The 144,179-nt window shown below is 38.7% G+C and overlaps 2 protein-coding genes across 2 annotated transcripts; both read right to left on the bottom strand.

Moving 5' to 3' along the window:
- Window positions 1-39,773: 39,773 nt before the first annotated feature.
- LOC126474376 (uncharacterized) lies at window positions 39,774-41,647 on the bottom strand. The gene is made up of 4 exons (XM_050101843.1): window positions 41,541-41,647; window positions 40,707-41,233; window positions 40,047-40,461; window positions 39,774-39,888 (listed from the first exon to the last, which is right to left on the bottom strand). The coding sequence occupies exons 1-4, from the start codon at window positions 41,645-41,647 to the stop codon at window positions 39,774-39,776; spliced, it is 1,164 nt and encodes a 387-aa protein (XP_049957800.1).
- Window positions 41,648-63,564: 21,917 nt separating this feature from the next.
- Window positions 63,565-123,848, bottom strand: LOC126474375 (uncharacterized). The gene is made up of 5 exons (XM_050101842.1): window positions 123,844-123,848; window positions 123,544-123,642; window positions 95,240-95,384; window positions 63,879-63,965; window positions 63,565-63,594 (listed from the first exon to the last, which is right to left on the bottom strand). The coding sequence occupies exons 1-5, from the start codon at window positions 123,846-123,848 to the stop codon at window positions 63,565-63,567; spliced, it is 366 nt and encodes a 121-aa protein (XP_049957799.1).
- Window positions 123,849-144,179: the final 20,331 nt, after the last annotated feature.

The following is a 144,179-nucleotide window of genomic DNA, read 5'->3' as shown; positions in this document are numbered from 1 at the left end:
ATTGTTTTTAATGCTTATAATGTTCTTCTTTTAGCAGTTTATTATTTCTGAACTAGTTATCTAGTCTAGGTAAAACTCTTCAATACTTCTTACATGTGCAGCAGCACTTTGACATATGCATCTGTCAGATATAATCCAAACTGAAGCCCTGCTGACAATTTTTACTGTTGTTCAATTTTCTTGCAGTAGTTTAATTTCTGTTGACTGGTTAATGTACATATTAATGTTTGGCCGATTACAGCTTCCAGACCCCTCTTGCATTGAAACACACACTTAATATTTTACAGTGTGGATGCATGTTTTTTTGTGACAGCTATATGAACATAACAGATGAGAGTATATACAAATCCTTGATCCTGGCACTCTCCTGCACTTACCCTCCATTAACACATTTCCACCTCACTTTTTTCATTAACATCATATTTTCATTATAATTTATACCCAATTTATTTATTATGTCCCACTATTCCTTTTTGTGTTTGTTATACCCATCCCCCCCCCCCCCCCCCCCCGCACCTCCCACCCCCAACCCCACCCTCTGGCTTGAGTCCTAATGTTGTGTTTCATTCTTATTTAATGTTTCAGAAATTAAATTATATCAAATTATTGGATACTAGTAGTTCAATAAATATTCATATTTCAGAAGTTAATTTATTACAGATATATGATCAACATTGGTGATAATGATTTCAAGCCATATGTCAGTGAAGATACAGCTTTAAAATTAGAAGAACTGAAACAGGTAAAATTCTTTCTGCAGAGATTGTTAAGCTTTCTTAATAATGTCATTTTGTAATTTTCTTCTGAGGTTTTTTAGCATAGAAAATGTTATTACTGCCAAAACACACACACTTAATATTTTACAGTGTGGATGCATATGTTTTTTTGTGACAGCTATATGAACATAACAGATGAGAGTATATACAAATCCTTGATCCTGGCACTCTCCTGCACTTACCCTCCATTAAAACACACACACACACACACACACACACACACACACACACACACACACACTAAAAGGATCTTTATTGTGGCGTTGACTGCTGTTCATGCAAACTCCTATGGATGTTCTACATATACTGTGAGCAGATTTACTGCATTTACAACAGTCTTTTTCAGATGAGCTATAACCATATATCTGGACATAAACTATTATATGTGTGTCTTCATGTAACTTCAAAGCTGTGCCACACCACATACATACAGGGTGTCCATAATAAAAGTTCCAGTTTAAAAATGCTGTATAAAGAGAACCACTACTCAGGATGAGGTCAAACTTGAACAGCATACTATTGACACAGGGGGAAATGTTAATGAAAATGTTACCAATAGATGGTGCTGTAAGAATCTTAACATAAATGGGGTTGGTTACAAATGACAGATGAATCGCAATACAATGGCTATGGTTTCAGTTGCACAAAACTCCGCCTATGCTGTTCAATGTGCAGGACTGCACAAGTTTGGCAGTCAATAGTTGTTATGCTGCTAGGCAAGCCCATCCACCAGGAGGTCATACCATAATGGATGGGAAAAAAGTGGTTTTAAATTGTCCTGAGTACAAAAATCACAAAAAGCAAAATGACATCAGTTTTAATTGTCATGGGGCTAAAAACTGCATAAAAAGCAAAATGACACTATTTTCTAATTATAGTGGGATCAGCACAACACATGTTCAGTGTGCTGTCCACTGTTCTCTACCTCAAGTTAAAATCGAGAAACTGCATGTTCCACAACAGATCAAGCATCTCAGGGGTCATGTCCAGAATACATTGCATAATGTTTGCCTTCAGTTCATCTACATTCACAACTGGAACACTGAATGTGACATCTTTCAGATAACCCCACAACCAGAAGACACATGGATTAAGCCAGATGAACTCTACAACCAGATTGTAGTGGAATGAAAGCTGATCATTAGCAGCATTTCCAAAGTGCCTCTGCTGCGTAATGTGTGGAGGAACGCCATCCTGCATAAAATTTATCCTACTCATACATCCACACTGTTTAAGGGTTGGAATGACATTTGTGCACAAAAGACTCTCTTCACATTTACCAGTGACGATACAGGTAACAGCACCCATAGGACTCATCTCCTCAGCCCTACGATGCTATTAACCAGCAAGATAAATGTAACTAGGTTGTATCTAGTAGCAGAATAAGTAAAATAATAAGCTGCAACACAATATTTAAATTTTCACCAAATAAAGTTTATTGTCTTCAAAACATTCTTTAGTTCAAAGACTGTTGAAACTAGCTACACTGTTTAGTGGTTTAGGAAGTGTCTTGAGCATCCAATATTGTGGTTAGTTAATTTACTACTTAAAAATTAAATAAATTAAAACAGCTCAAAAAAACACAGACAAAAATTGAGAGTCCAGACTGGTGCTGAATTATTCTAAGTCCCACAACTGACCCTACAAACTTCCACCTTCCAAACAAACATGGCTGGTACATTGTCCAGACTTGAACCAACTCCTTTCAAACATTCTCCCTATCAGCACAAGTTCTGCCTCAACCAGGCTGTCACATTGTGATTCTTAATGTGTCATTATTTGTGCACTAAAAATCTAGTCCAAATCAATATACTACATTCTAAGTACAATAGTTTGCCCAATATTTAAATTTCAACAATTCCAAAACTTCATTGCAGTTCTCGAAAACAGTTCATACTCTTCATGTTGTTCAACATTATAACAATTATAGATGTGGAACCACTTTATGATCAGATTTTTACTCCTCTTTCTGATATGCTTTTCATAACTAAAATATCTGTGATAGTTCATGGGTTATGGGCCAAACTATGCAAATTTATAAACAAATAGTAAAAAAATTTAAACAATAAGAGCTAAATGTTGAATATTGTGTGTAATTACCTCTGCTAATTCATACTGTTTTGGTGGATGTGTTCTGCTAATTCATACTGTCTTCGTGGGTGTGTCATAATTGTGTCATAATTTATATTAATTTTCAATTTAAATCCAGTAACATTGTGTCTCGTGCCTCAGTGAATCATGCTAAAAATCATTTTCATACATCAAAATGCCTTGCTGAGAGATACAGTTTGAGTGCCCAATCTCCATTGCTCATCAAATAATAAGGAAGTTATGAAACTTTGACAGTTACAAATACCTTCTATGTGCTGCTTCTTTTTATGTATTCTTATTCCAGTTAGTGTCTACACATACACAGAATCATGGTGCTCCCCTCTTGAATATAATGTATTCTCCTTCATTGTACCAATTATGATTTGCTCTGTATGAGCACAAACATGAACAATATGTGAGAAGCCATCATGTGCATCAGCACCAGATCTGACATCGCATCCACCCGATTCAAATTTTGTCAGTTCCACATGTCCTTTGCAGCCAGCGGGCATCTGTCAGCCATGCTGGACAACCAAGCAGCAGCAGGGCTGCCATCTCTCAGTGCATGGAGCTGTCAACATCCAGAAGGAGACTCACCCCCTGCACCTGAGGCCTCCCTGTTGCATATCATGTACATCTCGAATGCTGCTCCTGACTGAACCCAAATACATCTGCATCTACATGATTACTCTGCAATTCACATTTAAGTGCATGGCAGAGGGTTCATTGAACCATAATCATACTGTCTCTACCATTCCACTCCGAACAGCGCGCGGGAAAAATGAACACCTAAACCTTTCTGTTTGAGCTCTGATATCTCTTATTTTATTTTGATGATCATTCCTACCTATGTAGGTTGGGCTCAACAAAATATTTTCGCATTCGGAAGAGAAATTTGGTGACTGAAATTTCGTAAATAGATCTCACCGCGACGAAAAAGTATTTGCTTTAATGACTTCCATCCCAACTCGTGTATCATATCTGCACCCTTTCGATGTCCTCCGTCAATCCCACCTGGTAAGGATCCCACACCACGCAGCAATATTCTAACAGAGGACAAATGAGTGTAGTGTAAGCTGTCTCTTTAGTGGACTTGTTGCATCTTCTAAGTGTCCTGTCAATGAAACGCAACCTTTGGCTCCCCTTCCCTACAATATTATCTATGTGGTCTTTCCAACTGAAGTTGTTCGTAATTTTAACACCCAGGTACTTAGTTGAATTGACAACCTTGAGAATTGTACTATTTATCAAGTAATCGAATTCCGACAGATTTCTTTTGGAACTCATGTGGATCACCTCATACTTTTTGTTATTTAGCGTCAACTGCCACCTGCCACACCATACAGCAATCTTTTCTAAATCACTTTGCAACTGATACTGGTCTTCGGATGGCCTTATTAGACGGTAAATTACAGCATCATCTGTGAACAACCTAAGAGAACTGCTCAGATTGTCACCCAGGTCATTTATATAGATCAGGAACAGCAGAGGTCCCAGGACGCTTCCCTGGGGACCACCCGATATCACTTCAGTTTTACCCGATGATTTGCCGTCTATTACTAGGAACTGCGACCTTCCTTACAGGAAATCACGAATCCAGTCGCACAACTGAGGCGAGACCCCATAGGCCCGTAGCTTGATTAGAAGTTGCTTGTGAGGAACGGTGTCAAAAGCTTCCGGAAATCTAGAAATATGGAATCAACTTGAGATCCCCTGTCGATAGCGGCCATTACTTCGTGCGAATAAAGAGCTAGCTGCGTCACACAAGAACGATGTTTTCTGAAACCATCCTGATTATGTATCAATAGATTGTTCCCTTTGAGGTGATTCATAATGTTTGAATACAGTATATGCTCCAAAACCCTACTGCAAACCGACGTCAATGATATAGGTCTGTAGTTCGATGGATTACTCCTACTACCCTTCTTAAATAGTCTGTCATGTCACAAACCACATAAAATTCAAGCCAACATGCCTCATCTATGTGCCAAACCTTGTCCCTGAGAGACTTTAAAATAACTGGTTCATTAAGGAAACTTGCTCTTTATATCTCTTAGTTACACATTATCAATTCAGTTGGGTTACATGCATGTCATGAACAGCAGAAGCCAACATGCACCATTTTCTCTAGTGAAAATTTGGACCCACTACATACCACTGCCAGAGTTAAGTGGGAAAGAGGGTAAGGTAGGACTATGACCAGGAAAAGTACAGCATGCTTCAACCAGGATTGGGAATCTTGGGGACATGCAAAATGTTAGGAAGAAGAAAATGCCATTGCTAATTAGGTAGTTATGGGTGAGGTGTGGACCCTACATTACAAGAACTTTTAGAGGCAGCCTACCAGATCACCAGCATTTTCAAACCAAATGCAGGGTTAAGTCAGATGACAGAGGACTTAGAGCCTTTATGTAAAGATTTGTGAAAACGGGTGGGATCGGAAACAGTTTGGATGGGAATGGGGCATATGACACTGGTGCTTACCTGGACAAGATAGCTTCTCTGACTTAATGCACCATGTACACTTTGATAAGCTGCCCAAAATTGACTGCTCATGCCTTACTAGAGCTGTGAGGTGGATTAATGTGAGGTTAGAAATGGCACTGAAAGAGGCCAACTTTGTGCATGTTCTTCTCTTATCATTTGGGACTATCACTAGATGGTGTTTCCTTAGGCATGGCCTACACCTAAACAAGCCTGGGAAGAAAAGATTGCTACAGCTGATTCATGAAACTTAGGGAGTGGATCTTGCAGCTTGCATGGTCAAATTCTTGTCATGGATAGAAGAAATAGGTTTTTTAGGATAAATCAAGAGGGCAGATTCGCTTGACTAAAGAGTATCTCTATCAGTTTAAAAAATTCTGCAGTAAGAACTCACAAGACATGTTGTAACACACCACATGGCATACTTACTATAAGTCATAAAGAAAAAGTAACATGAGACATTTCAGATGCTTAATTATCATTCATCAAAGTATGCAATCAATAAAAAATACAGTACAGTAATTTGAAGTTGAGCTCCAATCTCTGAACTGCACCATAGTCTGTGTCTACTGAATTAATCATTCTGACCAGTTAATCATTCAACCATCCAGTGGTAGTAGAGATACTTTTTTTTCAATAAAGTAACAGGAGTACTATATAAAGTCTGAACTACAAAAATCAACATAACTGTGTGTGGAGACACATAAACACAAATGTCATAAATGAAACTAATAGCACCTTCATAAGTATCCAAACAGGGACAGGGAAAAGTGTGGTGTAGCCATAAAAAATCTTGGACACTCAGACCATCTCTACCAAACAAAAATGGTAAAATGAGATATGGAGGAAAAACCTTCAACTGCACTCCTGTAAAAGACATTTATCAGAAATCAATGTACAAAATTTTTCAAGAAAACGCAAACCAGTGTTGGGATGATATGTTGAGAAACTAATGTAACTGCAAAATTCTCTGAGTTCTCAACATTATTTAAACTGAAATTAGGAAATACATTTCCAAAAGTACACATTTAGTAGCAATGTCTCACAAAAAACTGAATGGATAACAGCAGATATTACAATATTTGCTCAAACTCTGAAGTACATCAGTTTCAGGAGAGGGTTATAATGAGACAGAGTTCTTAAATTTTTATTGTTGGTACAAAAATATCTACTGGAAGGTGCAGATGGCTGCAAAAAAGTCATTTAATGACAAAATAATATACAATGTAGTGAATAAAAGCAAACCAATCTAGGATTTCATTAAACTGGAAACTGAGAGATGCAAATAAAAACATAACATGCTGGTTAAAGGGGCAGAGGGCAGAGGAGATAAGTCATAAGGTCAGTATTGCCTCACGTGTTCCAATATTTCTATGGAATCCAAACTGATCTTCCCTGAGGTTGGCTTCTACTAATTTTTCCATTCGTCTGTGAAGAATTCACGTTAGTATTTTGCAGCCGTGACTTATTAAACTGATAGTTCGGTAATTTTCACACACGTCAACACCTGCTTTCTTTGGGATTGGAATTATTATTTTCTTCTTGAAGTCTGAGGGTATTTTGCCTGTCTCATACATCTTGCTCACCAGATGGTAGAGTTTTGTCAGGACTGGCTCTCCCAAGGCCATCAGTAGTTCTACTGGAATGTTGTCTACTCCAAAGGTCTTGTTTCGACTTAGGTCTTTCAGTGCTCTGTCAAACTCTTCACACAGTATTGTATCTCCCATTTCATCTTCATCTACATCCTCTTCCATTTCCATAATATTGTGCTCAAGTACATCGCCCTTGTATAGACCCTCTATATACTCCTTCCACCTTTCTGCTTTCCCTTCTTTGCTTAGAACTGGGTGATATGACACACATCACCTAGCAAAATATGTGATAGAAAATTTTTTGGGTTCTGCAGAGAAATTACAGCAAAACTTCCCAAAAAGAAATACAGCATCTGTAAATAATTATGCACTAAGTAGAGTGATATTACTACCAACCATAGAGCATGATGTCAGTAAATCTGTTGTTGTTGTTGTGGTCTTCAGTCCTGACACCGGTTTGATGCAGCTCTCCATGCTACGCTATCCTGTGCAAGCTTCTTCATCTCCCAGTACTTACTGCAACCCACATCCTTCTGAATCTGCTTAGTGTATTCATCTCTTGGTCTCCCTCTACGATTTTTACTCTCCATGCTACTCTCCAATGCTAAATTTGTGATCCCTTGATGACTCAGAACATGTCCTACTAACAGGTCCCTTCTTTTTGTCAAGTTGTGCCACATACTCCTCTTCTCCCCAATTCTATTCAATACTTCATCATTAGTTATGTGGTCTACCCATCTAATCTTCAGCATTCTTCTATAGCACCACATTTCGAAAGCTTCTATTCTCTTCTTGTCCAAACCATTTATCGTGCATGTTTCACTTCCATACATGGATACACACCATACAAATACTTAAATACTTAAATACTTAAATCTATACTCGATGTTAAAAAATTTCTCTTCTTCAGAAACACTTTCCTTGCCATTGCTAGTCTACGTTTTATATCCTCTCTACTTCGACCATCATCAGTTACTTTGCTCCCCAAATAGCAAAACTCCTTTACTACTTTAAGTGTCTCATTTCCTAATCTAATTCTCTCAGCATCACCCGACTTAATTCGACTACATTCCATTATCCTCGTTTTGCTTTTGTTGATGTTCATCTTATATCCTCCATTCAAGACACTGACCATTCCGTTCAACTGCTCTTCCAAGTCCTTTGCTGTCTCTGATAGAATTACAATATCATCGGTGAACCTCAAAGATTTTATTTCTTCTCCATGGATTTTAATACCTACCCTGAATTTTTCTTTTGTTTCCTTTACTGCCTGCTCAATATACAGATTGAATAACATCGGGGAGAGGCTACAACCCTGTCTCACACCCTTCCCAATCACTGCTTCCCTTTCATGCCCCTCGACTCTTATAACTGACATCTGGTTTCTGTACAAATTGTAAATAGCCTTTCGCTCCCTGTATTTTACCCCTGCCGCCTTCAGAATTTGAAAGAGAGTACGCCAGTCAACATTGTCAAAAGCTTTCTCGAAGTCTACAAATGCTAGGTATGTAGGTTTGCCTTTCCTTAATCTTTATTTTAAGATAAGTCATAAGGTCAGTATTGCCTCACGTGTTCCAATATTTCTATGGAATCCAAACTGATCTTCCCTGAGGTTGGCTTCTACTAATTTTTCCATTCGTCTGTGAAGAATTCACATTAGTATTTTGCAGCCGTGACTTATTAAACTGATAGTTCGGTAATTTTCACACACGTCAACACCTGCTTTCTTTGGGATTGGAATTATTATTTTCTTCTTGAAGTCTGAGGGTATTTTGCCTGTCTCATACATCTTGCTCACCAGATGGTAGAGTTTTGTCAGGACTGGCTCTCCCAAGGCCATCAGTAGTTCTACTGGAATGTTGTCTACTCCAGGGGTCTTATTTCGACTTAGGTCTTTCAGTGCTCTGTCAAACTCTTCACACAGTATTGTATCTCCCATTTCATCTTCATCTACATCCTCTTCCATTTCCATAATATTGTCCTCAAGTACATCACCCTTGTATAGACCCTCTATATACTCCTTCCACCTTTCTGCTTTCCCTTCTTTGCTTAGAACTGGGTTTCCATATGAGCTCTTGATATTCATACAAGTGGTTCTCTTTTTTCCAAAGGTCTCTTTAATTTTCCTGTAGGCAGTATCTATCTTACCCCTAGTGAGATAAACCTCTACATCCTTACATTTGTCCTCTAGCCATCCCTGTTTAGCCATTTTGCACGTCCTGTCGATCTCATTTTTGAGATGTCTGTATTTCTTTTTGCCTGCTTATTTTACTGCATTTTTATATTTTCTCCTTTCGTCAATTAAGTTCAATATTTCTTCTGTTACCCAAGGATTTCTACTAGCCCTCGTCTTTTTACCTACTTGATCCTCTGCTGCCATCACTACTTCATCCCTCAGAGCTACCCATTCTTCTTCTACTGTATTTCTTTCCCCCATTGCTGTCAATTGTTCCCTTATGCTCTCCTGAAACTCTGTACAACCTCTGGTTCTTTCAGTTTATCCAGGTCCCATCTCCTTAAATTCCCACCTTTTTGCAGTTTCTTCAGTTTTAATCTACAGTTCATAACCAACAGATTGTGGTCAGAGTCCACATCTGCCCCTGGAAATGTCTTACAATTTAAAACCTGGTTGCTAAATCTCTGTCTTACCATTATATAATCTATCTGATACCTTCTAGTATCTCCTGGGTTCTTCCATGTATACAAACTTCTTTCATGATTCTTGAACAAAGTGTTAGCTATGATTAAGTTATGCTCTGTGCAAAACTCTACCAGGCAGCTGCCTCTTTCATTTCTTAGCCCCAATCCATATTCACCTACTATGTTTCCTTCTCTCCCTTTTCCTACTCTCGAATTCCAGTCACCCATGACTATTAAATTTTCGTCTCTCTTCACTATCTGAATAATTTCTTTTATCTCATCATACATTTCTTCAATTTCTTTATCATCTGCAGAGCTAGTCGGCATATAAACTTGTACTACTGTAGTAGGCGTGGGCTTCATGTCTATCTTGGCCACAATAATGCGTTCACTATGCTGTTTGTAGTAGCTTACCCGCACTCCTATTTTTTTATTCATTATTAAACCTACTCCTGCATTACCCCTATTTGATTTTGTGTTTATAACCCTGTAGTCACCTGACCAGAAGTCTTGTTCCTCCTGCCACCGAACTTCACTAATTCCCACTATATCTAACTTTAACCCATCCATTTCCCTTTTTAAATTTTCTAATCTACCTGCCCGGTTAAGGGATCTGACATTCCACGCTCCGATCCGTAGAAAGCCAGTTTTCATTTTCCTGATAACGACGTCCTCTTGAGTAGTCCCCACCCAGAAATCCGAATGGGGGACTATTTTACCTCCGGAATATTTTACCCAAGAGGACGCCATCATCATTTAATCATACAGTAAAGCTGCATGCTCTCGGGAAAAATTATGACCGCAGTTTCCCCTTGCTTTCAGCCGTTCGCAGTACCAGCTCAGCAAGGCCGTTTTGGTTAATGTTGCAAGGCCACGTCAGTCAATCATCCAGAATGTTGCCCCTGCAACTACTGAAAAGGCTGCTGCCCCTCTTCAGGAACCACCCGTTTGTCTGGCCTCTCAACAGATACCCCTCCGTTGTGGTTGCATCTGTATCGCTGAGGCACGCAAGCCTCCCCACCAACGGCAAGGTCCATCGTTCATGGGGAAATCTGTACAATAACTAAAAAATAAACATTTAATAGGTTTAGATGAAGTGCCAAATATGTGCTGAAACAATGCATACCAGGTATGCAGACTCCCTTAATAAACATAAATGAGTCATTTTCATTATGGAAATTTCTATGAGTATTTGAAACAGGTAGTAGTTAAAGAAAGATTATGCACAGGACATGGAAAACTACTGGCCCATTTTCCTGTTGTCATCACTCTCAAATACAATAAGATCAGATATTTTTAATTTGAAATCAATAATCTGACACAGAATGCTGAATGGCAAAAATATAGTGGTTTCTTTCATTGACCTCAAAAAAGCATTTGATTTGGTGGGTAGAGAGAACCTAGATAGAATCATCAGAGAATTTGTGGTCAAAAACAAGTTGGCAAACATTATCAGTGAAATTTAAATGGGCACAACTTCCAAAGTGAAATTTATGGGAGAATTGTTCCAACCATGTGAAACCAAGACAGATGTGCAACAGGATGATGGATTATCACCAACACTATTGAACTGTGTCCTGGAGAAGATTGTGAGAATTTGGAATTCTGAACTTGAAAATCAAGGGATTAGCCCAATCTGTCTAGAAAGAAAATTGGGAGGAACCAAAGTCAACTGCTTGGCTCTCAGTGATGATTTTACAATACTTTCAGAGAACTTAAAAGAAGTGGCCATACAGATCAACCTACTAGAAAGGATCACTGACAAGACAGGGCTTAGGATCTTGAAAGAGAAGACCAAATTCATGATAAGTGACAAACATGGACCACAGTTCCTTAAAACAGAGACTGGATGGATAGAGAGGGTAAAAAATTTCAAATACCTTGATAAATGGAAATGTCGTGTGAGAAGCCATATAAGAGAACGGACTAGAGAAAGCTGCTGTGGGGGACCAGATCTCAAAAATGGAGAGAGCTTTTGAATTAACTAAAAATATTTATAACAAAAAGTCCATATCTTGGAATTCCAAAATAAGGTGCTACAATGCTGTGGTTAAATCAGAGTGCCTATATGCCAGCGAATGCCTCTCAATGAATTACAAATTCGAAAATCTGGAGATACTAGAAAGAAGAATATTAAGGAAAATCATGGGTCCAACCCAGGTTGAAACTGGCTGGAAACTTTGGAGCAACAATGAAATCTACAAAACATTGGAGAAAATCTGGGAAGAGAAAGAAGAGGTTATCATTTCTAGGACACGTGAACAGAATGGACAAACCAGACTAACCAAAAGGGTATTCAACTACCTGTGAAAAAGAAGACGACAATGACATGGATTAAGGAAGTTCATAAAGATATGGAAAGGTTCAAAATTCAGAAAGTTCCAATGTTAAATAGGGATACATTTCAGACCATGATTCAAAATTTGGAACAAGCCTGGACAGATGAGCAGCACAGCCCACGTGAAGGAGTACTAGAAAAAGAGGAAACTTCAGACAAAGAAGAAATGAAATTGTAGCATGATCCTAAGTGGGCAATTAATGGATTACATGAATAAATACTATCTTACAAGTGAATCAAATTCTGAGTTCGGAAGTGGTAGAAGTACACAATCAGCCACTGCAGTATTCACAAAAGTGGTACTTGACACTCTTGATAATGATGAGTGTATCATAAATGTCATAAGCATGTTCCTAAATCTTTCTAAAGTTTTTTATACTGCTGACCACAAGTTTCTACTAAACAAGCTAGAATCGTTAGGAATAAGAGGTGTGGTTATCACTAGCTCCAGTCATACCTAGGAGATAGGCTACACTTTCAATTAAATAGGGTAGCATATCAGGACCAAGACTTTTCATGTTATTCATCAATGGCTTGCTCAACAGTAAGGGACTTGCTGATAGAATGTAAATAATTTAAAAAAAAAACTGACAACTCAACAAATAGTAGAGTCATTGAGTCATAAACAGAAATACAAAATTAATGAATGTTTCACTAGCTCTCACGTGAATCGTTTAACAAGTTAGACTAATCATACATATGTACATACATCTATGTAGCTACATTGTGCCAAATCTACATACATTGCCAGGACTACAGTTTGGCAGATAGATTAGGGTGAGGTGGGTATAAGGCAAAAAAGAGGCAGGAAGGGATAGGAATGCAAAAGGGAGAGGCAGCAGGTACATCAAATAGGAATGTGACACACAAGCACAGGATTTGATGAGTTTACATGCCACACAATGACAGTGACTTGGAGAAGTACATTAGGAGGGGGTGCTGGACAGGAAGGGGAGACTGTTGGGTATGGATTGTGGGTAGTGGGTTACCAGGGATTGAGGCCAGGAGATTACATGAACAGGGCATGTGTTGTAAATATAATTCGCATCTATGTAGTTCAAAGAAGCTAGTACTGAAAGGGAAGGATGTTGTAAGGAACCATTGAATGGAAGCATGTTGTGCTCAGCGGCATGTTCTGCTCTTAGTCACAATTTGGCAGTGGCCATTCATTATGGTGGATAGATGGTTTGTGTTCTTGCCCAAATAAAATACTGTGCAGAAATTGCATTAGAGCTCATAGACATGGCTGCTTTCACAGATGTCCCTCTGTCGGATAGAATAAGCCTGTGACAGAAGGAGAAAAGTGGGATATGCCAGGCCTGAATTGGTTACATATTGCACCTGGGGCTCCCACAGGATTGTGATCCCTGAGGCAATGTCGTGGAAGTGGAAGTTGAATGGGGTTGGATCAGGTCATTGTGTAGGTTGGGTGTGTGGTGGGATAAGAAGAATTGTGGGTATGAAATTCCTCATCTCTGTGAGTGACAGTAGATAGACAAAGCCCTGGTGAAGGACCGGAGCAACTGAACCGTGTCCTTCACTATTAAAACAGAGATATAAGCTTAAGAATCTCATTCATTAATTTTCTGTTTGAGGTATAAATGAAATTTTTGTCATTAACTTGTCACCCAAGTTAATACATAATATATGCATTGGAGAATTTTCTTTCTGTATTTATTATATAATACATTTTTTGTGTTCTATTTTATCATTCTTATTTTTATTCACCATATCAGTAAAGTAAAGATACTCTTCTGATCTAAATAATTTTTTCATTAGTATGAGCTTCTTTTACTGTCAGTCTCTTGTTTTGTCAACAACAAAACTTACATTCCTTAACCAGATCAAACATATTTGTTTCTTGCTTTTTGCTATATTGTCTGCTGACATGTGTACTTTTATACACCAATCATGCATTTCAGCTGCAAGAATCAGAAGATAGATAAATTTCTACAGTACTGGTTGTCGATAAGATGTCACCAAAAGATTTGTTTATGTGGATAGTATTGCTGTAGTGACACAAAAAGCAGCATCTTCCTTGTCCTGTCACTGAAATAAAGATTCTGGAAAAACATATTATGTGAATGTGAGTGGTTTACTTGTTTATTATTTACAGTTTTCTTAATATTTGCTTTGGTTTATTGGTGATTTGGAAAGATTTTTCCATTTCGTACTACTATATTGACTTTTAGGGCCTTCTATGCTAATTTTGTCAGTCTGCTTCTACAACAACAACACTGGTTTTATTAAGCACAAATTATTTACAAATAAATTGTGGAAAGTATAGTTCCTGACTCTTCCAAAAATAAACAAAATAAAAACTTCTGTAGGTGGATACCTCTGCTCAATACAGTTTGTTGAACAACTCACATATTAGTGCAGGAGATCACTGTTTGCAGGTTTGACTGGAGTCACTTGAATATGAACCTTCCTGTCAGTGCACCTATAGGCCATTGGTTCATTCACCAAAAATATAACTGTTGGTTAAACAGTATGAAAACAGAACTCCATTAGGCAGACAGAAAAGTCCACGTGTTAGCCAGATGTTGATAATAGGTAACAAGGAAGTCCAAATCACCATCCAGGAGAAAACCACATTTCACAAGGTTGTCAACAATAAGTACAACAAAGAGCTTGAGCTAACTTCAGCAGGTTCTGAGAAGTGAGGCCATGGCAGTGTGTGGCAGCTCTTAAATCTGCCTTGACTGTTTTGCCATGTGATCTGGAGCCAGCAGAGAAGTTCTTCATGCCATGACTAGCATCCTTGGTGGGTGTATGCATAATTCTATCAATTGATCCATCATTATCTTGAGTGGGATTATATGATCATTCCTCTCTTGAATCAGTCCATAGTGCCAGAACCAGTCTCTCCAGTTGTGAGAAAAGATGAGGTGTGCAAAGCCTGCAGCAAATGTTGGAATGAGATTTTTGATACTGCCAGTGGTAGAGGAGCCACTGGAGAGGAAAGAGGCCTTGGGGAGAGGAAGCAGGATACCCCTACCAGAGTGGCAGGTCCAGAAGTGGAGTTTGCTCCAGATGGAGTAAACAAATGTGTTCCAGTCCCAATGCAGGATGCCTCACGTTGCGGCCACAAGTAGCAGCTGCTGGCCTCACTGGGTGGTGATGGAGTCAAGTATCCAGACAACCTTATGTTAGATCTGTGCTTCCAGATGGTGCCACCCATCTTAAAAGGTGTGGCTGCTCCCTTGTTCTCTAACAAGGAAAAAAGAGGGCATCCATCCAAGATTTCTGACAGACTTCAACTATGAATCTGTGTCACCTGGTAAGAAGATAAAAAGGAAAACAGTGCAGAATTCCTAGGCAAGGAGGTCAATACATTTTCAATCTGTCAAATATTTCTACTTTCAGTCATGCCAATAGAGGTAGGGTGAAACAAGCATGCTTGATTCCATTTCAGGTGCAAAACTGTTGAATACCACTAGCCAAAACTGTGGTCCATTGTCAGTGACGAGAGCTTGGGGGCTTTTTCTGTAGAAAAAAAAAGTGGCCATAGCCTTAATGATTTTCTCTATCATGGCCTGTTTCACTTTGATGATGTATGGGAACTTAGAAAATTTGTCTATTAAAATCAACCACATGGACCTGCAAAAGATGCATGGACAAAATTCCATGGCTGGATAGGTGTAACCATGGCTGGGAGGCTTGGAGATGTGCTAATTGCTGTGCCTGACACACTTTATGGTGCTGAGTCACATGCACAACATCCTCATTGACCCATGACTAATAAACACTTCGCTGAGCCACAGTCTTCATTCCTCTGGGAATAATTCAGGAATTATAATATATGTGGATACAGAGCAACGAAACATTGACAGTCATCTTGATTCAGTAGTAGGACACCTGTGAAAAGATGAAGGGCATGGTGTCATTAAAAGAAACAACAAAGTACCATGGAGGTTGCCAAAAGGAAAGGTTAGCAACCAACCAGTTTATAGAAACTGACAAAACTGTCTCAAGCATGGGTCTACATGTGGCTGCTGTGATTTCTCTGGAAGTGATGGGAAACTTTTCCAGTTACTGCTCCAATTGTGAATCAGTATGAAAGCAAACAGTCTTCCTAACTGTGGCCCATAACCTATTGTGATAGCACATCTGCTGGGCCATTGTGTGATAATGAAAGAATAGCGGTAATTTGTTAAGAAAAGAGCCCAGCAAATTTGATTTTGGGCCAAATATGGCCATCAATGACTTACAGACTGTGACTAATGAAATTGTTTGCCACACAGGACAATGTGGAACTTCTGGATACCAAAGTAATTGCCAGTGCCTCCTTCTCCATCTAAGAATAATTTTCTTGCATCAATGCGAGTGATGAACAGGATAGGCCATTTTGGACCATTGGGGTACTCATAAAACACTGTGTGGTGATGCATCTGTGACCCATAAGAAGTAAACAAGATTAATATAAGGTAAGGCAAGAAGTAATTTGGAACCATTCCTTCAGCTTAAGAAATGCTTGGTGACAGTCTGCAGACCACTTTCTCCACAGTCAATCCAACGGATGAGCTATCATTCTGGTACGCTGCATATGTCTGGCATATTTATTTATTTATTTATTTGTCCATATAAATCTCTTTTTCAGCACATATATTGTACACAGGATATTAGACAGAAAATCTTTTTATCTATTGGTTTTTCAAACATCAAAAATACATTATTTAAATGTTTGAGAAAAAAATGGATCTATACAGTTAATAATTACAATTTTTTAAATAATGTGTATTTATAACTTATTTCTACAATTAAAGATACAAATTAATTTTTTTTTGTATAAGATATTGTGAGGTTGAACAGTAGCAGTTTTTCAGAAGGTATGCTGTCGCAGAATTTTAAAAGCTCTGTAGTTCAGGAAGGGATTTTGTATGTCTTGGTAATCTGTTGTCTAATTTTGTCATTGCATTATATACACCCTTTGGCATAATGTGGTGTTACAATGATTAACATGTATGTGACTGTCTGACCTGGTACTGTACTAATGGACACTTTTGTTTTGCGGAAAAAGGTTTTCTTTTCTCAGTGTACTTTTCTGACATGCATGACTACTTCCAGTATATAAATGTAGTGAAAGAGTAGGATCTTGAGATCTTTAAGGAAAAGTTTGCATGGTTTTCTGCTGCTCATTTGTTTCATTATTCTTTTGTTTCCTGAAAACTGTTATGGGCTGGTGTACATTTCCCCAGAAAATGATACCATACTTCAGTATTGAATGTACACGAGCAAAGCTTTGTTTCCTGAAAACTGTTATGGGCTGGTGTACATTTCCCCAGAAAATGATACCGTACTTCAGTATTGAATGTACACGAGCAAAGTATACATCCCTAACTGTTTCTGCACTAGTATTGTTGCAAAGAATTCTTACTACATAGCTCAGTTTCGCTAGTTTTGAACTTAGGGGTGTGATATGAGTGCTCCATTTAAGGTGTTCCTGGATATGAATCCCAAGAAATTTAGTTTCATTGACAGCACTAATGTTTTGGTTATCTATACATATTACGAGTTGTGCCACATTTTTGTTTTGATCAGTGTGGAAATTCATGAGTACCGTTTTTTTGGGGGATTTACTATTAGCCTGTTTCTGGTAAACCATTCAGACACTCATTTTGTAATATCTTTTGCAGATACCATAAGATTTTCTTCTTTATTCCCTTCAATCAATAGACTGGTGTCATCTGCAAACAGTACTGGATCAGAATCGCTAATGTGTGATGAGAAAACATTAATGTATACAAAAAAAAAAAGAAAAAAGAAAGGGACCTAAAATAGAGCCCTGTGAAACACCATGACTTAGTCCACATGGTTCTGAAATGTATGCATGGAGTTCGTTTCCTTCCATGTACTTAATTTCAGTTACCTCAGAGTGATATTCCAAATATGATTTAATTCATTGATTTGGCACACCTCTTACACCATATCGTTCAAGCTTCCTCAGGAGCACAGAATGATCAGTCACATCAAAAGCTTTTGTTAGGTGCAAGAATAAACCTGAGATATTTCTGTGGTTGTCCACTGCATTTAATAAATGAAAGTTGCTTCCATGTTGTATTAGATGGATTTCCAAATTTTTCCTTCACTAACTTTCCGGAAACAGTTGCGTAATAAGAATTGAAACTGTTTGCAACTGCCCTAGGGTCAGTGACATTCTTGCCATTGTGCAATATCACAATATTTTTGTGGGTTGTCTTCTTCACCTTAAGATCCTGCATAACATTCCACATGAACTTAGTTTTATTGAATGACTTCATAATATATTTGTCATTTTCCTTAATTTTTGCTTCTTTTATGACACATTTCAAAACCATCTTGTATTTTTTGAAATAACTAAGAAATTCTGGACAGCTGTCAGAAAAAGTTCCCACTTCCTTTTACAAGATACTCTAATGTCTGATGTAATCCAGTTTTTTAATCTATCTGTGCTTTTGGCAATCACTTTCCTTTGTGGAAAAGCTGTGTCAAAGTTATGCTTGAAAACATTCAAAAAAATTTCCATCTTTTTGTTGGTAATAGAGGTATCATATACTTCTCTCCAAGATTGGTTACTGGTTAGATTCTGGAAGTATTCAATATTTTTCCTACTGTAAATCCTTTTATGTACAGTATAATATTTTGTGCACTGGTCGAAGTGGTTAGTAATTGCAGAAGGTGGTCACTATAGCTGGTATCAAAGTTTTCTGATGTACACTTGTCCCTGTTTAAATATAACTGATCAACGAGAATGACACTAGTTTTTGTTACATGTGTTGGTGAGCTAACAGTCAAACAAAGATTGTAGGCTTTTATAATAATTAAAAACTTTTTCCTGTGAGGGTTATGGTTCAGAAAGTCAATATTAAAATCTCCACACAGTATCACTGTTTTCCCAGTTGTCTTGAGATTGCCTAAAGCAAGGTCCAGTTTTTTGAAACCAAAACACTTACGTTGCTAACAGGAGATCTATACACACACAAAATAATAGTTTTTTCAGACATTAACTCAACAGCTGAGATTTCAAAGTCTCTTTCACAACCAAGTTTGTAAACAGAGACTTATATTCTTATAATATACATATTCTTGTACATATATACAAGTTCCCCCATGTTTTGATTCCATTCTACAAAAGCAGTTTGCAAGGTTAAAATGCAATATTTTCAAGTACGGTATTGAAAATACTCATTTTGTAACCAATGCTCACAAAAACATAAAACTAAAACATTCTTACATTCACTATAGAGGAGTATATTTATTTCATCAACTTTGTTTTTTAATGACTGTACACTCTGGTGTACAATCTCCAATGTGTATTTTCAATTTAATTCTGCATCACATTTTTTTGTGATACAGTCTACTTCCCTAAAAAAATGTCTTTCGGCCTTTTTATTAGAAATCGCATCTTTCTTTATGACCCGTTTGTCCAAATGATTTTGAACTGCTTCTATACTATGCCTGTTGTGACTCAAATTTGCTAAACGACAGATTTCTTCAACCAAAAATTGTTTCCCACTGTGATTTAAATGAAGGCCATGGCTGGTATGCATGTACCTGTCTAACATGCTTACATTTATTAAGTTCACATTCTGGTACTGGTACAGAAATTTTTTGCATACAGCATCTATCTCTTTGTTTACTCTTCCTATTAATTTATTTACACATGACAAAGGAGGTAGGTTGTATATGTGTGATTGATTTACAAGAGCTACATTTGTGTTGCCCAATTTGGGTAGCACACTTTCAAGAACAGTGATGAGTACACTACCTTTATCTCTGGCGGTATCATTTGCATCTGCACAAATTACGAAACAGTCTTTTGAGTTAAGGTTTTCATGCAATTTTACCAATGTTTTTGTCACTTCTGAAATGCCTGCTCCTGTTTTGACAAAGGCTTGGGCACTTGTGCTAGTTTGTGGTCAGTCGACTGATTTTTTTAATCACATTTCCTTGTATATGATGCAACATGCGTGAGAAATTTACAGTGCATGGCTGTTGTTGTTTGTAATTATTATCTGGACTCATATGTCTCTGAGTGACATCGTTTGTAGAATAAAATTTGTCATTGTAACTATTTGATGCATTTACTTCATAATTTCCAAGTTTTGTGCTGGTTTCCACACTCGTTCTTCCTTTGATTATATCACTGGTAGCCGATATTTCTTCCAGGTTAAGCCAATGCTCTGTCTGTTGAGTTTTACAACTAAGATGTTGCATCTGTTTCTCCAATAAGGCTAGAGTCCTTTTAAGTTCACTGATTTCACTGTTTTTTGTCGTAAAAATGAGACGAAAGTCATCACAATGTTTACATATTGACGTCACTGAACTTACATTTGCCACAGTTTTTTCACTAGATTTTGATCCTCTAATGATTTCGTTTGCATTTTTTGCTTTAACTTCGCAGCACTAACATTTTAAATAGCTGCCACATCCCCTGACTTCAATTTAAGGCTATCCTGGCTAAGGATGTATCCTATATATTTAATGGAAGTCTAAAAGAAGGAGCATTTCATCAAGTTACACTCTAACCCAGCTTCTGAAAGGACAGAAACTGCTCACCAGATATTCGACATACGCTCCTCCTGAGTCTGTCCTGTGACCATTGTATCGTCCAGATAATTAATATAAAATGAAAAATGGACAATACTGCAGTTTCTTCTGAAAATTTCTGAGAGATTGCTGGCGGACTAGGAACACTGAATGGAAGGTAACCTGTTATATTGACAGATACTGTAAGGAGTATTTAATAGCAGAATGGCTTTGGAAGCCTCATAAAAATAAATGTGAAAACAAGCTTCTGAAAGATTGATTTTTGATCTTTGATAAATACTGACTCATTGTCAATATTGAAAATAATTCATCAGGACACCCAAGGGGATACGAGTCCACAACTGAGTGAGCATTTGTCATGCACTTAAAATTCCCATCAAGGTATAATAAACCACCTGATTTGCAAATAGTGGCTAAGGGTGATTCCTATCATCTGCTCTGAGGAATCAGAGACTGAAATTTTAACACCTCTAAGTGACCTGGTTCTACTTTTACATCATCCCACAAGGCTAAATGTATTGGGCTGTGTTTTTCAAAAATTATGATATTGCCAACTCTTTTAATGTAATGTGTGCAAAATATTAGAAGCCATTTCCAGATACAGAGAAACCAAAGGAACATATCGATAGCACAAAAATCCACTTCTGCACATGAAGAAATATTCTGAATTGTGTGGACCTAGCATTGGATAGAAAACCAAAAGGCTGAATATGAATCCAGTCTAAAAATATTTTTTACTGGTAATAGAAAGTAAGGAAGGGTTCTGGGTAGCTGCTTGTACATTAATTGCGAAACTATCTCCCTAGTATCAGAATTTCATGATGAGGGTAAGTCCACAGCTTAGTTGCTACTAATTTTAGTGCTGGGCACCCCAGTATGAGGTATGTAAACTGATTTATTATTGAGACTGACACCCCTGTATCAATAAAATGAGAGTACCATGAACTGTTGCTGACAGAAAAAGACGATGTGGTACTACCCTTGACTCTGTGATGTTTATTTGCATCAGCACACTCAATTGCTGAGGTGCATTGAACATTTAATATATGTCCCTGGCAAAAACTCTGTTGACAAACATAATTATAATGTGGGTAATTATCTCTAGTATTTATATAAAAACAATCAGGATAACAGGGCAGCATGCAAAAATGTCATCAAGGCCAGATGGGTAAGCTGTTAAGGCACTGGGTTTGATTACCATCCAGTTGAGTGGGTGAGGCAATTGCCTCTAGCGTTTATATAAACACAATCACGCTAACAGGGCAACATGCACAAATGTCATCAAAGTCAAGTGGAAAAGCTGTTAAGTGGGTCTGATTACCACCCAGTTGAGCAGGTGCTGTTCAGTTGCATGCTGGATTGCATTACATCTTAGACTAGGTCATGCCACATTTGCTGATCTGACCGCTGTAATGCTGAAGCCCACACTTCACTGTCTGATGCTAAACTAATCACCTCATCACCCATTAATGATGCTGCACATGACAGTCCACAAGAACATGTAAACCTGCATTTTCCACTCAGGCTTTGGAGGTCTACAATTAGTGATGCATAACAGTCTGATGTTGCCGTACAACGTTGAAGGAATGAGTTTTTACTCTGCAGCAAATTGTGTGTTGATTTGAAACTTCCTGGCAGCTTAAAACTGTGTACCAGACTGGGATGAGAATCTGGGACCATTGCCTTTTGCAGGTAAGTGCTCTACCAATTGAGTGATCCAAGTGTGACTCAAGACCCATCCTCAGAGATTTACTTACACCAGCATTTTACCTCATACATTTCAAACATTCCAAACTTCACAAACTTGTCCTACATATCTTGCAGGACTAGCACTCCTGGAAGAAATGATATTGTAGTAACATGGCTTAGCCACAGTGGGATTTCACTCTTCAATGAAGGGTGCACTGATGTGAAACTTCCTGGCAGATTAAAATTGTGTGCTTGATGGGAACCTGAGCCTGGACCCTTTGCCTTTTGCAGGCAACTGCTCCACAAGCTGACCTATCCAAGCACCAATCATGACCTGCCCTCAAGCTATGCTTCTGCCAATATCTTATTTCCTACATTCCAATTTTCACAGAAGTTCTCCTGCGAACCTTGCAAGACTAACCCTCCTAAAGAAAGGATATTATTGAGACATGTCATAGCCACTGACTGGGGATCTTTCCTAGAATGAATTTTTGCTGTGCATTCTGATTTTAAACTCCCAAGTTGTGGCTAAGCCCCACAAAATTCAATCTTCCTGGAGTGCTAGTCCCACAAGGTATGCAGGAGAATTTCTGTGAGGTTTGGATAAAAGGAAAGGTCATTATAAATGCAACAAACACCCAAATTACAATAGGATGAGGGAAGGAAATCAGCTACACCTTTTTTCAAAGAAACCATCCTGGCATTTGCCTGGAGTGACTTAGGGAAATCATAGAAAGCCTAAATCGGATGACCAAATGGGAATTTCAACTTTCATCCTCCTGAATGCGAGTCTAGCATGCAAACCGCTGTACCATCTTGCTTGCTAGTGAAGTTTGGAGTGTAAGAGATGAGGTACTGGCCAAATTAAAAGTATAAAAAGCAGGACATGAGCCATGCTTGTATAGCTCAGTCAGTAGAGCACTTACCCACAAAAGACAAAGGTCCCAGGTCTGCGTCATGGATACAAAACGAACATACATTCACACAAACAGAACTCACAGGCACATGGCCACTGTCAATGGGCACTGCGATCCAACTGCCACTGACATGAGTAGCAATCTGCTGGGATGGGTGGTGGCTAGTGTAAAAATTCGTTGTGCATCCCCAAGAAAAAGTGTGAATTTTGCCGTGAAAAAGAAAAATTGTGACAGTTGTAAGGATGAAATTACAAAGCTCAGCAAACGGGAGTCTAGTTTACAATTTATTATCAGTTCCTTAAAGATGGATATCAAGAAACTTAAAGAAGAAAAAAGTGAACGGACATGAAAAACTCGCGCCATGAAAGTACGAATATGTTGGAGAATTGGACGGAAGTGAAATACAAAGACACAAACAGGTAATACAAGATACAGAAAACGGCGAAAGAAATATAAATGTAGTGAACGAAAATTACTTTCAAGCTCTTTCGACTACGGATTGTGACAGTGAAGTTAACAGTGCAAGTGTACCATGTAGAAAACCAAACGACTTTGTGAATAAGGTAAAACATGGAATATTTCAGCAGCAGTTAAGTAAAACATCATATGTGAAAGTGCTCACGAAAAATCTTCCACCGCTAAGCTGCTCTACTGAGACAATATCGACATGTGTTAGCAAAAAAGACATATTAAATAGTGCCAAACAAGACTTCGCTTACTGCAATGGTAGGCAGAAAACAGGTAATCTCGGAACAGCAAGTACCGGTAAAATTGAACTGTATGCCGACAGCCAAGGACGAAATATAGCCACTGAATTTTGGTGTACAAGTAGTCAGAATTTTAATTTTAACTGTACAATAAAACCAGGAGCAAAATTCAGTGCTGCTACGTCAATGAGTCAAGAAAAAATTTCCTCATTGACCAAAAAGGACTTTTCCAACTTCCTGGCAGGATCAAATGATATAGCTAGGAACGAAAAAAACGATCTCTTAATCTCACTAAAAAGAAAACTGTATGAGCTGAGAGGAACAAATGTTATTGTTTTTTCAGTGCCACACCATTATGAATTGATAGAATGGTCCTGTGTAAATCAAGAAATCGAAACTGCAAATAAAGAGATGCAAAATATTTGCAAGCGGTTTGAAAATGTAACATTTATGAACATCAGCAATTTAGGGAAAAGATTTCACACAACACATGGTTCTCATCTAAATGTTCTTGGAAAAAACGTAATAGTAACAAAAATTTTAGAACTTGTAAATAAAATCTCAAATGTGCAGTGTGATGATAGAAAAGTCACACCTCTTATGGACAGGAAGTGTGTGTTACCTGTAGACTCCAATGTGAAATCTGCTGTCAGTGAAGTTACACCTCTCCAAGACAAATGTGAAATTTTATTAATGCAAGTGAACACTCCAAATGTTAATAATTCACAGAAAGGCACAGCAGTTGTGGAACAACAAACACCAGAAATAAGTGAAACAGCAGCAGCACCATCATTATCAGCAGAAGCAGCAACAGCAGCAGCAGTAGCAGAACCAACAACGACTGGAGCAGCCACACAGCAATGCTTAAGGAGGAGCCAAAGGAAAAATACATCTGTGTCATTCAGTGATAATTTTGTATGGTTTCAAGCCAAGAAGAAAATAAAAATGTGAAAAACCAGCCTGCTATCTCACAGATAAGTCACAACAACATCCTATTTTTAAACATTCAGGGTCTTGAAAATAAATTTGAAATTCTGGAGGAGTCATTGCCACAGAATAAGTATTCTTTCTTATGTCTATCAGAACATTGGCTTAAACCAGAACAAATACAATACTATGTACCAGAAGGTTATAAACATTGAAACAGTTTTTGCAGATCTCAGTACTGTAATGATGGTACTGTTATCTATGTTTCAAATGAAATAGAGTGTAGAGAACTAGATCTTAGTTGGGCATGTGTAGAGAAACACTTTGAAATTACCGGCATCATATGTGATATAATGAAACTTATCATAGTATGTATCTACCATTCCCCTGACTCAAATGATAAAACTTTTTTAGATAATTTAGACAGTGTACTCTGATACATGACGAAATGGAAACAGTATGTAACTGTAATTGGGGGAGACTTTAATTCAAGCTTTGATGTAACATGTAACAAACCCAGTGTAAATAAGTTACTGAATATGCTAAAGCAGCACAACTTCCATCATGTAAATTCAGAACGTACAAGACTACAAGCGTGTTTGGATAATGCTTTTGTCAACTGTGCTCGTGATGTGTACTCCACCAAGGTAAAGGAATTTGTTTTCTCAGATCACTCCATGTTAACAGTAGAGTTAAGACATTTTATAAAAGGGGATGAGAGCAAGGCTGCACAAAAGTTAACAAAATCTAATACCTTAATATTAACAAAACACAATCTCATAAAACTAACACACCAACTGAGCATAACAAACTGGGACAAATTATTTCAAAACTGTGATTCCAGTGCCCAAACAGTTTATGAAACATTCCACAATTACTTAACAGGTATTTTAAAAGCCCATCTTGTTCAAAAGAAATACCATAAAACAAGAAAGGGTAAATTTTGGTATACCAAAGAACTGGAGAATCTAAAAAATAAGCTACTACTGTTGAAGCACCTTGCCAAAGTAAACAATTCTAATGAAATTAAGGATCTCGAAAAAATCACTAAGAAACTGTATAAGAAAGAGTTGCAATTGGCGAAACAAAGATACAACACAAATTTCATAAAAAAAAGTAAAAACCAATGCAAAACAGCCTGGTCGGTAATTAATACTTCGACAAGACAGTCCCAATACCAGCAGATACATGATATCAAAAAGCTGATCAGCAAACCCAATATAACATGTATAGATTATCTTAAGAGAGCAAACTTAAATCATAATAGGGCCAGATCATCATTGAAACACTTCAAAGAGGTACGCCAACATGAAGTTCTTAAAATAGTCACAGAAATGAAAAATTCATACAGTAGAGATATTTTTAATATGTCAAACAATCTATTGAAAGAAATCATACGTTACATTGCAGCACCATTAACATATTCTATAAACCTGTGTCTCATAGAAGGGTTTTTTCCTGATCCTCTCAAACTATCCAAGGTAACTCCAGTCTTTAAGAAGGGTGTTAAATCAGATCCTGCAAACTACAGACCAATTTCACTAATTCCAGTACTAGGAAAAGTCTTTGAAGGCATAATATATAAGCAGATGTATGAGTACCTAGAACTAAATGGTATGTTAAGTGCATCACAGTTTGGTTACAGAAAAGGAAGTTCAGCTATACATGCCATAGAGCTCTTAGTCAGAGACATTCTAGCAGCATTTGAGGAGCATGCACACACAGGTAACCTTATGTGATCTGAGCAAAGCTTTGGACTGTGTTGGCCACTCACTTCTGCTCTCTAAACTTGAGTACTATGGAATATGTGATAAAAGTTTAAAACTCATCAAATCATACCTCAATAAAAGGAAACAGGTGGTGAGTTCAGGAAGTCATCTGTCAAACATACTCGAGGTTCAACACGGAGTGCCACAGGGATCTAAATTGGGACCATAAATGACTTACAAGGAAATATAGATGTAAAGACATATATGTATGCAGATGACACAACTTTTCTATCTGTAAACCATGTACTTGATAACCTTGTAAGTGATATGAAATTGGCAAAAGAAAATGCAACATCATGGTTTAATGTCAATGGTCTGCTATTAAATGAGGAAAAGACCCAGAATATGTGGTTCAGTCTATCAAAGACTACAAAAATAGAAAAACAAAAGGCAAAGTTTTTAGGTATTGTACTTGACAACAGTCTAACATGGAACTCTCATGTTGATCACATACTTTGCCTTTTTTCAATCTGTTTTAAGGTATGGGTTAATACTCTGTGGAAACAGCAGAAAAATAAATGAAATTATGGTGATCCAGAAGAAAGCAATCAGAGTAATGGCTAAGGTAGATAATAGAACACATTGTAAACCATTGTTCATTAAATATAGAATTTTAACAGTTATTAATTTATATATTCTTGCAGTGTTAACTACATACTTGCTGAACTACCTAATTTAAGTGTAACAAATGAAAGGCATGACTACTATACAAGAACGTGTACTTCTCTGCTATTTGAATTTCCCTCTCTGTTTATTGATTGAATAGCCACTGAATTGCTATTTATTTATTTAATGGGATAATAATAATTATTAAAAGGTGGCAATTTTATTTAAGCACTGTTTTTACTCTTTCGATTGTTGCGAGTCAGCGATAGTGCAATGCTGCTCGCTTTGGAGAATACATATTTTATAAGAATTATTTGGTCCAGGAAACACTTTTTCGATCATGGTTGCGATTTAGACGGTATTCGCATAATTGTACTGATCAAAAGTTATCTTTTCCGAAAGATGCAGGTTCGATTAAAGCTGTGTGCACGTTTGCACGTATAATGAAAATATTCATAACACATCGTGTAACAAAAAGAAACATGCGAATCACAACCATGATCAAACGAAGAAAATATATGATAACATAAATGTTCTTCGCTGTTATTCAGGACAGGCTTAGATTAGACCTTGCAATTTTTAGCTATAGGAAATCACAAGACGTTACACTTTAGAGATATTTGTTTTGAATAACTTGTATTTACCTTCTCTCTCTCTCCTTTTTACAGCCTTTATACCTTCACATCAATTAAGGAACTTTTCCTTCTCTACTGACCAGTGTGACAACAAAATTGAGACTCAACAAAAGTCGTACATCGAATTATTACATGCTTGACCCTTAACAATCATATATAGTTTCGTAGTACAAACAATGCTAATTTATTCCGTGCACTAGAAAGTCTTTGATACACTGAGCACAAAAATGAAAATAATAAAATTATAATTACATTTTTAATATCATGAATACTTCTTTAAATCATGAAAATAAGCTTTGACATCATCATAATATTAATTTTCATCGTTGTAGCACTACATTGCCCCCTTTGGATGTACAGTAACACTTGTTTGACTGGACATCCAAGAAGGTTTATTTTCCTTGTCTGTTCTGTTTAAAGTTCACTGTGTTCTTTCACTTGGAAGCATGTGCTTTGTTTACTTTTAAGTCTCAGGGATGTTGAGTTACGCTCCCCCATTTGGGCAAAGGCCAATGGGAAAAGCCCCAGAAAAAAACAACGGCAGAGCGAGCACATCTTCCATACCCTCTTTTTTAATTTTCAACATTTGAATATTCACTTCGTATGACATTTAATAATGGTACAATTTCGTGATAGTGCTACTGGTGACGACTGCTGGTGACTTGGTGTACTGCAACACCGATGTCTCACCCCACCAGGTAAGTCTGCGATGGACTGCGATGACGTGGCAGGGTGCGGCAAGGGATGACAGATGGTGTCGCTGCATTATGCTGCCCTCACCGACACATGTGCTCAGCATCCCAGCATACAGTCACATGAAATTCAAACAGTAGTATCAGTTCCTTAAATTAACATCTAAATTACATCATATTTCACGCACTGTTTCACTTAACAAGAAGAATGTGTTTTTTTTTGTGAGGTGTTCGACTGTTTGTGAGTTTCTTTATCATGATGCAAGTCCGTTCGTCCTTCCGACATAACTGACTATCTGCAATTAAAGGTTCATGTAATTATGTTCCAACATTGATACAGTTCTGCAACAGGTTTAATGATATAATCAGTAGCAGTTCCCAACACTGTTACGACTCACCACTGTTGCTGACTGATTGATAAAAACACTTGCTCTTGAGTTTTAGTCTACTTGGAATGTTACGTCTACGCATGTGGTCCCAATAACACTCTGAATACTTGGCATTACTAAACACTCATAGCACAAAATTTGAAAACAAAATCATGGTAACACAATGCACTCATTGAGCGTCCACTTTTGTGTTAAATTCCACTCTTTCGCCAGTGAAATAAAGTTCGTATGTGCAGAGGATAATGTTCACAGGAAGTCTTTGTTCATAGGTCATCTCTGACATGTTCACTCCACCACGTAGTCACTTGATCACAGTTATCAAGTCTGACAAGGTAAAGTCCTTGTGCTACCCATAAGAATGTCTTTACACAGTCTAGTTACATAATGATAAATAACTGAATGATTGTACACATCAAATGAAGTACATAATTGTAGTCATTTACAATATAAAAGCAAATCCTAAGTCATGTATTTTCTCGAAAAGGTGCTCCTGGACTTACAAAGAATTGTGCAGTGATAAACACAAGTCTGTATATGTTTGTCTGTGTAATGATCTGTTCATTCAGTCATGGACAACATCTTGTTTGACCTGGTTTATAGCTCATGCAAGTCCGAGCACTAACTTACGGTGGAAAATTTGTTAAACCTATACATAACTCGCGTAAACTTTACATGTTGTAAGTGTATCCTGTACACAGTCTGAAAGAAAAAAAAAGAACATAACCTGCTCACCCTAGTGAGTTCAAAATAGTTAACAATCAACAAAATGAAACGTTTATTTTCTAAAGTCACCATATCCTACTGTTGTGTGAAATATCCAGTTCTGTTCACTGTTCATAGTTTCACACGCATAAGTTCCTGAAAGTTTACTAAATCTCAACAAGTTTGTATTATGTTTGATTAAGTGTCTTAGGGTGGAATCATCATTCTTGCTGCAGCTCGGCGTCCTTTTCTCCGTCGAACTGGAGCTGAAATTTTCTTACAACTAATTGGTATTCTGAGAGTCTCTTCCTCCAAGCAGTACTGATGCTTCCAATGTTGTATGTTCCTATTCTCCCACATGCCACATCGCAGTGTATCCATGAAATACTTATACACTAGTCCATTAATTAATAATTGTCACTTAGCCTACTCGCACAGTACTTGAGTCTTTGATGTTTGACTTCACCTCATTACGACACATGTAAAAGGTCATCTACTGTACTTAAGATACATATCTTTTCAAGTCTTTGTGATTGTATAGTCCTTTCTGTCTATTTGAGTTGGGATAGACCAAGAAATAACTATTTTTATGTGGTGTACCTAAGATCACAAATGGTCCTGAATATAACAGAAACCACTTCTCTATTTTTCTCTTTAATAATGACGACTTCGGATAATTCCTTACTAACACCATATCTCCCACGTTAAATTGTTGAGTATTCTGTAGTCTCTGGTTGTGTGATTCTTGCCATTTCTGTGCATTCTCATATAGTGTGACCAATGCTTGTCTAACTTTGTCCTCCCAGTCTTCCGGTTCGGTATTTAGTTTTGGAAGTGGGTTGACCCAACTATTGTTCTCTTTTGTTTTTAATGTGAGTTCTGCTGGAGTACAACCTGTCGATAAATGTGGTATTTAGTTTACAACACTTTCAAACAGCTCTATGTATTCTACCCACTTAGTTTGTTTAGCTGAGCAGTACATTCTCACAAAGCTATTAAACTCGCGGAACACACGTTCCGTGGGATTACCTTGGGGGTGGAACTTCGAAATGAAAATTGGTTTTATATTATGTTTCTCTAAGAATTTCTTCCAGGTAACACTCGTAAAATTTGAGGCATTGTCAGAGAGTAATGTTTCTGGCATTCCGAAATGAGGTATGTAATCATTTTCCAGTCGGTTTTATTATCATTCTCGTGGCTGTTGTTTTTGTAGCAAATAGCTTTACAAACTTAGTAAAGTTATCTAGCACTGCTATGAGGTATTTGACCCCTCCTCTGGCAGTTGGTAGAGGTCCAGCGAAGTCAATACTTAAAAGTTGGTGCGAAGCAGTTGGAACAACTGACTGCATTAATGTCTGCGATGATAAAGCACACGGCTTTACGCGTGTAACGTCTCTTAGTAAAAGACATATTATGTGATAAAGAGAAAGCATTATGTGTCATGTTTTGTTCTTGTATAGAATTATGTACTGGTTTTTTTTTATTTATTTAGATCATATCTGTGTCGGCGAGTACTGAAACCGCCACAGATGAAACTTATTAAATATCAAATAAAGACGAGAATATGTGACTAGTATAAATAGTACAGAATAAACATTAATTTCTCTGTCGTCTTCTTGGAGTTACGTGAGTAGGATAGCCTGTCACGTTATATTGTATGCTAGCATAGCATTCTTTTGTCAAGATTGTAAGAGGGACGCCATTAGACATAGCCTTGGAAAGGTGTGTAATTAATTGAATTGTTTAAATGTATTGAATAGAGTTACTTAGTGAAACCTTGCATTATGATTTGTAATAAGCTTGCCTGGTATTTTATCCCATCCCTTTAAGACATTTTCAGCTATTTAAATATTATTCATGGTGCAGAGATGCACTACGAACGAACGAGCCGCTACCGCGGCGCATTCAAATTGCATTAAATGAAATCTATCATACCGCAAAGAAGCAGGCAGGTCATAGTGAAGTAAAATTACTTCTTTCAGCTTTCGGAATTGCAGAGCAGAGCAGCAGATTTTATGATGTGTTTTACAGGTTGACGCGGGCTGCCAATAATATATTACTAACAGTGTAAAAAGATAATTTACCTTCATAACATAAAAGAAATCTTGCTGTGCGTAGTTCTGGTCTGGCAAACCTTATAGTAAAAACATCTTTTTTCTCCGATAATAGTCTCATGTTCTCGTGTTAGTCATGGTACTTATTGTTGTTTTACTGTTAACATAATCCACTGCAAAATTTTGATGTTGAACAATCATTGCGTACTGTAACATCAGTATTGATAACAAAGTAATTTTCATTAACCTTTTCAATAACTATAAAGTAAGGAAGATATGTTGAACTTTATAGCGAGTTACAGTAACAAAAAAATGTTCCTGTAATAGAAAGTCAAATCCAGTATAATAAGAACATAATATATTTTGTTTTGTTGAAATTTAATGATCCAAAGAAAGTCATAGCACAGCATCACTAAAAGGTATTTTGGGGCTCTTTTCGTAGCAACATATTTTATCCCATATATTAGTTGTTACGCGAGTAATAATAAAACAAAGCAAAAAATAATAATAGAAAAGAGCCAGCGAATCGTGCTGGCAAATGTCATATGCTCGCGTCATCCGTAGGATCTTTCTATACATGTTATTAAAATGACAATACATTCTTAGTTTTGCCAGGCACTTCCTTGACCCGAAATGACCCCAAACATTATGTGTATATATTATTAACTTTTGCCCACATTGCTGCGGAATACATACTAATCAGTTTCGTGAATCCTCATGTCTTCTAAAGAATAACACATCCTGATGTAACATGTAATATTTATGCAATTTCGAAGTAGGATCCGTCCTCAGTTGATCCTTGATCTCGTGCCAAATATTATCTATATCCTGTTTTTGTGCCATATTTTTACACATGTCTAGAAAATATTTACGATTAACATTGTCCGCCATTAGTAACACTTTAAATTCCGATGCTTGCTCTATGAGTCCACTAAATTGAGGTAAACCTTGGGGTAGCCTAGACAAAGCATCTGCCACAATATTATTACTTCCTTTGATGTAAATAATCTGGAAATCATACTCCTGCAACGCTAATGTCCATCTTGCCAAACGTGCATGGAGAAGTTTACAGGTCAGCAGGAAACTCAAAGCCTGATGATCACAGTATACCCGAACATGTCTACCATGAACATAATAATGAAATTTGCGAAACACCCATACCACTGCCAATCCTTCAAGCTCTGTAGTGGAATATGCGCGTTCGCATTCCGATAATACACGACTTGCGAAAGATACTATTTTTATTTGCTCGTGTCCGTCTACTGTTTCTGTTTGAAATAAACACGCACCTAACCCAGTACATGTAGCATCTGAGGTTATGCTAAAATCCTTACTGAGATCTGGATGGTGCAAGATTTCAGCATTTAACAAGCAATGCTTGAACGTGCCGAAATCATGTGCACACTGGTCAGTCCACACCCATGGAGCATTCTTTTTCAGAAGCCCCAATAGATGTTTGCTGTTAAGCCATTGATTAGGTACAAACTTTTGGAAAAAGGATACAAGACCCATATATGCCTTTAATTGTCTTTTGTTGGCCGCATATGGACAATTTCTGATAGCCTCGAGTTTCGTACTATCCGGGAAGATTCCTTCTGATGATACTATATGTCCTAGAAACTTTATCTCCGTCTTTCCAAACTTGGACTTCTTAAGGTTAACCGTAACACTTGCAAGTTCAAATTTGTGTAACACCAAGTTAATTAGTTTGATATGTTCATCCCACGTTGGTGAAGCAATCAATAAATCATCAACATAGACAATAACTTGCTCTAACAAATCCGGGCCTAGGACAGTGTCAAGCGCATTAATAAAGACTCCGGCATTGACATTCAATCCGAATGGCAATACTCTGAGTTGATAGCTTCTTCCTCTATAAATAAATGCTGTATATTTCCTGGATCTTGGCGTTACGACCACCTGCCAGTATGACTCGCGGAGGTCGAGGCTTGATAGATACTTTATCCCATGGAACTTCTGTAATAGTTCTTCTAGATTCTCAGGCCGCGTTCTGACAGGCATAATAATTTGATTAATCCGGTGAGCGTCAAGAACCAACCTTACGCTTCCATCAGATTTCATTACCGGTAAAAGTGGGTTACTATATGGTGATAACGAGGTCTCAATAATTCCCCATTCCAGCATTCGTCTAATTTCTTTTGTTACTGCTTCCCTTTTCGCGCTGGGTATTGAGTACGTTTGATGACAGTAAATTTCATGGGGAAAAACTTGCATGTCGTACACGTAACCTTTAATTAGTCCAGTTTTTTCAAAAATACTTTACGATAATTAGTAAATGTGTCTAATAATTGCTTTTGTTGCAGACTGTCAAGACCAGAGGATTGTTGTACTTTTTCTACTATTTCAGAGAGGTGGATATTCTCCTCATCCTTCGCATCTTCTATGACCGGCAATGTACTGCAATTGAAACTATCTTGAAGCCGCCATAAATGTGCGCGAATCGGTTCTATCTTTAAAATTTGACAATATTTGCCATGCAATTCTTTGGTCTTTACCAAGTCTAACCTGACTCTCGTGTCACCGAAACACATGCTGCATTCACCCTTTGCGAGATCGATTATAGTTTCCGTCTCTCGCAAAATATCTAATCCGAGGGGACAGTTCACGGCTAAATTCTTTACAATAAGGAAGGTGCACTCTTTGGCTCCCATTCCAAAATTAATACAAATCCATGTCTGTTCCCGAACTAGTTGGGCTTTCTGACTAATGGCGCTCCTGTAACTCGACAATTAGTGACGGGAAAAACCGAAATCTTTCTAATCTTCTTTAAGTGATGAAAGAACGATTCATTCAGCACAGAAACAGATGCTCCAGTATCTAAAATCACCGTAGTTTGAATACCATAAATATCACAAACTATAGCTGCTTGTACAACTTCCCGTTCAAACAAATTACACTTCTTCCGAAAATCTTGACATAATTCCTCTCGTATATCGACTCTGTCATTATATCTTAACATCTGCATAGTTGAACTACGTTGCTGAGCAACATCAACAGAATTATTCCTACACACTGCATCTTTTGCGTCGTTCGACCCAATTGCTGCTGATTCTATGCGACACACATTCTCATTGTTACTACAGCTGGTTGTCTGCACGCTTGGCTGCTCGTTATTACTAACATCATTCATGGAAGTGCCCCCTAGACACCCTGCGACTGACACATGGGAGCAGAATGTCATCGCATCTAGTTTGACTGACTGGTACTGGTTGATGGTTGCGGTTCACTTCCCTCAATATTTTGATTCGGTGGTTGCCATGGCTGTGCATTCATATGCTGCTGCATGTTATTTGGCATATTTGTATTGTATGGGGGTTGTACATGATTGTTGTGGTGATATTGTGGTGGCCTAGGCTGCTTCAAAAATGGTTCGAATGGCTCTGAGCACTAGAACTTAGAACTACTTAAACCTAACTAACCTAAGGACATCACACACATCCATGCCCGAGGCAGGATTCGAACCTGCGACCGTAGCGGTCGCGCGGTTCCAGACTGTAGCGCCTAGAACCGCTCAGCTACCACGGCCGGCTTAGGCTGCTTCCATTGCTGTTGTGCATAATACTGTGTTGACCAGTTATGTGGTGGTTGCATGTTTTGCTGATTATTTGAAAAATTACCGTTATTGTAATTGGCGTTAGCTCTAAAATCTCGTTTCCGTTTCTTTGAAAAGTTTCCGTTATTGTTTTGTCCACTATTGTTCTGTGGATGATAATTGTGATTCGGTGCATTATTGTACTGTCCATTTGTGTTCATATTGTGGTTCTGCCATCCTGAATAATTCGGACTATTCCAATGATTTTGATTCCGATAGTAGGTGTTTCTATTACTATTGTTCTTGTGGTTTTGCCCGTTGCCATTACCATTACCATTATTCGACGAATTATTCCCTTAATGGTGTCTGTCCTCTTTGATAACCAAATCTAAAGAGTCCAGTACAGATAGAAAATGTTCCACGTTGTCTTCAGGAACGTGAAACAATTTCTCCTTTAGATCACGCGGTAACTTCTCCTTTAATATCTTTAAAACATCACACTCAGGAATTGGTGTGGATAAATATTTCACTTTGTACAGATACTTTTCGAAATATTTCCGCAAAGTACCGCCTTTTCTATTAAATGGCTCAGGACTATAAACTTCTTTTCTTAATCGTTCTTGTACCCCACGTGACCAATACTTGTTTAGAAAAGCTTGTTCAAATTTATCGAAGGAGCTGCATTGTTCAGCTTTCTGTGTCACGTACAACGCTGGCTCACCTTGAATATGGGTAATGGTAAAGACAATTTTCTCCCTTTCGTTCCAACTTTTTGGCATTATTCTGCGGATCCCTTTGATAAACACAATTGGATGGGGTCCATTCTTATCATTGGTAAACTTCTGAAACGTGAATTCTTCACTAAAGCATCCTGAGTCACCAATGATTGTGTATGGTCTTGATAAATGGATGTTACTCCACGTGTTGGATTGAAATTATTGCCTGTCTGCCCCCTACTTTAAGTTAAAGGCGTTTCATAATGATCAGGGTGTGTTTCTGTGATACTAACACACTCTAGTGAACTGTTATGAGATGTTTGCATACGTGTTTCATTAAGCACTTTCTGCACGTTTTGTAATTCGGTCTGGAGTTCATGAATCTTTGTGTTGTTTTCATGTATCAGTTGTGTTCCTGCTCATTGTAACATCACAGGTAGTTCCTTCTGTATAACAGTACTAATTTGTTTGTCTTTGTCATTTAGCCATGTGTTGAATGTGGTCACAATGCGTTCTTCTTGTTCTTTGCATTTTTGTTCTATTACATTTTGATTATCAACCGTAAGGTTTTCTATACGTGTACTTATGTTGCGTATTTCTGCTTCCAAAGAAGTGTGTGTTTGTTGTAATTTGTCCACATCCTGGGTTACTTGCTTTACATTCTGTGGTAAGTCATGGTATGTTTGTTGCATACTTGAAATGTTGTTCTGTATAGCAGACAACTGGGCATCTATTTGCTGTCGCAGCTGGCGATCGTGTTCTTTTAACCGGTTTTTCAAGCTTTTGATCTATCTCTTTTGAGAACTGTGAAAAGCTTAACTGCGTACACTCATCTAATTGACTGATGCATTCATCTAAGGTCCTAATTCGTTCATCTCCCCAATCCACATCTCCTCCTAACCCCAGATTCAGATTCAGTATCTTTCTTGGTCATTCAGCATTACTACATGCAAATGATACAGAACTAACTCTTGACCATAGTTTGATAGTGGTAACTAATGTGAACAGATAGCTTGTTAGTTGTCATGTCCACATAGGAAGCAACACATTGGTTCCCGATTAGTTGATAGGCAACATGGTTGCTTTCACATGTGTCCCTGCCTCTGATTGGACAGGAGATGCCTGTGACAGGACTGGAGTAGGTGCAAGTGGGAGGATGCACGGGACAGGTCTTGCATCTAGGTCTGTCGCTGTGATATCAGCTATGAGGCAAGGATTTGGGAGCATGAGAGGAGTAGGGATGCACAAGGATATTGTGTAGGTTCAGTTGGCAGTGGAATATCATTGTGAGAGAGATGGGGAAGATATTCCTCATTTCATGGCATGGTAGTTGAAACCTGGAGGAGAATGTAATTCAGTTCCTCCAGTCCTGGGTGGTACTGAGTCCCAAGAGGAATGCTCCCACATATCCATTGCCTGGCCACGAAGGAGCACTCATCTCATGGCTCAGGAACCCTGCAGAACTGGAGCAACTGAATTACATTCTCCATCAGAACTTCAACTACCTCTCATTGTGCCTTGAAATGTGATATATCCTCTCTATCCCCCCCCCTCCCCCCACAGTGGTATTCTGCCACCCATTGAACCTATGCAATACCTTTGACCATTCCTACTCCATCCTTGCTCCCAATCCCCTTGCCTCATGGCTCATATCCCTGCAGTAGACCTAGATGCCAAACCTTCCCCATAAATTATCCCACTACAATCTACTCCAGTCCTGTCACAGGCATCTCCTGCCCCATCAAAAGCAGGGCCACCTGTGAAAGCAGCAATGTGATCTACCTACTAACAAGGGAACCTCCCCATCGCACGCCCCTCAGATTTAGTTATAAGTTGGCACAGTGGATAGGCCTTGAAAAACTGAACACAGATCAATTGAGAAAACAGGAAGAAGTTGTGTGGAACTGTGAAAAAATAAGCAAAATATACAAACTGAGTAGTTCATGGTAAGATAGGCAACATCAAGGGCACTGGAAGCGCAGGAGCGCCGTAGTCTCGTGGTAACGTGAGCAGCTGCGGAACGAAATGACCTTGGTTCAAATCTTCCATTGAGAGAAAAGTTTAATTTTTTATTTTCAGTTTATGTGACAAACTCTTATGTTTTCATCACTTTTTTTGGGAGTGATTATCACATTCACAAGAAAACATAAATCGGGCAAGGTAGAAGAATCTTTTTACCCATTCGCCAAGTGTACAAGTTAGGTTGGTCGACAACATATTCCTGTCATGTGACGCACATGCCGTCACCAGTGTCGTATAGAATACATCAGATGTGTTTTCCTGTGGAGGAATCGGTTGACCTATGACCTTGCGATCAAATGTTTTCGGTTCCCATTGGAGAGGCACGTCCTTTTGTCTACTAATCGCATGGTTTTGCGATGCGGTCGCAAAACACAGACACTAAACTTATTACAGTGAACAGAGACGTCAATGAACGAACGGACAGATAATAACTATGCAAAAATATTATTATTATTCTGGATTTACAATGTGAGTACATTTTTCCAGCACCTATTCTAGATTACAGTAAGTCACTAATTATTGTTCTCCACTCTTCTCTATTTGTCCATAAATCTTCAGGAATGTTGTTCTTCCTCATTGCTGACTGAACTCCCTGTATCCATGTATCAGGTGGTCGTCCCCTTTTTCTTCTTCCAATTGGTACCCAGTCGATTATGCATTTTGGTAGCCTTTACTGTTCCATTCGTCTGATGTGTCCATACCACTTAAGTTGTTTGTGCTCGATGAAATCAATAATTGAATTTTTACATTTCATCTTGTCTCTGATTACTTCATTTCTTATTCTTTCTCGTTTTGATATTCTTGCTGAACGTCTCCAGAAATCCATTTCTGTGGCTAATAATTTTGATTTCAGTTGCCATTTTGTTGTCCACACTTCTGAACCATATGTAATAATGCTCCTAACTATTGTTTTAAAAATCCTTATTTTGTTATCAGTTGTTATGTGTTTGTCCCAGAGAATTCCATTCAATAAAGAGATTGTCGTCTTTCCAGAATTTATTCTTGATCTAATTTCTTTGTCCTGTTTCCCATCATTTGTAATTTTCACACCTAAATATTTATATTCCTCAGTAGCTGTTATTGTTCCCATCCCTTCTTCTAATATTAAGTCTCCATTCACTCCACCAATTACCATGTACTTTGTTTTATTCATGTTTACATTTAGACCTGATTTTTTATATTCTTGAATCAATTTTCTGGTCATATACTCTATGTCCTCATAGTCTTGGGCTATAATCAGTTGGTCATCTGCAAATTGTAACGAGTATATTGTTCTATCATTTATTGGTATTCCCATAGCGTGACATTTTTTCTTCCAATTCTGTAAAGTTACTTCTGTATATATTTTATACAATGTAGGTGAGATGCTACATCCTTGACGTGATCCTTTTATGACTTGGAATCCATGTGATAGATATTTACCAATTTTTATTTTTGAAATAGAATTTTTATATAAATTTTGAATTGCTTTAATTATTCTTGGATTTATTCCTATTGATATTAAAGCTTTCCATAAACTGGATAAAGGCACACTATCATAGGCTTTTTCTATATCTATGAATACTAAATGTGTAGGTTGTGCCCGAACCATTTTTTTTTCAATAAGTTGTTGTAGGCAAAAGATATGATCAATTGTTGATCTTCCAGCTCTAAAACCTGCTTGTTCTTCAGCCTCCTTTTCTTTGTATTCTTGTTCTAACAAATATTTAATAATTCTTCCATATAATCTACTGAAGGTATTGGTCACTGTTATTCCCCTATAATTTTTACACTCATCTTTCGCTCCTTTTTTATGTATCACTGAAATATATCCTACTTTCAAATCATTTGGGACATCTTCCCCATTTAAACATCTTTCGAAAAGGTTTCTTAACAATTCCATTCATTTCTTTGTTCCTAATTTTAATAATTATGCAGGAATACCTCCAATGCCTGTAGCTCTTCAATTCTTTAAAGATTTTATTGCAGTTTTTACTGTCTCTATTTCCAAACGGATGTAATTCTCTGCTTGTAGATCTATCATTTCATTATATTCAGGGTTTCCCAAGTATTCTTCCCTGTTTTCTGTTAATAAACTTTTAAAATATTTTTCCCAAGAGTCACGAGTAATATATTTAATATGTGTTGTTTCTTTGGAATTCCTTCTTAAATTTTTTATAGTTTTCCATGCTTCTGTGTTTCTTTTACCATATAGGATTCAATTTTTTGACATGACTGTTCCCAAACTTTGTTTTTTGCTTCTGCAACCTTTTTCCTAATTTTCGCTTGTTGTGCATTAAGCTCTATTTTATCTTGAAGATTTCTGGTATTTAACCATTTTAAATATTTTTCTTTCTTTAATTTCACTTCCTTTTTAATTTCTTCATTCCAGTAGTATAATGGATGGTTTGTACGTGTTTCTTCTGTTTCTCCTAAAGCTTCCTTGGTGGCTTCATGTAGTTTATTTACAATATAATGATATTGATCTTCTGTATTATCAAACTCTGTTTCTACCAGTTTTTCATCTAATCTCTTTTGATATAAAAATATTGTGCTTTCATTCTCAAAACTATTCAAATTATATTTAGGAATTTTGATTTCTGTTTGAATATTTTCTATAGGACAATTTCGATTTTCTTCAGTGCTTTTTCCTCTGAAGGGGAATAAAAATTTGGAATTTACCAAATAATGATCGCTAAGAGTTACCCCCTCTATATACTCTTATGTCATGTATTTTTATCCTCGTTTGCTGTTTAATTATAATATATATAGTCTATTATTGATTTTTAATTCAATGTATCTTTATGCCATGTGTATTTATGTATTTCTTTATGTTGATAAAAGCCATTTAATATTTTCAATGAATTTTGTTCACAGATATCAATAAGTCTATTACCATTATCATTTATAACATTTTCTCCAAATGGTCCTATAATTTTATTTCCAATTTTACTTCCAGTTCTGCTGTTAAAATCCCCTGCAATAATAATCTCCCTGGTTTTCCCGATATCCTCTATGATTCCATTTAAATTATTATAGAAATCATCCTTTTTACAAATTGGTTCATCTTCGCTTATTCCATATACTCCTATAATAGTAATTTTGTATCCATGAATATCAATATTAATTTTAATCAGATTTTCATCAATAGGTTCCCAGTTTGTGACCATTCTTTTGAATTTGTTTTTCATCAATATCGATATCACCCGTTTTGCTCTTTGATTTTTTGGGACACCACTATAGAAATGTGTATAAGATCCTATTCGTTCAATACCTCGTCCTTTTTTCTTAGTTTCTGGGAGTATAATAATATCTTGATTTCTAGCCTCCATTTCTTTAATCACTTCTCCTACTTTATTTTGTAATCCTTGTATATTCCATACACCAATTAAGACAGTCCGTTTTCTTAGCCTTTTTCGGCTCCTATTATACATAAGGATGATGAAGATTAGAATAATTACTGCACACACAGAGGCATTCAAACAGTTATTCTTCCCATACTCCATACCTGAATGGAACGGGAAGAAACCTAATAACTGGTACCTTCTGCCCTGCACTTCATGGTGGTTTGCAGAGTACAGATGTAGGTGTAGAAAATAGTTTTGTTTGTTTGTGGGTCCAAAGCTGTCATGTATTTCATCATAGGAAACATAAACTACTGTAGGCTGCAAATTTACCTTTATTTATGAAGATAAATTTACACACTCTAATGGACAGTATTTTCTTTTACCATAAAGTAATGTGTGCCCTGCTCAAACATCTCAACAAGAAAAATGTGCATAAGAATGAAAACATTGTTATTAGAGCAGTTGCAAAGAAATAAAATAATCCATACATTGTTTAATAATCTAGGGGTACATTTAACATTAACATTTACAGAAACTATAAGGAAACACTTATTTACACTGAAATTGTTTACAGATTGCTCCCTTAAACATTAACACATTCAACCACTCTTCCTTCATGGCAACAGACTGGTGTAGGACTCGTCATTCCTGTGTATTCCCATGGATTTTTCACACATGGACGAGAAAATAATGATGGCTGTAACATAAATTTTTTTAATCAAATATACATGCAAGAATCAAAGCAAGCCACACTAATACAGAAAATAAAGGGAATATTACTCAAAAATTTGAAGGTATTTGTAACATCAGCATACTGTGTCGATACTTTCAGGTAATTTCCTGCAGCAGACATGACCAAGACATTTGTAGCAGTTAAGGGTCCTTGCCAGCCTAGTATATGGCATTTTAACTGTATAAACACCACTTGTGTTATGAACCTCCATACTTAGGTTTCCTCTCACAAAAGCAAGGCAGTTGTAGGTGTACAGGCTAGTTTCTGTCATTATATTACGTTTGTACACCTAGTTTCTGTCATTATATAATGTTTTGTGAAACAATCTCTACATGATTATTTCAGGTAAGTACCGCAATGAACCTGTTAGTTTTCTTTCCCCATTCACTAATTTTAAGCCTACAGAATTACCGAACAGTACTATTGCATACCCCCCATGAACCATGGACCTTGCCGTTGGTGGGGAGGCTTGCGTGCCTCAGCGATACAGACGGCCGTACCGTAGATGCAACCAGAACGGAGGGGTATCTGTTGAGAGGTCAGACAAACATGTGGTTCCTGAAGAGGGGCAGCAGCCTTTCCTGGATGATTGACTGATCTGGCCTTGTAACATTAACCAAAACGGCCTTGCTGTGCTGGTACTGCGAACGGCTGAAAGCAAGGGGAAATTACAGCCGTAATTTTTCCCGAGGACATGCAGCTTTACTGTATGATTAAATGATGATGGCGTCCTCTTGGGTAAAACATTCCGGAGGTAAAATAGTCCCCCATTCGGATCTCCGGACGGGGACTACTCAAAAGGACGTCGTTATCAGGAGAAAGAAAACTGGCGTTCTATGGATCGGAGCGTGGAATGTCAGATCCCTTAATCGGGCAGGTAGGTTAGAAAATTTAAAAAGGGAAATGGATAGGATAAAGTTAGATATAGTGGGAATTAGTGAAGTTCGGTGGCAGGAGGAACAAGACTTTTGGTCAGGTGATTACAGGGTTATAAATACAAAATCAAAGAGGGGTAATGCAGGAGTAGGTTTAATAATGAATAAAAAAATAGGAGTGCGGGTTAGCTACTACAAACAGCATAGTGAACGCATTATTGTGGCCAAGATAGACACAAAGCCCATGCCTACTACAGTAGTACAAGTTTATATGCCAACTAGCTCTGCAGATGATGAAGAAATAGATGAAATGTATGACGAGATAAAAGAAATTATTCAGGTAGTGAAGGGAGACGAAAATTTAATAGTCATGGGTGACTGGAATTCGTCAGTAGGAAAAGGGAGAGAAGGAAACATAGTAGGTGAATATGGATTGGGGGGAAGAAATGAAAGAGGAAGCCGCCTTGTAGAATTTTGCACAGAGCATAACTTAATCATAGCTAACACTTGGTTCAAGAATCATAAAAGAAGGTTGTATACCTGGAAGAATCCTGGAGATACTAAAAGGTATCAGATAGATTATATAATGCTAAGACAGAGATTTAGGAACCAGGTTTTAAATTGTAAGACATTTCCAGGGGCAGATGTGGATTCTGACCACAATCTAATGGTTATGAACTGCAGATTGAAACTGAAGAAACTGCAAAAAGGTGGGAATTTAAGGAGATGGGACCTGGATAAACTGAATGAACCAGAGGTTGTACAGAGTTTCAGGGAGAGCATAAGGCTACAATTGAAAGGAATGGGGGAAAGAAATACAGTAGGAGAAGAATGGGTAGCTCTGAGGGATGAAGTAGTGAAGGCAGCAGAAGATCAAGTAGGTAAAAAGACGAGGGCTAATAGAAATCCTTGGATAACAGAAGAAATATTGAATTTAATTGATGAAAGGAGAAAATATAAAAATGCAGTAAATGAAGCAGGCAAAAAGGAATACAAACGTCTCAAAAATGAGATCGACAGGAAAAGCAAAATGGCTAAGCAGGGATGGCTAGAGGACAAATTGTGATATTCGCTATTTTTGACTATATTAAAACAGCAAATACGAGTAGTTAAAACTTGTTTGTAAATAATGATTAATGTATAATGAGGCGTCGCATAGCGACGGTGGAATTTTCTAAATAATGTAATTCGTCGTCTTTGGGCGGCAATATAAACAGAAAAATACGGATAGATATGCGATTCTTCACTATTTTGTTCGCTGGAGAACAAATGAAGCCTTGAGCGCTAAAAAGACTTGTACTGTTTTTCTGAAGTAAGACGGACGCTGATTTGTGGCAGTCTGATCTAATTTTTACTAAATGTATAAAAACGTGTTATGTCTAAGTTTGAGTGAAGTGTAAAGAACTGTTATAACTTACCGTGACGACGCACGAGCGACTCAAAGAAGACAATGGCCATATAAAAGAGCGCTCAATGGACATGATATGGACATAAAAATCTACCGTCATTGTTGTATTAAGCTTAAGGTACGATATATGTTTTAGTTATAATAAATATTTGTTCTGGGAATACTGAATCATTTAGCAGTGCTCATTTCGATTATCTCCTCAGTATTATTTTCATTTTAATTATGCATTTTGCTAATATTACAGACTCCAAGATCAGCAGTCCAATGTGCGTGTTACATTGATAAAAAGAAAACTGTTTTATCGTCTTCTTGCATCAGCTTTAATATTGAATTTCTCTTTTGTGTGATGTTACAGTTGTTTTTGTGCCCTTAAGAACTTTCTGGTCCCTTAGGAAATTTTTTTTGTCATAACAATAACTTCACAACCGGGTATGATCGTATCTACGATCATGAAGTAATTAGAAAGACGATAACGCAACTTCTTAATCAATAGCACGCTAGTTGTGACTGCCTCAAGCCACGCGAAACCGCAAGTAAAAACTATTCACATCTCATAATGCAATATTTTATGACAATGGTCAATCCATGATTCTTACGCCAATTGTGATTGATAAAACAGTTAGTTAAATCTCAATTTCCAACTTTCCATTGAATAGCAACATCACTTCTATTTTGTAACATCACACTTGGCGCCCGAACAGGGACTTGACCAAAAATTAGTTCAAATTCTTGGAAAATTTTCTATGTGCTTGTGTTAATATATGTTCTGTCGTTTCATGTACACATCATCTCTCTGTGAGTAAGACAGAAAATACGCTGGTCGATAACGCAGTTTAATTACCGAGTGGAAGGAAAAGAAAAGAGATGCGAATTTGCTGAGACAACCTAGTGCAAACCAAGCCATCAAAAAGTAAGTCACAATTTTGCATACGCAGTGTAGTGCTTCAGTAGCAACGTTGCTTTTCCAAGTCGATCCACATCCTTTCTATCTCCTTCCTGCTATAGAAAATCTGCTTTATTTTATCTTTCAAAGTAAAATTCTTCGTAGTCTGATAACAGAAATTATTTCTCCCCATTGTTAGTATAGCTGTATTGCATTTTCAACATGGTGGATAGTGTGTGCAATTTGCAGTGAAGAGCATCTTCATTCATTTGTCTGAAACGTTTAGGTTCCATCTTGTCTTCTCGCAAGATAGAATTTCATTTGTTGCTCACGCGAGAGTGGTGCTCTTAGCGGACTCACCACGTCACTGACAAACGACGAAAGCCTTGCGTAGCACCTGATTTACTGACGAAAATGGCAGATAGTAAACAGAGACAGGTGACAACAGGAGACGGGAGTGAAGACGTGAATAGTATTCCATACCCTTTACGATCGCGAACGGTAGGTTCCCGTGTGGAAACTGAACTAACCATGTCTGTAACAGGGGAAAGTGACCCTAAAGTCCAAATTCTTCCCGCTGCAGCTACAAATGACCTCGGTGCGTTAATGGAAATGCTGAAACAACAGTTTGACGCAGTAAATGAGACTATAAAAACACAAAATGAGACTGTTAACGCCCGATTAGATGCTGTAAGCGAATCAGTAAAAACACAAAATGAGACTATAAAAACACAAAATGAGACTGTTAACGCCCGATTAGATGCTGTAAGCGAATCATTAAAAACACAGCTAGGCACAATCAAAACAGATCTGCATAAAGAAATTACGGCTGAATTAAATACCCATTTGGGTGAGGTGCAAACTAAGATCAGTGATCAAATTCAGAAAATGCAGAAACAGGTGAAAAGTGAAATAGCTGAAGTATCTGGAACATTAAACACAAAAATTCAGGCAGCTACCAAAGAAATAAACTCAGTTAGAAATGCAGTATCTGACATTGAAGGTGTAGTGGAGGATCTGTCGAGGCAGATAGACTCAATCAATATTGAAGAACAGGTTAAGAGCACCGTGAAAGCACACGCGGAGGCATTGTCGGAACACTACGGTGAATGGATAAGGGGTAAAGATATTTTTATCGAAAAGGAGGTCAGGGAGGAGCTTAGGGAGACTGTCAAGGATGTAACTTATGAAATCTTAGCTGCTCCTGGTAAGTCTGGAGACACAGTAGTTTCTGAATTGGGACAGATTCGGAGGACACTTACACGGGATCTTCCCGAGTGGAAGCAGCAAGTAGTGGACGAAGTCAGAATGCTGAGAAACTGGGTAGAAAATCCGCACACGCATACGCAAACTATAGGGAACAACTCTTTAGACGGTGACGAATGTCAGTCAACTCCTTATTGTTCACCGCCTGATTACATGCAAAACAACAGTCCTGTTGAGTCCCGAGTAGGGAAAATAAATGATCCGCCCACAATCGTGAGTTTAATGCAAGAGGAAAGTGTGATTAAGCATCGCACTTTTCCTGTTTTTCATCCGCAGAAGCGAGAAATACACCCCATCGTGTTCCTAAAGAATTTTTCCGGCATATTTCCCAGGAGCTGGACAGACAGACAGCGTATTCAGTTCGTCACTGGCTTTATTTCTGGTGATGCAGCATTATGGGGAACGGAAATGGTAGACACGTGTAGGAATTATGAAGAGTTTGAGAAAATGTTCTTGGCAAAATTTTGGAGTAATGGGGTACAGCAAAGATTAAGGAAGGAGGTGTATGGTGCGAAAATTTTCAATGAGAAGCATGGAAGTCTCCGGCGATACTTTGAGAAGTATCTAGCAAAAATTAAATTCTGGGATTCTCCGATTTCTTCCAAGGACGTAATTATGATTCTCAAAAGCAAACTCCCTGTGTCTATTAGAGAGAAATTAGTAAATGTGTCCGAAGAAGACACGGATGTATTCCTTTCTGTGCTGGATTCCTTAGATTTAATTAGCGAGGATGTGCGCTCCAAGGTTGGCAGCGGCAAATTCTTCCCTGGCAGCCAGCAGAATGCATCGCACGCGGACAACAATGCGCCCAAGGAGAGAGCGAGCTACTGCGACCGCTGTTGCCAACCTGCCAGCGGTTATCAAAACGCAAACGGCAATAACTTTAAATGGAAGCAGAAAACCAATTACAGTAATCAGCAGAGATACCACCCAATTTACAACCACCAGGTACAACATCAGTACGGAAACCCACCCTTTAATTCTGCGCCTGAGCAGCATGGAAATTCTCCACAAACTAGTGGTAATTTTTCAAATGGACCAGTGTACAATCAAAGTTATAGGTCGAAATATAGCAAGTGGCATGGGCAAGGCGGAGGCCACCCAGCACAACATAAGAACAACTATTCACAGGATAGAGGACCGCGGAACAATTTTCAAATGGCACCAAATGCGAACTTTCCTTCACAAGGAAATGGTTTTGCCGGCAACCAAAAGATCGGGCGACATCAGCCTTCTCAAGTATTCTATTCACAAGTGAATGCACCCAGTGGATTTTACCCCTTTACACCGGCATTTGTACCACATAACCAGCACCAATATGAAACGGAACAAACACTTAAGGCCATGAATGACAAACAGGTTAAACATCCTGCGGAAAATTAGAGGCAGCACCTTTCAGCCTCCTAGAGGTCGCTGCCGGTTCCAGTGGGGGTACTAACGAATACTCTGATTCTGAGTATGTTAATGCGATACGGTACGACCATGAGACCGACTTACGAGATGACCTTGCACCTGACATGCAAGCTCAAGACATTAATGACATTTATGATGAACAGGTCCAGGCTTCGATTAAGATTTCTATTGCCAACATTCCTGTCACAGCCATTGTTGATACAGGAGCAAACATCAATGTGATGTCATCATGTCTCTTCAGACAGGTGTCTTCTGTTTCAAAAGTTTTATCATTGCCGATTCAGGGCTGCTCCATATCGGGAGCGATTGGTCCATTGAAACAGAGAGTTAGTTTACAGACACAGCCTCAACTGCAGATAGAATCTGTTTCGGTTTCCTGCCTCTTGCTTACTGGAAATTTCCTTGTGTGAACTGTTAATGATAAGTATTGTGTTGAACAGCGCACGGACTTCATGGTAACAGCTACTACATGTAAACTTTAAGTATTAAATGCTATGTATGAAAAAATTGTTTATAGTGATGGACATGAACCGATATTTCTTCAACAAGCTGAAGCAGGAAATTGAGGTTGCACCAAGAATTTCAATTTAATTTTAAGTTAGTAATAAGAAAAAAAGTGCTTGCGAGGTGATTGCCCGGAGCTAAATAAAATATGTAAAGGTGAGAAATGGAGAAGGATGCGTAAATAAGCACTTCTCTCAAGGTACAAGAAAATTTATAGATTTATTTTTAGTAATGTAAGTACTTGAAGTTCTGTTGTAAAAGCCCAAATTACCTGCTTAAAAAAAAAAAAAAAGGTACATGTTCAAACACTCCAGACAGTGGACATGAGTAGAAGAAATAGCTTAAAGTTCAGTTAAAGCGTGCTGTTAAATGGAAAAACAAGTGGTAACCCACATGTGTTCACGCAAGGAGACAATAAGCTGTAGTAAACTAAGTTAGGTGAAATACAGTACAAATAGAGGCAAACCATGAAGCATCAATAATGTAGCGTAAGTACTCCACGAGGCCACTAATTGCTATGAAAGTAAACTATTTCCCTGTGATCTGAGCCCAATGTAAAGAGTATATGAGGAATGTTAGCTGATGAATTGATTTCAGTAGAATAAAGGTACTAAATAACCACACAGCAAGCCCCCTGTATCATAAATAAGTCCAAGTAAAGATCTTCAGAAGATTTGTAGTGTAATCTAGCGACCATTCACTACCCTAATTGAAGGCTAATCTAAAGAACAAGCAATGCAGTGATATTTAAACTTAATATTGACTATAACCTGAGTAAGACGTAGAAGTAGCAAAGCATGCTGTAAGGAAGGAGGTTGAAGTTTATATATGTGCCTATGTTTATTAAGATAATTTTATTTACATGCAGATTTTATTGCAAAAATGTCTCCTAAGACACTCCTCTTATGAAATCCATTTTCCTTGTGCCCGTTCCTTTTGATCCTGGTTCATTAACCCAGACCAAGGGTCGACTTGTAAAAGGCACGTGTGCTTCGAAGCAAAGCAGTGCTTATGAGAAATGAGACACGTAGCGTGATGAACTTCGCTAGCTTTGGTAATGTTTGTTATGGACCGCTTGCGTAAACCCAGTGAACGTCGGTAATTCCATTCATGCGAAAAATAGTAGACACGCGTTACCCTATTTTTTTTTTTTAACAGAGAACGATTGCTGAGTACATGAAGCGAAGCGGGAGACCTATTGTTATCCAGTCTGCCCTCAAATAAAAAAAAAATAAAAAATAAAAAAAAGATTCAGCGTTAAATGCGTACTCGTTAAGTAGTAGATATGCTGCGTGGCAGTAGAAAATGATCTTGGGTGCACTAAAGAATTAATGCAACGAGTGTTGCGAAACCTGTAGTTTTCATAATGAGGAGATGAGCACTTAAAAGAAAGTTTGAAAGAATATTTTTAGGTTCACTAGTGAAAGTAAACCTTGAGATATAAAGAGTCCATTCATAAAGCAGTTGTTCACTGGACTTAACAAAAGGAGTGACCATTAATTGTAAATATTAGCTCGTAAGTGATATTTTGTAAATAGTAGAATATAAGTCTTTCTATACCAGTGGAGGAAACGTGCAAAATTGATTGTTTTGTAAATGAACTCCATCGGCGAAGGAACTAAGCACGAATGCTGTGTGAAGATGCACACTAAAGTGCGACGTGCATAATAAAAATAACTGTTCACTGTATACTAGTGGTAGTGTTGTACTGCAAGTGTAAAAAAAAAGAAGTCAAGGCTACGGCAACAGGTGCAACGCAAAGTTCAGTGTTGTTCTAAGTGCAGCGACAGCTAAAACATTCGTCGTCACTTACCTGTGAGCCTCATGGGAGGCATTTGACAGAAGTATGGAGGCAACTTCAGTGTCCGGCTCCTCCGATGGGAAACGCGCGCGAGGTGTTTGTATCGATGCACTCGTGTGATACGAAGTTCACAAAAAAAAAGGAGCACTCGACGACCACCAGCTCTGTTACAGCCTGAGCGCGAACGGATACTGAGTGTTGGAGCTCACGCAACACTGTGCAGCCGCTGTGAGTGGCTGACGTGTGGGTGACGAAACAATCCAAACTTTAAACTGCTAACCGCCATGACTTCCATCGTACATACTGGAGGAAAGACATTTGTACACTTGTGTGACTACATCTTCATATGTAAATTAAGCGATTTTCTTCAGTTGAAGTTAAGATGAGTGAGAAGTAGATTGTTAGATTACTCAGACCTTAAAGCCATTAATACCGGCACTCCTGAACACTGCTAAAATGAATTATAATCCTGTCTCTTGATGGACAAAGAAAATGAATGTGCACTATAGGAAGACCCTAAACTCCAGACCAGTCCCGATCCTTAACAAATGTATCCAGTAGCTTGTAAGTCATACTAATAATTTTCCACTTCTTCTGTTTCATATTGTAAATAAAAACCCGGGAAGCCGCATGAATTCCTGGCACCACATCGGAAAGGACAGATGTACTGCATGATGAACGCCGTAGACAGCTAACACAGAAAGTGAAAGCATCACGAAGTGTAGTGCTACGTTATTAAACTGTAATTGAACCACACGGAGTCAACAGATGCTCGAACATTGTCCACTCTAGTTTAGTGAAAATAAGCACTCACTGTACTCATGTATTAGTTGTTAAGCTCAAGAGAAAGTAATTTCTGAATTCTATCCCCTGAAGAGCGAAATGAACGTTCACTTATTGTTATAAGCAAATATGGACCAAACTTAAAAATGCACATAAATGTTAGTCTTGGTATTATGGAATGAAGTGACTAATGAACAAAGAATGAAAAACTTTATTTTGAAAAATGATAAATATCTGATATATGTTTATAAATGTAATTTCAATTTATGTACATAATACGCCAGTAACATTATGTAAATGTCACACCAAAAATCACGAATATCTCATGAGGACATGAGGATCGAGGTAATCCTTCGGCATTCCCTCTCTCCTCATGGGAGGCAATGTGATATTCGCTATTTTTGACTATATTAAAACAGCAAATACGAGTAGTTAAAACTTGTTTGTAAATAATGATTAATGTATAATGAGGCGTCGCATAGCGACGGTGGAATTTTCTAAATAATGTAATTCGTCGTCTTTGGGCGGCAATATAAACAGAAAAATACGGATAGATATGCGATTCTTCACTATTTTGTTCGCTGGAGAACAAATGAAGCCTTGAGCGCTAAAAAGACTTGTACTGTTTTTCTGAAGTAAGACGGACGCTGATTTGTGGCAGTCTGATCTAATTTTTACTAAATGTATAAAAACGTGTTATGTCTAAGTTTGAGTGAAGTGTAAAGAACTGTTATAACTTACCGTGACGACGCACGAGCGACTCAAAGAAGACAATGGCCATATAAAAGAGCGCTCAATGGACATGATATGGACATAAAAATCTACCGTCATTGTTGTATTAAGCTTAAGGTACGATATATGTTTTAGTTATAATAAATATTTGTTCTGGGAATACTGAATCATTTAGCAGTGCTCATTTCGATTATCTCCTCAGTATTATTTTCATTTTAATTATGCATTTTGCTAATATTACAGACTCCAAGATCAGCAGTCCAATGTGCGTGTTACATTGATAAAAAGAAAACTGTTTTATCGTCTTCTTGCATCAGCTTTAATATTGAATTTCTCTTTTGTGTGATGTTACAGTTGTTTTTGTGCCCTTAAGAACTTTCTGGTCCCTTAGGAAATTTTTTTTGTCATAACAATAACTTCACAACCGGGTATGATCGTATCTACGATCATGAAGTAATTAGAAAGACGATAACGCAACTTCTTAATCAATAGCACGCTAGTTGTGACTGCCTCAAGCCACGCGAAACCGCAAGTAAAAACTATTCACATCTCATAATGCAATATTTTATGACAATGGTCAATCCATGATTCTTACGCCAATTGTGATTGATAAAACAGTTAGTTAAATCTCAATTTCCAACTTTCCATTGAATAGCAACATCACTTCTATTTTGTAACATCACATTCAGGGAGAGCATAAGGGAACAATTGAAAGGAATGGGGGAAAGAAATACAGTAGGAGAAGAATGGGTAGCTCTGAGGGATGAAGTAGTGAAGGCAGCAGAGGATCAAGTAGGTAAAAAGACGAGGGCTAATAGAAATCCTTGGATAACAGAAGAAATATTGAATTTAATTGATGAAAGGAGAAAATATAAAAATGCAGTAAATGAAGCAGGCAAAAAGGAATACAAACGTCTCAAAAATGAGATCGACAGGAAAAGCAAAATGGCTAAGCAGGGATGGCTAGAGGACAAATGTAAGGATGTAGAGGCTTGTCTCACTAGGGGTAAGATAGATAATGCCTACAGGAAAATTAAAAGAGACCTTTGGAGAGAAGAGAACCACTTGTATGAATATCAAGAGCTCAGATGGCAACCCAGTTCTAAGCAAAGAAGGGAAAGCAGAAAGGTGGAAGGAGTATATAGAGGGTTTATACAAGGGCGATGTACTTGAGGACAATATTATGGAAATGGAAGAGGATGTAGATGTAGATGAAATGGGAGATAAGATACTGCGTCAAGAGTTTGACAGAGCACTGAAAGACCTGAGTCGAAACAAGGCCCTGGGAGTAGACAACATTCCATTAGAACTACTGACGGCCTTGGGAGAGCCAGTCCTGACAAAACTCTACCATCTGGTGAGCAAGATGTATGAAACAGGCGAAATACCCTCAGACTTCAAGAAGAATATAATAATTCCAATCCCAAAGAAAGCAGGTGTTGACAGATGTGAAAATTAACGAACTATCAGTTTAATAAGTCAGAGCTGCAAAATACTAACGCGAATTCTTTACAGACGAATGGAAAAACTAGTAGAAGCTCTAGTATGATAAAAAAATTATTACTATTAAATATATCTCAATTCTATCAATTTAAATCTGTGTTTCATACTAGAATGTCGTGTTCCCAGTTTGGCACAGCTTTGCCACAGGACACACGAAAGCGGTCGAAGACATCTGTCTTCTGGTCGGCTCCTGATCGTTGTCAGAAGGAGGCTAGTTTTTGATTACACAAAGACTTCTATTATTTGGAAAAGAACAACCCGGATTTCTTTACGTAATCAGTATGAATTTTATAATTACCTAAGGGACCTTTAACAATGAATAGTAAAAACAAACTGCATTTGCAAATGAAATCATTCATAAATGGGGCAGCTATGAGTTGTATAGAAGACAAGGAGCGGCCTTCTGTACACGACCAGGATGCCGCAGTATTTTCTGCTGTAGTAAAGGCTGTTTGACATTTCTAAAAATAATATGGCATGGAGGTTAAAAAAAGTATAAAGGAAAAGAATAGAATAAGAAATCTGGTAAACACTAAATATGTTCTAATAATTCTCACAAGCAATTAGAGCTACTTTATAGACAGCATAACTTACATAAGTAATTCTCTAACTCTGTGGTGCGATCAGATTTCAGCCTGTCCTGTACTAGCTCCTATGTTTGCGTTTTTGTCACAAATTACAGTCACTTTTCTCCTTCGTTAAAGACAATTCTTGCACTGTTCAACGCCTCCGATAACAATAGCTTGCCGAGTTACAGTTTCGAACATAAATTACTTGAATGTTATTAATTAATAATGTTGTCTGCACGCTGACAAGACCGCTCACTTTTATAGCTTAAAGTCGACCTTCTTCACGCTTTCACACCACAAGCAGAAGCACATTAAAAATCTGAAGATCTACAAACGTTTTTTACTGTCATCTTTTATTTAGATCGAAGCGGAATGACAGTTCAGCTTCTGTTAAAATGTTTCCTTGGCTGCGCAATCGATGTATTAGCGTCTGCGCTAGATGCGCATCTTTACATTTATGTAAATTATACAAAACAAATGTCTTTCAAAGGGTACTCATAGCTTTCATAGGACGGAAATACCAATAATATTACAAAGCGGACCTCGGGGAAGATCAGTTTGGATTCCGTAGAAATGTTGGAACACGTGAGGCAATACTAACCTTACGACTTATCTTAGAAGAAAGATTAAGAAAAGGCAAACCTACGTTTCTAGCATTTGTAGACTTAGAGAAAGCTTTTGACAACGTTAACTGGAATACTCTCTTTCAAATTCTGAAGGTGGCAGGGGTAAAATACAGGGAGCGAAAGGCTATTTACAATTTGTACAGAAACCAGATGGCAGTTATAAGAGTTGAGGGGCATGAAAGGGAAGCAGTGGTTGGGAAAGGAGTGAGACAGGGTTGTAGCCTCTCCCCGATGTTATTCAATCTGTATATTGAGCAAGCAGTAAAGGAAACAAAAGAAAAATTCAGAGTAGGTATTAAAATTCATGGAGAAGAAGTAAAAACTTTGTAGGTTTGCCGATGACATTGTAATTCTGTCAGAGACAGCAAAGGACTTGGAAGAGCAGTTGAATGGAATGGACACTGTCTTGAAAGGAGGATATAAGATGAACATCAACAAAAGCAAAACGAGGATAATGGAATGTAGTCAAATTAAATCGGGTGATGCTGAGGGGATTAGATTAGGAAATGAGACACTTAAAGTAGTAAAGGAGTTTTGCTATTTAGGGAGTAAAATAACTGATGATGGTCGAAGTAGAGAGGTTATAAAATGTAGACTGGCAATGGCAAGGAAATCGTTTCTGAAGAAGAGAAATTTGTTAACATCGAGTATAGATTTAAGTGTCAGGAAGTCATTTCTGAAAGTATTTGTATGGAGTGTAGCCATGTATGGAAGTGAAACATGGATGATAACCAGTTTGGACAAGAAGAGAATAGAAGCTTTTGAAATGTGGTGCTACAGAAGAATGCTGAAGATAATGTGGGTAGATCACGTAACTAATGAGGAGGTATTGAATAGGATTGGGGAGAAGAGAAGTTTGTGGCACAACTTGAGTAGAAGAAGGGATCAGTTGGTAGGACATGTTTTGAGGCATCAAGGGATCACAAATTTAGCATTGGAGAGCAGCGTGGAGGGTAAAAATCGTAGAGGGAGACCAAGAGATGAATACACTAAGCAGATTCAGAAGGATGTAGGTTGCAGTAGGTACTGGGAGATGAAGAAGCTTGCCCAGGATAGAGTAGCATGGAGAGCTGCATCAAACCAGTCTCAGGACTGAAGACCACAACAACAACACAACTATTGCATAACTCATGTGGGCAGAAAAAAGTACAAAATATGCATACAGTATGAGTTCTTTACTGACAATGTTCCTCATATTGCACAGTGAATGTACACTAAAGCACCAAAGAAACTGGTATAGGCACACTTTCAGAGATATGTAAACAGGAAGAATATGGTGCTGCAGTCGGCAGTGCAGTTGTTAGATCGATCACTGCTGCTACAGTGGCAGGTTATCTACATTTAAGTGAGCTTGAATGTGAGTTTTGTCACAGTCAGCCCATGAGTGATGGGACACAGCATCTCTGAGGTATATAAAGTGGGGATTTTGCCATACCGTGAATATCAGGAATCCGGTAAAACATGGCTGCGGCCAGAAAAAGATCCTGCAAGAACGGGACCATCGATGACCAAAGAGAATTGTTCACCATGACGGAACTGCAACCCTTCCACAAGTTTCTGAAAATTTCAATGCTGGACAATCAACAAGTGTCAGCATGTGAATCATTCAACAAAACATCATTGATATGGCATTTTGGAGCCAAAGGCCTACTCGTGTACCCTTGACTGCACAACACAAAGCTATATGCCTCACCTGGGCCTGTCAACACCGACTTTGGACTGTTCATGACTGGAAACATGTTGCCTGGTGAGATGAGACTCATTTCAAATTGTATTGAGCAGATGGATGTGTATGAACCTCATGAATCCATGGACCCTTCACGTCAGCAGGGGACTGCTCAAGCTGGTTGAAGCTCTGTAATAGTGTGGGGTGAGTGCAGGTGGACTGATATGGAATACGACTCTGCCAGGTGACATGTATGTAAGCACCCTTTCTGATCACCTGCATCCATTCATCTCCATTGTGCATTCTGACAGACTTGGACAATTCCAGTAGGACAATTTGATGCCCCACACATCCACAATTGCTACAGAGTGGCTGCAGGAACACTCTTCTGAGTTTAAACTTTGTGCTGTCCACCAAATTCCCCAGACTTGAACATATTGAGTGTATCAGGGTTGCCTTGCAATGTGCAGTTCAGAAGAGATCTACTACCCCTCATACCCTTACAGATTTATCAAGCCAATTCCCTCCAACACTGCTTCAGACATTAGTCAAGTTCATGCCACATCATGTTGCAGCAGCACTTCTGTGTGCTTGCGGGTCCCTGTACAACATTAGGCAGGTGTACCAGCGTTCTGGCTCTTTAGTTTATGATAAAAGGCAACAGCCTTGCCGCAGTGGATACACCGGTTCCCGTCAGATCACCGAAGTTAAGCGCTGTCAGGTGTGGCCGGCACTTGGATGGGTGACCATCCGGGCCGCTAATGGATGACCATCCGGGCCGCCATGCGCTGTTGCCATTTTTCAGGGTGCACTCAGCCTCGTGATGCCAATTGAGGAGCTACTCGACTGAATAGTAGCGGCTCTGGTCAAAGAAAACCATCATAACGACCGGGAGAGCAGTGTACTGACCATACGCCCCTCCTATCCACATCGTCAGCTGAGGATGACACGGCGGTCGGATGGTCCCGGTGGGCCACTTGTGGCCTGAAGACGGAGTGCTTTTAGTCTATGACAAAAGTAATCTGCTACAATTTTCCTGTGTGGGTATCAAAACTGAGTTTTTGTGGAATCCTAATGTTTTGAATTTAGTTATCAATGGGAGAATTCAGTTAGAGCCAAAGAATACTGACGTTGTCAGTTCATGAGAGATCTGGAAAATGTGTTCACCAGGACAACAGTCAAACACCTTCTGTACCGATGTATGTCAAGCCAGCACATGCAGCATGCAGTCTAGTGTTATCTTATTGAAAGATAATGTAATATATGTCAAAGTTTGGGCGCAGCTACTGGCCTCAACCCACTGTTGTCTAAATTAATGGCTATGTGAACCAAAGATGGTCATGTTGTGTGCTCAATGGCACACAATACCATCCCATCAGGTACTCTGGGCCAGAATGATGGTGACAAATGTAATATCTAGCAACATATGCTCTCCTCATGTTGCTGTATATAGAACTGGGACCCATCTGAAGAAACAACATGGTGCCACTCCTATGTTTAGCATTGTCGTTGAGTGCACCTATATTGGCACACCTTAATCTGCAGCTGAGACAAGGGTAGTCACCATGCTGCCAATCTGGGAGCTCCAGGCATCATCATATGAACTGTGTGGACAGCCCATTCCCTGACACAAAATAACTGCATTCTCGTCGGAACATGAACCTACTACTGTCAAATTTGGACACATGCTAGTAGATGTTTCCCTTTCTTATATGAGGCATAACACAATATACCCACAAACACACAACATTCAAATTTAATGAGAAACCTGCACAATTTTTTCTGATATACAGAATATGGATGGTGTTACCTATCATGTGCGATTTTGCAGAAATGCTAATTATTTTCACATCCAAGCACGTACTACACTTTTCTTGCCAGTCTGACATTTCTTGCATGCCACTTGTGTGGTTTTGCAATTTTAATGGCCAGCAGTATATAGTCAGCCATTCCATTCCTATGAAAGCTGCGATGGCCTTTTATGCTATCCTCCATATACGTACTTCACATTCTGGATTATATTGTAAACCAGGAGACTGTTAACTGCATCATCTGCAGCGGTATTTCACTACTTGTAATTCTACTTGAGGATCTGATTGTTTTATTGTCTTTCTCCCACCATTTTGGTGAACACAAGTGGCCTAAAGTGTGTAAACAATTCAAAAACTATTTCTCGTGTAATGCCAAACAAAGTGACTAAAAAAGTGCCTTGCTCACAACGAAATACATGGAATAAACCTAATCTCGTGTGCACAAACAAGTTCAGTGTGTTATCAGAAAGCAGCAGCAACCCTACAAACATCGAAAGTGAACAAGCCACCCAACGTGAAGATAAAAACATTGTAAGAAACTGCAAAAACATCGCCAACAGCCAGAAACAGTGAACAAAGAAACACAATGTGCTTTTCCTAGCAGACAGCCTTGGAAGAAAGCTAGCAAATATTCTACAGGATGAGAATATGGATCTTCGTGCAACTGGCATCGTAAAACCTGGTGCGAGGACAGAAAATATTGTTGAAGACATCTCAGAACACAAGAATACAACAAGGGACGGTGACTTTGTTGTTTGTCTGACTGGTGCAAATGATGTAGCACATAATGAAGCCAAAAAGTGTATAACAGGTTTGAAATTTTTTTTAGATGTAAGTAAGATGGAAAACACTATTGTTGTGACGATACCTCATAGACATGACTTGATCTATAATTCATGTGTTAACAAAAGAGATTCCTAAAACAAATATTAAAATCAAACAACTATGTTCCATTTATGCTAAATGCAATGTAGTGGATATTAGCAGACTTGAAAGACATTCGCACACTGAACATGATGAGCATCTAAATTACCATGGGAAAACATTTTTGTGTCAGGAGATGAACGAAGTTGTAAATGAAATACGAGCACGCAGCAGCCTTGTCTTAAAAGACAGTCCCACAGAGCATGGCTGTACACCTCCTTTTTTTTTTTTTTTTTTTTTTTTTTTTAGAGAGAAAACGACATTACAGATGAAGGAAAGTTAGAAACCACATTAAGTGGAAACTGCAGCAGTCTAATTCATTCAGATAATTATGCAACCCTAGATCATGTAGCGAAAATAAATGAATACTGAAGGTTCTGTGAAAGCAGAATACCATTATGTAGCAGTGATAGTTTCCTCCTCCTTCATATAAATGTACAATCTCTTAGGCGTAAAATCAATGAATTACAATACTGGCTCGACGAAATCAACTGCAGTGTTCTATGCATAAAAGGAACACTGGATGAAAGACACTGAAATAGACTTGTGTGTTCCTCCTGGATATTCGTTAGTTACAAGCTACTGCAGAAAAAGTATTACACATAGTGGGGTCTCAATATATGTCAAAAGTAACCTTGAATTGCATTACTCAGTTATAGACCTTAATAGAATATGCCTTGAAGCTACAATAGAAGTAGCTGGTGTGGTAGTCCACAAACAGAAAACTGTAATTGTCTCAATCTATCGAATCCCACGCTCTGATGAGATAGTATTTATAGAAAAAAATAATACTTTAATATAGCTGTTGTCAAAATATAAACAGCATAGAATAGTAATTGTAGGTGATATTAACATAGATATAAGGGCAAAGAGAAAAAATGTAATTCATATGATTAACACTCTGAAGTCATTAAACTATTACTGTCTCAATGAAAAACCCACTAGACTGAACGCATGCCTTGATAACATAATTAGCAATGTACAAAGAGACTCCATACAATGTGATGTAATAGAATTAGGAATATCAGATCACGCAGGGCTATGGCTTCAAATAGAAAACTCAGCCTTCAGTTCTACAGAGAGAGAAGTGACATACAGAATTCTAGGTGAATCCAATGTAAACAAAATGATAAACCAGTTAAAAGAAATGGATTGGACTCATGTAATGGATAACAAGAAAATGATTAATAAATGTTTTTCCATTTTCCTGACAGAGATCAAGCATATAGTAGAAATGACATGCCCCTTGGTAACCAAAAGGTACCAGAGTAATATTACTCATAAGCAACAAAATACTAACAAGTGGTACACCCCACAACTTAACAAACTCAGAATACTACTGATGATTATGAAAGACAAATCTCATAACAGTGATAGGAACAAGGAAAATTACACTAAAATGAGAAACCTTTACAGATTAGAAATAAAAAAATGCTAAGTGCTGTGCAAACGATGAATATATTTTAAATTCTAAAAATAAATGTAAAGCTGCCTGGACTGTCATTAAAAGGGGAATTAATAATACCAACAAAGAAAGGAGTATCCCTATTGACTGCAATAATCTCAAAGAATATTTTGTAAATAGCGTCACCACCCCACCCATCAGTTCTGCCTCTGATGCAGAAGCATTGCTCACTTGTGCAAAACAGACAAGAAGTGAGAAGTTCACTTGGGCCCGAATCACATTAAATGATATTCATAAGTCAATAAACAAATTAAGTAATTCCAAAACAGAAGACTATTATGGACTCAGTAATCTCATCATAAAATGTATAGCAAAAGAAATTAAAATGCCACTTCTCTCACTATCAAACAGAGTACTTGATGAAGGAATATTCCCTGACTGTCTTTAGCTCACAGTTACATTGCTTGTGTATAAAAAAGGTGAAAGAAACCTCCCAAATAACTACAGACCCATTTCAATAGTACCAATCATATCCAAGTTGGTAGAAAATTGTGTGCATAAGCAGATATACAGGTATTTTGAAACCAACAAAATTTTAAATGAACAACAGTTTGGCTTCAGGTCACACTTATCAACTGTAAATGCAGTAGAAGCTTTGGTGAGCAATGTTTATGAAGGGTATGAAAAAAGGGTATCAATGTCTGGAACACTTATTGACCTAAGTAAAGCATTTGACTTGGTGTCACCTGACATACTCATCAAAAAGTTAAAATACTATGGCATTGAAGATGATACACTCCATCTATTCAAATCTTGTCCAAGCAATAGCTTACAACTTTTATATGCAAATAAGCAGAGGTCAGAAATACTCCCTATAGAAAGAGGAATACCCCAAGGCTCTGTTCTTGGACCTTTTCTGTTCATTGTCTATGTTAATGACTTCTCGAATTACGTACCGTGTAAGAACATGCTATATGCTGACGATATGACATTAATAAGTACAGGAGAGAACTTACAGAGTGTATTGGACAAAAATAGAGAAATGATGCAAATGGTTAATTACTGGTGTCAGGCTAACCAGCTGTGCATAAATCAAACAAAAACAGAAGAAATAATATTTAATCTCAAAGTAACTAAAAATGAAAACAAAACAGTGAAATTACTTGGACTAATCATAGACCAAAAGCTCTCATGGGAAGGACACACCAATTATCTATGTAGTAAACTAGCATGAGTACTTTTCTTATTGTATAAATTAAGAAACAGTGTGAGCAAGCAATTGCTACTCCACTCATACTATGCTTTTTTTCATTCCCAACTGCAATATGGAATATTGCTTTGGGGTAACTCCCCAGGGGCTGAATGTATTTTCAGATGGCAGAAGAAAGCAATCAAGTGCATGAAAGGGTTAGCACCTAGAGAGTCCTGCAGAAATTATTTTAAATCTCTTGGCGTAATGACAGTGCCAAGCATGTACATATATAACTGTTTAATATATGCCAGAGAAAATCTGAAAAAAATTGAACATGAGATGTGATGTGCTTGCACACAGTACAAGAAACAAGTCACCTGCTGGACTTGCCTTCCACAAGACTTCCTGTAGTCCATAATAACTATAAGTACTTAAGCATGAAATTTTTCAATAAGTTACCATGCTCAGCTCATACAGTACCACTAAATAAATATAAGAATACATTGCAAACCTGGCTATCCAACTGAAGAATTCTTAGAAACTAATTATTAAAATATGTTTTACCTACATTATGAAGAAAATGTTTTGATATTATATAAGCGAGTTATTTACTGTGATTCTTTTCTTATGCGTGTATTTAATTATTGAATAAAACATTGTTTTACATAATGCTGAAGAAAAGGTCTTTAGTTCCTTTTCTCCCCTTTCTGTAACTATTCGAATATCGTACTGAAACTAAAACCCTCTGTAAACTTTGATGAAGCCAATTATATGAAAATACTGAAAGGCTAATAAAAATATTCTATTCTATTCTATTCTATTCAAAGTGAAATCGCATTCGGGAGGACGACGGTTCAATCCCGCGTCCGGCCATCCTGATTTAGGTTTTCCGTGATTTCCCTAAATCGCTCCAGGCAAATGCCGGGATGGTTCCTTTCAAAGGGCACGGCCGACTTCCTTCCCCGTCCTTCCCTAATCCGTTGAGACTGATGACCTCGCTGTCTGGTCTCCTTCCCCAAAACAACCCAACCCAAAGTGAAATCCAGCCAATCAGATGCAGAAATTACGGACAATCAGTAGCAGCAATGAAAGATTTATTCAAAACCCTTTACCAATGTTGCGATGTCTTTAAAAATGGTTACACTGGTTAATGATGAGGTACATTAAAACTGTAGCCATAAGGCACCAATGAAAGATGAAATTCAACTCCATAATAATAAAATCATACAAATCTTGCTGATCATTATCACCCAGTACTTCACAAAACTTAGTGACAGTCAGCATGATTTATTTACTATGGCTACAATTTTAATGTACCTCCACAATATTATGTAACCAGTATTAACCACTGTTCCTTCTAAAGAAGGCTTTTTAAAGACATCAACACCTGGATCAAGGGGTTTGAACTAATCTTTCATTTCTGTAACTGATTTCACTTTACCCTCATGAAGATTCCACTCTACAGTTGCTGCGTTCAGCCAAGTTAAAAACTTTAAAATTTTGGTAAGTATACATCTGAACTGCTGAAATTTGCTAATTCAGCTGACATAACTGATGTTTTGGGGGTCAATTTTTATTGTCCTGCATCTCCTAACACAGAATTAACTTAAGTATAACCAATATTTTGTTTTCAAAATTTGTTTCTACCAAATGTTCAGTTTGTAGGTAATTTTGCCACGCAGCAATTCCTTTAAAGTTGCTAAGCGCATATTTTCTTCTGTAGTCATCACTTTCCATGCCTTGTGACATTTTCATCTAGATACTGGTTATCCTCCCAGTCTGTTGAAATCCCATACTGAGACAAGTAATTCTAGAAGAATTTTTGTAGCCAGTAATATGATTAGAGTAAATGAGTGGTCAGACTCTGCAATAGCATTTAACACTTCACATGTATAATGATAAAGGTGAAATAGTTCATGGGTGAATGGCTGGATGTCTGTGTCCAACAGGCACAGTATTGTGGAAAGTGGAAAAAGTGGGTTGCAACACCAGGGCTCCAGAAATACGGAAATTGGATGGGGAGAAATCAGTACTGTATGGAGCATGTGTAAGGATATGCTACAGAACTTCCACTAAGAAGCCATCACATAGGCTCCACACTGTCCCAATCTCTCCCCACACAATTTCAGTCCTCACTGAAATGTAAATATCACAGACCCCTGTTATGTTGTCTTCGCAAGACATGAAACAATTTTAGTCACAAGTATTTTGTTAAATTACTCTGATAACTAGATACTCAGAAGTACAGTTCTGGGCAGCAACTTCTGTCTATTGCTTGCAAACATGGTCTGTAAAGGCTTCATAACAAAAGTTTTAATAGTTTTTCAGATCAGGTTTCTGTAGCTATATGTATGAAAAAGTCATTAGTACTATTTTTGCGAGTGTTGTTGTGGAGGTAATTATAAGATCAGAGCCAATGGACATAAACTGGTATCTGTTTTACCTTTTTTATGTATGGTTGTCTTGCTCCATTTGTCCTTGTTTCACCAATTTCTGTTTGTACAATCTTCCATATCAATATCTGTGTGTGTGTGTGTGTGTGTGTGAGAGAGAGAGAGAGAGAGAGAGAGAGAGAGAGATTAGTGGCAATAGTAGCCACTACAACAGAACAAACAATATTTTATTACCTTCACACTTTCAAGGGTTGCCCTAATGGGATCACTCTTCAAAGACTGGCACAGGACAGTAGATGTAGTATTTCCTGCTTGCAAGGTCTGAAAATTTGGAAACAGTTTAATAATTAATCAGGGATGTAATAAAGACATTATGCAGTGTATCAGAGTATTACTACATTGTCAAATAAACACTGGTTGTCCAGAAAATAACTTTTCTTGTTAAGAAAAAAGAGAGAGAGAATACAGGCATCTGGAAACATTTATTATAACAAATAGAACAATCATTGAATTATAGGGTAACATCACTATTGGTTTAAATGGAAGGGTGTAAATGATCAGTCCCAGGTAACAGGTAAGTTTAATAACCATTTGAAAATGTAGAAAATCCAGGGACAAGCATCACAAGAGAAAAGCCAAGCAGATGTTCAGAACCTCACATAAAATTCAATCATATGGATGTCTCACCCCCTTCTCCTTCCAAAGTTAAGGAAATTACATATTCTCTCAAAAATAAAAGCTCATCAGGATTTGCTGTATTTCTAACAGTGTATTAAAGACTTGTTGCCATATAATAAGTGATGCCTCTACTGAAAAACTCCCTTGTTAAATTCATTTCACTGTGAACCTAATTTTCAAAGAAACTGTTAAGAAAGTGATGTACTCTAAACTACTATCCTAATACGAACATAAATAATATCCTTATTTAATAACAGTTTGGATTTAGAAGAGTTGCTCATGTCAGAATGCCATTTACACATTCACTCACAAAACTTCACAAGTATTAAGTAACAGGATAGCACCAGATGGTATTTTCTATTACCGACCTGAGGCATTGTACTGCATGAATCATAGCACCCTCCTAGAAGCACTGAGATTTTATGGAATGGATGATGTCACAGCTAACAAGAAAGAATTCAACCAATCTATGCAAGGGAGATTTCTCTTGCAGGGGAGAAACCATTTATAGGGCTTTTAGACTCAATTTATAATATGAAGACACTGACATCAATCATGAATTGTACCATATGCTATAATGGTGGATTAGTATTTGGTGATAAAGTCAAGAGATGGATTATGTGATACATTTGGGGTAGTGCAGAAACATTACATCAATCTGTCAGTAATTAACATGAGCATTCCCTTCAATCATCATTTCTGATAATATGAAATGACAGTATTTCTCATGCAGAGTCATCTGTTTAATTAAAAAATCAAAGTGAGATTTATTTAACTGCTTCACACAATAATTCTGTTGTCTAGAATCCATAAAATATGCAGTATGTAATTTGCAAAATTTTGAAGTTACAGATATTAAATTTTTAAAAAATTCTGGTAAAAATTTGCTATTCAGAAGGTAAATATTTGTTATGTGACTGAAATAAGCTAACTGATTTCTGTGGAAAAAATGTTCTTAAAAATTCATAAAAGTTGCTTGATTGATAATTTCAAATTCATTTAAACAATAACAGTTTTTATTTTGTAGCATTAAAATTGTCATTACCAAAATATATTATTTTGTGAAAACAGAAGCCTTCATTAAAATGTTATTACAAAAAATGTTCTTCCAGTACTTTCTGGCAGATAACCATAGGTTATAAATAGTCAGGGTGCATGCCAGCTTCAGACCTTCTGTTATCTGTTTCAAGACATGTAAAGAGTATGTCATGTGTTTTGCGAAGAAATTATCCTGAGATAGGTGTTAAAACTGTGAACTGTGTGTTTTTAGAAGGAGTGACTAAATGAAAAATAAAAAATGGGTTTACTGAAAATTAGTGTTTTAATCACCACATTCACCAACTTGGGAACCCTGGATAATAATAATGTAACACTATCTGCAAATGAATTCCAAGCCACAGACAAGGAACAAATATAAAAATTCAGTATTGTTTGCTGCTCGACCACCTGATCCAGAGTATGCCAACCCGTTGTGCGACCTGTGTACGTGTGCATGGTGATCATATCCCATATTGATGTTGGGGTACATGCGCAGTAAACAGTGACTTTTGTAGTACATTTGTTTAGGGACGGTTTTCTCACTCCCACTCTCCACAAAACCTTATCATTAACTCAAATAGGTGTAATCAGTGCTAAAACAGCACAAAGAGGTGAAAAGAGGACATGGGTCTTGAAGCATTATTAAGGCACATGCAATACTTAAAAGGTATCAAAAGATAAATGGTATAATATTTGCTGGTTATTTGGAAAGTGAGATGTTACAGGTTCTACAAGGCTCAATTCCAGGTCAAGTATTCTTTCTCACATAAGTAAACAACCTTCTGTTTAACAAACTAACATAATTAGTTTTTTTTCTGGATGGTACCAGACATGAAATCATGGATAACAGCAACTGAGGTTTGGCTTGTTCTATGCACCCGACATCACATATTCTCCAACAGCCAATGAGTGTTCAGTAACATTGTGAATGCTCTGCTGTGTATGTGGTAGCCAGTGTGAGCATTAAACACAATTGCAGCTAGTTATTTAATGAATTTTCATTCAGTTTTTGAGTTGTCATGGCTGATGATGGTGCTAAGTGACAAATTCTACACAATCAAGTGAGAAACATACACAATTTTTTGGATGCACAGTTTCTTCAACCACAAAGCCCTTCTATGAATGTACTGCAACTTTGCTTGGAACTGGTAACACTGCAAATCATCCTGTACATGCCTTGACCTGTGCAGTGTGTCATCGTTCATGAATCAGGATAATCAATCCAAACAGCTACAGGAAAAAGCAGTAAATAATATTTTTAGAAGTATTATTTATTGGTTTTATGCAAAGAATCTCACTCTCAGTTTCAAACCAACACAACCCGTACAGTTCTGCACATCGAGAGGTACCACATCAGTGACAAACTTATGGTGAGGAAATAATCATTATGGTAGAAAAAACAAAAATTATTAGGTTTCCATTTGATGAGAATTTAAACTGAAAAAAGATATTTTTGAACTCCTCAACCAAGTTCAGTCAAGCAGACCAGTCAGTTATTTGAGACATCTTGCATATTTTCATTCAATTATGTTGTATGGAATAATGCTTGGTGTAACTAATCCTTAACAAAAAAATTTTTCATTGATCAAAAATGTGACTGATGAATAATATGTGTTGTTCACCCACAATCATTTTGCAGACATTTAGTTAATGAGTTAGGCAAGAAACTCAAGAAGTTTGTTGTCAATAACCCTCTACAATTCAAAAGGACAAATGATGTACATAATTAACCCTTTCAGGCCCGAATTTTTTCTGGAGGAAGGAAAATTTTTGTAATTACTGTAATGGACTTGGATGATTTTTTAATGAATTTAGAAGCGACATTTATAGAAAGATATGTTACCATTTTAGAAAAAAAATTTGTACACATTTGTGTACACTGGGTCTCAATCAACACTGAAATCATAGCAGACAAAACTAATTTATTTAAACATTACACATAAATTTGAAATCATTTACACACATAATATATGCAAAATTCACCATAGTTTTAATTAAAAATGAAATGAGTCAGGAATTATGTTCATCATGAGGTTCTAATTGACATGAGATGAACGGAAACAGTTTTTTTCCTTTGACAAACAAAGATGTACATTACACTTTTCACATTTTATTCGTGAACGTCCCTTGCATGCCGGAAATTTGCACCTGGTAGGCAGTGCACCACTTTCATGAAGAGGCAAGTGTTGTGTTCCATCCTACTGAATCTCTTCAGGAGGCCTAGTTTCTCCTCTCGTCTTTGAACAGGTGTACCTGGAGGTGTGGCAGATGGTTGGACTCGTTTTCTATATGAGGTATTCATCCCACTTAGCACTAGAACATCAGCCAGCTTCATAAATTGTCAAAATATATCTTATGCCCCATTTGGTTTTTTACTCTCTGGGCCAATTGTAAAACTACTGTTGGACCTTGGCCAAATTCCTTCAACAAAGATGTCTGAAATTCAGTCGATGCTCCCTGATAAAGAATAAAATCAAAGGCTTGTCCACTCTTACCACATAACATGTACATTTTGATACCCCACGGAGAAGGCTTTCCCTTCACATACTATTTTACTGACAGCTTCCCTGTGAATGGGATCGTTGCCTCATCAACAGCAAGCTCTTCCTCCACAGATAACTCCAAACATTTGTTACGGATGGCAGAATGTATAGGCCGAACTTTATAGAACTTGTCTTTATTGTCTGCTGGTATAGCCATGTTGTTAACAAGATGTAAATTTGTTCTGAGTTGGAAGAATCTATATTGGGCATACTATCCAAGAATAATTGCATTTTCAATGTTGTGCCCCAATACATTCGGACTCTAGGAAATTTTAGAGTTCCCACAATTATATGAAGCCCAAACAAGATTTGGAGTTACGCTGGTGTAGTTTGTTTCAAATTGCTAATTGTTCCAATCTGTTAGGCATATAGATTTGTCATCTCAGCCATAGTACTGAACAGATCATTGGTAATGTACTTGCTGAAATAAGTTGAAGGAGAAAGTATTTCCTGTTCTTCAATACATTGTTCCCATTCATAATATGAATCCAGTATAGAGAGAGGACGATGACGCCACTTGATGTCCTTTTTTCTGACAAAATATATTTTACATCACTGAGCTCATTGTTGGTAAGTGGATCACTGTCTCGAATATCATTATCGTTGTTATCATTGTCACTGCACACACCACTTTCATTATTTGCAGTTGACTCATCATTGGTTTCTCCCCTGTTTATTTTGTTAGCCCTCACTCCCACTTCCTTCTCTCTTGAAGTGCAGGAGGATTCTACATCAGGAACTGATTCTTCATCTGATGATAAATCGAAATCTGACACCTCTCCATTCATTCAGCAGCATCTCTAAAATGGCATCTGCATCTCGCTCAATGTTAAAATACTGTTTCTTCGACATGATGAACAGAACTGAAATATTCACAAATAATAATATCAGTAGTGGTATTTCCCTAAAATAACAATTTACAGTAGACCTAACGACATTATCATCAACTGGTGCTTCAATTCTATGCCTGTTTTCCTAATTGTTGCTCATAACAATACTTAGTAATATAACATACTTCATATGTTGTGAATAAATCCCAGTCAAAACTCATACAATCATCAGGATAAAAAGAAACTGTTCCAACAAGTACTTCATGTGAAGGAAACACAAGATACTCAATGTTATGTAAAACATTGTTCTTGAGACCTCATGGCTACAATTGTGCACACAGAAAAACATCGCTTCTTTTTGTTGACTAAAACAAATGTTTTTGAAATATTGATTGTTGTAATAAATAAATCGAACATTCTACAATGTTCATGCAAAACAACAATACTTGTACTCAACTATACTGTGGGTTATAGCTTACCAAAGACTACCAGGTACTTTCAAAGTCACAAACTGCTCTGCACTGCCACATTAATCTGTTGATATGTTTATAGCACTGCACAACAGATGGCAACACTTGTGCACGGTGAAAAGAATGAACATTCACAAATGTGTACGTCAGCTCCCAATTGAGGAAAAATATTTCTATTGTAGTTTAGATGTCGTGAAAATTAATGTACACAATTGTAACCACAGGGTCTGAAAGGGTTAAAATACTAGAAGGAAAAATGGCATTCATTATTACACATTATGGTTGTCTTCAGCTCAAAAAGGTTTGCACAATACTACTACCAAAAATGTTGATTATTTAACCAATGATATAAAATATCTGACTGATTAAGTTAAATTTAAAAATAAACTGCAAAAGTTTCTGCTTGACAATGCTTTCTATTAGAGATGGTAGTTATTGCTGAAATAACCAGTTTTGAGTTATACCGGTTCTTTTCCATACCAGTTTAACCTGACTGTGAAAACTGCTCAAAATAAACAGTTTCTGAAATGGCCAGTTTTCTGTCTTTTTTATTTTTATTTTTTAATTCCTATCTTTTTCCATAATAAGCATGGAAATCAAAGATCAAAAAATTCTTACTCAGTTTCAAGATACATAGAAACATTAAATTAAACAGGCACATACAGGAAAACTTAGTCCATCCACCACTTGCTGCTTTTCTCGAAAGGTGATAAGTGGTTGAATACTACAAAGAATTACTAGTATTCTCCTATTGATTCTATTTTTTTTTTAATTCTGCTCAAAAATCTCGTTGTAATTGGGGATCATACCACTATTTGGGCATTACAGACAGTGCCAAAAGTTGAAAACTAAAAACTCTGTTTTTCATGTCAATATGTCTGTTTTCAGGGGCTACAAACATATGCCGACACAGGCGTCAATCATTTACTTTATATTGTAATTGTATATTACGAATGAATTGTTGGTTTTTAATTCATTACTGTTACCATAATTTCCTTCCTATTTTATTATTTAATAGAAATGGCAGGCATATCAGTAATCTTTTAAAGCAAGTCTCTGGTTCAGTCCTTCCACTCAACTCAGAACCAAAGGCCCATATTCAGTTCTGGGGACAATGCTGCTAATTGTGCGCTTCGTTGAAACTCCATGCACAAGGCTGGGTTCTCAACCTTCTCTGCCTGTCGCGGGAATGAGCCAAATACAGCTTCGAAGCCTAGAGGACAGGCATAACTGCAGATTCTGGCACACATTGGAACAAATGATGCTTATCATTTGGGGTCTGAGATCACTTGGGTCATTCCAGCAACAGGCAGAGAAGGTTAAGAAGAGCAGCCATGTGTATGGAGTTTCAACAACCTCACAATTTCCAGTATTGTACCCAGAACAGATTTTGGCCTTTTGGTTCTGAGTTGAGTGGAAGGACTGAACCAGAGACTTCAAAGGTTCTGTGACAAGCCAGACTGTGACTTCGTGGACTTGTGTGCCATAGGGTTGAGAACTGTTGGGTCCCCCTAAATGGGTCAGTTGTGCACTACATGTTACTCAGGTAGTTAATTTGTGGGGTGTGCACAAGGGCTTTTTAGATCAGGTGACTCTATATCCAATCCAGATAGTGATAGCTGTAGGAAACCCAGAAGTATTAGTGCAAGACTGAAGGAAATGTCTCCCACAGGTGAGAGTATTAAAATGCTATTGGTTAACTGCCAAAGCATTTGCAACAAAGTGGCAGAGTTTGTAGTTCTCCTGGAAATCAGTGAAGCTCACATAAAACTGGGTATGGAAACCTGGTTGAAACCTGAAAGTAATAGCAGTGAGATTTTTGGGGAAAATTTGCATGTATATCAAAAGGATAGGCAAAAGGCAATGGAAATGCAGGGAGTGTCACAATCCACAAGATACTCAAATCCACCAAAATAGAAATTAAAGCTGCTTTTGAGGTGACTTGGGAAAGGCTCAGTATCATGGGTGTGCATAAAATGATAATTGGATCCTTCATCACCCACCAGACTGATCTCCTCATGTAACCCAAAACTTTAGAGAAAACCTCACTTCATTTGTACGTTAAGTCCCCCAATCATACTGTAATCATCAGTGGAGACTTTAATCATCCAACAATTAGTTGGGAAAATTACAGTTTTGTTAAGTGTTTCGCATGATAAGACATACTGTGAAACATTACTAAATGCCTACTCCGAAAACTACCTAGAACAGATAGTTAGGAACCCAACTTGTGACGAGAATATATTGGATCTAATAACAGCAAACAGACCAAACCTCTTTAAGGATGTCTGCATGGAAACATATGTTACCATGATGCGGTTGTGGCAGCAATGATTGCCAAAGTACAAATGACAACTAAAACAAACAGAAAGATACATAAGTTCAGTAAAATAGATAAAAAAATCAGTATGTCAGATCTCAATGAGGAATCTGAAACTTTCAGCACAAGGTAGGAGCATGTAGAGGAAGTATGGTTCAAGTTAAAAAGAATAGTTAACCATGCACTGGACAGATATGTACCCAATAGAACAGATCCTCTATAGTATACAGGCACTGTAAAGAAACTTGTAAAGAAAGAGACGTTACTGAATAATAAGTGTAAACAAAGCTTAGGGCTACAGACAGAGATACTGAATGAAATGCAATTGGCTGTCAAGAGAGCAATGGGAATGAAATGCGTTTGGCTGTCAAGAGAGCAATGCATGATGCCTTCAGTGACTACCATAACAGAATACTGTCAATTGTCTTTCACAGAACTCAAAGAAATTCTAGTCATATGTAAATGCTGTCAGTGGCACCAAAGTTAAGTGTCCAGTCCCTAGTGATTGAGATAGGAGCTGCAATTGAGGTTAACAGAGCAAAAGCGGAAATGCTTACCTCCATTTTCAAATGTTCCTTTACAAAGGAAAACACAGGAGAATTGCCCCAATTTAATCCTTGCACTACTAAAAAGATGAATGAAAAAAGTATTAGTGTCAGTGGTGTTGAGAAAAGGCAGATACCATTAAAACTGAACAAAGCTCCAAGGATGAATGGAATCCGTCAGATTCTATATTGAATTTGCAGCTGTGTTAGCCCCCATTCTAACTATAATCTATCATGGATCCCTCAAACAAAATACCATGTCCAGTTCTTGGACAGAAGCACAAGTCATATCCATCTACAAGAAGTGTAGTAGAAGTGATCCACATAACTAACATAAAATATCCTTGATACCAATTTGTTGCAGAATTTTAATACATATTCTGAACTTGAACAGAATGAGGTATCTTGAACAGAATGACCTCCTCTATGCCAACCAGCATGGACACTTTTTTCACGACATACTGAAAGCTTTGGATCTTTTCAACCAGATAGATGCAGTATTTCTTGATTTCCAAAAAGCATTTGACTCAATACCACACCTACACTTACTATAAAAAATATGGTCATATGGTGTATCAAGTGAAATTTGTGATTGGAGTGAGGACTTTTTGGCAGGGAGGGCACAGCATGATATCTTGGATGGCAAGTCATCATAAGATGTAAAGTAAATTCAGGTATGCCCACCCCAGGGAAGTGTGTTGGGACTCTTGCTGTTCATGTTTTATACTAATGACCTTGCAGACAATATTTTAACAGTAACCTCGGGGTTTCTGCAGATGATTTAGTTATCTATAATGAAGTACTATCTGAAAGAAGCTGCACAAATATTGTCAGCTCTTAATAAGATTTCAATGTGGTGCAGAAATTTAACCTCAGGTTATTTGAAGAGTATAGCTACAGAAGTAGATGTAAATGAAGCATTGTACTTCATTGCTACATCACTTCTTCAAAATATTTGCAGACTAGGGTTGGTGTCATTCTGCCATACAACAGATGTCTGGTGACAACAGAGCGGAACTGCCTTATAGTCCAGGTGGGGACAAGTCTTGCACACTGCACCTACATACCTACCTTAACCCACAACTCACAGCAACAGGGATATTGTTGTCTCAGCAATGCTGCACCAACGCTTATGTGTTTGTTACTCATTTCTTTCTGCATTATTATTAAAATAGCACTGATGGCTTTTCCCATTTTCTATAATAATGAAATATTTCAAACCAATGTAAATTTTATGAATAAAAATTACTGCTTTTTAAAAAAGGCTTATGTAGAAATGGAAAATTTTAACTCTTGTTATTTTTTTACTGGGGTTTTAGAAAAAAAATAAAAAGCACCTGTTATAACCAAGACCAAAAAAATACAAAAAATACTGGAAGAAATAATAACCTTACAAATAATCCATGGATCATAAAACCAACTAGATACACAAATGAAATTGAAGGCTTATGTAGAAATGGAAAATTTTAACTCTGTTATTTTTTTACTGGGGTTTTAGCAAAAAATAAAAAGCACCTGTTATAACCACGACCACAAAAATACAAAAAATACTGGAAGAAATAATAACCTTACAAATGATCCATGGATCATAAAACCAACTAGATACACAAATGAAATTGAAACACTTCTCATGCCATAGTATCAACTTTTATATTCATGTGTCAAAGAAGTGTGTGTCCTGGGACTGGATTGGAGGACATGTTTGCAGTTCTTTCTCACCAGCACTTTTTGTGCTGTTTGGAAACAGAGAAATTTTTATGATGAAAAATAAAGGAAATTGATGGAGGCAGTAACAGGAATATTGAATGGACAAGTACTGCACAAATTGGATGAGGTATCGAATATATTGCTTCCCCCTACTTATACCTCCTGAGGAGATCACGAATGTAAAATTAGAGAGATTAGAGCGTGCACGGAGGCTTTCAGACAGTCGTTCTTCCCGCGAACCATACGCGACTGGAACAGGAAAGGGAGGTAATGACAGTGGCACGTGAAGTGCCCTCCACCACACACCGTTGGGTGGCTTGCGGAGTATAAATGTAGATGTAGATGTAGACTGTCTTGAGATGCTTACTCATATACAGCTAAGCATTGTCATGGAACTGTGTGCCATTTCCAGGGACCATTTCTTGCCTCTTTTTGAAAATGGCTTCTGATAATTAACCATTGTTTCATAATATTGTGCAACATTCACTTTTTATTTCACACAACAAGAAGTCAGTGAGCAGATGGTCTACTAGGTCATCATCAATGCAAGATGGCCACTCAAGGCATTCTCCATCATGTACATTTCGACAGATTTCAGGAAACTGCGTATATATTGGACTAACCGGATGATAATTTGGATTGGCACTAAGTTCTACCTATTTGAGAACTTTATCACAGACACAAGATTACATTTGATGGGAGAAGTGCCATTTAAGCCACAGAAACAGTGGTGCTGGGAGCAATCAGGATCAGCCAACTGCCACATGATTAACCCCAACTGAATTTTTTACACATATGCAGTCATATTTCACACTGCAAAGTCATATTTCACACTGCAAAGTCATATTTCACACTGCATGTCCTGTTATCTTAAAACAGTGTGTAAAACTTTCTTTCTCGTAACTCCTTATATTTATTATTCATATATTTCAAACAAATAAAATTCATTTAGAAACCAGTGGTAGTTTCACTGGTATCTCTCATTATCCAATGCATATTCTTGCATTTGGTGCATTTTTGTCCACTGTCCTATAATTAATTTTAAAGAAAATTCCAGAAACAGCTGAAACTGTTAAAACTGAACAAGACCCCAGAGCCCAAAGGGATCCCCACAGGATTATATATAGAACTTGCAGCTGAGTTAGCGCCCCATTTAATCATAATAGAAAAATGAAGATGACCAAAATGACATAATGGTTAGTCTGGACTTAGTGCCAGTTTTTATGAGGGTGCCAGTGCAAGACATGCTAGATCTTTTGGACCAATGATTCCCATCTGGGATCATCAAGCTGTTCCATCATGCCCTAACTATTACGTCATCAAATATGGGGTGTCGAGGAATCCTTTGTACTCAGTTCGCTAGACAATCAAATCAAACAAGTCATATTAGTAAATTTTACTACAAAAAGTAAATGACAATACTTAACTTCACAATTATACAGATTTGTCACAAGTAAAGGATGGATACAAAATAATCGAGCTTCTTCAGTATAAACGATTCCAAGTCTGTGATGCATATAGAGTAGAAGCAAAGTAACTTGAGTTGACACTGCGATAGAACCCACTAGTCTTGAAGCTGCTATTGAACTGGGGCATCACCAGTTGGTCATGGCAGTTATGTATTCTTCTTCATGTAGGTGCCACTGCTGTCGCATTGTCATCCTGCAGAGGAGTCAGTCAGCGTGTGACTGGCTGATGTCTTCTCACAGTCATCTCTTCTCTATTGTTCCCGACTGGCATGCCGGCGCTTGGCTTTATGCCATAATACTAACAATGACTGCACTTCTTGTACTGCAACAAATATTTGGGATGATGGATGACAGTATGATGGAATGACCACCAACAATGACTGTACTACTTGTTCTGCAACAAATATTTGGAATGATGGATGACAGTATGATGGAGTGACATCATCTCCAGCAGTCACATATTTCTTCTGGAGCACTTTGAGAAGCACACACTGAACTCTGTGACATTGCATCGAACTTGCTTCCTATAGTTTGCGGATGACACCTTCCTTATATGGCCTCATGGTCAAAATGTACTTTTAAAGGTAGGTGGCTTGGTCATTCATTGTACAAGAAACAAATGGACACTCATAGGTGCTTGAATGCCAATAGTTTTCACCATGTTGCGCACAAGAGATCACTCCTGAAAATGTTAGTACAAAGAGCAAAAATTATTTCTAACAATGACAACTTACACTCTGAATTGAAGGATTTGAGTTGTGTTACAGGAGAAGGTTACAGCAAGGGAGATATGGCAAATACTTACACATGGCACTGACAAAGGACAGCTTGTAAATTGGCAGAAGAGGCCATGCTGGCTGCATTCCTGTCATACTGTGGGACAATAAGCAGAAGTTGCAATGTATGTGCTGCAGAGACATGGACTGAGATCAAAGTTCTGCCACTCACACAACGTACAAGGTAAACAGCCTCTTAAGGATAACATAGCTCTTCAAGTGCCCAAGTATCTATGCTGTCCCCTGCGAAAGCGCCCACATCTACATAGGTCAAATAATTCACACTGATGCAGAGCATTGTACTGAGCACAAGCAACATATGAAACAAAGGGAGCTTGAGAAGTTTTCCATAGCTGAGCATTGGCTGGAAAATGGAAACAAAATGCAATTTGAAAAGATGAGAGTCTTGGCTCATGATACCATTTGAAGGACGTGGCTGAGATTAGGACAAACAGAAATAATTTTAACAAAGACCAAGGTTGCACAGTAACGCTTTGGGGACAGCCTTTGGATATCAAGTGAAAGCAAAGATGGGTGCTTAATGTTTGTGGATAGGCAGGAGAGGGAACTTCAAACATGGCACCAGACCTCATGCTGCTAGACATCATTGGTCCCAGGGCAGACTGAAGTTGTAACAAGCTATGCAACTCATCTTCCATTCATGTGTCACCTCAGCCCTCTCTTGATTGGTTCCAGATGCTGCAGTTGTACCCATATAAGTGGAAAACTGTGCCAGCCCTGACACTTAGTGGGCTTTTCACTCCTGGCGATGAGGGCAGAGGTAGTTTGAAAGCTCGACTGTTTTCTTTCTAACAGTATGGCTTGTAAACTGTGAAGAGTTTATTCATCCATGCCATTGTGACAGACTCAGAGAATACATAGAATGACTTACATTGTCTTCAAGCTCTTGATTGCCTTTGAGGAACAGGAAACTGCGAAACGGTACACTGGACAAATTGCAAATTATGTTCCTTATATGTGGGTGATTCATTGTGTAGTGGGAGTAGTTTTAGAGATTTTTCCCCAGCTGGTTATCTCAGATTTTGTTCAAATTTCGTGCACAGGCTTCCTAAATGACCAGAGGAAGAAACCCACATTTCTAACAGACAGATTTTAATACTTGGTGCGTAGGGTGACAAACATGGTTGACTTTGAAATATTGACCATACCACATGTAGTTTTATTTTAAAAGTGAAACAAATGTATTTTAATGTGTTGTACATTGATACAATGACAAAACTCACTTAAGTGTTACAGTTTTCTTTTTCTGCATACGGCATTCACATCTGAGTTAGTTGTGCCCATAGCTGCCATGATTTTAAGAAACCACAGATGTGTGGAAAATAAGATGGCACACAATTACAGTTTTTTACTGTAATGCAAGTAATAAAGGTAGCTTGAAAATACCCAAGAGTACAAAATTAGCTAATACCTAAATCATGAAATAAAGTGATTATTTCATAAATAAAAAAATAGCCTGGTAATGAAAATGACTTCCCTCAAGAAAACTGATGTGGTCAGTTTGGGACCCCTAGACCACTTTAACATGGAATCACCCTTATTTTAGATACCATAAGGACTCATTGATTCTATTGCCACTATTTTCTCTTCAGGAGCAACAGACCTGCACACACCTACTCACATTTTGACTATGAGTGGCTTTTATTGGTTGCTGGGGGAATAAAAACTTCATGTAGAAAAAAGAGAATGCTTTATGTTTCACTCAGAAATTTGGATAAACCTCATGATAGGGAACACTACAGATTGTACTGTAACATCCTAAAGAATGTTATTAAAAAATCCAAGAGTATCCAGAATGAGATCTGCCAGGAAGTTTCAATCCAAGAGTATGTTTATCAAATCTGAAATTGACAGATCAAATAATAAAATAAAAACAATCTGGAAGATGGTAAAAAGGGAGACAGGAAAAGTTTCAGAGGATACAGACAGAATCCAAGTGTGTCACAATGGAAGCATGGTAGATGAAGGGGAAATAGTTGCCAATATCTTCAACAATCATTTTCTGACAGCAGCGGATCAAACTGGATGCAAAGAGTCTATGGATGAAGCCATGAACCTTCTACAAAAAGCAGTGCAGAGAAAAATTAGCCTGATGTATGTACCCTACATCACAGCAGATGAGACTGAGAAGGTGAAATGCCAAATGAAAAACAAAAATTCCACTGGTGTACTGAAACATTGCCACAAATATATTCTTAAAGTTCTGTGTCACATATTTAATGAATCTCTAAATCAAGGTACTGTCCCTAGTAGACTAAAATTTGCATTTGTTAAACCACTCTTCAAAAAGGGTGATAAAGCAGAGGTTTCTAACTACCGCCCAATTTCATTGTTAACAAGTCTTTCAAAAATCCTTGAGAAACTTATGTACAATAGAATCATGAATCACCTTAATAAATATAACATCCTTAATAAAAATCAGTTTGGATTCCAGAAGGGTGTTTCAACTGAACAAGCCATTTTCTCATTTCTCAACCAACTCCTTGAATCAATACACAAGAAAATGTCACTATTTGGAATCTTTTGTGATCTGTCAAAAGCATTTGACTGTGTAGGTCACAAGATTCTACTAAGAAAGGCTGAGCATTATGGCCTAAAAGATAACGTAGGGAAGTGGCTTCAGTTCATATCTAGATGACAGAAAACAGAAGGTAGTATTAAACAATTGTACAAAGGCACCTGCCAGCTCTGGTTGGGGTACATTAAAATGTGGAGTGCCGCAGGGCTCGGTGCTTGGTCTCTTACTTTTCTTAATCCTTGCAAATGACCTCCCATTGTGTGTGACACAAGAAGCACACTTCACCCTATTTGCAGATGAAACAACCATTATCATTGACAAGGTCCCCAACTGCAGTCTAGAGAACACTGCAATCACTATATTCCAAATAGTTGTAGATTGGTTCACTGCAAATGGTCTGTCCCTCATGTTAATAAGACTCATTTCATTCAGTTTCAAACAGTAAACAAAAAATTGGAAAATGTTGAAATAAAATGTGGAGACAAAGAAATAGTGAAAGTTGTAACTTCCAAATTTCTGGGTTTACATATTGATAACAAACTAGACTGGTCTGTCCACATCACTGACCTATTTAAAAGACTGAATTCAGCAGCATTTGCCATTCACTCAATTGCATCTGTCTGTGACATGGAAACAATCAAAACTGCATATGTTGGTTATTTCCATTCACTTTTGGCATATGGCATCATATTCTGGGGAAATCAACCACAAGCAAATAAAGTCTTTGTTGCACAGAGGAGGATTATAAGTAGAGTGCATCCTACATCTTCTTGCAGAAATTTATTCAAACAGCTGGAGATCCTCACCATGCCTTGTCAATACATCTTGTCACTAATGTGCTTCATGAACAAAAATTATGCAATTTATAAAATGAATAATGCATACCATGATCACAATACAAGAAGAAAACATGATCTTCACAATGATTTAAAAAATTTCAGCATGGTACAGAAAGGAGTTTATTATTCAAGTATAAAAGTGTTCAATAAACTTCCTGTCCATATCAAATCAGTCATTGTGGATCTTACTATCAAAACAGAGCTAAAACTTTATCTTATGGATAATTCTTTCTATTCTTTACAGGAATTATTTGATAATGTGTTAATACTTCTTGAATTTGTGTTTAATTTCATGCGTATCTGATAGAACTGATTATGTAGATTAGCATATCACTTGTTGGCAGAATATTTTTAGATGAATTACTTTAAATTTGTTTATGTAATCATCTATGTCATTACTGCACTATTATTAATGCAATCATCTATGTCGTTACTGTACTATTATCTGTGTTATCTGAATTTTTGTGTGTAATTATTCAACATGCAGACATCCTTTTTCATGTATCTGCTTATATATGTTAAATTGGTTGCCTTGATCTACATGTGGCTATTACTGTAATAACCTGACACGTTCTACATCCTAGTGATACATTCCCGTCAAGGATCCACGGAACTCAAAAATAAATAAAATAAAATTTACAGATGAAGCAAGGTCTAGGGAGGGTTCTGCTATGTACACCCACCCACTCTACCAACAAGTATTGCAAAGTGTTGTTTAAAATTGGTAACAGGCCTGAGCCAGAGCAACTCTTTTCTACTGATGAGAGGCATATATCATCTATGTCAAACTAAATCATGTGCAGAAAGGGACAGGTTTATTAGTCATCAGAAAATTGAATATTTTGCAAATAATGGCATCCATTAGGTAAATAGTACCAGGAGGTAGCATACAGATAAGTAAGTCATTGCTGCAAAACACTAACATGGATTCTTTACACAAGAATGGAAAAACTTGTAAAAGCCCAGCCAACCTTGGGGAAGATTAGTTTGGATTCCAGAGAAATGTAGGAGCACATGAGACAATGCTGACCCTACTAAATCTCTTAGGAGATAGGTTAAGGAAAGGCAAACCTACTTTTATAGCATTTGTAGACTTATAAAAAACAATTTTGACAATACTGACAGGAACATCTTTGAAATTCTGAAGGTAGCAGAGATAAAATATAGGGAACAAAAGGCTGTTTACAGCTTGCACAGAAATCAGATGACAGTTACATGAACAGAGGGGCATGAAATGGAAGCAGTGGTTGAGAAGGGAGTGGGACAGATTTGTAACATATCTCTGATGTTATTCAGTCTGTACAATGAGCAAGCAATAAAGGAAACCAAAACAAAATTTGGAGTAGGAATTAAAACTTAGAAATAAAACTTGCTCCCAATGACACTGTAATTCTGTCAGAGACAGCAAAGGGCTTGGAAGAGCAGTTGAATGGAATAGACAGTGTCTTGAAAGGAGGATATAAGATGAATGTCAATAAAAGCTATACAAGAGTAATAGAAAATAGTCAAATTAAATCAGGTGATGCTGAGGGGATTAAATTAAGAAATGAGGCACTTAAAGTAGTAGATGGGTTTTGTTATTTGGACAGCAAAATAACTGATAATGGCTGAAGTGGAGGGGATATTAAATGTAGACGCAATCACAAGAAAAGCATTTCTGAAGAAGGGAAATTTGTTAACATCGAATACAGAGATAAGTGTTAGGATTCCTTTTCCGCAATTTGTATGGAATGTAGCCATGTATGTAAGTGAAACATGGACAATGAAAAGTTTGGATGAGGAGAGAACAGAAGCTTTTGAAATGTGATACTGCATGTAACTAATGAGGAAGTGCTGAACAGAACCTAGGAGAAAGGAAACTTGTGGCACAATCTGATAAGAAGGAGGGATCAAATGCTAGAACATATTTTGAGACATCATCAAGGGATTATCAGTTTAGTACTGGAGGAAGTGTGAGGGATACAATTTGTAGAGGGAGACCAAGAGATGAATACTGCAAGCAGATTCAGAAGATTGTAACTTGCAGTAGTTATTTAGAGATGAAGAGACTTCACAAGATAGAGTAGCATGGATAGCTACATCAAACCAGACAGACTGAAGACCACAACACAACTTTATTTTCATGATTCTGACTTTTTTGGTGCAGATTACATTGTATTCTGGAGAGCTGAGTCTCGTAGAGTCCATCATATGTGGGATGCATTTGTGAACAGAGTGCTGTCTACAACATTGGACACACACAACAAAACAATGAACACGTTACTCCTGAAGTCTATAATATTTTGATCATGCATGCTGAGAATTTTCTGACAGAATAACTCTACTGTCACTGTTTCAGACTGACAGCAGAAGGAGATCTTAAAAGGAGGTGTGATGACAAATGTACCTGGAGGGTAGACAAAATTCCATCAGTGAAGTAGTCAAGCCGAAGTGCCTGGTATACCTTACAGTAACTGATATATATGGTGCAGATGGTCACATAAAAGTAATCATTTCATCCAAAATGGGTTGTAACTAACAAACATTTTTCTTGGGTTATTGTTGTGTGTAATATGTATGTATAACCTACACCAACTAAGGATTTGTATTGTTTACTTTGGAAGAGTGAAGGTAATTAGAAACAAACTATGACACAACTATTTATTTAATGCTATATTCAGTATACTGAATTCATAATAAATAACATACACATTTCTGAAATTCTAAAATTTTTGTTTAATTTTATTTGAATTAGGATTTATTGTTCAAGATATAGGTATTATTATATTTGTGAAAGAACATAAGTCATTCAAAATGCATTACTTAAAGGAAAGTCATGAAAACTGTAAAATAAGCAAGCTATGGATTACACAAAGTTTCTGCATAGACAAAAGTTATTTAAAACAATTGTCAATACCTTTTAGAAACATTCTGTTGTTTACTGAAAAAATAGCAAATTTTGTTTAAAATCATATTGTTTCAAAAACTATTAAAAAGTCAAACTCTAGAAAGTTTGTTTACAGATTCAAAATTTAAATTCCAAAAACCATCCTGTTTTAGCATTAAAACAATAGCTGCCTAAACATATACTTTTGTTGAAATATATGTTTTAATTACAGAAATGTGGAAAGTAAAGAAATGCAATCTTCAAAAAAGTTCTGGCATCCACGGTGAGGTTAAATATAGACCATTTTATGTTTTCTTCTAAGAATTGTTTTGGAAGAAAATAAAGATCAAGACTTAAAGTTGCAGAAAGTGTTTCAGCCAAAACAATAACAAACCTGCCACTCTAAATAACCAGATGGAAATGATTTGCCAACTATCAACAAGACAGTGAGAGAAGATAATACATTCATTTAGTATTTTTACATAATTACTGCTTCTTAGTTACAGGCATATAGTGCAACATTGGTTTGTAGTTCCACCAAAAATGTACTTACACCAATTAATGCACAATTTTATGTTAATTACTATTTGGAGGAGCTACTTTACATGTGGTACTGTCTGCACAGGAATCACTTGGTTGACTTGTAAGGAAAAGAATATGCTATATCAATGTGTATATACTTCATAAAGTGGAAATCTTGTTAGCAAATTTCTCAAAAAATTCTTAAATGACTTCCTTCAAATTTTTCCCTATACTCTAATAAACATTCAGATGGGCATAGGCTACATATTTTTAACAACAATGTGTATGTGCAGATGACCTATATGTTGAAAGGGTCATGCCAGGCACCCCATGAACCCTCAAAGAGCAACCAGTTGCAGGTTGTGGCTTGTGTCAAAAATAAATTATGCCTGTGACTAGGGCTCTCAGGTTATTCCTGGATTTGTTGTCAACATTGAATACTATGTGGTTCCTCCAGATGCATTTCAGTAGTACTCCAAATCTGCAATTGTTCCTATGCTGAAACGTTTCATCACAATGATTCGGCTAAGGGGTTGTGGATGATTACTTCACTAAAAGTGTACATCTGTGTTCTGCTACACCTGTATGAAGCAAGAGCACTGAATCCACACAATCTTACAATAAATAACACACAGAAATATTTGAGCTATGGAATGGACGGATGCAGGTGTATATGGACTCAATTCTGCCTTACTTTGAAGGCAATCATGAATAATAGAACATATCTAGTAAATACACATATTTGCAGCACTAGTCTCATTTCTTTTGTGTCAGACCACAAATACAACATTTTCTGACAGATTACATGGAACACATCTGTAGAAGCCAGTTCATCAACTGCCACAGAGTTGACTGATTTTGTTCAATTTTGAAGTTGGTAAAGAGTTGTGTAATAATGTACCCTGACAAGAAGTCCACCAAGCAGTCTTGTTTCATTTTTGGACATTGAATATATTAATACACTATTAAACCCAGTAATGCTTTGCAGTTGATAAATACAGTGTGAAAATTATTGAACTATATGAAAAAAACCTAAATCAGTACCAAACCAAGGCATGCACACACTTTATTCAACACGTAAATGTCACTACAGATATTTGGATTTAGGTTATTACACGTCTGATATGCCTGCCATCAATGGTGATGATGTGTTTCAGCTCAGCAATGGTTTTGGGATTATTGCTGTACACCTTGTCTCTAATATAGCCCCACAAGAAGGAATCGCATGTGTTAAGATCTGTAGAATACCGCGGCCAATCAAGGCCGATGCCAGTGGCCTCTGGGTTCCCCACAGCCAGAATGCGGTCCCCAAAATGCTCTTCCAGAACATCAAACACTCTCCTCCTTTTATGGGGTCAAGCTCCATCTCGCATGAACCACATCTTGTCAAAATCAGGGTCACTTTGGGTAATAGGGATGAAATCATCTTCAAAAATCTTCACGTACCATTTGGTAGTCACCATGCCATCAAAAAATATCACATCGACTATTCTGTGACTACACACTGCACAGCACAGTCACCCTCTGAGGGTGAAGAGACTTCTCAATCGTAAAATGCAGATTCTCAGTCCCCCAAATGCACCAATTTTACTTACTGACAAATACATCCAAATGAAAGTGGGCTTCATTGCTAAACCAAACCATGTTCACATCAAAGTCCAGTTCATCAATTCTGTGGACAATAGTGTTGGCAAAACACAACCAATGTTTTATGGCCCTGGGGCTTAATGGCTGATGGCTTTGAATTTTGTATGGGAAGAGATGCAGATCTCCAACAACAATTTGTTGCAGTGTCTCCCAGTTGATTCCCACCTGTTGTGCAGCTCATTTGATTGATTTCCTGGGACTAGTTTGAAACGCAGCACGTCTTCTCATCTTCAGCTTGAACTCAGTCTCAAAGTTCCTTTCAGCCACAGTTGGGCTATTACTGCTCACATAATAGGCCTTCACAAGCACTATATGCTCAGGCATGCTGTACTGTGACATTTTCACATGCAAATGGCCAACAACAACAAGGCACATGTGCAGGTGCTTACTAATTCCCACCATGCCCTGCTGTCAACCTTACACTTTGAATGTCGTAACACAAACTGGAGTTAGAACAGTTTTATTTCATATAGTTCCACAAGTGTCATCCTGTATGTATGGGAACTGGATATATGTCCCAATCTTCTTTCTCGCTTCTTTCTGCACATCTACTCCTGCCCCTCCCCCCCCTCTATGTCCATCTCTTCATTCCACTCCCCCCCCCCCCCATGTCCATTCAATTCCCACCCCCACCCCCTCCGTTCATATGTCCCTCCCCTTCTCTGTGGCCATAAGCTTTGTTTATTGTTATTGCTAACAAAATCTTGATTGAAATTGGAGTCGTTTAAAATGAATGGTAAATCAGTTGGGATCATTGGTATATAGGGCAGGAGAGACCTCTCCTGCTGCTGGATAGTACCTTCAATGAAAGTATTTTGCATCGTTTTAATCTGTAAATGGGTAGTATTACAAAGTTTTAAATGATTCAGACTCCATAGTAACATTCTAATCATAAAACAGTAAGCCACAAATACAACTGTCCTGTTTTCTGTTGAAATCAATTACAAGGAAGAAACAAAATGGCATATAGTTGAGTACAAGTTGTTTGAAGTGATACATAAGGAGAAAGAATGTACATAAGAGAAACAATTTGTCTAATGTTTTAAATGTGCTGTCATCATACTTAAAACTAACTGTGAGAAGGAAAACAAAATCACACAATTTCATAGCACACCTTTCCTTCCCTGCAGTCAGTTGTGACAGAAAACCTGCACATTGTTGTTAAAAAATATGTAGCCTACGCCCATCTGAATGTTTATTAGAGTATAGGGAAAAATTTGAAGGAAGTCATCTAAGAATTTTTTGAGAAATTTGCTAACAAGATTTCCACTTTATGAAGTATATACACATTGATATAGCATATATTAAAAAAACATGTAGCCTGTCTGTCTGAATGTTTATTACAGTATTATATAAAAATTTCAAGTAAATCAATCAAGAATTTTTTGAGATTGTTGCTAACAACTTCACCCCTTTATACAATACATATATATTTATATACCATATATATTTAAAAATATGTGGCTTATTTGCATCCAAACATTAGAGCATTGTATAACTATTTGAAGGAAATTGCCAAAAAACTTTCTGAGATTCTTGCCAACAAAGATAACAGTGTTTCCCCTCTAGGTAATAGATATATATTTATATACCATATATATAGAAAATATGTTATCTACATCTGTCTGAACATTTATTAGAGTATCATGTAAAAATATGAACTGCTCAAGAACATTTCCAGATTTTTGGTACCAAACCTAAACACATTGTCCTTATATAGTAGCACAGCTTTTATTTACATGTTTATATAGTGTAAATATTTAAAAAAGATGTGTAGGGTATCTGAACATTTATTACAGTATCGTTTAAAAATTTGAAGTAAATAGGTCAGGGACTTTTTGATATTTTTGCTAATAATATTTCCACTTTCTACACTGTGAATGTACCTTATATATTAAAAATATGTAGCTTAAGTCATTAGTAGAATATTGTGTAAAAATTTGAAGTAAACTGGACAAGAAATTTTCGATAATTTTGGTAACAGCCTTAAACACCAACTTATTTTTCTATAGTAGTATAGAGTATAGATTTCAAAGTGAAATAATGTTTGCTGGAATAAATGATAGCACTGGAAGTAAATGGACATAAATTACCACAAAGCAGGACACTTAACAGACAAGGTCTCACACAGGATGTAGATGGGTATGTTCAAGCTTCTGTGTTCAGTTTAAGCAATTTTCTAAGCTGAAATTAGTAGGCCTGAGAGTTAGAACATAATCATGCAGTCACAAACTTAGCCCACATACTGAGGTCAGAATGAAAAATCACTAAAAAGATTCAGGATAGCGGTCAAAACTGAATCAAGACACTTGCACTTATAAAAAATAAAATAAAACACATACAACAGAAAGAAGGGTGGAGGTGGTAATAAGAGGAACAGGGAAACTGTTATGGCAGTATTGTTGGCAAAATAGACATACAAAAGTCGACCAATACACATCACTTGAGAGTGAAATTAAATGCTGCTAACAGGAGTCACATTAATTAGGACAATAAATGTCATATTTGCATCTTCCTTTGAAGAAAATGGCGACAGAAGTAGGAAGAGACGAAAGTGGAGGGAAGAAGAAAAAATTACAATAACAACAACTTAAGAATGCTGGTAAGATACAAAATACGTTTATTTCTTTCAAGAAAAGAGTAGATGATATTAAGTCATTAGTGCTTGCTCAATAATAGAAAATGCATTACACAGTAAAATAAAAGACATGTTAATAATAAAATAGAAATACATATAGGAGAAGCCCAAAAAAATTTAAATATATTGCGTAATTTTCATCTTTACAGTTATAGCCAGCCTTAAGAATTCCCATTTTCTTTTGTAGGAGCTGGAAAACAAGGCAAACAATTAATAGCCACTTCACATGAAGGTGTCATCACTGAAAGTAGATTACCGTTGCCCAGCCAAATCATATATTGCCTTACCTTTAGTCAAATAGATGCCCTCTTCCAAACAATGACATACTGAAGCTCACAAACAAATTAAATTAAGCTATACAATAAAATTAACAGAAGGTACCTTGACGTTAAGTCTGTTGATATCATTAATAGGTTGAAAACACCTCAGGTTTTGATGACAGGGCCCAAAAGCAAATGTGTTCTTGGTTCGGAACCTGCTTCAGTATCTGTCTGAAATGGTTTACTGAAAACATGGATGCCAAATTCAAGATCTGAACACTACTTCTCACAAATGCTAATCAACTGTTCCTCCAACGTGCTGCCTAACTCTGTGGTAGTAGAATGTAATTGCATGGGTAAATCTGCAACATAATAAGAGTAACTTTTTTACAACCACTAGAGATTGATGTTGAATATGACATTATTATTGTTTTGAAATTTGCTTTTCTCACAACACTGACAGCTCAGAAACTGGTTGAATAGTTTGTTTACAGTGAGCATTTAAAGAAAGAGTGTTGTGAAGAAATGAAAAATTCATTCCATTTATGTTGGATGCTTTTTTTATATTTTTGTAAAAGCCTAACTCAGCAACAAAGCCTTGAATGGCTCTGTTCAACTTTTCATGATTGATTCCCCCAAAAAATCTGTTTGCCATTGGTTTGTAGAATCTCTTTATTGTCATACACTTCCATCAGCAACTAATTTTAAGAGAGTCAATCTAATTCAGCTGTTGCTTCAGGAAACATTGATGCTGCATGCAACATGATTCTAAAGGATCAGCTCATAACTTACCATGAATTATAGACATACTAAGAATATCAAATAATGTGTTATACTTTATATAATTTGTTCTCAGTGGACCCTGCACAATTTGATAAACTCAGAAACATACTTGTGTCAATTGGTGTAGGAAATTGTTCATAAAATTAAACAGAGGAAATTCACATGTCATATACAACATCATAACAGCAGAAGTAACAGACATATCTTCATATGAATAGGAAACTAAGCAGCAATCAATTGTCTGGGTGTTACACAGTGAACCATAACATATAATGGTGGTTCACTTGTGAAGCATTTCCAGGAAAATGATCACTTGTTTCTTTGGTTATATAAAACATATCACAGCTATTGCTTTGGAGGATTGCAAAATGATTTATTCTGAATGGTTTATCATTACTTGTTTGCTACAGATGTATTTATTTGCTAAAATATCACATTATTCTTTATCTGACAATGTCAGTATCCACACAGCTCATTAAATATTTGACTATTTGATAGCAAGAAACATCAAATCAATGTCTTATTTCCTGTATTCACCTGATTTACTGCCTAATGACTCATTTTGATTCACTTCTAAGAAACAAACAAATGCATGGAAAAAGATTTTCATCACCTCAAAAACAATGTCAAATCCTCCAAAAACCATGTGTGGCGTAGAGCACCATAAAAATCGATATTTGTTCTGTGCGTAAGTGTGCTATCTTTGAGGAGAGGGCTTTGGAGAGCATGTTGGACGCTAACGGCAGTTAGCCTCCGGACTTGTATCTGTGTAGACGCTAAGTGTGAATAAATCTGTATAAGAGAGAATTCTAGTTGTTTACCTACAACTATACCATATTCCCTCACTGGGGACCCCATTTTTGTGTAATACGCGTCTGAGTTACCGCCTGAAGGTTATTTACGCGCCTACCGTGTCGGGTTTCTCCGCAATCGCGAAGGCCTTTGTTCAGCTCCAGACAATGGCCTTTCAAGCATTCACCGCCGCCCGGATTCCAGCAACATCTCTCCAGCACTCCTGCCGTCGTAGTGGACATGCCGCAAGAATCTTCGGAATCCTTCAGCCAGAACATGCAGTGGAATTTATCGAGTGCCGCCAGTTTCTTCCAACCGCCAACGGTCGTGGACTCTGGCTGTGTTAGCCTGGACCTTCCCACGTGTTCTCCACAGAGTGTTGGTCGGAACATTTCTACTCCCGTGTCGAACACACAGTTCAATACAGTTCGTGGCGTCGAGCGAGGTTTCACTACTTTGGAAAATCCAGTAGTAAATTCAAACTCGAATCAGTTCCCGCCATGTGTGTATCCTTCCGCGCCGTCTAGTCAACAGGTGTTCAATGCTCGCCAAACAGCAAATATCACACCGAGTGTGCATCCTAGTGGACGTGTGTGGGATCCTTGTGTTGCTTCTAATCAGGTCAACAATTCTGTGCTGGATAGTAATTACTCCGACATCTACAACCAGCCCCACCACTCATGGTCGAGTGAACACCGTGTGCATAACGGACATTCACCGGCGTACTTAAGCACTTGTGGCTTCTCTCCGAGCTACCACGTCAATGAGAATGCACATTTTGACTACGATCCTCTCACCGTTCGAGCGTCCGTCGCTTCTCAGCCGCCCCCCCGCCGTCAAGTGAATTTCACGATTCCCGCATTACGGGACGCCAATAATCCGGACTCGCAATCTTCTGTATACCCTACTTCCGTCCGAAGTAATAGGCGCACCTCCGCGGTGACTGCAGTGCTGAATCTGCCGAAATTACCAGACTTCAAACCCGCTCACCCAGAGTTCTGATTTAACCTGGTTGAGCAAACATTCACTGTCTGTGCTTTGAACCATCTTCACGACCGCGTCGATTTAATTTATGATCTGGTCAAAGCACCCCCCCAAGCAGGGAAGTATGCTGTGGCGAAACAAACGATACTGGAGAGCGTCTCTAAAACCAGGAGAGAAAATGTGCGACTGCTCATCTACGAAGAGTGTCTCGGCGACAGGTCTCCGTCCCAGCTGTGGCAGTGCATCCGTATTCTCGTCGATGAGCAAGTTATGCCTGATGACACGCTCGCAGAAATCTGGACTGAAAAGCTGCCTTTGCCTGTCCAGACTGCAATCTCTACGTATGAAGATAGGCCAGTAAATGAACGTTTACGCGCCGTCGACAGAGCATACTCCGCCAGGCAACGTGAGCTCCGTGCACTGCATTCTGGACGTGACCGCACTAAGACGCTTTCTGACGCCACGCCCTTGTCCGGTGCTGCTGATAACAAGTTTTTTAAACTAGCCGCCCTGCCTGCACCTTCAACTCCTCGCAACGACAATGCATCGGCCTCTGTGGAAGACTCTGGGGCACATACTCCGTCACCTAGCAACTACCCACAAGGGCACAGGCCCGCCCAACCTTACTGTTTCTTCCACGCGAGATTCAGGGAGCAAGCTCACAAATGCCAGTCACCGTGTTCTTACCCAAACTCCGACCGCAGGTAGGCTACGGTGCCACCTCCTGCGATGTAAACAACGGGCACCATCCCACATTGCACTCCGTTTCAGACAATAACAGTAAGTGTGGTCGAGTCTATGTTCGCGATTTACGATCAGGTGTATGTTTTCTGGTAAACACTGGCGCAGACGTCTCTTTGCTGCCGGTTCTCCTAGCAACCAATAAAGTGCAACCATACAAAACAGTACTTTGTGCAGTGAACTTGTCTACCCTACAGTGTTAGGGTTCCACTTTGTATACAGTGAAACTTTCGCCCGAGTGCAAGCTGGAGTGGACGTTTCTAGTGTCAACAATTGAAGAACCTATTCTCGGAATTGATTTCCTCAAGCACTATCAGTTGTCACTAGATTTTGTGCAAAATACTGTGTTTTACCCCTCCCTTAACAAACATATTCCTTTCGCTTCGCCGAGTGACAGTTCGGCTAACACCAAACATGTGTGCTGTGCTAAGAAGTGTGTAAACCTATCCTTGGAGCTGCAATCTTGGACAAACAAGTGGCTAGTGGAGTGCGCCAAGTCTTCTAAGTTGCGGATGGAACGTATGGAAATGCTGCTGCATCTCCGCGACATACACCACGAGTTGGCCTCCACACAACAACACCTCGCAGCACTACAAGCAGACGACTCGTCGGCTACAGACAAGGTAAGTCCGTGCCAATCTGGTGTTCCCGTGCCCGCGCACGTTAACAACAATGTTGTGAACTCTGTAAACTGTGTCAGCACCCCCTTTTGTAATGATAGGGTATGCACGAGAGCTCATGCTCCTTGCGTTCCAAATGGAAAATTAACTTGCCAAGTTTGAGGCAATGAACTACGGCCATCTGCTGTCCGGCCACGCCCACACGTGCCTACAGCGCTCGTAGCGGCACGGCCCGCTACCAAGAACCAGTGTACCAACCTCGCCCATGTTAACACGTGTGCGGCCTTTACGCAGCCCACGAGCGGGTGGCACACCTGTACTTCCGTGCCCTCAGCACCACAGCTTGGCCCGTCTGCCACTGCCTGCTCCGCTTCACGGACATCTGACTATCGTGGCGCGCCACGTATTGCAGTAGTCACTAATGGCATAGTTCATCGGTTACGTCTAACCGATGGGCCGCCCATATTGCAACGTCCACGCCGCCTCAAGCCGGAATTTATGAAAATTGCAAAAGAACAATTGGACGATCTGTTACAAAAGGGAATAATTGAACCTTCTTCCAGTTGCTGGGCTAGTCCTATCCTGTTTGACCAAAAGAAAGACGGTACTTGGCGTATGGTCGGAGACTATAGGCTTTTAAATGCCCGCACCATCATTGATAAATATCCGGTCCCACACATAGCAGACTTCAATCATGCGCTCGCAGGTGCAAAGTACTTCTCTGTTTTGGACTGTAAGCATGCATTTCATCAGATTCCTATGGCTCCGGAGGACATTGAAAAGACTGCCATAACCACTCCCTTCAGGCTGTTCCAATACAAATTTATGCCGTTTGGGTTGAAAAATGCACCCCAAACGTGGCAGTGTTTCATCAATCAAACTTTATCCCATCTAGACTTTTGTTTCGTATATATGGACGACATATTGATTTTTGCTTCTACTTTAGAACAGAGTGAGGAGCGTGTTCAAGTCGTGACAGATATTTTAGGAGCCGCTGGTATTGAACTGAACAATAAAAAGACTCAATTGCACCAGTCATCCGTCACATTCCTAAGTTATGTTGTGTCATCGGACGGTCTGACACCACCACAAAACAAGATCAAGCCTGTTCTCGAGATGCTATGCCCTCAGACCTACAGGGAATACACAGGTTCATCGGAACAGTTAATTATTACCGGAAACATTTGCCAGCCGCTTCTGCGGTGCAGGCTCCTCTCACAGATGCTCTCGCTGGCCCACAAACTTCTGGCACCCGCCAGGTACCATGGACACCAGACATGGACAAGGCATTTAATGAACTCAAACAGCTGTTGGCCTCCGCTGTCACTATTGCTCACCCACGGGCGGACACCACAATGTTTATCACTACTGATGCTAGTGACAATGCTATCGGCGCAGTACTGAGTCAGACATACAACGATGTTACGACCCCCCTGCAGTTTTTCTCAAAAAAGCTAAACAACGCGCAGAAGAAATACTCAGCATTCGACAGAGAACTACTTGCAGTTTACGAGGCCATAAGACACTTCAGAACTGATGTTGAGGGACGAGATTTCTATGTGCTCACTGATCACAAGCCGTTGGTTCCTGCCATAAAAAATCCTGCGGCTGATCCGCCCCCACGATGCTTTCGTCACATCGATTACATCTTGCAATTTACAAATGACATTCGCTACATCCGAGGAGTGGACAATGTGGTCGCTGATTTTCTCTCACGTGTTGGTGCTGTCACAACCTTAATTGACTTAACGGACCTACCTCGGTTGCAATCGGCAGACCCCGATACCATGCAGTTAATTTCAGACCACAGCTCCTCTCTCCAACCGGTACGCTCTACTTTCCCTGGCATATCTGACTTAGTGTGGTGTGATGAATCGACTGGTACGTTGCGGCCATTCATTCCTAAGCCTCTTCAACACCAGGTCTTTGACAAACTACACACATTAGCACACCCCGGTGTCAAAGCCTCCACCCAGCTGGTAGCTGAACGGTTTGTCTGGAGAAACATGCGCCGTGACTGTCAGTCTTGGGCAAGGGCACGCATGGTGTGTCAACAGAACAAAGTTTCCAGGCACACTTCTCCATCCCTTGGCTGTTTTGCCCAACCTCCAGGCCGGTTTCACCATGTTCATGTCGACCTCGTAGGTCCTTTGCCCCCCTCCGAGGGTTTCCGTTACTTGTTTACAGCTATTGACAGGATGACTCGGTGGGCTGAGGCTGTGCCTATTCCAAACATTACCTCTGAGACAGTAAGTCGAGCATTCTTAGATTCATGGATCTCTAGGTTTGGCTCACCTGTTTACCTCACCACTGACCAGGGGCGACAATTCGAGTCTTCAGTTTTCTCTGACTTATGTAAAATGTGTGGTATTGTCAAAATTCATACTTCTGCATACCACCCCCAAAGCAATGGGCTTGTCGAGCGATGGCATCGCACCCTGAAGTCTGCCCTGCGTTGCCATGACTCACTATGGACAGAGGCACTGCCCTTCGTGCTTCTTGGCCTTCGTGCGCCATAAAAATCGATATTTGTTCTGTGCGTAAGTGTGCTATCTTTGAGGAGAGGGCTTTGGAGAGCATGTTGGACGCTAACGGCAGTTAGCCTCCGGACTTGTATCTGTGTAGACGCTAAGTGTGAATAAATCTGTATAAGAGAGAATTCTAGTTGTTTACCTACAACTATACCATATTCCCTCACATGTTTTTGGAGTACCATCAGAATGGAAAAAATTTATGCAGAATTTCTTTGAATGGTTGCACAAGTATTTGAATTTTAAAGATGGATATTTTGAGAAACAATAATACTTCAGCCTCCTTGCTCTTTTTACGTGGTTTATACTGCTGTATTTATTTCTCTGAAAATTTTTGTATTTCCCCTTTTTGTCAAATAATTGAAGTATATCTTCAGTTTCCTCAACATTAACTTTCTTATTCATATGTTTGTCAGGTTACATGATTACCCTTTTTGGGTATGTCCACTACCTCTCAAACCCATATTGTTGTAACTTGTCTGTCCAAAAAGTTTCACGACGGGAGTAACAAAAAGAAAGTGGAAAAGTTAAGAATGTGGTTTCAATGCTTCAGATGTTCTACATAAGTCACCAAACTTGAGTACAATGCATGGAACACTCAACCATTTGAAACTGTCAGAAAAGTATTTCTTTGGGATGTTGTTCAACTTGTGCATGACCTACTCACTTTCTTTGGTCTTAGCGAACTATCAGATGCCCATTCTGCACTTTTCCATTTATTTCAATCAAGTCGCAGCAGGTGTCCAAACATTTCTCTTCTACAAATATTCTGGAGAATGTCTTAATCACTTGATTTAGAGATGTTCAGTTTATTCCTCTATTGTGATTTTTTAGACAACAATGCCGACAATACTACAGCTGCATGTATATTGATTAACACTTGTCTGCTCACAACTTACTGGTCAAATGCACATCCATTGTTTGCAGTTGTTAATTCAAGCTACTGATGCAATTACTGTGCTGATATAACTTATACACCAGGAAGAAAATCAGTATCAACAATTCTTGCTTCACAACTGAGAATGCCGATCAGTAGTTGTTCATATTTCGTATTTACCTTGTTAGCAACTGAAGCTTGGCACCTGCATCAGCTTCCATATACAAGAGAATTTATTCCTATCTGAAATGTGTTAAATCAATGAAAATTCTTTGGTCTTAAAAGGAGAAAAATCAGGGAATTGATTCACAGTCTCTTTGAATCTGTAAAAGGTCATCATACAGGTGGGTATGTATGAGTTTCATCTCCATGCCAAAGTATGAATAAACATTGTGAAGAGTTCAGCAATGGAAATAAATGAAATAATCTAATACATGCAAATTGTTGAAACTTGAAACATTAAGTCAGGGTCTTTGTATTGTTTTTGTATGTTTGAAGTAAGACATTGGCAATGGGTTTACTTACTTTTCTAAATAAATTACTGAGAACCGTTAGCAAAAATTTAAATAATATTACTTACAAGAAATAAACAAAGGTTTTTGCAAGTTAATGATCCTGTAGCATCACAGCTCGCTTTAAATCTTGTCGAATGAACTGTAAGTGGTGTTTCTTCCACAGAATCCTTTGACAGAAAGGCTGCACATTCACAAGCTCCTTCTTCAGTCCTTCAGGGACAATAAAACATATAAAGAAGATAAAAGTGAAATATGTTTTGTACTCTCTGCAGTGGAAATTGTGTGTGTTCTGCACTCAAAACTAAACAAAACGCTTGCTACGAGTACATAGGAACATCATAATTATTTTGGGAATGAAAACAATTTATTATTCAGTGATGAAATCTTCTCAGGATATAAGTGCTGTCTTGTGCAGAAAACTTGGTTAAACATTACTACATCAGTTTCAGGCACATAAAAGATTTCATCAATGAAATTTTCCAAGAAAGTGGACATTCCTAAATTTCTTAACTCTCTTTGATACATTACTTTCATTTTTAGTAAAAAGAATAACTTCCACCAAACTCTGCTACTTTTGGGACAATAAGCTCTTCCAGTTTGATCAGTGAAAATCCTGGCTGACTGTTATTACTCTTTACAGTATTAGAAAAAGGATAGGTTGCTACTTAGCTTAAAGATGATACACAGAGTGGCAGACAGGCTTAAAGAAGAAATTGTTACATATTTTGCTTTTGGCCAAAGCCTTCTTCAGAAAAGAAAACACACACACATTCACACAAGCAGGCACACCTCATGCACGCATGACCACCATCTCCAGCAGCTCAGATGGTCAAGTCAGAGATGGTGGTCACGTGTGCAGAACGTGTACCTTCTTGTGTGAAACTGTGTGTGATTTCTTTTCTGAAATAAGGTTTCGGCTGAAAGCTAAATGTGTAAGACTCTGTTTGTTGTGCTTCTCTACATCTCTGTGTATCATCTTTATGATGAGTAGCAACCTACTCTTTCGCTAATATTGTTGGTATTCCAAGCCAGAGTTTCTATTGTTTTATATTACTGTCTGGGTTACAGACTGGTGCTTGTATAGTCATTACTATTTAAAATAATTTAATATTTGGTATAATAAACTGAAACTGCCAGAAAAGACTATGAATATAATTGATGAAAATGCTAAAAAAGGATAAGTGGATAAGAACTATAAAAAAGTTTAAATACCTCACAATGTTGAAAATCACTTTTATGAATTGGCCGGGTTTTCATTCTTAACACTTTGTGCAAAGATTAGGCAAAGAAATAAAAATCAATAGGCATTTGATATTTTATGCCACCACCCAAAATAGAGAGCATGTTTCCAGTCAAAACATCCACTTTCCAACCACAGCTAATTGTCTATCATTCTCCCACTAATGTATGACATGTACTTCAACAGCAAGGACAATGATATGGGGGAAAGAGATCCAATTCACTGTGTAGGATTCCTGTGATCCCTCCACAAGCTGGAAAATTTTAATAAATATTTGTGTCTATGATGAGGAAATGCAAATCATAATTTGTTTCGTTTGCATGTGTGATGAGTGATTACATTCTGCCTTGGTAATAATTGGAAATCATATGATCTGAGAACTGCATCTGATTTCTGACACTATTTAGATCTCTGTGATGTGGTCTATAAGAAATGTTCATTGCCACTATGTTCAGAGGTCCACACCAGATTTGAAAGGTATTGCTGAGTGTACATCAATGAGTGTAGCCAAGGAGTTGGTTGGTCAAAAAGGGAGTGAGAGGTTGCAGCAACTGCTTTAGCTTCATGTTCAATAGCCATTTATGAAGTCCAACAACTCTCACCACAAGATGAATTTGGTGTGTTCCCTCAATTTATTTTGTGTGTATAAACAGAATAATTGTAAGTTTGCATATTAAGATGACAATACAAAAATTGTTTTTCATGCACTGAGAAGTGCAGTGTCCAGGATTTTTGGCAAATAATTGGATTTAAAATTTTATGGTAATGGTCATTTGAATTTTAAGGTAATTTTTTTAAATATTTAGATAATTTTCTTTGTTGTTTATTTTACATTTCTTTGTAAGTAAGAATGCTAGTGACAGTTTTTAAAACTACACACACACACACACACACACACACACACACACACACACACACACACACACTTATTGGAGCTTAAAAGCCTCCAAATGACTCTGAGACATAATATAAGACACATGTGCCCAACAATTTTGGGTAATACCCCAGAACTGGATGACAAATTATTGAACATGTGATTTTGCCAGATGATGTACGTCACCGCACATACAGCAGTTGAACCTATCAGTCTTCACACCTAATTAGCACCACTCCAGTCAAGTATTCACATTGGTGTGACTCTGGGCTTACATGCACAGCTTTAATGTGTGGGGCTCACAGTTTGAATCTTGCATGTGGGAGGCAGTATTTTTTTCATTGGTTTAGAGGATTATGTATCTACATTGAGGTAAGTTTTATTATTTTATTTACCAGTCTCATGGCTAGCACTGGTTCACTTCAAAGAACAGAACAACAAAAAACTTCTGTATTTCATCATAAATAAATGTGTATAAGCTTCTGAATTTTGTTGTTACCAGTAAATGACAGATGTTTTCTTTACTAAATAACATATGTAAACAAAAAAAGGGACAAAAGGAAAGAAATGCAAAATAAGAACAGCTTTTGGTTGTTTACAGTGAGGAGAGTAATTTTGTAACTTCTACATTTACAAAAGATCGCATTAACAAAAAATATTTGAAATTTGCATCTCTGTGCAAATGTGTAGCACTGCCTCCTACAGGTGAGTGTAGGATCGACAAACCCAACCACTGCATGTGCACCGTGGTATGCCATCTGGTGACCCCACATGCTGAACATTTTTCATCCACTTTTGGGGCATTTCCTGACATGTGTCTTGCAGTAAATTACATGAAACAGTGAGCAGTGTCTATGTCACTTTAGTGTTTTTAAATGTTAATAAGAATCACCCTACATATATATTTCTTAAAGGAATTGTTTAAAGAGCATTTACTAAACTGTAGAGAGAGCTGACACCACGCTGCCTGGTGCACTCACCACTCTCATGTTGTGACCGTCACTGCATCTTTGTGTGCCTACAGACCAGTGTTGCTTCTGATATATGAGAATCACCACTAGCTGATGGAACTATACTCACATCAATCTAGTTGTGCTATACACAATCACACCTACATGATAGTGTCACAATAATGTATGGTGTAAAACTTAGTGATCAATAAGCTGCAAGCTGTTACACTTTCTCAATACCAGGTTTTAAATCAAGTTCACATGCTATACAAATAGCATCATTTCGTAACGACTGTTACAAATTTTGAAAAAGTAAATAATTTGTTAACAAGGTAAGATTTCACACTAACAGATGTGAAACAATCAGCGTTTAACGACAACTTTCTTCAAAATTGACTGAGAAACATTATGGAACTACAAAATGATGTACAACAAAATTATTACCTTTTTTTCCCACAAAGAAAAAAATAAGGTCATGAAAAAATGTGGCATAGTAATAGAAGTTTAAATGTTTTTTTACAGTGTAAAAATCAGACAAGTGGATTTTCGTCATTTCCCAAAGTAGATGGTTGGGCCATTCAAGCCTATGACTCTTTAATAAGCAAGCAGGAAGTCGAATGCAATTGCTCCCAGCATCCAAAGTGACTACACTGACATTCACTGGATTATGTGCACCAAACAATTTGAACAAGTATAAATGCTAGAGGCAGACCTCTGAAGTGTACTCATGGCAGCACTTCTTGACAGACTTTTCACTTAAATCATCACATAGGAATCAGCAACTAGCAGACACAATTGCAGCAGTTTTTTTCTCCACCATCAGAAACGTCGCTTAACATGGTCAGCAGGAATTACGGCAAAGGAAGGAAAATTATTCCAACCAATTATGCTGGTGGCAACGCTCAAGTAGTAAGTTTCCTGCAGAGCTGGAAGAGAGAAATAAATGATGATGGCTCTGTCAGGAGAAAATGATCCTTCCGTAACATGTGATTTTTGACTATGATAAAAAACAAACTTTTAGAACTGTCATACCAGTTAACTCAGCATGCAACTCCCAGTAACAACAATAATTAGAAAATTGATGAATACATAATAAGAAATCACATGAATGTAGACAACTTATCAAAGATGACTGAATCAAATGTAGAGTACTACCCCCCCCCCCACACACACACACACACACATATACAAAGGGATCTAAAGCAGACCAAAAGACGAGGTCTGTACTGCCTATAAAGAAAAGAGAAAAAGTTTTGTGACATCTGATTAAAAGATTAGTAACAAACATCTGGAGCAAAATAATAGTACAAGTATATAGGAATAATATTAAGAAGTGATATGAAACTGCGATGAACTAGTAAAATTATTAATAGAAAGGTGAATAAATCTTTTACTACAGTGCATGTGTAAAGCAAATTACGTAAAAGACATGATAAAGACCAATGGTTCTGTTCCAGTGTTTGGAATCCTTATCAAATAAGCACAGCAACAGACATCAAAAACATTCAAGACACACTTCTACCACTGTAACAGGTTAGTGTAGCCAATAGAAAAATGTTGACAGGGATGCTCAGAGAACTTACAAGGAATCTTTGGAAGAAAAATTATATAGTTCGCACAGAAACTGGTTGGGAAAGTTTAGAAAACCAGTACTGAAGGAAGACTGTGCAGTCATTACACTCGCAGAGTGGGCATCCTTGGTTAAAAAAATGTGTTAGTAAGGAGCTATCCTAGATACAGTTACACAATTCATTTCAAACGGTAGCTTAACTCATGAAGGTTTTATGCTACCTGCCTACATGTGCTCTCAACAGTTTTCTCTCTCTCTCTCTCTCTCTCTCTCTCTCTCTCTCTCTCTCTCTCTCTTCTTACAGATTACGTAATTCTGAAGTGCTGCTGTCACAATGGCATTTATGTAGGAAAAAGCATAATGTCTCTTGAAGTTTCACATGAAACATGCGAATCTATTACAGATCAGTGACATTTCTGATGAGCCTATGGTCAAGATCCACCAGATGTGAAGAGTACCAAAGGATGATATGAATAGTTCAGTCCTCTACAATCCAGTTTTCCTACTCACTGTATTCTCCCCAGCTCTTATTCATTTTAACCATCTTAAGAACAGGACAGATTGTTATTCACCTTAAAGGTGACCCACTGAGTTACAGATAGGCATAAAAAAAAAGACTCTTACACATTATAGCTTTCAGCCAAAGCCTTCTTCAATAAGGAAAACACACACATACATTCACACAAGAGGCTGCTATTCAAGTGGCAGTCGCATTCAGGTCAGAGCTGCTGGTGGTAGCAGTCATTTGTGCATGAGGTGTGCTTGCTTATGTGAACGTGTGTATTTTCTTTGCTGGAGAAGGCAAACAGTCTTTTCGTTGTGCCTGTCTGCAACTCAACAGATCATCTTTATGGTAAGTAGCAATCTATCCTTTTCCTAATATTGTTAATATTTCAACCTGGAGTTTCCACTGTCTTATTTATTTTATGCAGATAAGGATGCAAGGAATCATGGGTTATTACAATGCTGTTTAAAAAAATGCGATGTGAGTTCACTTAACAACTATATTTTCTTTTACATTAGTTTTTGAAACTACATACGGTGTTTTTGTTTATGATTGTTTATAATTTCCTTCTATGTGGTACTTCTTAACATGTTCTCCAGGGTGAAGTCCAGGCTTCCTCTTACATGATTCACAGTAGAAAATTCTTTCTCATCTTCCTCCTTAACCCTTGCATTTTCTACAAATCATGCTCTCCTTTGTTGGTTTTTTTAAAAAAAAAAAAAAAAAGAATAATAAAATGTGTGTAATTCTCACCTGGCCAACTATCTATCTGATTAGATTTCTTCTATATGAAAGATGAGTCTGCAGTTCTCCACATTCTTTTTACTATTGAGAGAAGAATATAACTGTTCATTACAGCCACCTCAATCAGCCAAAGAGATATTATTTAACCACTTGTACGATCTTGCAAAACCATAGTAACCACAGTACTGTTCAGCCCTGTCACTCCTCCCATAAACTTCATGTATTCCATAATAACAGTGGGTTTCGGGAACTGCACAGACTGTTTCTTTCTACAACCAGTGATCACTTGGGTTTAACAACATTGTCACATAATTTTAATCTCACTTTGATAGGCACAAAACTTATATTCAGCAAGTTTTGACTTCTTCAAATCTCATGAAAAATTCTTCCTAGAAGGCATAACTGTACCTGTTAGAAGAAATTTCATTTTGTGTATTCCTGAGCAAACTGAGGGCTCTTGTAGAACCTGTCAGTAAAGATGTGATAGCCTGAACCAACTGCACAAGTTAGCAATTGCTGTGCCAAATGAACTGCTGTTTGAGTTGCAAAAGGTAAAGTAGGGCAAATTAAGCTTTCTGTAGATGTCTTTCCATAACATGGGATCAGAGAAAAACCATTTTCTGATTCACACAGAAAGATAGATCATAAACTCCATTTTGTAGGCTTCTTCAGATTATACCACTTGAACTGAGTTCCGCCTTTGAATCCTACCATGCTCTCATCTACAACTGCACTTCTGTTTGGTACATACAATTCTTTTCATATACTGTCAATATACACACCAACATTCTTCACCCTGATCCCCCTCATACATTGAAAAACTAAATGCGGCTTCCAAAATATTTGAAAAAGAGAGAGAGAGAGAGAGAGAGAGACCAGAGTAATCATCATTGAAAAATGGAGTTCATTCTAGCCAGTCTCCTGTGAAAATTCAAGGCCATGTCCAATATTACACCAAAGAAAGCCTTCAATTCTTCTAATTCACGACTCCACTAATAAAACTGTCAGTGAAGAAGAGTTGGAAATATTCAAGTTCAGATGTTGGTTGAACTCCCTAAGGATTGGTGAAACCTCGTTGCATGGCCGAAAAATGAAACTTCACGAGATCATCATTGCCATCATGATATTTTTCCAGGTATTTTTTACAGGTTGTAACAGGACACCCTCTAACATTACTTTTCCTCAACAGCAGCTGTTGATACCAGCATTATTTTTTGAATTTTGAAAAGGTCAGTATTATCTCAGCTGCTTTTCTTAAAATTTTCATGTTATTTTATACACACTATGTTATATTTCAACCTAAAATTTATGAAAAGGTTCAAATGGCTCCAAGTACTATGGGACTTAACATCTGAGGTCATCAGTCCTCTAAGTTTAGAACTACTCAAACCTAACTAACCTAAGGACATCACACACATCTATGCCCGAGCAGGATTCGAACCTGTGACCGTAGCAACAGCGCAGTTCCAGACTGAAGTGCCTAGAACCGCTCAGCCACAGCAGCCAGCTTATGACAAGGAAGTATGATATTTTTGATGTTATATTCAATTAAGTACTAGCTCTAAATGTAATTTATTTATTTATTTATTTGTTTTTTTTTTTTTTTTTTTTTTTTTTTTTTTTTTTTTTTTTTTTTTTTTTTTTTTTTTTTGAAACACCTGAAATTACAAACTATTAGCACACTTAAAATTTCTATAATTAATTATGCAACACTGTACTGATTACTATGTTTATTCCTGGATTCATTCATGAATAATAATCAAAAGTAATAATGTAACAGGAAATAATAGAAATTCATTTGACAAGATAAATTGTAAACCCTTTGGAATATTGTTATTTCTGCTGAGTGAGAGAGTAGTAAGCATGTCGGACGTATTTTTGTATTTTGTGCGAACAATGTAATTTTGGCTTTGTTAATGTGAAGACTGTATGATATACTAAAATGTGACAAAACATATTAAAGTAACACTAAAAATTCTGCAACAACAATCTTCAAATTTATTTAGATCAATTCAACCATGAGGACCTAAAATGTGAGAATTTGAGGTTCAAGAATCAGACCCCTTGACAAGAAGAACTGGATCCAGCTCTATGTGAAAAGATAATTAAACTAGAAAGTTTATTGTAATCTTTGCTCCTCTCAGATCTTCATAAAAGACTAATGTGGATGGTAGCTGCAAGCAGGAAGGAGGGGTAGATTACAAGGTTGTGTCTCTTCATTACTTTCCACTCTGTCAGTAGATTCTGATTCAGAAGAACCTGTTTCACAGCACACGGCAGAAGTTTCTTCCTGATCGCTTTCAACACTAAATTCTCTTTCATTTGCAATGTCTTCAAGGAGCCAGCTGGCAAAATCATCATCACTTACTTGTTTCCTACCAGCCATTATCTTACTAGAAACATCTGAATGCAACATGTTTTGAGATGTCAGATCTTTGTACTGAGTGCTGCCATGCACCTAATGAGTTCCAGCAATGGAGTGGATGGAAAGCACAATAATGGAAATATTTCAGACATTGTCAAAGATTGGAGCCATATCAGAAAATCGTGATGTCAAAAATCATAATGTTAGATGTAATCTGACAGTGGATCTGAAAGGGCTAAAAACACTTGGCAGTATTGGTGACAATACCAGAAATGGCAGTCCTGAAGTGAAAGACAACACTGCTGATACAGTGCATACAGCATTTCAAACTGTACATGGAAACTGATGCATTGAGTTTCCAGAGAAACTGGCATACCTAAGAGCACTGTGGTGAAGATTTTACATAAACAGCTACATTTCCCTGAATACCAAGTGGAACTCCTGCAAGCTTTACAGCAATATGATAGGCCTAAATTTGCTGATTTGCTAGGAGCATGCTGGAATGAATTGTTATGAATTGCTACAGACAATGAGTATCTTAACAGAGTTTTTCTGATGAAGACTTTTTAAATTTCCAGGAAATTAAACAAGCATAATGTTCAGATCTAAGGGTCGGAGAAACCATATATCATGGTACAGGAGATGCTGAACAACCTGACAGTGAATATCTGGTGTGGCTTAATGCACAACATAATTATTGGGCCATTCTCTTTCACTGAGCCTTCCATTACAGCAACAGTTTCCTTAACATATTGAGAGTTATCACTGGACCTTAGTTACAGGAATTTCAACTATGTGGTGTGTTCCAACAAGATGATGCAGTTCTTGGATGAAAGCTTTCCAGGCAGATTGACCAGTAGAGATAGTCTAACACCATACCTGATATGTTCATGAGACATAATCCCTCTTTACTTTTTTTTGGGGGGGGGAGGGGGGGAGTTACAGGAATTTCAACTATGTGGTGTGTTCCAACAAGATGATGCAGTTCTTGGATGAAAGCTTTCCAGGCAGATTGACCAGTAGAGATAGTCTAACACCATACCTGATATGTTCATGAGACATAATCCCTCTTTACTTTTTTTGGGGGGGGGGGGGGGGAGGGGGGGGGGTATGTTAAGGATAAAGTGTTCAGTTCATCAGTTCCTGATGTGCAAATTCTCTCAACACAAATACAATATGCAGTAGAGGTGCTGACAAGAGAAATGTTGTCAAAGATATGGCGAGAAATTGAGTACTGCAGAGATGTTCTATGGGCAACAAAAGGTGCACATGTGGAGGTGTACCCACAAAAAAAGGTTATAAGATAAGCTGCCATTTGCAACAAACTGTGTTAGATATTAGAATGCAAAATTATTGCATGGTCTCACAATGCTACTTACCACACATTAGACCATTGCAGATCTGAACAGCGTAACAAAAGAAGCACCTGATAAGGCCCTGGACTGGTTTGCAGCCGATAAGCTCCTGTGCAATCCTGATAAAACCAAACAATTTCTAATCGGAATATCAAATGAAGTAGGCAATAAGTCATTAAGACTCTTAGGTATTCACATTGTCTGAGAACTCTATTGGGAGGAACATGACAATCACATATGTGAAAAATATCTTGAATTGAAAATTATCTTGAAACTGAGGGAGGTGGTGAGCTTGGAATACCTTTGGGTACATGCTTTGGGCTATTCCTGTCACAGGTATCATATGGTCTGATTATATGCAGGCACTCCCCTCACATCAAGAAGATCTTGAAATTACAAAAAAATGTCTTACGCATAATATCTAAAAGAGGTCATACAGAGCACTGTCATCCTCTTTTTTCCAAACTCAGAATACTCACAATTATAAACTTATACATTTATGTGTCTGTAGTCTATATTAAAAATAATATTTCAGAATTTATTGCCAGAGGGGAAATGCATGAACATAACACCAGAGCAAAGGGTAATTCAGACATACCATGCCACAGATTACTAAGAACACGAAATTCCCACAAAGTAAACCCACTCAAAATGTTCAATAAACTACTAATTCAGGTACAGTCTATGGATAATTTTTTTTTTTTTTTTTAATTAAGTGGTACGGGTGGCTGTCAGGTAATTCATTTTATGACATTAAGAATTCTCTGAGATGCCTGGGGAGGATATTAGCATTTAAAAGTTTTCTGTAACTAAACATATTATTGTGTGGTGTGATTAGTCGTGTATAATTACATACTGACAAAAGAGTGTAAAGTGCGTAGAAGAAATGGTTGAATGTCAACCATACATGTACACACTACCAGTCAGTATGTAACTTCTCTGTAAGAGCTAGAACAACCACCAGAGTGCATTAGTACTGGTCCTGTTTAGGCCTGTTATGAGGTCTGATAGGGTATATAGGGGGAATGAGCAGCAACACATGTTGAGTAGTCACTGCGTGAGGCAGCATTATCAGCACCCAACAGAGTTTGAAAGGGGCCTAATTGTAGGTAAATTTTGGCTGGCTGGTAAAATCATGCAGTATCCAGATTTGTGGGGTATTCAGGTATGACACCAACCTGATGTTGGACTGCATGAGAATATGAGGGCAGGTATACTCATCCTGTGATCCCTGCATTCTTTGTCATCCTATACCATCCTAGCAGCTGGACTAAGTTATTGCCATCTCATACATAGGTTTCCATTAACACTACAACACAAACTTCTGCATTTGGAGTGGAGCTATGACAGAGAAGCATGGACAGCTGATACATGGTGTCACGATGTGTTCAGCAATGAATCACAATTCTGCTCTACCCTGGATGACCATTATCCCAAATACGAGGCTGCCTGGGAAAAAACAAATTATTTCAGTGTTTTGGAGTAAAAAACAGTGTTTCTCCTGATGGCAATGTGCAGGGAGCCACTGGGTATGATAGCAGGCCATCCCGGCCGCTGTGGCCAAGTGATGCTAGGCGCTTCAGTCCGGAACCGTGCTGCTGCTACGGTCCCACGTTCGAATCCTGCCTCGGGCATGGATGTGTGTGATGTCCTTAGGTTAGTTAGGATTAAGTAGTTCTAAGTCTAGGTGACTGATGACCTCAGAAGTTAAGTCCCATAGTGCTTAGAGCCATTTGAACCATCTGATACCAGGCCATGAGTGGTAGTGACTGACGAGACTGGTAGCATAGTGGTATGGCACAGACAATTAATGTCCTCTCATGTTTTACCTCTCATGCCACACCATCATGGTGATGTTGAGGTATTCCTATGTTCAGCAACATCCCCAGATCTATTCTCAACAAAACATGTCAGACCATCTCAGATGTCAACTCTGTCTCAGAGTTGAAGGGGAAGGTAGAGGGGTGAAGGAAAAGGACTGGAGAGGTTTGGAGAAAGAGGTACAGTTTAGAAGCCATCCAGAACCCCAAGTCAGAGGAGACTTACTAGATGGGATGAGAAGGAAAGACTGATTGTTGGGGACTGCACTGGTCGAGTCCTAAAAACTTGACAGCTTAAAGGTGGAAGACAGGGTAATATGCAAGACAGAGATTACAACTAAAACATCATGCATGAGTTAATAAGAGTGAGAAGCTAAGTGCCTTGTATGTAACAGAGGTGGGACGGGGGACAGCGAAAAACAGACTAATCAGAAAATGAAAGATGTAGAAAACTGAAATGGAGTGTATAAAAGAGTAGTTATTGTGAATAAATGCTGAGACTGAAGAAATTAATGTCAATTAACACCAGTTGGGTAGCGATAACCAAGGACATGTTGTTGTTGTAGTTCCCACCTGCAGAGTTCTGAGAAACTATTGTCTGGGGGAAGAAGGGAATCACTCTTATTAACTCATTCACAATGTTTTAGTCATGATCTCTGTCTTGCATATTACCCTGTCTCCCACCTTTAAGCTATCAGGTTTTCAAATCTCATCCAGTGCAGTCTCAACAATCAGTCTTTCCTTCTCATCCTGTCCAGTAAGTCTCCCCAGACCCAGGGTTCTGAGTGACTTCTAAACTGTACTCCTTTCCCTAAACCTCTCCAGTCCTTCTCCTTCACCCCTTCCATCCCCCCCCCCTTCAACCCTTCTGCCAGAAGGAGTCACTAGCTTCAAAAGCTTGTGAAAGTTAAATCCTTGTGTGTGTGTGTGTGTGTGTGTGTGTGTGTGTGTGTGTGTGTGTGTGTGTGTGTGTGTACCCTTCCCACTGCTTGATGAGTAGATTTTTGTATCTGCCCATTTAGATTATTTTATCAATAATTGATTACTTTCTTTGTTAAATAATGAGACATATCTGAGTGCAGTAGTGAAATAGTATAACATGGAAAGGCTAATAACAGCCAGTTATGCTAAATTAGGACATCTTAAGATCTGATTGCTAATTCATTCATCTTCATAACATTGTTACACATGGACCATCTTGAATAGCATAAATGACCACCACTGCTTTCCTCTGGTAAAAACATGAAACTGGTATCCAGCATCTTCCCCTACAACTTCTTGATTGCCAGCTGTGTATATTGTGCTGCCATAGGAAGCTTAGAAGAGGAGCAAACAGTAATAATAATAAATGATAAAATATTTGTTTTAAAAAATGAGTATGAGAAGGGGAGCCTGTACTAGCCTCTGAATCTTGGATATTATATTGTTAATAGTGACAGAAAATGTGGCCATGTCCACGATGACCTTCTAATTGAAACAATTCTCCTGTTCATGTTTAACAGACAGGGCTTCCTTGACTCAATAATTGAAGATCCACCCAGATAGGAAGGACTATGTAAAGACTGAAATGTGTCTCGGGGAGCCCCATGGTGGAGTTGCCCAAGCTTATTATGATCTTCCAAGTGATGCCATAGGCCTCCTTTAGATATGAAGAAAACATCTATGATATGACAGTTGGATAGAATAACCTATGTTGTAGACACATTCAGAAGAAATAGGTTATCAGTGATGCAATGGAATCTCTCAAACTCACAGCGCAACTAAACAGTTGTTGGTACTTCAGAATCCACTTAAGAGAATGGTTCACTATACAGTTAGAGAGGTTAACACTATAACTGCTGCGGTAAGTGTAATCCTTCCCTGGTTTCAAAAGAATTTTTCTTCGATGCACAGACACCAGTTATACTTGATAAACATCCATGTCAATGGTTTCTTTCCAACATTGCTTTATTTTTTATCAATATTGTAAGTTAGAAATGATTACTTTTAAGTAAGTTATCAACCACTTCCAATTGAGCAGTGCCCATGAAGGAAGGAAAACATATTGAAAGCTTGGTGTGAGAGGTTGGTTGGTTGGTTTGTGATATAAAGGGACCAAACTACAGGGTCATCAAATCCCTTTTTCCTCATGTAAACAAGGCTCAAGGTAAAACAACACTCAAATTTAATTGGTGGAGGTAAAAGGGGGTAAAAGGAACAGGGAACCACGTCGAAAGAGAAAACGAAAGAGAGGAACAAATAAAGGGGGGGGGGGGGGGGGGGGGGAGGACATACACCACAAGGAAAAGCAGAGGAAGGTATTATAACCATAGAGCAGATGGTCTGAGCTGGCTGATCATAAGAATAAAAGAGCATGAGCCAGTTACTCTGAGACACACGAAAATGTCCAGGAAAAAGACTAGGTGAGATGAACACACATATAGGGGAAAAGACAAACAAAAAGGCAAATGAAATGCACAGAAATGATGACAGAGTGAAATCGAAGGGAGGGTGGAGGCCTTGGAGAGGAGGCCAGACACCCACCCTTAGATGATACGATAAAAACCCCCACTCACAAATAAAACATAAAACTAAATCTGCTGTTGAGGCATTGTTGCCCAACACTGTAGTCAGGGTGCTAGGGAGGTTAAAAGTCTGCCGCAGAGCAGCTAAAATTGGGCACAAGCTTCTATAAGAAGGCAGTTCACGGGGCTCATTTGGAAGGCTCCCATTGCAAGACAAACTCCACAGCTAACACTTGCTGTAGCAGAACTCTATGCGTTGCAGGGGGGGGCTGCGCCCCCCCCTGACCCCCCCTGCCAAAAAAAAACATCCCAACCTAACCTCAGTCGGGCTACGCTACAGATCAATAACCGGGGGGGGGTACCGGTCAATAACTTTATTTATGAAAATGTAATGTACAACCACCAGTGAACTTAATATGTTTTGTAGACTATGATGTCTCTGTCCACAAATGATTCAAGACCAGTCAAACTTGTTAGACGTCGGGCTACGCTACAGATCAATAACCGGGGGGGTACCGGTCAATAACTTTATTTATGAAAATGTAATGTACAACCACCAGTGAACTTAATATGTTTTGTAGACTATAATGTCTCTGTCCACAAATGATTCAAGACCAGTCAAACTTGTTAGACAGCTTCCACCACGTACAATGGCGACTGTTAGCCATCCATTCCCGTGAAAGAAGCTTTGGTTTAAATCAATACTGAAATTACAAGGGCATCCACAAGACAATGAAGGTCCATCTAAGAGAGAATATGCAGCAACTGATTTAATTGTATTGGTTGTCTTGTGAGCTGCTGTTGTTTTAAATTTAACATGTTCAATTGTTTTATATTCATCTTTTCTCGCACGTCCAGACGTAGTACGCAGGGCAATGCTGAACCATACACCGTGCTTATGTAGTCAATATGGGATTGTATGAAGGCTTTGTACAGCTGCAGCAGTGTACGACAATCGGCATCCCAATCAGTGTGGCTGAAGCATCGAATAATATTAAGGTGCCTCCAGCACTTGCCCTTAAGCTGACAGAGATGAGGAAGCCAAGTTAAGTGGGAGTCGAATACCGGTCCCAAAAAGCAGTAAGTCCCCACTACATCTAGTAGGGTCATGGAGGTAAAATTCTGCATAGGGATGGACAGTACAACGATGACATAAGCGCATGACGCAAGTTTTGGCAGCCGAAAACTGAAAGCCATTGAGTGAGGGCCCACAACTGCGCCTTCTGTATAGCTCCCTGCAGCCAGCATTCAGTCAAAACAATAGAAGAGGAACAGAAGAAAATACAAAAATCATCAGCATGTAGGAGATAAGAGACTGACGATCCTACTGCTAATGCAAGACCATTGACAGCAATTAAAAAGAGTGGGACACTCAGGACAGAGCCCTGCTGGACTCCATTCTCTTATATATGGGGTATACTGTGGGATGCACCAATGCGAACTCTGAAAGTGCAGAGCGACAAAAAGTTCTGTATAAAGATTGGGAGTGGGACTCAGAGACCCCACTCATGCAGAGTAGTGAGGATGTGGTGTCACCAAGTGGTATCATATGACTTCATCAGGTCGAAAAAGACAGCAATAAGGTGTTGTGGCCAGGAAAAGGCTGATAAAATGGCAGATTCCAGGTGCACCAAGTTGTTGATGGTGGAGTGTCCTTGGCGAAAACTGCCTTGGAATGGAGCCAGAAGGCCCCAAGACTCAAGAAGCCAACATAACCGCCAGCTCACCATATGTTCAAGTAGCTTGCACAGAACGTTTATTAGGCTGTTACAATGATAACTATCAACATCTAGTGGGTTCTTACCAAGTTTTAGCACTGGGGTGATGATACTTTCCTGCCATTGCGACAGGAATTTGTCATCTCCCCAGATGCAGTTGAAGACGGCAAGGAGGTGGCGCTGAGAATCCACTGACAAATGCTTCTGCATTTCCGAATGGATGTGGTCTGGGCCAGGGGATGTGTCAGAACAGTCAGCAAGAGCACTGAGAAATTCCCATGCACTGAAGGGACATTATATGGCTAAGGGTGGCATGGAGCAAAAGTCACTCTGCAATTACATCTGGATTGGCAGATACAGCTCCATCTGTGGAAATTCCAGGGACACCTACAGGGGTCTGATAGCTGTAAAGTTAGCAGAGCTTTGTCCAAACCTGGGAAGGGGAGGTCTGTGTTCCAATGGTTGAGACATAGCATTTCCAAGACTCCTGTTTCCTTCGTTTGATGAGTAGGCAAACCTGGTCACAGAGCCATTTGAGGCCAATGAGATTCTCCAGGGATAGGTGGTGCTTGTGATGTTGGAGAGCCTGCCTACTGTCTCTAATGGCCGCAGCGATTTCTCGCGACCACCAAGGCACTGACATATGCTTGGGCCAACTGGAGGAACAAAGGATTGCTGATTCAGCTGTGTTAATAATGGTATTAGTAATAATGTGAATCACCTCATCAATGGTGTCATGTAATGGAGATTCAACGGCGGTAGCGGATGTGAAAGTGTCCCAGGTCAGCCTTGGGAAGAGCTCACGTGGGCAAGCGGCGAGATGAGGGACACTGTAGTAGGTACAGGAAGAGTGGAAAGTGGTCACTACCACACAAGTCGTCATGTGCTCTCCAGTGGATAGATGGGAGAAGGCCAGAGAGATCAATGGCCAAATATGTGCCATGTGCCACATTGAAATGTGTGGGGGCACCTGTATTTAGGAGGCGAAGGTCAAGTTGAGTTAGCAGGTCCTCAACATCTTTGCCATAGCCAGTAACCTTAGTTCCTCCCCTTAAAGGGTTATGGGCAATAAAATCACCCAGAAGGAGAAAAGGTGGGGAGGAGTTGTGAAATAAGTGCAGCCAATGCATGGGGCTGTGGGTCACCATCTGGAGGGCGGTAGATGTTACATATGGTAATTTCCTGTGTTGTCCTCACCCTGACAGTCACAGCTTCTAAAGTTGTTTGAAGGGGCACAGGTTTACTACAGACAGAGGTAAAGACAAAGATGCAAACTCAGCCGGACAGTCTGTCACAGGCAGGACAGTTTTTGTTGAACCCCCAATAGCCATGAAGTGTGGGGGTCCGCATTGCAGGAAACGAGGTTTCCTGAAGGACAATGCAAAAAGCAAGTGTAGTACTTAAAAGTTGATGTAACTCAGCCAGATGGGAGAAAAAACTGCCACAGTTCCACTGGAAGATGACACTTTCTGGAATCTGGGAAGACATGTAATGACCAAAGAGGCAGGTTATGTTGTAGCGTCATCTGCCGCCACTGGTTGAGTATTTGTATCCATCGCCACTGCAGATGAGGTGTCGGTGAAAGCCAGGTCCTCAGGGGATGCAAAAATCTCCACTTCGTCCTCAGGCACAGAACTGGTAGGGAGTGGTGGTGTTGGGGCCACTGGAGGGTCCTGTTTCTTAGTAGACTTCTTCTTCATTTGCTTGTTCTCTCGCTTCTCTACAGGGGTTTGCTGGGACGGCAGCTCTGTAGTAGCTTCAGGAATGGAGAAAGATCGTGAAGCCCTTCGGCCAGCAGCTTGTACCTCCTTCAGCCATTGGCAAGTGTACACTGTGGCGTTAGTAGAGACCATGGAAGGGAAGGTTCCAAGTGGCCCCTTCCGCATCAGAGGAGCCGGAGGAGGCTGGTGCGTCTCCAGCTGGGGGAGGGGACCAACGTCCTGGGCGTTTGGGGAGGTATTGCTCCCAAAGTAGGTGCTTTGGGAGCAACAGAAGAAGATGTACCCCCTACCACCAATGGGTGGATGTATTCAGGTGGCCCAGAGGACCCACTGTACGCGGCAGGGAGTGTGGAACTTCTGGCACATGAGAGGGTGATCTCAACATTGCTGCAGCATATACAGATGTCAACCAAATGGGATACAATCGTTCAAATTTACATTTAGCCTCTTGGTAAGTCAGCCAGTCCAGGGTCTTGTACTCCATAATTTTCCACTCCTTTTGGAGTACTGTGCAGTCTGGCGAGTGGGAGGAGTGGTGCTCTCCACAGTTGACATAAGTGGTAGGAGGCACACATAAGTATTTGGATGCAGTGTATGTCCACGGTATCTGCATGTGGCACTGGAATTTCAGCAGGAAGACATGTGCCTGAATTTCAAGCACTTAAAGCACCGCGTATTGGGAGGGATGTAATGTTTGATGTCACAGCGGTAGACCATCACCTTGACCTTTTCAGGCAGTGTTATCACCCTCAAAGGCCATGATGAAGGCACCGATAGCAACCCTATTGTCTTTGGGTCCCCTGTAGACGCACCGGATGAAATGAACACCCCACTGTTCTAAATTGGCACAGAGCTCATCATCAGACTGCAAGAGGAGGTCGCAATGGAAAATAATCCCCTGTCAAATCAACACACCTATTTTACCTCACCCTCTTAGATTTTGCTGAAAGTTGGTATACTTGTAGTGGGCACTGAGACTAAGAAAAATATCAAATTTCAATTTTTTATCTCAAACCATTCCTGAAATATGGCTATGTAAACTTTTCAAAAACCAGCCAAAAATGTGTGAACGGACTTTTCTTTAAATTGTCCTAGGAGCTGCCCTAATTGAGCTAGAGAACTGGGAAAGATGTCATTTTGCAGCATTTTGCATGCTCTTTCCAGGGATATACAACAAAACATAGCTTCTAATTAATAACCTTTTTCAAAATACTAATTAATATTTTGATTTAATTTTAATCTTTTTACAAAAAGTACATAATTGAAAATTTACAAAATATTTCCAATAACTACTTCATACTATTGTAAATCACATGGCAAAATATAAATCTGGTATGATGATCGGTTCATTGTTAAAAAAAATTATTCTGGACTCTTGTGTTTCACTGACGGCCCTAGTTTGACCAAATTGACCTTTAACAAACAGGAATTTCTTTAAAATATACTGAAAGGTAAGTAAAAAAAGTATTAGAAATATCAAAACATCACCTTATTAAACCAAAACTAATCAGCACATTTTATAATTAAGTTGATTGCTTATTTTAATTTCAATTTCATACAACTTCACTAACAGTATATTAACCGATATAACAAACACAAGAAATTGAGCATTTAACTACAAACTGAAATAAAGGATGAATAAGTATAAGTATTTACATAATAGTTCTGGTTCATGATGTTTGAAATGGAACTATTAAACAAATTAAATACATAATGCTTGTTTTTGAGTAACAGGTATCTGTACATAGCTAAATTTAACACAATAGGTTGTTGTTGTTGTGGTCTTCAGTCCTGAGACTGGTTTGATACAGCTCCCCATGCTACTCTATCCTGTGCAAGCTTCTTCATCTCCCAGTACCTACTGCAACCTACATCCTTCTGAATCTGCTTAGTGTATTCATCTCTTGGTCTCCCTCTACGATTTTTACCCTCCACGCTGCCCTCCAATACTAAATTGGTGATCACTTGATGCCTCAGAACATGTCCTACCAACCGATCCCTTCTTCTGGTCAAGTTGTGCCACAAACTTCTCTTCTCCCCAATCCTATTCAATACTTCCTCATTAGTTATGTGATCTACCCATCTAATCTTCAGCATTCTTCTGTAGCACCACATTTCAAAAGCTTCTATTCTCTTCTTGTCCAAACTATTTATCGTCCATGTTTCACTTCCATACATGGCTACACTCCATACAAATACTTTCAGAAATGACTTCCTGACACTTAAATCTATACTCGATGTTAACAAATTTCTCTTCTTCAGAAATGCTTTCCTTGCCATTGCCAGTCTACATTTTATATCCTCTCTACTTCGACCATCATCAGTTATTTTGCTCCGCAAATAGCAAAACTCCTTTACTACTTTAAGTGTCTCATTTCCTAATCTAATTCCCTCAGCATCACCCCACTTAATTCGACTACATTCCATTATCCTCGTTTTGCTTTTGTTGATGTTCATCTTATATCCTCCCTTCAAGACACCATCCATTCCGTTCAACTGCTCTTCCAAGTCCTTTGTTGTCTCTGACAGAATTACAATGTCATCGGCGAACCTCAAAGTTTTTATTTCTTCTCCATGGATTTTAATACCTACTCCGAATTTTTCTTTTGTTTCCTTTACTGCTTGCTCAATATACAGATTGAATAACATCGGGGAGAGGCTACAACCCTGTCTTACTCCCTTCCCAACCTCTGCTTCCCTTTCATGTCCCTCGACTCTTATAACTGCCATCTGGTTTCTGTACAAATTGTAAATAGCCTTTCGCTCCCTGTATTTTACCCCTGCCACCTTTAGAATTTGAAAGAGAGTATTCCAGTCAACATTGTCAAAAGCTTTCTCTAAGTCTACAAATGTTAGAAACGTAGGTTTGCCTTTCCTTAATCTTTCTTCTAAGATAAGTCGTAAGGTCAGCATTGCCTCACGTGTTCCAGTATTTCTACGGAATCCAAACTGATCTTCCCCGAGGTCAGCTTCTACTAGTTTTTCCATTCGTCTGTAAAGTATTCGTGTTAGTATTTTGCAGCTGTGACTTATTAAACTGATTGTTCGGTAATTTTCACATCTGTCAACACCTGCTTTCTTTGGGATTGGAATTATTATATTCTTCTTGAAGTCTGAGGGTATTTCGCCTGTTTCATACATCTTGCTCACCAGATGGTAGAGTTTTGTCAGGACTGGCTCTCCCAAGGCCGTCAGTAGTACCAATGGAATGTTGTCTACTCTGGGGGCCTTGTTTCGACTCAGGTCTTTCAGTGCTCTGTCAAACTCTTCACGCAGTATCGTATCTCCCATTTCATCTTCATCGACATCCTCTTCCATTTCCATAATACTGTCCTCAAGTACATCGCCCTTGTATAGACCCTCTATATACTCCTTCCACCTTTCTGCTTTCCCTTCCTTGCTTAGAACTGGGTTTCCATCTGAGCTCTTGATGTTCATACAAGTGTTTCTCTTATCTCCAAAGGTCTCTTTAATTTTCCTGTAGGCAGTATCTATCTTACCCCTAATGAGATAAGCCTCTACATCCTTACATTTGTCCTCTAGCCATCCCTGCTTAGCCATTTTGCACTTCCTGTCGATCTCATTTTTGAGATGTTTGTATTCCTTTTTGCCTGCTTCATTTACTGCATTTTTATACTTTCTCCTTTCATCAATTAAATTCAATATTTCTTCTGTTACCCAAGGATTTCTACTAGCCCTCATCTTTTTACCTACTTGATCGTCTGCTGCCTTCACTACTTCATCCCTCAAAGCTACCCATTCTTCTTCTACTGTATTTCTTTCCCCCATTCCTGTCAATTGTTCTCTTATGCTCTCCCTGAAACTCTGTACAACCTCTGGTTCATTCAGTTTATCCAGGTCCCATCTCCTTAAATTCCCACCTTTTTGCAGTTTCTTCAGTTTTAATCTACAGGTCATAACCAATAGATTGTGGTCAGAGTCCACATCTGCCCCTGGAAATGTCTTACAATTTAAAACCTGGTTCCTAAATCTCTGTCTTACCATTATATAATCTATCTGATACCTTTTAGTATCTCCAGGGTTCTTCCATGTATACAACCTTCTATCATGAGTCTTAAACCAAGTGTTAGCTATGATTAAGTTGTGCTCTGTGCAAAATTCTACCAGGCGGCTTCCTCTTTCATTTCTTAGCCCCAATCCATATTCACCTACTACGTTTCCTTCTCTCCCTTTTCCTACACTCGAATTCCAGTCACCCATGACTATTAAATTTTCGTCTCCCTTCACTATCTGAATAATTTCTTTTATTTCATCATACATTTCTTCAATTTCTTCGTCAATTGCAGAGCTAGTTGGCATATAAACTTGTACTACTGTAGTAGGTGTGGGCTTCGTATCTATCTTGGCCACAATAATGCATTCACTATGCTGTTTGTAGTAGCTTACCTGCATTCCTATTTTCCTATTCATTATTAAACCTACTCCTGCATTACCCCTATTTGACTTTGTGTTTATAACCCTGTAGTCACCTGACCAGAAGTCTTGTTCCTCCTGCCACCGAACTTCACTAATTCCCACTATATCTAACTTTAACCTATCCATTTCCCTTTTCAAATTTTCTAACCTACCTGCCCGATTAAGGGACCTGACATTCCACGCTCCGATCCGTAGAATGCCAGTTTTCTGTCTCCTGATAACGACATCCTCTTGAGTAGTCCCCGCCCGGAGATCCGAATGGGGGACTATTTTACCTCTGGAATATTTTACCCAAGAGGACGCCATCATCATTTAATCATACAGTAAAGCTGCATGCCCTCGGGAAAAATTACGGCTGTAGTTTCCCCTTGCTTTCAGCCGTTCGCAGTACCAGCACAACAAGGCCGTTTTGGTTATTGTTACAAGGCCATATCAGTCAATCATCCAGACTGTTGCCCTTGCAACTACTGAAAAGGCTGCTGCCCCTCTTCAGGAACCACACGTTTGTCTGGCCTCTCAACAGATACCCCTCCGTTGTGGTTGTACCTACATTACGGCTATCTGTATCGCTGAGGCACGCAAGCCTCCCCACCAACAGCAAGGTCCATGGTTCATGGGGAGGGACACAATAGGTACTAACAATAATTTTGTATAAAATATACATTAACACTAACCTGAGACAAAAATTAAGTTTTGAGTTGAAAGTAGTTTCCTAATAAATTGTCTTGGAACTTCACTTATTACATTTTAATAAAGCTGACTGGGTTTGGTTTACATCACTTTCATTAAGAATGTATGTTCACCCTGTTGGAGTAAATGGATTCACTTTTGTGAGAACATCCACAACTGACACCCACAGGACATCTTCATATGCAGGATAAGAGAATGACTTAGCTGGTCCACATGGATGAAGAAAAGTTATTTTCACTTCATCAAGTTCTTCGTTTTTTTCTAAAATGTACCCAATCCACCAGTTTCTGCCATATACAGGGGTGACATAGCCTGATACATCTTGTAACTTCAGTTTGTCTGGTGATGTAGTTACTTCCCTCTCCCAACTCTGCATATCACCTGAGAAGTATTTGACTATTAATTTTGATGTAGTGTTGGGAATGAAAGTGTGACATTGCTGTGTTCCTTTGATTGTCAATGCCTCTTCAAGGTGCCTTTTTAAGAATATTTCTGAAGCAGCGTAGTCTCCTTGAGTGGAATATGCAAAATCAACATTTGTGATATTATCTACTGCCCGCTCAAATAGATCCCGTGCGGTTTGGATCTGATTTTGGCATGGCCTTTGCAAACTTGCACGAGCTGCCAGTCTCTTTACTGAACCCCCTACTCCATCACAAGGCCCTTTCCCATTCCCATGTGCTGTGGCTGAAAAGTTCCACACAGCTTTTATGTTGAAGTCTTCCTCATGAAGGCAAAGGTTCAGAAAGTCTTTCTTATTTTTATACTGAGCGGCAGAACTGTCAGAATAATAGTATATCTTTTTTTGGAATCTTTTGAAATTTATTTGTTAGATATGAAATTTGCTTCTTTTGAAAGGTGTAAACCGCAATTGTATTGTGCTCCAGGCAATCAGAAACAACGACAAAGCTCATATACTCAAATTTGTCTTCCTGTTTGTAATATATAACAAAAGGATGAATGGTAATCTGTTGTCTTGTCCAGTGGAAACTCTGAGTTTCATCCTGTAGAACTATACTATAATTTTCTGAAAAATCACATACGACAACAAATTCAGATTCCATAAGGTTTTCTCTTGTGCAGTTAAGGAATGTTCGTTGTTGCTTGGCAATGAAGTCATGCCGAATCAAAGTCGACATCTTACTACAAAATAAATCTACGAATTCTTCAGAAGTTTTCTGAACAATTTCCAGATTACATCAGTCAACTGACAACCACTGTCGGAATTGAACTTGTTCAATTAAGTTTTCATGAAAAGAGTCTTTTAAAATTTTACGTATGACAGTTTCTCCTGGGCAGTATTCACAGTTTCCCATGTTGCAATCAACTGATGATAGGTTGGAAAGTATTTTTGTAATGCACTGCTTATAATTGTTTAAGCTGCTGTTTGTTACTGTATTTAGTTTGGCATTTTCTATCATTAATTTTATGTTTTGGGTAGTTGTGCACACGCAGACAGTGTGTCTTTAAAATGTTTGTAAGCTTCTTTAAGGTTACACAAAATAAATCTTTTTGATATTTTTGTTTTATTTCCACTTGTTTCTGTAATTATCACACAATCTTTAATACCTGGCATTGCCCTGCTAACTTCATCATTTTCATAAAATGAATGTACAGTTTTGACAGTTTGTTGGTAAACACCTCCCTGGTTTTGGGTTTAGACCTTCCATGAATCCTCTCTCTTTCAAAATTTTTTTGGACTGCCGAACAATGTAATTAGGAGCATTAAATTCCCTCATTATTTTCCTGACACTCCACTTTTCAGGTAAACTTGTAAGAATAATTAATTTTTTTGCTCTACTTACAGAATTTTTAAAGTTTCTTTTAAGATTTTCAAGAACGGATTCATCAATATCAGTATCTGACAAAGTTTCAGGAGCAACAAAAAGTTTACGTGTCATTGATGAGATTTTCTTCACTTTTGATTTGGCGTAATGCCTAGATGTTAGTTTTCTCTTGTCAATTGGGAACTCACCTAGTTCTTGAAGTGTTGTGTTAAATGTTTTAACAGTTACTGAAGTTGGAGTGAAGTCAGGGTCTTGGTCTCGGATGATTATCTCTGATCCAGAAGATTCTTCTTCAACACTTTCATCACTGATGGGCTCTGGTGTATTTTTCAATTTGGTTACATCTTTCCTATATTTATCACAAATTTTGGCACCACTTGGTATTTGAGGAAATAATTTGGGCATCCATGTTGTGACATTTCTCAGTTTTTTTCTGTCTCTAATAAAATGATTTGACTTCTTCAATGGATTACAACACTGCACTCTTACAGCACTGCACTTTTTACTTGGTTCCATATTTATACAAAAACCACTTATAAACTGTCCTTCAATGTATAGATTTACTTGAAAATGAACTATTAAATATAATAGATGCAGACTGGTCAACACAGAGGTAACAACTGATTTGCACTAAAACCACAGTGCAAAATAATGCTGTAGGCACACAAAGCCTTAGAAGGTAACAATGCAGGCTACATCATCTCAACAATGGCTCCAGTCTCAGAAATTATTGTACAGACATCAAGCCCTATGTATACGGTCCTCTACTGACGTACTAACTTAAAGGTCAGTTTGGTCAAACTAGGGCCGTTAGTGAAAAACATGACTCTGGAATAATTTTTTTTTTAACAATGAACCTATCATCATCCCACATTTATATTTTGCCATGTGATTTACAACAGTATGAAGTAGTTAAGGAAATATTTTGAAAATTTTCAATTATGTACTTTTTGTAAAAAAAATTAAATCAAAATATTAATTACCATTTTGAAAAATGTTATTAATTAGAAGCTATGTTTTTTTGTCTATCACTGGAAAGAGCATGAAAAATGCTGCAAAATGACACCTTTCCCAGTTCTCTAGCTCAATTAGGGCAGCTCCTAGGGAAATTTAAAAAAGGTCCGTTCACATATTTTTGGCCAGTTTTTGAAAAGTTTACATTACCATATTTCAGGAATGGTTTGAGGCAAAAAATTGAAATCTGGTATTTTTCTTAGTTTCAGCACCCACAATAAGTATACCAACTTTCAGTAAAATCTAAGAGGGTGAGGTAAAATTTTTATTTAATGTGTGTTGATTTGACTGGAATGACTTCCCTGGTCCATATTGAGACTTTTATGGGGAGTGATGGAAATGGGAATATCACCCAGGTGGACACAGGTGAGTAATGCAAAGGACTGGGTGGGGGATGCTGGTTGTATAAGGACTGCCCCACTTCTCATTTTTGACAGCGCAGCCACTTCCCCAAATTTATCCTCGAGATATTCAACAAAAAATTGAGGCTTCATAGCTAAAAGGAGCCCAATCCATTCTGTTGCAGACTAAATACCTTGGTGAATAAGGCTCTCTCTTGTCCATGGATCTACGTTCATCCAATGATGTGGTTAGGGAGGGAAACAATTTGGGGTTGTACCTCTCAGCATTAATGTCAACTTTTCCTTTTTTAGAGACTGCTGGGGCCATTCAGTCCCCAGCAAAAGATAACTTGGTCCACTTCAATGTAGATCATCCGCCCTGATGCCACCCACTCTGATCAGGGGCTCTCCCCACGTGTGCTATCCAGCCACAGCAAAGGCCACCTGGTATGATGGCCGTCACCGGGAGTCGCGATGCCCTAAGAAGATGGGCATCTACTCCTTGGCATACATGGAAAGTTCACAGCTCAGGCATCAGCAGTGTGATCCCTGTGTTGTCAGGGGGCTACCACCAAGTGGGTTCATATTGGCCCCACTACATCAGACTGGCTACCGTGCTGGATGTTGGGTGCCAAGAAATCCAATATTGTCACTGGGGCACAAGAGGACAGGAGACAACAGAAGAAGATGACATAACCCAAAAGGTATCCTCACCCAAATAGTTGAATTGCAGGTGGAGATGCAAACCCATGACAAGAAGAGATGCAGGAGATTTAATATAATTGCACTATTGATAATTGGTGCACCACGTAAGGCATCCTTTCCCAAATGGCCCGCACTTCTGTAGAATTTGGAAAGTGGGAGGTCCAACGATAGAATGGGGCGTGAACTTGTAGGGCCAAAAGGTGGGAGACTCCTTTTAGTCAGTGTGAGAGCATGACCCCAAAGCAGTTCAGGAGTGCATGCTCTGTTCCATGTTCAGAAGGTATAACTCTTGTTTTGGAATGAGGTTCTACACAGCTGTACTTCAGTGGTATGTAATTGTGGAGCATGTTAGCATGTGCTTTAAAGTTTCCACAAAAACTCCTTTCTAATGTGACACATAGACAATTTGGAACCTTCCATTCAGTATCAGTTTCCCTAAGCTTTTGGATGAGACCTTGTATCTCAACACTTGTGTCTTTTCTTCATTCTCCTCTTCTCCTTAGGTCCTCTTCTCATTTTATTTTACTTTATTTATTATTATTAGGTGTATTTTTTAGTTGTTGCCTCATCATTCTCTTTTCCTCTTCTTTATTTGCCTTTATTTCTTATTCTTCCCTCCTTTCTGTCATCTTTTGAACGAATACTGATACAGACCTTCCTATCCTAGTTCTCACAAGTTAATGATTCACTGATAAAACTTGTTGCCAGCACTCATTTGAGTTTGAAAGTAGTAGAGGTTTTTCAAATTTAATACTTTGAAAAAAGTTACCTTCAAACCCTTTTTCAAGTAAATCAAAGTTGTTTCTCCTGAAAAAACTTTTTCCATGGTGGAAAGGAATCTTTTAAACAGAAATAAGTCATTACAAACCTTTAAATGAGCAGTATTTAGGTACATAAATATTCTATGATGATAAAATCTTCCATTTTTGTCACATACTGTATGAGAGTTGGATAAAAAGTAGTGGTAACACTGCTGTAACATGAAGGATGTACATCAAATGGTATACATGCTGTCTGTAGCTGATAGCTTAAGGTCAATTTAAGTAGTGCAGTGAATGGTGACAGCTACGTTTGAGTCAGTTTCAGCAGGTGCTGTCTAAAAGTGCAGGACACCAGTTCAAGTGGTCTAACAGAATTTTTAGGAAACATAAATAACATGTTTGGATCAACACTGAAGTGGCACATGGTCAGAGCACATGCAGAGGAAATGCTCAATCATCACCACAGTGAGGATGAAACCTGGGCTCAGTCATAAAAACCACAATTAAAGTGGCCATCCAATGAATAGAATCTTCTGGTTCTCCTTAACCACAGAACATGCACCAAGAACCAGCAGGTACCAATGTGATGTTTATTGTGGCTAATAATATGCCCAGCTTAATCTTTCATCACCTTCTACTGCAGCATGCTACTGCAGCTTCTTGTGACATCACCTTTATCCAGCACTGAGAAGAAAGGGGCAGCACTTTCTGGCACTGTATCCAATCATCCTTCATGACAATGAACTGCATGATGTTGTACAGTGAATCCAATGCAAGACCTCCAGTGTATGTGGCAGTGGGAGATACTGGAACATCCACTATATTCACCCTATATAAGCACATGCGATTATGACCTGTTCACAAAATGAAGGAGTATCTTTATGGCAAGTACTACAACAGAAATGAAGACATCGTCTGGGCTGTAGAGCAGTCCTTCTGAGACATTGACAGAGATGGACATGCTGATAGTGTATACAACACCTTCCATCTGTGTGGGGGATGGTGACAGAGATATTGGGCAACCACATTGAGGGGATGTGATATGGTGAACCTCTGTCAATAAAGTCTGGTACGAATTTCAGTAATGTTGGCACTACCTTTTACCCAAGCCATGAATTCCACACCCAGTTCAATACACACTTTCAAGTAGTAAAAGAAGCTCTACTTCCACATAAGTAAATGGTCGTTAACTTAAAAGATAGCTGACAGAAGTAAAACAAAACAAAATCTGTATCTAAAGGTCACATTTAATTCACCTTTGTACTTACCCAGTAACAATGAATGGGATGCAAAACATCACAAGTATTTCCTTCAGCATTTTCACAGCAACTAAAACAGAAGTGGGATGTGGTGACACAAAGAATTTACTAATTTAAAAGCAAACTCGTTACTTTAAAAGAGTGGTTATTAAATCAGTAATCAGTTAACTGTAGCAGTTTTTAACAAATGCTTCTAAGAAATGTCATCAGGCATGCTCAGATGGTGTAACTAATAGTATACTGCCTGCAAAAGCAAGGGATCCGGATTAGAAGTTTTAAATTGCCACATACAAACGTGTTCCTGCCTACCTCATTGATGTAAAATAGCATGTTCACTCCAAATAAAAGGATATTATATTTTCTGCATGCTTCAAGAAATTACAAGGATTTTTATTCATCTCACTCTATGGTATCTTAATTAATCTTGTGTAATTCTCTCAGTACTATCAGTCATGTAATCAACACATTATCAGCGGAATATTTCTCAATTTATTCGTTTTAAATGCGTATTCCATATGATTATTGTATGAAGGTATATACACTCCTGGAAATTGAAATAAGAACACCGTGAATTCATTGTCCCAGGAAGGGGAAACTTTATTGACACATTCCTGGGGTCAGATACATCACATGATCACACTGACAGAACCACAGGCACATAGACACAGGCAACAGAGCATGCACAATGTCGGCACTAGTACAGTGTATATCCACCTTTCGCAGCAATGCAGGCTGCTATTCTCCCATGGAGACGATCGTAGAGATGCTGGATGTAGTCCTGTGGAACGGCTTGCCATGCCATTTCCACCTGGCGCCTCAGTTGGACCAGCGTTCGTGCTGGACGTGCAGACCGCATGAGACGACGCTTCATCCAGTCCCAAACATGCTCAATGGGGGACAGATCCGGAGATCTTGCTGGCCAGGGTAGTTGACTTACACCTTCTAGAGCATGTTGGGTGGCACGGGATACATGCGGACGTGCATTGTCCTGTTGGAACAGCAAGTTCCCTTGCCGATGTACGGTTTGGATGTACCGTGCACTATTCAGTGTCCCCTCGACGATCACCAGTGGTGTACGGCCAGTGTAGGAGATCGCTCCCCACACCATGATGCCAGGTGTTGGCCCTGTGTGCCTCGGTCGTATGCAGTCCTGATTGTGGCGCTCACCTGCACGGCGCCAAACACGCATACGACCATCATTGGCACCAAGGCAGAAGCGACTCTCATCGCTGAAGACCACACGTCTCCATTCGTCCCTCCATTCACGCCTGTCGCGACACCACTGGAGGCGGGCTGCACGATGTTGGGGCGTGAGCGGAAGACGGCCTAACGGTGTGCGGGACCGTAGCCCAGCTTCATGGAGACGGTTGCGAATGGTCCTCGCCGATAACCCAGGAGCAACAGTGTCCCTAATTTGCTGGGAAGAGGCGGTGCGGTCCCCTACGGCACTGCGTAGGATCCTACGGTCTTGGCGTGCATCCGTGCGTCGCTGCGGTCCGGTCCCAGGTCGACGGGCACGTGCACCTTCCGCCGACCACTGGCGACAACATCGATGTACAGTGGAGACCTCACGCCCCACGTGTTGAGCAACTCGGCGGTACGTCCACCCGGCCTCCCGCATGCCCACTATACGCCCTCGCTCAAAGTCCGTCAACTGCACATACGGTTCACGTCCACGCTGTCGCGGCATGCTACCAGTGTTAAAGACTGCGATGGAGCTCCGTATGCCACGGCAAACTGGCTGACACTGACGGCGGCGGTGCACAAATGCTGTGCAGCTAGCGCCATTCGACGGCCAACACCGCGGTTCCTGGTGTGTCCGCTGTGCCGTGCGTGTGATCATTGCTTGTACAGACCTCTCGCAGTGTCCGGAGCAAGTATGGTGGGTCTGACACACCGGTGTCAATGTGTTCTTTTTTCCATTTCCAGGAGTGTATTTTGTTACATGATAAGATATGGTATAAATGCAGTGCTAGGAATAAGATTGATGCTCCTGATCACTGTAACTGATATGGTAATTTAGAAATTTTATTTTAACATTTTTACGCGTTCTTTATTTGTTTTAGCATGTCCTTACAGTCAAGCTATGCTAACTAATACAAGTAACAAGGTGTCATTGTGCATGTGTGAAGTACAATGTCAGATAATAAGGAAGAACTGCTGAAACAGGAAAAAACTAGAAACAGCTTTGACAGAAAAATAAAGGCACATTCTCTAATCTCTTAAGATCTAGAATTCTCATAGAGAAGAAAGGTTATTAAAGACCTACAGTATGACATTATGAAAGAAACACAAGGAATAAAACCAAGATTGTACTGTTATATCTCTGGTAAGTAGGTAAGACTAGAGAATGTAACAGAACAAGCATCTGTGTTTCAGGATAGATAGCTCTTCAACTCAATATAAATGTGATTGACAATCAGAAATTCGAAGACAGACCAAGGTGACAATGCTACTACTGTTGCTGATGATTGTTTTACAGGACCAAACTTCATGGTCATCTGTCCCTTGAGAAGCAAAATGCTCAACAGTTGTTGGTGGTATGGTGAAAAATCGATAGCTGTTTCTCATCTGGAAAAACTATGTGCAGTGGAGAAATGTTGAAACAAGTCTAATGAACGTAGTAGTAGTTAGGATGACTGCCTTTTGAATTCACATAGCAGTAATGCAGTAGTGGTCTGTTTATGAGTGTCTGGGCAGGAGTAGAGGAGAGGGAGCAAGACTACACCTCCCCCCCCCCCCCCCTCCAAACCTGCTAAAGACAAACCTTAGTGAGAGGTATCTAGAGAATATCAATGCAAACATAGTATCGAAGTGGCTGTAGTATGAGCAGGCCACTATGACTCCTGCCAGCAGTCAACTGTAGCTGCTACCATTGCCACCACCAATGCCACCTGCTGAGAAGAAAGCAATGTTGTCATATGTTTAGGTGTTGAGGTAGGTATTCCAGAAAAGGCAGAATTGTAGGGAAGTTAGTGTTACGTCATGCTTCAAGGTATCCCTGCTAAGGCAGGACAAACCCATGCTTTGCCAAGTCAGGCACAAAACTACTATGGATTAGTCAGAAATATGCAAAAATTGTCAAAAGACTTTAAAACTGCCTGCTCACTGTAAGCAAATGAAGAAAACCTGCAAAAAACCTGGGGGGGGGGGGGGGGGGGGAGAGGTGGAAGTAAATATTGGAGTCAAGGTGGACAGACTCAAAATCCAACACAAGCATACAAAATTAACACACACCTGACACCATGCCTGGAAAAACAACATCACTACCGGTAGGAGAAAGGTTTGTCCTAGAACATCAACAGAGAACTCGGAATGCATACATGTTATTTGCCCCTTTTGCTCATACCAGCTGATATGCTTGTGGCACCAGCACCGGTAAAAAAATTCCGCAAAGTCCCAGAATCTTTAGCAAACCACGATGTGGTACAAGATGAAAAAAAGAAAAAGACATTAAAACAACAACTGGTCATGACACCTGCACCACAGTTGAGCTGAAACCATACGAAAAACCACTACGCTCAACTACGGCAGGTAGGATCAGCTATATCGCCACCCCCATGTGCCAAACAACTCATGGGCTGGGTTCAAAAAGGTACAAGGGAGAAAACCCCTCATGGTTGCAAACTCCACAGAGAATAATACCTGCAAGCATCACTTTGGTGAGCCACAACAGGTTCAACACCCTCAGTGACAACAGTGACTCAAATTCTGATGCTGAATGGAACACTGTACCAGAACCAAAATTACCACCTGACATCACAGATGACCAGCAGACTCAGACACCAACCATCTCACAGCAAGAGACACAAATCCCACCAACTACTTGACAACCACCACCATCAAAGTCCAATCTCAACCCACCAACAGCACATCACCGCAGGCCAGTGCCAGCCAATGGGCTGCAAGGCCTAGCAATATTTCCCAAATTGTAGTTTACAAAGTGAATGAGTCCACGAAGCTTAACAATGCTGTCATAGCAAAAATCTCAGGCCCCTTATGACAAGTATTCAGAAGTGACTGAATAAAATACCATTTTGAGACTCTTGAAGATTATCATGTGTCAGCAACCTCTCATAAGGAACAGGACACACCGAATTTCACCATTAAACTAGAGAACAAAAAATCCTTAATATTGCGACAAAAGGTCTCCCCCACACAGTCCCAGGAGATGAACTTAAAGATGAGTCAATATCAGCTGGTTTCAAACCCAGTAATGTTTACCAGTTTACAAAAAGAAATAGGAAGACTCATAAATTGAAGTAGGAAACCATTTACAAAGTAAGCCTTCTCACACCAACAGCTAGTGAAACTATCTGTGAACTGCAGCACATCCTGCACACTAAGATCACTGCAGAGTACTACAAATCTAAAGTACGGCAGCCACAGTGCCAGCAGTGCTAGGGACTTACACACATGGCAAATTACTGCAACATGCTAGCCAAATGCATAAAACATGTCAGGCTAACTGCACTGAAAGGCTGCTATATATCATATATGGAGGTCTCACGCCAACTCTTGGAAAGGTTGCCCCAGACATCAAAAGCTCGAAAACCATCAGAGAAAACAAAGCAACAACATGCAACCTCAAAGAATGCAAAACATGGGAAAAATTCCTGCAACCAACATGAGGGTAGCAAAAATCACAACAGCCAGCACAACACACCACAGGACAGCAAATTCTTGAGGTCATACATACCTGAAATGGTTTCCCATCACTCCTTGAGAAACAACAGGCCCTCTAGATATTGCCACATCTCACCATATGGAACAGGCAACCCCAGAACATCATAGTGCACAGAACAAGCAATCTCCTGAACACTACAATCCTACAAGCAGGACCCCATGCAGACTCAACCCTAAACAGGAGGTCACACACAAGAGCATACATAGGAAAAGAAATCCATTATTGCACAACTACACTGCTGATGAAAAATTGCTGGAAACACCATCTACTGTGGGGTATCTGGAGGTAGGTATGTGGGGGTGGCCATCCCGAGCGGTCTTGAGAGGACTGATCACATTTGGCACATAGTAGGAAAATCAGATGTAATACCGACATTCATCGGAGGAATCTTATGGAAATGTAACTTGTCCATGAAGGAAGTGGCATACAAGGCGCTTTTTCAACTGATTCTTGAGTATCATTCATCTATCTGGGATCCTTACCAGATAGGACTGATAGAGGAAATGGAGAGGATCCACCGGGGGGTGGTGCATTGCGTCGTGGGATTGGTCAGTGCGAGAGCATTACAGATGTGCTCAGCAGACTCTGGTGGAGTGCACTGCAGGGAAGGTGTTGTGCAATACGGAGGGCTTTACTATTGAGATTTCAAGACTGTGTTAAAGGAGGCGTCGCACACTATTGGGTTGGGTTGATTTAGGGGAAGAGACCAAACAGCGAGGTCATCAGTCTCATCAGAATAGAGAAGAATGGGAAAGGAAGTTGGCCATGCCCTGACAAAGGAACCATCCCAGCATTTGCCTGAAGCAATTTAGGGAAATAAAGGAACACCCAAATCAGGATGGCCAGACACGGAATTGAACCATCGTCCTCCCGAATGTGAGTCCAGTGTGCTAACCACTGTGGCGCCTTGCTTAGTGTCGGACACTATATTGCTTCCTCCCAAGTGCATCTCACAAAATGATCACGGGGAGAAAATTCAAAAAAGAAATTAGAACTAATACAGAGGCTTAGTGACATTCACTCTTCCTGCATGCCATTTGTGAGAGGAACAGGGAAGGGGGAATCAGTTGGTGGTACCAGAAGTAACCTCTGGCACACACTATCAGGTGGCTTGTGGAGTACTGATACAGCTATAGATGTTACTGCTTGGGAACCGCACCCAAGTCACAGAAAGGCAAGTAGAAGACCCTCATAGAGGCACTGTAAGAGATTGTATGGACATTTAGTGCACTCAAAATGGACTTCAACATCATATCTCTCGCCATAAGAAAAGCTAAAATGCCTCACAGCACTCTGGACAAGGGAGGAAAAAAACCTAAATCCTACTCCAAGAACTCCATAAGATGATTCTGTAAGAGATGGCATGCCAAGGAGTATGAAACAAGGAGCTAATGTTCTACAACTGGAATGTGAACAGTACTAAAAAAGAGAATGAAACTGCGAATATTTCTACTGGAGCATGGAGTAGATGTCCTGCTAGTTTCAGAGAGCCATCTCAGATCTTGTAATACTTTCAGACCAAGGAATATGACTGGTTACCATACAGTCAGCCCAAACAAGTGGGGAAGAGGCACAACCACATTCATTAAAAAATGATACTGCATGATGTAGAAGTCACCCTCCCCCCCAATTACCCCCTTAAGAATTGGAGCTTACACTTGTTCCCATAAAAACTGAAAGGGGCAAACTGACTGACAGTGCAGCACATATAGCCCCAAACTGTCAACTGCTCGAAGGGGACTTATGGTAAACCTTTGACAGACAACTGAGGGTTGCGAACAATGAGGATTTCAATGTGAAACATCTGACGTGAAATTCCTGTACAACCAACCTAAAGCTTAACAAACTCCTCCAGCTTGAAGATTCATTTCACCATGTCGTACATAGGCCAGGAAATGCTACTCACCTTCCAAATGTAATAGGATGCAACCCAGACATTCTAGACATAATAATCACGCAAAACATTGACTGTGACATAACACTGGATAGAATACAAGATCTTACTTTGGACCACAACCCGGTGCTGGTCGAATTCTGCAGAATGAAACCTCCACCTGACTTTCCAAGAAAATCAGACATGATTAATAGGGATCAGTATCGCAGGATCCTCACAGAAACTATAAATCCATCAACAGACTTGCCATCAAAGGAAATGCTAGGCAGTCCTGCCAGATAGCTTACAGCAAAAATACTACATGTTACATAATGTGTTCAAACCACAACCACCATTGCAAATCATCTCCAGCCCAATGCCCCCCCCCCCCCCCCCTGCCCCCCGCTCTTCACCCCATTACACATGAAAATTTCTGACAGAACATCCTGGCAGCAAACCAGAGACTCTGAAGATTGCGTGTAAGTGAACACTATTGGAAGACCCTGAAAAACAGTTAAGTGAATAGTAAAACAATCTTTGACAACAACGTCCAGCCAAGAGGCTGATGAAAGTGACTCAGGGAGTCAATTTAAATGCCTTGTCAAAACCCAAGTTGTTAGTTAACACATACAAAGAGCAAAACTCACTAACACAGCCCAACATCAGAGCCAGAGAACAGTGTGAGGAAGAGCAAATTACACAACACACAAAGGTACTTACATATCCTCAAAACCACCACTGAAACAGCCTACTCCACAATATGGCAAAAACACTTGAAAACAAGGCACCTGCAAGGATCGAAGGAAATTTGAGGGACGACCAAAACATCAGATGGGAACAATTTGGATTCCAGGGAAAGGTTTCTGCAGTACACAGATCACATTAGGCACAACTTCAGTTACACAAATTTCACAATGCCACTGTTCCTAGACTGAGAAAATGCATATGGTAAGGTATGGGTTGATAGTCTGGTGTTCAAACAACATTATGAAACTCATTGACAAATATTTCACAGACTGGTCAATTTTGGTGGAAGTAGACAGAAAACACTCCTCAAAAAGATTACTGCAGACTAGCATCTCACCGGGTTCTGTCCTATCACCTACACTCTTTAACATAAAAACAAATGACATCCACCTAACATCACATACCAATTCAGGGACACAGCATTCTATATAAGTGGAAGGCAGTACCTCTCATATTTAGGACACTTACAAAGGTAGCTGGAGTTGGTAGAAAACTAGTGTAGGGGATATAAAATGATTGTGAGTTCAGAGGAAACCACAGACATTTGTGTACCATGGAAATGGCCAGAACTTCCCTGGAGAGATTCTGCCACATACCTGGGAGCAATCCTGGACAAAAATATGTCGTTCCATCTACACATCAGTGAAAGAGAACTTGGGGCCTAAACCTCACAAAAGCCCTCATCTTCTTCTTCCTTAAACCGGAAATCAAAAGAACATTGTACAAAATTATAGTACCAGCTGGAGTAACACATGTGTGCTCCTCATGGGGAATGACATGCAGACCAATTAGTACAAACTATAGGCAGTGAAAAACAAAGTTCTAAGGTGGATACTGGATGTCCTAACAACCCCCCCCCCCCCCCCAAGACTTGTATGTGAACTGCATGACTCAGTTGGTTTAGATTATCTTAGAGATCTGATTATTAAACTAGTGGAGTCATTATATAATAAGCTAACATTAAAAAGGAAAAATACCAGACACTTAAGGGATGTGAGCACTGCCATACACAGGGTCTGGCACAGACAAAAAGTGCTTCAGCTTATAATCCAGGATCCAACGGATTAGTGAGAACAATTAAAGTGCTAAATGTAAATGTTGTGTGTCTAGGGCCTCCCGTCGGGTAGACCTTTTGCCAGGTGCAAGTCTTCGATTTGACGCCACTTCGGCGACTTGTGCATCGAATTTAAAGTGTTGAGAGCAGTGCAGTGGGAAAGCTCCAAATGGTGAACAAACACATGTCAAATCAGCAGCCAAAGAGCTGCATACAAAACAAAGTGCAACAAACTCATTATAGGGCCTGAATCACAGAGAACTAGATTTTGATATGCACAGTTTAGATATAAAGTATAGCACAGAATAGTAGACCTAGAGTAAACTAGTTCTTCTCCCCCTTCACAGAAAGGCAGTTTTGTACGCTGCAGCATAAAGCTATAACTACATTAAACATTACAGTACATATACTATGTCTTAAAGGAACAATAAACATCACATGCACCAGAATAGTATAGTATCCACATAAAAGTTTAGCTAATTGCCAATCTTGGACTATAAATGGACTATAAAACTATAAAGTCAGCTTTCCTGGGCATTATGTTACATTAGCTTAGATGTGTATTTCTTCAGTGACTCAGCAGGCCTCCGTGCACCCTAAACATGACACCTGCCAGTGATGTGGAATAGTGCACTGAGAGTGGTGAGGAGCAGTGTGTCTCACCAAAGTGGAGAGCACAGCAATATACACAAAATCAGCAAAGCTGCTGAGACTATTCACAGAAAAAACGTGACACCAACAGAACAAAAAAATCCATTCAAAGGAGAAGATTGGACAGGCACCTGCTCCAGGGTGACAAGTGGCATTGGTCCAATGACTGCCATGGGTCTGGAGAAAATGGTTTGGAAATTCTAAAAGACAGGTTCTTTTGGTGTGCAACCTGGTAGAGGGAGGAAACGAATTTATTCAACGTCAGTGGAAGCAGTGGCCACAGCTATGCACGAGAAGATGAGTGGTGGTGTGCAAACAAGTAGTACAAGGAAAATTGCCCAAACATTGGACATACCCTTGAGCATGGTGCGCAAAATCCTACAAATCATCTTTCTTTGTTATCCACTCAAAATTACCCATGTGCATGAGTTGCTTCCTGTTGACCTGTCAGCAAGAGAGACCTTTGCTTTAGAATTTCTTGCTCGCATGGAAGTGGACAATGATTGGCCGTGGAAGATTTTGTGGGTAGACGAAGCCCACTTCTTTCTAACCGGGTATGTCAATACACAGGATTGTCGAACATGGGCAACAAAAAATACATATGCAAATCAACCAGTACCACTTCATCCTGAAAACGACACTATGTGGTGTGGGTTTACAGCATCATTTATCATAGGGCCATATTTTTTCAAAGAGACAGGTGCTTCCGGTCCTGTTACCTGTACCATCACTGGTAAGGGCTATGAGCGTCTTTTGCACAACCACGTCATTCTAGCTCTCCAACAGCATGGATGTGTGGATGGGACCATTTTTATGCGAGGTAGCACACCTCCTCACATTGCAAATCCAGTTAAGCAGCTGCTGAAGCGCCATTTTGGAACTGCTAGAATTATCAGCCGCTATTTCCCTACAGCCTGGCCATCCCGATCACCTGATCTTAATCTTTGTTAACTTCTGGCTGTGAGGCTATCTGAAAGATGTTGTGTTCAATTTTCTGATTGCTAACTTAGCAGCATTGAAGGTACGTGTTGCGCAACATATTCTGAGTGTGACCTTGGAAACACTTCAAACAGAAACACTTCAAACAGTTGTGGAACATGCTGTTTCTCGATTTCAACTTTTTGCAGAAAATGGTGGACAGCATACTGAACATGTTTTGTGCCGGTCACACAGAAATTAACAATCTGCTTTGATTTTTATTGATGCTTTTTATGTGGTTTTTGGCCTCAGGACAATTAAAAACCAATGCGAGTGATGCTTTTTATGCAGTTCTTGGCCTCAGGACAATTAAAAACCAATTTTTCTCATCCGTTGTGATATAACCTTGCCGTGGTGGAGGGGCTTATGTAACTAACAGTATCACACCTGTACAACCATGCACACTGAGAAGTAGTTTGTTTAAAGTCAAACATACACCTTAGGCATTGTTGTATGATTCATTTGTCATTTGTAGTTGACTACTATTAAATTATGTTGCTTACAGGGCTATCTATTGCTACATTTTGTAGCTATTCATTTTTCTTTTGCCATACGTTTTTCCCCTTCTTTGATAATATTCCATTGCAATTTGATGTCATTCTGACCAGTGGTGTTATTTCTACAGCGGTTTGAAAGTTTAATTTTAATTATAATCACCCTGTACATCATTAACAGCAAGGGTCCCAACACACCTCTCTGGGGCACATCTGAATTTGTTTCCACATCTGTTGATGACACTCCATCCAAAATAACGTGCTGTATCCTCCACACTAGCACATCCTCAATCCCATCACACAATTCATTCGATAACCCCATGAATGATAAGACCTTGCGAAGGTGGGGTGGCCTGTGTGCATTAATGAGACAGATAGCCGAACAGTAGGTACAACCACGGTGAAGCAGTATCTGTAGAAGAGATCTGACAAACTCATGATTTCTGAAGATGTGTGGCAGCCTTTTAAGTAGTTCCAGGGGCAATATTTCAGACCATTGGTTGACCTGGCCTTATAATATTAACAAACATGGCCTTGATGTGCTGGTACTGTGAATGGCTGAAAGCAAGAGAAAAGTAGAGCAGTCATTTTTTTCCCACTGAAGCATGCATCTATAATGTGCAGTGTGATGATGATGACAGCCTCTTAGGTAAAATAATCCAGAAATATAGTGGCCTTCCTTTGTATCTCCAGGAGAGGACTACTCAGGAAATGTCACCATCAGGAAAAACAAAACTGTAATTCTACAGGTCAGAGCATGAAATGTTAGAATATGGGTTTTCTAAATCAACCAGAGGTTACTGTACCACCCCGTGTTACTACTTCATTTTGTTTATTGGCACTGTTTATTCTGATTTCAGTTGTACAGTAAAAAATTCATGGTTTTTATATAAGTATGTTATATTCTGGAGAATTTGTAAAATTATGCTCTTTTCCGAATTTTTCTATGGTATTACTGCTCATTTTTGCAATCATACCTAATGCCACATGGATTTCATTATTTTCCAAATTTAATTTTGACAATGATAAATAAAATCTTATTATCCGTCAAGTTGAGAAACATTATTTTATTTCTAAAGCCCCTTCAATTTCTGTAAAAACAATTTCTTATGATCTATAATCTAATGTAAACGAACCTTCTGATGTGGCATATCTTGAAATTTTACATTTTTATTTTACTACTGTTATTCTCAGATTTTTGTACATATAAAAAGATAGAAGTTTACTTATATTCTTACTATTTGTAAAAGAGATCTACCTCCAATTTGAACAAATAACTTTGAAAAACATGATTTGCTAGACAGAGATGAATGCATGCCAAATGAGGCAGTCTGTGGTTAGTAACTGTACTGCACATGTTTTTTGTTTAGAGAAAGTCTGATCTTCCTTGGTGTTAAAGCTGTGCTTCTTGTAATCAAAATGTGTAATGAGAGATCATCAAAATAAATATGTTGAAGTTAAAATTCAACTATGTGCTCCAACTAAACACAATGAAGACTTATTTTTAATCATCCCCTACATGCTGATGCCAAAGAAAGTATTAATATAACATCTCTTGGAACATTCAGAAATAAATGCAGAATCAGTAATACTCACTGGAAGTGCATATATGATCAATTCATAGTTTATCCAAGAGAGGGTTATTATAAATTATAGTGGGAATTAGTGAAGTGTGCTAACAGGAAGAAAAGGACTTCTGATAAGCTCAGTACTTGTTAACAACTCAAAATCAAATACAGGTAGTGCTGGAGTAGGCCTAATAATCAGTAAGAAAATAAGAATGTGGGTAAGCTACTATCAACATGATAGTGAATACAATATCATAGCCAAGTCAGACACAAAGCCAGCAGTCACTATGGTAGTACAAATTTATATGACGTCTAGGGATTCAATAGTTGGGAAGATAAGGAAGAATAATGGAAGAATATGGACTGTGGGAAGTGAACAAAAGAGGAAATCTACTGGTAGTTATGCACACAGCTCGATATAATTACTGCTGACATTTTGTTTAACAATCATGCAAGAAGTTTCTATATGAGAAAGAGACCTGAGAGCACTGGAGGTTTCAGATTCATTATATAATGGTAAGTCAGAGGCTTACAAAACCAGACTATAATGTGTATGGCATTGCTCATGTGGACTCCCAATCATAATTTGTTGGTTATGAACTGCAGATTAAAATTGAAGACTTGCAAAAAGATAGGAAATTAAAGATATAGGACCTGAATAAATTGAAGGAATTAGAGGTTGTTGGCAGATTCAGAGGGAGTATTAGGCAACTTTGGGCTGGAGCAGGGAAAAAAAATACAATAGAAGATGAACTGGTAGCTATGAGATGAAATAGAGAAAGTAGCACAGTAACACATTGGTAAAAACACAAGCCCTAGTAGAAATCTCTCAATAACACAGGTGATATTGAAATTAATGGACTATGGGGGCTGGCAGAGGTGGTGAAGGCTGCTGGCCTCACTTGCAGGGTGCAAGCAGAGCTCTCATAATTTGCAGCATCATTTGCGGAGTTGATTGGTGTCCTTTGGTTTGAAGCTGAGTGGAGTCACCACCAAAGGCTCCATCAATTCTATGATAGTCTTGGCTGTAGATTTCTGGATCTGTGTTATGGGCTGGAGAATTGTGTGTCTCCCATGGATAGGTCAGGGGTGCACTACAAAAAGAAAGCAGCTACTAGAGAAGCAGAGTACTTGTGCAGTGCATACATTCTTTTTTTAGGCTAGGTGGTAGTTTGAGGTCAAGTGATGAATGCTCACCACTCAGTATGTGGAGAGCAAAATCAGGCAGCTTACAAAGCAAAGCTACTTCAACTGTAAAAATTATAACAGTACATAGTCAAAGTACTCATAACAAAGTTCCTGAATTTACTGCCACCAGCAATGTTGTCATGCTCAAATTATTCTTGGAACCAAGAGCTGGTGAAACCTGAAGTAGAAAGCTCGGAAATATTTAGCAAGCAGGTGGTAGCGCTAGCAGTGTAGGGAACAGAAAGTGCGCCGGGGGGACGTGGAAACCAGGCATTCATTGTCATAATGCAGAAGCAGAGCAATTTAGATGATGTCCAAAAGGCATCATTTCTGGCTTTTAGGCAAAGGACGGATACATGTCTGGCCGCCATGGTTAAAGTATATCATGCGTGGCAAAATGGCACCATCCAAAACTGGTGCCGATGAAACTGTTGTGCACCACGGTTCATAGATGACAGGGGTGAACAATAGTTGTGTATATGTGTGGGTGAACAAATGTGCAATTGTAGAGCAAATAACTGTCCAGATGAACAGTGTCTCCTCAATGACAGTTTAGTAGGCCCCTTGTTCAGGCGCCCATGCTGAAGCTGTTCATTGGCAATGGAGACTGGAGTAGTACACCAGTACCATAACCAGATATCCACTGAGTGGCAACAGGTGCCCTTTTCAGGCAAAATCACATTTTATGCTCCATCGGACAGATGGCCATTGAATCGTCGGAGGGGTCCAGGAGACAGGAGGGAGTTTTATGGTCTGGGGAACGTTTTTGTGGCATTCCCTGGGTGCTTTCATAACTCTAACAGGTACAATGAAACACTGGAATTTGGGCAGCAAAATAACTGATGGTGGCAGAAGTAGAGAGGGTATAGAATGTAGACTGGCAAGGAAAGCATTTCTGTAAAAGAGGGATTTGTTAACATCTAATACCAATTTAAGCATTAGGAAATCTTTTCTAAAGATTTCTATCTTGTGGTGCCATTCATGGAAGTGAAACAAAGACAACAAGCAGTTCAGACAAAATGAGAATAGAAGCTTCTTAAATGTGGTTACAGAAGAATCCTGAAGATTAGATGAGAAGAATAAATAACAAATGGAGTGGTGCTGAATAAAATTGGGAACAAATAGAAAATAAATAAACAAAAATAACTGAGGGAAATTCAGAGGGTTAAAATTGCAAAGGAAGACCAAAGCTTGAATACAATAATCAGTTTCAAATGAGTGTAGGTTGTATTAGTAATGCAGGTATTAAGACTTTTATAACGGATAGGCAAGAATAGAGGACTGCATCATTCCAGTCTTCAGCCTGAAAACACAACATTCACCTCACCAAACGTCACTGTATTTTCATTAATACCTATTGATGCAGTACTGAGCCAAATGCTATTTGATCAAGAAACACTGTTCTCCTGACTACTTTAATCCATGACTTTCAGGATGACATGTAAGAAAAGTGAGTGTAATATTTTGTATGAAAAATGTTATAGGAATTAGTGCTTGTTGGCATGAAGGAGGTTATTCTATTCAAGATATTATGTTTGAGTTCTTAATATGTTCTGACATTCTACAGAAAATGTGTGTCAAAGATAATGTTTCTTTTTTTTTTGTGGTTTTAGGGTGCAAAACTGCTACGGTCATAAGTGCCCATTCTGTGGCTTAGGGAGGGGGGGGGGGGGGGGGGGGGTAAAAACCAAATGTTAAATCAGCAGCAATGGAAGCAAAACTCAAGAAGGAAGGAAACTAAAACCAGAAGGAAATCTTAGAAAACTCCTATTGAAAGGGGGGGGGGGGGGGGGTTGTATTCCTCAAAAGTGAGTTTCAAATGACCGATGTCATCCCACTGACACTGATAAACTCAAGAATGCAATCCGCAGAGTGCATGTCATCTGTTAAAAGGGAAGATATATCAGGTGATAACTGTAAACGGGCGCATAGCAGGTTAAAATAGGGGCACTGAAGTAAAAGGAGTCTCACCGTGCATGGAAACGGGTAACATGTGGTTGGGGAACAACCTTAGGATGGACAAGCACAGAACTGTTGCATGATGAGTTCTACTCCACCACATGTGTAGGAACATCCACTGCACAGCTCATGTGGCTTTGGTGTGGTTTCACAAGCTCCTTCATTCTTGGTCCATTTTTCTTCAAGGAGATGACAGCACACATCCTGTTAAGATAACAGTAACACCTGTATTATAAGGACCTCCTTGCACAATATCTGATCCCAGCTTTGCAAGAACCATTATTTTCATGCAAGATGGGGTGACACCACATGTCACTTGCCAGGTGAATTCGCTTGGCATTTGCCATGACTATTAATAAGTCACAAGGTCAAACAATGTCGATTTGTGGGCTGGATCTAGAAAATCCGGTCTTTTCACATGGCCAATTATATGTGGCGTGTTCTCGCGTTGGAAAACCATCAAGTTTATTCATTTATTCTCCTCAGGAATTGACTAAAAATATTGTTCATCAACTCGCATTAAGATAAAATTAAACAAACATTATTGATTATAAATAATTGTTTTTATAAAAATTGATGTTATTTCAAAATAAAGAATAATGAAATTATTATATTATTTGTGTTTCATTTCATACTTTGTTTATTATCCTAATCGCCTGAAATATCATGCAGGACGACGTCTGTCAGGTCCGCTAGTATATTTATAATGTTCAGTGTCCTGCAGCGTATACAGCCTGGACTCCAGCTTTCACACTACAATCAGTTTTTAGTTACAGACACCTGGTAATTTGGGGTCTTGGCTGCCTGGAGATTTGTTTAATCTAATAAGACATTTTTCGCAATCCCAACATGCAGTGAACTACCTGGATAGCAGCCTCTGATGTGTACTGCATTTCTGATCCAATCAGGGGGAGCCTACATTCATTAACCTTGTGGCCCAAGTTAAGGAAGTCAAAGCCTAGCTTGTCACATACTCTTCAAACTCTCTGGTTCAAGCCTTCCATTTGGCTGAGAACTGCAAGGATATAATCAGTTCTGGAGACAACGCTGCAGTTATGAGTCTGGCTGGCATCCCTCAAATTTATGAAACTTTATACAAATTTTATGGCATCAGTATATGAAAGCACAGATATCATTAAAGATAATCTAATACGCTACAAAAAAAGTGAATATCAGGGAAATATTGGAAATCTCTTGAATTTTTAAAATTAATCCTCTCTTACAGTGTTTTCAAAAACTCCACCACTGCCGGTCCCAAGTCCGGGGCCTCATTTCGCAAGTGATGAGGAAGGAGGAGGGGGAGGAGTAACACCTCGTTAAAAAAAAACCTGGGTCCATCTGGCTCCGGATGGTAGCACCCTGTAAGGGCCCCTGCCTAGGGTTACTAGGTGAAACCTGGTCAACGGTCTCAAAGGCGGAAGAGTAAGTTCAGATTCCCAACGGCGGAGAGAGCGGAAGAACTACCTCCAGGACTCACAATCTTGGTTGTACATTTTGTGGCCTTTGGGCCACACCCAAAATAACTTTCATCAATCATGGAAGTGTGTGATGTAAACTATTTTACCCCAGGTGGACGATCCACCGTACGCCAGTACGTCAGCAGACATTCGGATTCTGGGGAGTCTACAACACTGCACAAAGACAAGTCAGAGTGTCTTGGAATCTCATCCAAATTTCAATATAGGCAATCAACGTACCTAGCAACTTTCAATGCAAACTCATTGTTGAAAACCGGAAAATTAAAATATCTAACAGATACGCTAAAGAACCACAACATACTCATAACAGCCATTCAAGAGACACGATACATGGATACAGATACCTTCGATTCCGAAGGTTTTAGGATATACAAAGGGAAAGTGGGACCGAGAGTAATGAAAAATGTACCACATCTTGGTACAGCCTTCATAATCAACAAACAAATCTTGAACTCAATAGTTGGCTTTGATTCCCAATCAGAAAGAATCAAGTCTTACATTCACAAGCACAAACAAAATCTACACAATTATCAATGCACATGCCCCTATAAACGAGGATAACAGGAAAAACAAAGAAAAAGTGGAGGCCTTTTGGAATCATCTAGATGACATTATTCAGAAAATTCCAGATAAAAACTTCATCATTCTTCTTGGAGATTTTAATGCACAGATTGGTAAAGAAAAAAGATACAAGAAAATAGTTGGAAACTATCCTGCACACAAGAGAACAAACAGAAATGGTGTGAGACTAATAGAACTTTGCCAAGCACACAATTTAATTCTTAAATCCACAGCTTTCAAAAAACTACCACGAAGACAAAAAACATGGGTATCCCCAAATCCTAGCCTTGGGGAATTTCAACTTGATCATGTGGCAATTAAGAAGATTTCTAGCAAAGAAATCATGAACGTTAGGGTACTCAGGGGTGCAAACTTGGATTCAGACCATTACCTTTCTAAAATTAAGTTCAAAGTCATCCCAAACAGGAAACGCAGCATGAAACAAATTAAGGGTCGGAAGTATAGCACAGAAAAGATATTAAAATCAGATGAATTCACAAAAGCAACAGAAACCATTTAGACACAAAGCTGGGGGGATATCAAGGAAAACCTCATTACTACAGCTGAACGGATAGCACCTAACAAAAAATGTAAAAAACATGCATGGTGGTCGCTGGAATGTGATGCCCTCATTGAAACGAGAAAACAGGCAAGGCAAAATTGGCAATCACAGAAAACAGAAGAAAGTAGACTGAATTTCATTACAGTTAGAAAACTGGTAGATAAAAATATAAAAAGGATTAAGAAGACACATGAAAACAAAACTCTCCTCCAAATTGATGAAGAATTTGCTAAAAACAACACAAGGAGTTTTTACAGAACTTTCAAACAAAGGTTATCAAGATACAAAGCACCCACCCTCCAATTTCGAGATGTAAATGGGACCATCGCTCACAACAACACGGAAAACTGCAAAATACTAGTAGGCTACTTTGAGAAACTCTTGAATTGTGAACCCATCCTTGAAAAATTTGAATCCATTCCAAACAACCGTGAGAAGCTGGATTCAGAACCACCGACGACTGAAGAACTACAGAAGGTCATCTCAGAACTTAAAAACAACAAGGCGTCCGGAGAAAATCAAATAGTGGCCGAACTATGGAAAAAGGCTGACAAAAATGCAGTTACATCCCTAAAGTGTGTTTTCGATCAAATCTGGAAAGGAGAAGAGATCCCCGCAGAATGGAGAACAGCTCTCATCCACCCTATCCACAAGAAAGGTTTGAAGACAGACCCCAACAATTACAGAGAAATATCACTGCTGGATATAACGTACAAGATTCTTTCTAAAGTCCTTTTGAACAGGGCAGAGCCGCAATTGGATCCGCAAATCGGGGAATACCAGGGAGGTTTTAGAAAGGGTAGATCATGTTCGGAACAAATACTAAACCTCAAAAACATCATGGCTTACCAAAAATCAAGGGCAAAGACATACGTAATCTCCTTCATTGATTTCAAAAAAGCATATGATTCGATTGATAGAGAATCTCTGTTATCAGTCCTGGAAGAAATGGGTTTGGATAAGAAAACAACTAATATTATAAAAGCGACCCTTACGAATACATTTTCGAAAGTTAAATTTATGGGCGAACTATTGGAACCCTTTGAAATAAAAACGGGAGTGCGACAGGGCGATGGGCTCTCACCGTTGCTGTTCAATTGTGCTCTTGAGAAAGTAGTCAGAGAATGGAACACAAATATTAAGAGTGGTATAAGACTGGGTTGCAAAAAGAAGAACCTTAAAGTAAATTGCATTGCTTTTGCAGATGATATGGCCCTGTTTGCTGAAACAATGGAAGAAGCACGGGAGCAAATCCTTGAACTAAAGAAACAAGCAGCTAAAATTGGTCTTCACATCTCCTCTGAAAAAACTAAGATATTGACAAACATCAAGCACTCATGTAAATACCTCAAAGTTCAAGAACAGAAGATTGAAATAGTAAAAGAATTCAAATATCTCGGAGAATGGATTACTTGGAATGCTGGGGAAAGCAAAGCAATGGAATCCAGAAAAAATAAACTTGAATTGGCCTTCCAACTAACAAAAAATACATACAACAAAAAATCCCTTTCATGGGGGTCCAAAATTACACATTACAAGACAGTGATTAAGCCAGAAGCACTGTATGCAGCAGAAACACTTAACATGAATTTCAAAGGCCAAATGGAGAAACTTGAGATAAAGGAAAGAAAAATTTTAAGAAAAATCATTGGGCCAAAATTTCAAGACAATAAGATTATATACATTAAAAATGAAACTCTCTACAAGAAAATTGAAAAACTTTCAGATTCTATGCGAAAAAGGAGAATAAATTTTTATGGTCATCTTCTCAGAATGAATTCCAACAGATTAACTAAACAAATCTTTGACTTCTTCCATAACCGAAAAACGAAGCCCAACTGGTTTAAAGAAACTGAGAAAGACCTAGTGGAATTAAATATTTCAGAAAATTCACTTATTGATCGAACTGCTAAATTAATTACTAAAGATGAAAACATAAGGTTCCAAGACAAATCCACACAAAAGTCCAAATCCTTCATCTCGGAAGAAGAGAGGAGAAGAAGGTCAGAAAGAATGAAGAAATACTGGGCCCTAAGAAAAGAACAATGCACAAAGAAATGATTGATCCAGCGTACCCCAAAGAGGGTGAAACGAAAGAAGAAGAAGAAGTGTTTTCAAATTCAATGAGAAAATGTTTAAACAATAAGAAGGGTTAGCAATGGGTAACAACTTTGTAGGTGTCCTACAGAAATTTTTGCTAACAAACTTCAACTTCACTTTTTAATCAATACCTATGCATTGCTAAAAGAACAATATATTATTCAAGAAGCAGATGAGACCCTCTCACGGTACAGAAGTAATGCAGAAGATGTTAAAGAAATAGTGAAGACTGTCTTCATTGTACCTTAATATCATACTCATATTCATAATTTAATAATGATGAAGAGTAGACTGGAGATTTAGGAAACTGTCTGAAAGAATGAGGAAAAATGGGTTACTGAAATTTTGTATTAAAATCATTCTCCTTACATGTTATTGGAGGGTTTGGTAGTTTTTTAAACCAAATAAAACTACTGATCTTTGGGCTTCAATCTATCACAGTTAATTTTGTTCTTTTCCAGATGTAGTTATATTTTTTCCTGATGTGATTATGTACATCACTGCACCTGATAACTTACACTGGTGATTCATAAAAAATATAATGAAGTTAACATATGTGAAGAATATATCATTAGCTGTTTGTGCTACAAGAAAAATTCATTACATGATTCTCTATGGCCTATCCCATGTATAAGTTTTATTGCTCTTTTTTGAAACAGCAATATTCTTTTTGAGTGGATACTGGCTGCAGTCCCATAATTCAATTCCATAATTAAGAAAGGAGTGCTTGGTTCCATACTACACT

The sequence above is a fragment of the Schistocerca serialis genome, chromosome 4, assembly GCF_023864345.2.
Source record: "Schistocerca serialis cubense isolate TAMUIC-IGC-003099 chromosome 4, iqSchSeri2.2, whole genome shotgun sequence".
NCBI classification, from domain to species: Eukaryota; Metazoa; Arthropoda; class Insecta; order Orthoptera; family Acrididae; genus Schistocerca; species Schistocerca serialis.
This window is presented reverse-complemented; position numbering and strand designations above follow the sequence as displayed.

What these genes read in the sequence shown, in the direction of transcription:
- LOC126474375 (XM_050101842.1), bottom strand. An exon ending in ATCCCATTCATTGTTACTGG is followed by an intron (nt 95,385 to 123,543) that starts GTAAGTACAAAG and finishes TTGTCCCTGAAG; the next exon opens with GACTGAAGAAGGAGCTTGTG. An exon ending in CAACCCTTGAAAGTGTGAAG is followed by an intron (nt 63,595 to 63,878) that starts GTAATAAAATAT and finishes TCATACATATAG; the next exon opens with CTACAGAAACCTGATCTGAA.
- LOC126474376 (XM_050101843.1), bottom strand. Translation starts at nt 41,647, where the DNA reads ATGTATGGATTATTTTATTTCTTTGCAACTGCTCTAATAACAATGTTT. An exon ending in AAATGTTATAAATGATAATG is followed by an intron (nt 40,462 to 40,706) that starts GTAATAGACTTA and finishes TCCCCTTCAGAG; the next exon opens with GAAAAAGCACTGAAGAAAAT. An exon ending in AAAAACAAAGTTTGGGAACA is followed by an intron (nt 39,889 to 40,046) that starts GTCATGTCAAAA and finishes AACAGAAAACAG; the next exon opens with GGAAGAATACTTGGGAAACC.